Source organism: Antennarius striatus, chromosome 21, assembly GCF_040054535.1.
Source record: "Antennarius striatus isolate MH-2024 chromosome 21, ASM4005453v1, whole genome shotgun sequence".
Taxonomy (NCBI): domain Eukaryota; kingdom Metazoa; phylum Chordata; class Actinopteri; order Lophiiformes; family Antennariidae; genus Antennarius; species Antennarius striatus.
In genome coordinates this window covers 6995354-7139532 of record NC_090796.1, presented here as the reverse complement: position 1 = coordinate 7139532, position 144179 = coordinate 6995354, and the positions used below count along the sequence as shown (strand labels likewise).

Below are 144179 nucleotides of genomic sequence, written 5' to 3'. Positions count from 1 at the left end.
AAATAAGTGAATATCAATTACTATTGATTTTAGGCGTTACCCCTTACCTCATCGTCAGTCACCATGGCACTGATCTGATGTTGCAACATTTCTGTTTTACCAGTGACAATATTTGGATAGAAAACACTGAATTATTATATACAGCATGTCAATGATCATCTTTACTGATTATTTAAACAGAAGCAACAAAGTGCATTCTCAAATGCTGTCCTTTTCTGAAATCTTATTTTATATTTTCCCCAAAGTTCTAATTTTGATTAGCATCGTTCATCAGAGCAAACATTCACAAATCAGATGTTATTCGAACCTGGATAGACACCCTTCCATGTTGTGATCCCTGTGGCTTCTGGTGCAGCATGAACAGAGAAGGAATGATTCTATCAAATATCAGGAAATCCAAAATAAAGAGAGTAGAGAGTAGAGTAGGACTTTATTCATCCCTTCAGGAGGTTCCATCCGGGAAATAAGTTACTGCCTCTTAACTGCCTCTACAATCACAAGGAATGTGAATCTTTTTATCCGCTGGACATCCTTAAAAGCCAATAATCAAGAAAATATCAAGTGACATTTGAGAAGGTGATTAGAAATTCAGCAATTATTGCAGAACTGGAGAGAAGTGGACAAAGATCCCCCAGGAATGCTGCCAGAAGCTGGTGCTGTATGTACCAGTCACGTTTGCAGCAGGTCATAAGATTACTAGAGAAGTTTACCATTAAGTGCTGAATCATTTAGAGAATACAGTTTTCTGTAAAAGTAATATATCTGCTATATTTGGGGAAAATGTTTGTATTTCTGGTATTAATCTATTCTAACTCTTCTGAATTGCCAAGGTTGGTGCAAAAAAGCTGATAAAAAATTTTTTTTATACCAGTAATTCTGATACAGACATTTCGGATTCAATATTTTTTTATATATCTTATGCAGTATAATATTACAAATACACTTTCCCAGTTTTCTTTCAGCAGTGCTGCTGGTTTCAATTTAAAAGGAGCTCTTCTGCGCGCAGGCTGTGACGCCATGGCTAATTATTTGAAACCTCTTCCAGACTGCAGTAATAATTGAGCAGAAGTCGTTATGACCCCGTCCGAGGCGCTGCAGTTGGGACATGTGGGACAGAGCAAACAGCTGGAGGGAGCAGCTCCGGCTCTGTGATTGGCTGAGCAGCGCTACGTGTACATCAGTCAGCCACAGGTGGCTTCATGTGACAGCTCTGTGCGTCAGGGTGCTGCACGGCGCTCCGTGGCTCTCCGCTCTCTGCGTGACGTGATGGTGCTCTGATGGTGAAGACCAGGCGTTAACCAGGCAGGAGGATTGTAGTTACTTCCAACTTCCAAGGTAAGGTTATCTTTGTCTCTGTTTTGTTTTTGTTTTAATGAATGATGTGATCCGTTTTTATTCCATCATGTTATGGAGATAACCTGGTGTTGATGTAATAATACAAGCCTGTTTTATTCTATGCAGCTCGTATCAGTTGGGGTGAATAAACTAGGAAAATATAGAGTTTAGAATTATCTTGAATGTATGTCCCATCTCACCTTACATGCTCTAATCTATGTAAAACAACCTCGTCTTTTATACATGAGTGGTTTCAACATGATAACAGAATAGATAAATGTGTTTAAGTAAATTTCCTTTGCTTGAGGACCCACAGTGTGTTACTAAATGTCTAACAAAGTTCAACAAACTGACTTCACGAGGTTCTTTGATCAACATGCATAATTTAACAGTATCATGCAACACTGGTGAAAATGCTGTTTAAAACCTGTTTGAAAGCTGCCGGCTGGACTATGTTGAGTTTTTTTTTTTTTTTTTTTTTTTTAGTTACATTTGAGTGTAACCTTGAAATGGGTATTATCGCAGGGGCAAGGGGATAAGAGAGGCATAGACTAACAGAACAACATCATGGAGTTTTCACACTGCAATAGGCTGATTAGATACAACAGGATGTAAGGCAGTTTGAATTGGAAAAAGGCTTATTCGGTAATTAGGGATTAATGATGGACGGGGAGATGACTGAAGAGTAATACTCTTAATTCATGCTAAAATGTCACTTTGGCATTAATAAGAAAAAAGCCCTTCTTTTTTACATACTTGGATTCCCATCTTATCTTCCAGGTCTATTGAAGTGGTGAGATCTAGACTGTCAGAGAGAGAGTTGAAGGAGGCAACAAGATGAAATCGAAAGGAAAGGCTGTGAAAGCATCCAGAACAACCTGGTCTGACCCTGAGCCAGAACTAGAACCGGACACAGAACTAGAGCCGGGCTCCAGCGAGCAGGAGGGCTCAGAGGCCTCGGAGGCCTCAGTCCGGATCGGTGGCTCCTGGAGGGGCTCGCTTAGGGGCACCAACGGCAAACGTCAAGGAGCGAGCGGAGGCCGGCGGCGTAGACAACACGGTTCCAGCAACAAGGAACGAAGCGTCCGGCGACTCGAGAGCAACGAGCGGGAACGCCAGCGCATGCACAAGCTCAACAACGCCTTTCAGGCGCTTCGTGAGGCCATCCCGCACGTCAAGACTGACAAGAAGCTGTCCAAGATCGAAACGCTGACCCTGGCAAAGAATTACATCAAGTCGTTAACCACCATCGTCCTGGACATGTCGGGGGCCTGCCTGCCTGCCGATGGGATGTCATCGGAAGCCAGCGCTGCCAAGCTGCTCCAGTGCTACCAGCAGCACCTGGAGGAGGACGGAGAAGACGATCTCACTCAGTACCTCACCCACGTCCACAGCATCAGCCAGCAAAGCTAGCAGCGGTTTGTGAAGTGGTTCTGAGTAGGGTAAAGGTTTCTGTGACAAATATTAAAAACTAAAACCAGTTCATCCAGTCACATTACTCTAGGACGTGTTCAGAATGGGTGTTCTCTACAGGAATGGGCTGCTGTTTCTGATCGTTGACCTTTGACATTAAACCCAAGCACCAAACTGAGAGGTGGACTGGCTACAACTGGCTCGTCATGTAAATAACGGAATGATCGAAGATCCTTCCCCAAGCAGACACAAAGACTGAAGACTGGAAATTATGAACACCAATGGATCTTGGTCATTTGCTACTGTACTCACAAAGGGCTGATCCTTTGCCACTCTTTTTGTTATTTCTCATCTTCCGTGGTAGCAGGAACTTGTTCTCCTTCGTGTTATCTTGTGATGTTGTGTGCTTTCTTATGAGAAACCTGCTCTCCGTGGCCTCGAGTCACAACTGTCAAAAAAAAAAAGAAAAAAGAAAAAAAAAAGAAATGCAAGCAGCAGGACTAAATATTGAAATGTTGAAGCTAGAAGGTGTTTGCTTATTAACTCGCAGGACGATCTACTGCCAAGTTGAGAACATGATTTACTCGTCTTCTTTGGGGTTCTTTAGAGTGCCAATTGCTGGAAGGCCAAAATGATTTTCTAAGTGCATTTGTCTATTTGTGTGTGAAGGCAGGACACTGGAGTTCAAAAGAGGAGAAAAACTATTTGAGGATTTCTTATCAATAAACACATTTATTTATTGACAAAGACTGTTATTTTGATCATGCACAACACTTAAGAAATGTAGTCCACAATAAGCACTGATGTGTTATAGCAACAGTGTGTAATTCACAGATAATGCACAACAGATCTCTCTTCACATTCATTTAAACCATTCCAAATGCTGCACTATATTCAAATGAGCCATTTAGATACAGAGGCAGCCATCATCACGGACTAATGTCTTCGTTTGCGGTTTTATGACTATTTGCAAAGGAAAATTGTAGTTTGAATTAATTGCTCATTGTTAAATGTACAAATACAACTCCACCTTAATTTTACCACTAGAATTACTATATATACTTTCAATATTTTACAGATTCCTACCAAAAATATAGTGTATTATTATTTTTTATGTCACTACTTAGTCATAAAACTATTTGTGTGCAAATGCAAACATTTTTGTGAGAAACAGGACACATACATTGTAAGTAACATGTAATCCACACTTTACCCTTATTTACACGGACACCAATGCACATAGTCCCTGTAAATAACAAAACTTCTTCAAAACTTTACAAAACATTCCTCTGTACAGGGAGAGCAGCAACCACCACAGGGAAATTAGGATAAAGATAGCTGTGTTTAACTCAACGGGAGAACCTCCAAAGTCCCTGCGGGAAAAATTAAAAGTCAGTATTTTATTCATGAGCAGTTTGTGTCGGGTGCAACGATCAAACAGACGGAACCTGACAGAAAAGTTAGTTTTGGAGTGTTTATCTTGATGTGCAGGCTAACACACTCAGCTTGCTTCACACAGGTTTGAACGCATGCTTAAAAAAATTGGATTGTCAGGCTTCAAGAAGTCTTTTCAATATCCTGTGAATTTAAAAACACACAGATACAACATCTCTCTGAAGTTCGTGTTCTAGATTTTCACAGGAGCAGTTCAGATTATCAGATGGAGCCAGTGAAGACTGAACACTGTCCTGCCTGCTTCACTCAGGCCTCACTCTACAGAGCGTAAGTAACATAAGAACCCGTTTTCTACAGGCTAACATGAAACGGTTTTCCCAAAACCGATGACTCAGCAGCTTAGCAAATGCAATTTAAATACATAGATTTTCTTTTTTTAAAAAACCATAAAATATATTTTAAAAATGACTTTCACATTCACCTAATGTATGATACAGTACACAGAAATTACACCTATCAACAGAAACAGCATGTTCTGAATGGTCAATTTAAAAAAAAAATTGCATTGACAAAAAATCATGCGTCTCTTCAAAGAAGACAGATTTCAGCAGTTTGGATTTCTCTGATGTGAGGTCTAAAGGCTCTCCTCTAGAGGGGTGGAATTAGGTTTACTACCAATCTAATAATAGTTCAGGTTCTATGTAAACCATGTATGTGCCTGTGTTTGCCTAGAATCCCTCAGCGGTGCAGTCAGCCTCCGTGGTCCCATCGGGGACGGGTCTCTGAGGAGCTGGGCCCAACGTTTGTGTCAGAGAAGGAAGACGGATACGAAGCGGCTCCATGGAGTTCCCTCTGACTGTAATATGATCCCATCCACCCTAAATTATGGGGGAGATGAAGAAGAACTCAGCTCAAAAACACCTTTTTCTGTTATTTCACTAAATGGCCCTCAGCACAAAAAGGTTACTTCAAAATTGTGTCACATCTTCTATATCTAAACATTTCATTTAATGGTACTACTTATATCCACTAAAAGCACTAATACACTGTGGTAAAAACAGAATTCTGTGTTCTTAAAGAGTTTTTGGTTGGTTTGGTGTCTTACCCCGATGCCGTAGTCCCATGAATGTCCTTTGGGTTCTATTGGCTGAACTCCAAGCCGATGGCAGACTGTCCCACAGCTCAGACTGAGGCTCCCTTGCACCTTGTCTGCTATGATCCACACCTTTACTCCAGCAACAACAAAATAAAACCATCACACACTCAACAACAACAAAAAATGCTTGTTAATTCACTGGCTGCCAGTGATGTCTATAGATGTCAATTATATCTTTCAAAGGGGAGGGCTGGGGGACAATCTGGTGGGGCTTCTCAGTGAAAATCAGGCTTCTAATCATGGAATTTAGCGTCATGATGACCGATCCAGTAACGTAATAGAGAATGGCGAAACAGGAAGAGGGAGAAGTTGCAGGAGCTTACGATGCAACAAAGTTTGGGTATGTCAGAGCTGCGAGCGAACACGATGTCGCTCGGAGCGAAGCATCTTGTGATCGGTCAAGAACAGAAAGAAGACGCCAATAAATGTACGGAGCATCAGAGAAAGTCCGCCGAAAGAGATTGAGTGCTACGAAGCAGCCAATGAGTTAACGTCAAAGTGACATGTCCTGAAGATGATTTTGTCCAATTTGTACACGGACACAATTTCAATACAATTATGTAGTCATTCATTCAAGATGCATACTTAAAAAGAAGAGCCAACTTAAAAAAAAAAGCCTGTACTCTTCTCCTGCCCCTCCCCCCCCACCTGTTTGTCATCCACTGACTCATCAGGACCGATCCATTCACCTGCCCCTGCAGCTGAATGCTTTCCCATTAACCCTCCATTTATACAGCTCCTAAACCTACCCGATTATTCTTCGTACCTGTGCAAGACTTTCCTGGATAGATTGACTGCCTTCAAGGTTCTGACCCTGTCTGGTTACGATTTTCTGTTCTCTTCTCTTTCCGAAAAACTAGACTTCCGTCCACAACCACGAGCTCCGCCTGTCCCCTACTGGATAACGTTTGCCTGTCTTCTATCCTGTACCTTGCTAATCCGGTTGACTGGGTAAATAAATATTTTTTGACTTATCCTTAAGAGAATGCCGCTTTTCAGTCCAATTTCCATATCATGTCAATATCAAGTCTGAACATCAGTATTCAAAAATGATGTGAAAGGAATAAATGCTAAATCTTTCCCAATGTGATCCAATTGGTCTTCACATAAATGTCCCTTAGTGAAAAGGTTCTACTGCCGTACTGATATCTCGGTACTGACCTGGTCCAACGGACCTACTGAGACCTTGCGAACATTATTAGAAATGTGGTCCCAGGAGGAGCCCTGAGGGTAGCTGGGGGTCACACCCTGCCGGTACCACAGGTTGCCTAGACAGAGAATATCCACATCGGACATGTGATCAGAAATTGTCAATGAAGAACTACGAACAAGAGTAAAATCAGAAAAGGTAATAACGTCACCATTTTCATCCACAGCGTAGACTGACGTCCGACCAACGGACACCTGCTTCAGCTTCTGTTTGTGTGGGGAGGGAATGTGGTACCAACTGTCTCCTGCAGAGGGAGATACAAATGATACCAAACAGCATAAACTGCTCATTTCGAGCTAACCTCAATGCTTCTGATTCACTCATCAGTGTGTTCAGCTTTTAATGCAGAATAAGCAGCCCTGCCACTGACCAGCTGGGCTCTGTGGAGAGACAGACCCCCTGTAAAAGGCAGAACCGTCTCGGGCGATGGCCCAGACCTGGCTGGCGGCCCCGATGGAGATGGACTTGAAGGGCTGGTCAGTTCCTACATGGAGCCACGAGGATCCCTGTGACAAAAACATGAGGTTAGTGAATTAACCTACTGAGTACATAATCATTTGTTTTATTGCAGCCACAACAGAAAGCAATAATGATCAATTAGAAGTCCTCTGTTATGGTCAGAAGAAAAGTACAGAAAAATGTGTTTTTGGATCATTCACCTGATGGTGTTTGACTTTTTTTTTTTAAATGGCTGTGTGCGGTAACAGTGACTCACAGCAGGTGTGAGGGCGGTCACTCCCAGTCTGCAGAGCACATCTCCCTTGTTGCTGATGGCCCACAGAGGAACCGTGTCGACGCTGGTCTGAGCTGCACACGGCAGGATGGTGACATCACTCAGCGGTATAGGTGGAGTTTCTTGCCACGGTCCAGTGGTGGTCAGTTTACACTTCCTGTCCAGGAGGAAAACATGAGTGTTCAAAGGTGTCTGTAAATCATGCAGCGACATCTAAGGATGTTGCAGGAGAAGAGAGCTCTGTTCTTTAAATGTGTGGAAATTTATCCATGCTAATATCCTGTGATCAGGATTTATCCTCATGGGTATTTGAAGCCATGATCAGCATTTATATGATTGGCTGACAGCTGATCTCATAATTGAGGTGAAATCCCAGCGTGGAATGGAACAGTGGCACCGATTCCATCTATTGCAACACCAAGAACTTCCCACAGTGTGGAAGAGTTAAAAGCGTCGGTGACTGTAAAGGTGTCCCCTGTCTAAAACATCAACACGTCATCTTCCTGCATTGATTGTGTGACTTTATCCTGAGTGTCTGCTGTGTGTTGACATTTCAACAAACTCACACAAACACGCAAAACAAAAACTGTAAATGTCAAATACGCATTCAGGCCACCGTGTTCCCGCTGAACAAATATTATTTGAGAGACGTAATATGTCAGTGGTGCTTTTTATAATACCTGGCCCATCGCCTACGACGCACAAAGTCCTTCATTGTTTTATGACCATGATAAGACCTGTGTGGGGAGAAGAGGAAGAAAAAGGAAGCAGTGCAGAAAAATAAATAAATGAAATATGTAATTATGACAGCATATTAGGTTATATGCGTCAAGAAGTTTTACTATAAATTAAACCTACGCTGGAAAATCCGCTGCGTATTGCCAGCCCTCTCTGTCTGTCCCACCAGAGACGCTGTAGTCGATGATCCAGTCAGACACCTGAACGCAGCCATCATGAGGAGTGAAACACTTTTGGTTTTACAACACTGTGTCTGTGTGTGTGTGTGTGTTACGTGTGTGGATTTACCCAAGTCCACTGGGGGGGAGGTTTCGTATTTGTTTTTGTGCACTCATGCAGTCCTGATGCGTCACTCCACATGTAGCGGTCTGTAGGTAGGCCTCTAAAATAAACCAAACACACTTAAGAGTGAGTCATGAGTGACTTTACAGTTCAAATCACACAAAAACAACTTCAGATGTACAAATAATGTTTGCTTTTAGTTGTGACGTCATCGTTAATATTTAATGATTTAGAATTTTTAAAAAAATGAAATGTTAGGATATATTACCGTTTGAAACATAAACATGTGTTTTTGAGTCTCGTGCTGAGTGGTGGGAGGATTGTACCTGTTGGTGTAGCCGGTGACCGGGTTCCACCTCTGGTTCTCGTAAATGTAGACGCTCTTGACATCCGTCTGAGTGTGGATGTTATCGGTGCTGCTGGGCAGCCCCTGGAAGAAGCCTCCTCCATAGCCCCCGCTGTAGACCCAGGCAGTGTGGTCGTATCCGATCCCCCACACCACGCCAACGCTGTTACACTCGATCACACGAAGGTGGCCTCCAACCTGCCGCCAGAACCTGCACAAAGTAAAGACGGGATGCTTTCCATCCTATCCAACCCGTATTTTAGGTTGATATTAATTTGCCACACTCTGGTGTTGCCCGGGCTGTTCTTACATCTGGTCGCAGGGTGTGGGGTAAGGTGAGGCCTCCAGACTCGGAGAGGGCTCGCTGACAAAGATGTCACCTTTACAGGTGACAGACCACATGGCCTGCTTGGAAGGAGGACCCTGGATTCCCCTGGAGTCACAGCACGACACACTCAACAGTGCCAGCTTCAGAAGACAGGGTGAAGGTTGACAGAATAGGTTGTGAGATGGGGGGGGGGTAAGAAAGTTTAGAACAGATAGAATGAAGGCAATAAAAAGACTGTAAGTTGGGAATGTATAACACCTAAAGGCTGGTACTGTCACAACAGTGCGTTTGAGTTTATTCTAAAGTTTATTCCAAAGGAGGAAGCTGTTCTGATCAAGTGAATGAATAAAAATAACAAAAGCCTTGAAACACATTTATTACAAGCATTGATGTTTTATGGTTACTATCACTTGGTTAAGTTCCTTAACTAAATCATCATTTAGTAAATAAGAGTTTGTGGTACATGTTCAAGGTTTGAAACACCAGAAACAAAGTTTAGCTCATGACATCAAGAGGTGGGTGTGACAAGGTGCATTCTGGGAATGAAAAACTGTAACGAAAAAGTTGATGAAAATAATCCTCAGTGTCTGTACGCACCCAGTCATGCATCTCTAGCTCTGTGGCTGCTGCCAATCTGATTGGCCACCTCTGTTTGGTCCGCTCAGGATTGTAGATGGCAAAAGTGTGTTTGGATTCACTCAGCACAGGAACCAGGATGGTGACCTCATTGATGAAGGCGTGAAGGTACTGGCAGGAGTAACAGGAGGAGAAAAAGTAGTAGAAATGTAAGGTGAGGATGAGGAATGGGAATATTCTGTTGCTAAAGGTATCTATAACATTAGAAAATACAGACACACACACACACACACAAACACTTGACTAACCTTTTTTTCCTCATTAAACGTGTAATAGATAAAAATGATGCCATCCTTGTTGCCTTCTGGTCCTGAAAACTGCTCCAGCGCAAAATGAACGTCGATCCACTTGTGTGACTTCCAGTCCCTCCACCACTGCATGGTTCCCTTCTTCACCCACACAGACTGCATCGTCGTGGCAGATGAGAGAATTAGAAAGGGAAAGAAAATGCCAAAAAATAATAATCTAGCACAAAGTCACAAATAAACTGGAGAAATCATCCTCCCCTAAACTGCTTGTACCTGTTCTATGGCTTGTTCATAGTGTCTGAAATTATCCATTTCTCTTTTGGTCCTCTCGCTGAGCTGCTCAAAGATTTGTTTCCGCCAGGCAGCCGTCAGGGCCGGGGCGACGGACAGACTCATGGACTGGACCGACTGGACCAAAGCTGGTGAGGACACACGTGAATATGTAAAAGAAAGGAAAACAAACCGGACTGAGTTTTAACCTTAACACCAGAACTGGTATCCTGCAAACATGGAATTATCTTGTAATAATGAAAACCTCAAATTTAGAACCAGGATGTCGCGTAACTATCATATTCTTATTTGTTCTGGGATCTCAGATAAATAATGATCTCATGTTAGTCAATTACTGTTTGTTCCATTGAACTCACATGAAGAGTTGAACCAGCCGAGTTGGGAGTGACTGTCCACACAGCAGCCCCCCCCACTGACCCACGCCCACAGAGGATGGTCGTCCGTCACACATGGGTCCTCCATGGCGAGCGAATACGTGGTCACCGATGACAAGCTGCAGGTGTCCGCTGTGTCCAGCAAGGCTCCGCTTTGGACCTGCTGGCCCTGCGCCTCCTCTAGATCCACATTACTCCACTGGGGGTCAACGGGGCCCCCAGTCTGGGTGGGGGGGTGAACGACATCACCAGGGGCTCTAACTGCGTCTTCTCCGGATGTGGTCTCCAATTCTGGTACAGCTGGACTGGCCGGTCTGCTCCCCCTGGAGGTCCTCGCCGGTTCTCTGTCAGAGACGAGTTCAGTGATGAAGCTGTCGCTGGTCACTTTAGGGATGCGAGGTTTGGGGGTCTCCAAAGGCTGCTGAGTGTGATCTGTGGGAGCGTCCGCAAAGGATTCTGGGGATGCAGAGGTGATGAGGCTGGTGGCGCCATCTGTAGATCCTTTCTCTGTGTCTGATTCCAAATCGCTCACCCCCGACTGTGTGAGCACCTCCCCAGAGAAGAAGCATCCAGCGCTGTGAAGCAGACGCGGAGAAAGAGGAACTTTTTATTGGCTTTCTCAGAAAACACTGATACTTCCTGCACGTCTAACACGGTGAATTAAAGCTCTCTATGTCCATGTGTTTCCAGTGACCTCTTCACCTTTGCAGGCTGTGTGTGCTGGCTCTGGAGTGGGATCGATCCCCATCTCTGGCGACGTTGATGACCTTCCAGGTTTTGCCGCTCAGCTCACTGGAGCTCACACCTTGTCGGAAGTACACCGCCCGATCCTCACAACTGACTGCAAACACCTGCATGAAACAGCAGAAACAGCTCAAGCAAAACTAAAGGACCACGATGTATCAGATCCTGGCAGTTTTATCCAGGGGATGATGTCATGCAGGAGGAATCCACCTGGTCATTGAGTCCCACGTTGATCATGATCATCTCCCCCACCATGCTGATCCAACTGGAGCCACAGGGATTGTGGGAATTCACGCCCCGTCTGAACCACACCTGACAGAGCACGATTCAGTTGGAAAGAGCATATTTAGCATAATAAAAATGAGAATAACAGATTTGTCACGGCAGAAGCGTTTCCTGTCTGACCCACAGTAACTTAGATTATACAGTAATTATTGAACCAAATGAATTTGGTTGTGATCCTGATGAAAGAGTGGATACATTTTTTTTTCCCTTAGTATTTTTTTAAAAAATTTTGTATACTTTGTATACTTCAGCTTATTTTATGAATAAGTTTACTCTAATATATCAGAATTTTTTAAAATTGTATATTATATACTTTTCCCCGTAGGGAAATTGTTAGCGCACTCTACACATTGTTAGTTTAATTGTATGCATATATACGTATATACGTATGTAAATAGATATATAGTGTGTACAGGCCCTGTAACACACACACACGCAAAGAGCCTGCAGGCTGAACCCAAGCAAAAAGGATTCTAATTTATTTGTTGAAGGATTACGTTTTGTGACTTAACGGTGAAACTAAAAACAAAGAACTAAGTAAAGTTTTATAATGTTATACAATGTGGATTCAATGGGGAATTAAGATATTAGATAAAATTAATAAAAATAAACAAAACAATGTAAATGTAGTTAACTAACACAACTGTGTAATTGATAGCTGGCTGGTGGGTTTTTTTTGTTCTCACTTTGTTGTCCTTTGTCAAAGCCCAAACAACGTTGGTTCCCACAGCAACATGTGTGGCTCCCACATCAGCACTGGGGGAGTCCACCAGTGTCCATGAGGTCCCTGACACGAAACGTAAGATGGATTTTCAATACAGGAAAACACAACCACAAACCAACCACGACCCCCCTCCCACCAGTGGGCTGCTCTACCTTTGGGGCAGTCTCGGCCGATGCCCTCCCTGACGATAAACTGCCCCTCCCACAGCACGGCCCAGACCAAATCCCCCGGGCCACAGCTGATCTGAACCACCTCTCCAGGGAGGGGGACCTCCTCCCATGAAGAGCCTTCAGGGTTGTGGGGATGGATTCCCTCTCTGAACCACACCTGGACAGGGGTTAGACCACCAGACTAAACTGGATCATACCCTTCTACAGTGGTACACAACATAATACAGAATGCATGACAGTGCAGACAAACACTGTTTTCCCTCACTCTTAAGTTGTGAAAAATTCCAAGTCAAACAAATTTTTAATATCATTATCATGGAGACTGCTTCCAGCTAAGGTGGATGCTGCATGAATGTGGGTGTATACCTTTCCCTGCAAGGAAGCAGCCCACAGAGACAGCCGGCCTGTGGGCTCCTCACTGATCTCCCAACCTCCGCAGCTGATGTCGCTGAAGGGATCTGGTAGAGTCGTCTGCTGTGAGGGGATCTGTAAAAACACAAAGAAAGACAGACATGGGTGAATAACCAGGAATCTTTGCACAAACACACACGCGGTGTAACACCCACCTTAGCCCAGGTGTCCATGGCATTGTACCTCCTGTAACGAAGCCATCGTCTGCGACGGACACAGGAGTTCCACTTCTTGTCTTTGGTGTAGGTAGCAGGGAAGTCAATGGCGTAGCTCCATCCCTGCAGATATGAACACATCAATTACAATAAAAGATTCTAAAATCAAGACAAGACAGCAACCAATCTTCAAGCAGGGAGATGCAAACAAACTATGACTCACCCCTTTCTCTGTGGGCTCCCCCTCAAAGTTTTCATCCACGTACCAATCGCCCTCCCACTCCCAGCTACTGGAGGGGAGGCGGAAGCTGTCCAGAGGCTGGTGCTGCAGACCTGTGACATCGCTCCACTGCCAACGGTCACTTGGCAGCAAACGGTCAGAGAAACCATCGACGGGATTCCACCGCTAACAGAAAACAGAGACGACAAAAGAATTACGCAACCTGCTTCCAAATCCAAAGTAATCCAAACATCTCACCATCTGAATTCACTGTTTGGTACAGACAACTTTAGCTATCATACATCTTTAGAATAAGTTATAAGAAGTCACCACAGAGTATTTACCTAGTGTCCATAACACAGCACAGAGAACAGAAACTGAAGCCAACACTTTAGGTAGCATCCTGAATCAGATGCTATCCCAGTTCTATGTGGATTATTACCATCATCATATCTGGCTTTATGATTAAAAGTGGCTCAACATGCTTCGAATGTGTTTAAGGCACACAAGTGAGAAAACTGAAGTCGGCAACAGAGGAAGTAAGATGCTGCTGACTGAGGATGTTGCATTTAACAATCACTTAGTCAAACATAAATCTAAGGGGAACTCTATTATTTCAGTTTACTTAAGATAATTATGAAAGGATTAAAGGACAGACTATAAAATAGATGGGTGTTCTTTAAAATAGAAGTTTGAAGAACATTTCAGTTTTTTTGTTTTAACATTGACTTGAATAATGAGTTCATACAGTCTTTTTTTCTTAAAAGAACGAGACCCTGATTGACAGAAGAGACCCACTTGATTCTCATAGGTCTCTTCCTGGTAGCGGACCGGCAGGTCAGAGGCGTAGACGTTCAGGTAGATGCCGTTGTCACAGGCGATGCCCCAACAGCACTGCTGAGCTGCTGACACCCGTTTGAACTCCATCTGAGCATCGCGGCACAGCTCCCACTGCTGCCCAGCCGTGGACAGGCTGTAGACTCGGCCGTAAGCGTCCACCGCCCAGAGCTGGGAAACGGGCATGGCTGCACAAGGATGCTGGAGAACGGACGGAAGAGAGTGGAGGACGGGCGGTGAGGACATTTAAAGCTACATGATCTTTTTTTCTTTCTGCAGTGAATGACAATATCAACTTTATAATCTCCATCTATAGCTTAAATATGTAAATATATGCACACATGCAACACAAAACAAAGTTGAGGTTACATGACTCAATTTATGCACATTTATAAATGGTAAAAACAGCAACAACAAAAACTCACAATCTTGTCTTTAATCTTAAAGTTAAGTTAAGTTTTTCTGGAAATGTGGTCGTGGAAACCCAAATGAAGAGTCAGAAGCGTTGATGAGTTACAGATATGACTAGATCAGGGATAATAATTAAAAGCTGAATATTATGATAAGCTGAATGCAGTGGATCCACTATAAAAAATATTTGTGTCCAAACAACAACCAAATATAAGAAGAATAAATTCTTGAGGTGACACAACTGGAGTGTGTGTAACATTTTACACAATCAGTATGTAGTTTGTCACCCATCAGTAAATAATAGGGGTCCCTTAATGTTCAGTCCATTCAATAGTCATAACAAGTATGCAGTACCTGAAATGTATTCATGCTTGTTACTGTATAGCAAGGCGTGTAGCTACACAATTAGCACGACACGAGCTACAATATTAGCATTAATAGCTAATATAAATGACAGGGGTCTAGCAAAAGGGCAATTTATCCGCTTTAATGTTATGCACGATAGTTAAATATGATATAAATCCAGCGTCAGTGTGAAACGACACCACCCAGCTTGATGTTTTAGTGCAGGCTTACAGGCTTAGCCCTCTAGAAATAGAAAATTAACAGAGAAGAAACACACAAACCTTTAGCTTCCTTTCATAAACCGTGTAACGGCACACGAGGGGCGTCGACCCGGTTCATTCAGCGGGTAGAAATGAATGAACAGTAGAGATAAATCACAAACAGGGTGTCCACCAAGTTCACATCATAATTCGTCCACTGCACGAAACAGGAAGTGCTGTCGATTCTTCGTTGCTATTGGTTGATTCTATTGCAGCGGGTTTTAGACGCTCTGATGAATGTCCAGCCGGGGGCGCTGTTCAATCAAATTAGTTTATTGCAACTCTAAAAAATAAATAAATCAGGAACCAAGAAATGAATACTTCAGGTTCACAGCATGTCAGAACGTTTTACACCTTCAGGAATGAATAGTAATAATAATAATAATAACAACAACATATTTTATGCCACAAAAATTGTTAACTACAAACAGAAGACGTTTTCTCTTCACACATTCAGTGGTCTACCTGGCTTGCACTGTTGTCTGTCATCCAGCAGAGGGCGCTGTTGTTTCATATTCCAGAGAAGAAACTGGTCCCTACTCAAGAAGTCTCACTGAAAATGTTCCACTTCAGTACATTTTTCCTCAGCCTATCATGTAATACCGCTACACTTTTCTTACATATAGGCTTAAATAAATATTGCGTTTTAAATATATTCTCATAATTTCTTGTTTTTGTACCTGTGTTTTGTTTTTGTATTTATAGTTACTTTATACTTGAACCTTTTGCACAGAGTTGTCAAAGAATTTCGTTGTACACTTGTGTATAATGAAAGGCATTCTATTCTACTCAATTCTATTATTACAAAACCGTGTTGTTGTTTTTTAACTAGAGCCCCCTACAACACATTTGTATTCAGATATGTGGTTGATGAAGCTTCAACAAACTGGAGTTGACATGGACATTAAAATGCAGTACACAGTGCCTCAGTGGGCAGCACTGTTGGACACACCACGCAGAAAACGTGAGGTGCGATGTGTGGTGTGATTTAGACAAATACCTGTAAACAGAAAACAGCCATGGCAACAGGTGATGGTATAGAGGAGGAGAACTGGATTGAATGATGTGTGGTGAGAGGAATCCAGAGGGGACGGTACTCACAACAAGACAGGTAGTTAAAGCACAACAAGATAGATTTAATACTGAGCACAGAAGACTCGATGGACAAGGTTGGGAGGATCAGTCAGAAAGTCACTGCACTGAGCGATCACGTGGTGTCAGTTTGGTCTGTATGAATGGAGGGCTGCTCAAGGATGAAAGGTACAAGGAGAGAGTCCTTGAGGATGAGGATGAGTGAAAGCATGTATGAAGAGCACACAAAGAGGCAGAGGAAGAACAATAAATTGCAATAAAGACAAAAATAGGAAGATGAGGGAAAAACAGAAAACCACAGACCACTCCCGTTGGTGATTACTAAATACTGGCATGGGTGCTGCGCTGCCAAGTAAAACTTACTGTCAGCAGAGCTGCTAAATGTGACAGAATGATAAAATTAAAGGGAGGGAAAGGTCGTTCATTATATCAGTATGCAGACGACACCATACTTAGTCAGAGACAGGGACAGTGTAGGGGACGTAATAGGGATGCTAGGACACAGTGGAAGGGTGTCACTAGCCATATTAAACATAGAGGTCAGAGATCACGTACATAAGGATAGGAAGATCAGATAGCAGAGATAGGGTAGAGAAGAGCATTACAGCATTAGGACTGAATGAAGAGATAGAAAATCAGGAAGTGAGACACAAAAACTATGGAGGGATCATCAACAGCATTGGAATTTAGACGTTGGATGAATAGGGGACATAAGCTGAGAGGGGAAGGGATGGTAATTAACCAGTTAGTACAAGTTATGAATGTTTAAGACATGCCAGAGTCACAAGTCACTAGATATCTCAAAGGACAGCTGAGTTTATATGGGAAGGAAAGAGTTTTTTTCCCGCCGCTGTCACTTACGCTTGCTCTAAGGTTCTGTTGGGTTTTTCTGTCTGTAACAGCGCTTTGACTGATTGAAAATAAAAATGGTCAGATATTTAAGAAAGAAGAAATACCAAATATGGAAAATATTTTTGATCCAGGCCATCAGTGGGAGTGGACGGTGTGGAGAGAGTGGAGCGGACGTGTCACTAAGGGAAGGAGTGATGAGTAGTGTGTCTGGGTTGTACAAAGAGTTGCTGGAAGTCTGGGGACAGTTTGTGAAATGAGTGCATTACAGTTTAAAGAGAGGGATGCCGGGTGAGTGGGTCAGGATGACTGAAGGAGAGAATGACCAGGGGGAGGAAGGAGAGATCGAATTAAATGTGGGAGAAGGTGAAAGAAAAGTGAGTACAAGGAGTGTGAAAACAGGAATGTTTGACAGACGTTTGAAGATGAAAGAAGTGAGGAGACCGGCTGCTGAGAGAGTGGGATCAAGGAGGTCATACCTCATTTTGAGGGGCTTAGCCCATCTGAGCCACGACAAGCGACAGCATTGCCTTGGAAATATTGCTCACAATTTTCAAGGGATGAGGCTGATTTATCCTGCACGAGATTCTCCTGCTTGATGACATCTCTGTGTGACAGTCTTACAGTAACACCCTTTCCTCCCAGCCCATATAGCTCCATTCAACCTAGTCTTGAGGCATAGTTTTACCAGTAGAGTGCTGTGTTCCCAGAGAAGGAGTAAAGAGGACCTTTCCACATTACAAAAGCAAGGCCTGTAAGTGGAACATTGTTGGTCTGTTGGGGAGAGTCCAGGCAACTAGATATTGAGGAAGTAAGTAGCTTGTCTGACAGTGGCAATGCCTAAGGATTGAAGAGAAGGTGTGGTAGGGACAATTATCAATTTTTATTGCAGCAGCGTCCGTATTAAAATTTACTTGCATAGTTCCATGATCAAACATAAATAAATATAACCATAAGCAAATAAACTATTGGTGTAGGAAAATGATGGTTAATATGCACGTGCCTCTCATGCTGATTGTGATGATCTTTATCAAGGATTCTGCTTTGGGGTTTTTTTAGTGAGCTCTTACTGCTGTGATATTTCATTGTTGGGTTTAGCTCCTATGACAAACTGCATGAAATAAAGATGAAATGGTTATTCATGGTAGAGGAAGTTTAATGCACAGGGAATAAGTGTTGCTACCAGTAAAACCATGATGAAGGAAATAATCAAAGTCAAACCTCAGGCACCACCTCCTCCAGACACAATTCTTTCTTCAGTAGAAGAAATTTATTGCAATCATTAAAGCCACATAACTGAAGCCAGCACAGGATTGTTATCTTCCTTATAAAGACCGCTTATGAATGATTCATTAAAATGTTCTTTTTCACATCATATGGGTGTGGCTGAAAATGCCTTTGTGACTTCATCTTTCTTTGATTTTTAGTTGTAGAACCATGTTTCCACACATGCTGTTAAATCTTTTTGATCATTTTGTTACAAGACAAGAAAGCAAGACTTGGAATTAATGATTATGTGCCCTACTAGTTTACCACTGGTATTTTCCACACTTTCGTATTGCTCAAACACGGCATGTGGACCCCAAAGAGAAGTTGTTGACAGCAAACTGTGGTTTATCTTCTCAACAGGCTGGGCAGTAACTAGTTGGCAACCTTCTGTTAATACTTGTACTCCCACAGGTTCAATCTGTCCTTTCTGTGAACATCTAGAATCCAGATGCACATTCTTTTAAAAGTTGAAATTTTTCCACAGTAAATTACCTTGAGCATACTTATAATCACATTGTCAATGAACTCTTCTGTTAAATTCATCAGCACTAAAGTTAAAGTTATGCGTACAAGATGACTGACTTCTTAACCATGTTATAATGACTGGAAGTTAGTTTTCCCTTTTTTAAATTTTATTTCATCAGAATTCCAGATTTGTTCCCCAAATGTCTAGCCTTTGACTCCACCTCACCATCTCTGGCTACTTGCCTTTTCTTTTTAATTACTTTCGGCACATTAGTCATATGAGTTGGGTGTATATTCAGCAAAGTTATCAATCATCGTATAGGTAATAACAGTATTTATCATATTTATATGATACTGTTTTTTATCATAAATATGACAGATCAGCCACATTTATATGATAAATAACAGTATTTATCAGGCAAGTGATATAATAGGCAAGTGACAACAAAAAACCCCCACAAAATTAATTATACGGACTTTTACTTTGACATATTTTGTTGAGAAACAAACACTACAATGATCAGCACAGTGGTAAGGTACTCTGAAGCATGGGAAGGCAGCTGTCTGGTTGACCAGCTCACTTACACACTGAACAATGAGGATCAATAAACTCATGGATCACTTACTCATTTTGTATATTAAATGAAGTGAATACAAGGCAGAAAAAATAGTTTCATACAAAATGGTTAATACTTTCTAGATTTCAAACAATAACCTGCTTTATTTATCTGATGCAAACGTCTACCGGTAAAAGGTACATTTTCACTTTGCATAAACTTTTCTTTGTACACAGTATCAACATGACAACAGTGATACGATGAGTGAAAAAATATTTCTTCCATCAAAAAGGTCATTTTGCCCATTTATAACACAAGCCAGCAGTCAAAGTCAGTGTGATGTTATGAGCAGAATGGCAATCAAGACCAAATTGTCACTGTCACAGAATGGCTCCTGTATGTACACTGGACTTAAATATGTCAAACTAAATTTATATAAATAGTCTTTTCATTTTAAACAAACACACCGTTTAGCTTTTACCTTACTGACACTTTTTTCCCAGTATGTCATGCCCTTCATTCTCACAACTTTATATATCACAAAGCCTCCTGAAAAAACAATGGAAATAATTAATGAAAATGGAAATAACGCATACATTTTGGTGAGTCAGGAAGACATCCCTGTTCTAAGATCAGGTGACTATTGTTCACATGTGGATCTGTTCTTTGAAAAGACTGACTTAATGGGATAGCCCACTCCCAAAAAATAAAAAATCAATTTTGGTGAGAACTGGTTCTATGGGGACCGTACAATAAATCAAAGAAGCTTTACTTTAGTCCCTAAACAGAAAATATCCCTCAAATGTCTTTAAAATCATTGCACAGGGTCAAATGCGCAATTTGCGACTGCTGCAATAAATAGGCGACCTTTTTAGTTTTTGGGCCTTTTGCAAATGTCAGTCTACAAAACACTTGAACCGTTTTGGAAAGACAATCAGAAGAAATGTGGAAGTAGAAAAAGTGAAATAACTACTTTACTTGAAACATGAAAGATCCTTACAGTACTGTTGAATTTTTATGAAATAATTCCAGCTAATGGTGTTTGTAAACTGTATTGATTTAAAACAGCCGTTTGCGTGTTTGGATCCAGTTATTACATCTGTATGACTGGTGTTTATTTGCACAGTCTGCCAATCCTTTTCTGGATTCTGATTCACTATCAGTATATGAGGGATGTGACACGTTCAAGCAATCCTGTGCAGTTTGATCTTCACACTGTCAGACTTATTTTAGCTTATGCTTAATCTACATCATGAGTCACTCCTTTACATTTTAAGCAGCCACACTGATGAGATAAGCAATTTTCATTGTGAAGCAGCCACCAGAAACACAATGAGTTGTATTTTTCAAATAAATAAAGACTTTAAATGATTACACAAAATCTCGATTTTTGGGTGACTTATTAATTTAACATTTAGTGAAACACAAAAGATTTCAATTAATGCAACAAAACCTTTTCAAAATATCCCTTCTCCATGTGTTCATTCTGCAACGTGTCCCCATTTTAATCTAATGAAAAACGCACACTGGCACAGTAAAAAACACTTGTGCTAATAAACAGTGGATTCTTTTCACGTAGCAGACTGACGGAGAGAGACTAGAATGCAGGGGGAGAGATGTCAGGATTGCGGTGATGTTCAGTGTGGCACAGGGGTCCCACGGTTGCACGATTCCCCTGAAGGCATGACAGCGGTGAAACTGCTTCTCCTCCCTGTTAGATGGCTGGTGCTGATCTGTCATTTGTGACAGTCGGCCTTAGTTTTACTGTTGCAAACGGATTCCCTCCTCTGCGGGGAGAGAGTTGGAAACAATCAGAACGCTGGTGTTTAAATTGATCATCTTCTGATCAATAACAGAACTCACCAACTCCAAATGTGTGAGTTTGTGTTAGTTGTGTTAGGACACTCACCCTAGAAAAGGAGCCTTTGCAGTTCCATTGACTAAAGAAACCTGTTGTTAAAAGAGCAGAGAGAACCCTTAAAGATCTAGTGGATTTAGAAAGTAACACACTTCATTCACATCAGCCCACACCACCAGTCACCACATCTCCCCTCCCTCCTTCCAGCTGTGAGTAAAGTCAGAGCTGCCAAACTGGTTGGATGAGATTTCTCATCAACAGTTTTCCTTCAGTGCAGTGGAGTTTTACACTTTACTCTTACTGAGTCTGGAATCTTGACAATCTAGAAAAGCCGGCTGGGGACTGAGTTTTTCTTCACACGAGAGGACAATGATAATCTTATTACCCCCACAGACCCAAGTGAGCAGAACAAAAATCAAATGAGGGTAACAATAGCATATTAATAAAATTCGGTGAATAAAGTTTGTATCAATGTTACAGTAGTTAATACATGTCAAGACAACCACCAATTTATTAGATTGTTATACAGATTTGTTTTTGATCAGATAAATACATTTGTTGAAATTACGATTTTATGATTGATTCATGTAGTATGCATAGCAAGGCATCAATTATAATATATAATGATATAACATGACATTATCAACGCATCGGTATTTGGCTTTCTTTGCATTGTTAACCAATTGTAGAAAAAAACATGCCTTACTCTGCTCTTCCATCAGAGGGCAGAAAAAATTCAGGCGTCACCAAACAGACAGAAATGTCAAAAAATATCACGCCCTGAACTTTGCCTTTCAGGAGACACCTTCTTCTAGGTTGTCCATCAAAAACTTAATACTTCATTTAAGGAAAAATACAGCACAGAAATATATCAGACAAAGTCATTATTGAGAATTTTTCTTTTTAAATCTTGGAAGGTCCTGGCATAAAGTTGTGTAGTAATTGAGTCATTATTAGTCGTGTAAAATAATGACAAATCAAACGCGAGTCAGCTTCAATGGAGAAAAAAAAAGTTGTATGCTGCCTGTGAGGCTCAGCTAACAACAACACATCCCAAAATCAACAATTCTAAAGAACACACATCCTTTTGACATTTGAAAAAATTGTCAAGTAGGAAAAGGGCTTTATTTTATGTGAACTTTAAATAAATTTATATGAAATTAAGAGAGTCAAAGCTTCGGTCTTTTCATGCACATAGAGTGCCACACTCCTTGTGGTTTATTTCATGGTAAACCCCTGAGGCAGCAGATACAGAGGACAGCGAGTACAGAATGAGCAGTGAGGAAGGTGATGATGGAGAAAGAAGTGGGCTTGGGCTTGTCTGCTGGTTTGGAACAGCTACTAGTTCATTCTTGATCAGTAGACACTGTGCAGGCACCAAATTAAATTATGTCTGTACCCTCTTGTCCTTTCTGTCTTCTACCTCTCCATTCCAGCACAAAACCAGGCTGGGAGCATTTTCCAAATGCCTTTTAAAATAATTTTGAGCCAAAACTCCCTGATGTCTTTCAAACTCCATAAGACCAGCAGAGTTCCAGAGGCTGCTGTAAAACTCCCAGACGTCACTGTGTAAAAACATCCCTTTAGATAAATATTGACTCAGACTAGTCAGAAGAATTAAGGTGTGTTTCTGTTTCTCCTGGTATAGGGGAGTGGATGCAGTGACTAGGAATCCATGAAATGTTTGATAAGAGAAGATGAGTCAGTGTGACATGAAACCATTTAACCTGCGTGATAACATTTTTTCCCGCTTAACTGTTCATTCTGGGATGGTGGACTTTAAAGCAACCAAGTTAACTCACTGTGAAACAGAACTTTTTGGGAACACCTGATGCCGTGACTCATAAAAGCCACTCAAGCATGGCAGGTGTGTATATTGCATGATCACAATTCTTCGTTCTGCCAATATAGCTGAAGGCCTGGCTAGAAGGCACATCAGCAAAACCGCAGATGAACATGAACTCTAACCTGGTTGGATTAAATCTTTTCTGTGAAGAATTCCTTTAAATTCTTGACACAAATTATTTGCTACATTTGCTATGCTTCTTCATTGTCTTTATACTATCAGTGTAAGGCGGTCCCTCATATTTTGCAATGGCATGAGAAACTAAATATTTATGCAGAAAATTGCAAATATTATCATCTTACAAATTGATGTGGCAAACCTGCTGGTCTTGCCTTTGAAGGACTTGATATCCTTCTTCATTTGGTGCCGTTATTTGGCAACCTGGTGAATATAATTCCAACTGCTGAGGGAAATACCTGATCAAACAGTCATTAGGTGTTCCATCAATCCTCTAGTTAATTGTAATGAAAAACAAAGCAATTTAACACTTTACTGTGAACTTGATAATCCCTGCATTATTAATTTTACATCAACTTAAAGACAGATAAAATGTAAAATGTACTACTTCTTGCACTTCATCTCATCTTCAGTAGGTGGATAAGCAGATCAGTAAATTGAGTGTCTCATGGGGGTGACCTAAGACTGTTTAGGGATATTAACCCCTAGTCAAATCCATAAATGAACATATTGTCTAGTGTAAGTCTAGTCCGGTTGGGACTAACCATGGTCTGTGTTGTAGGCATCGTCATCTTGGTGTTAGAGACGGGGTCGTCGCTGTAGTCTGGTGGCGGCAGCAAAACCGGCTCCTCCTCCTCCAGCTCTGGCAGACTGGCCACACTGAGGCTACGCACCGGTGTGCTAACAATGCTGCTGCTGTGTGACAGAAAAGCTCAGCTGTTGAACATCAGACGTGACATTTTCTCTCTGGTCATCTTCCCAGAATGCTGGGAGGTGTTCGTACCTGTTTGATACAACTGGATCAGTGTAAGGTCTGCAGTACGACGAGGGAAACCAGCCCCGTCTAAAGGGAGACAAAACAAATTGTTTTTATTGATTGATTATGTGCATATCTTTTGGTTGTTATCTATTTAGCAGAGCCAATGAGCATTCTTTATGAGAGCATTTATTCAATAAGAATTTGTACCACAACCAAACAGTTCATGTAGAAAACATTAACCAGGAAAAACATTAAAAGAAAAATAAACTGCTTGAGTGAACAGACGTACGCCACCATTTTTTCATTCAGTATGGGTCACTTGTTAATAAATTCCCTTTTGTAAAACCAGCTCTGATAAATAATGAAATATTTTCAGTGGCTGCACTTGAATCATCAAAGTCGATGAAAACCGAGCAGGAAAACTAACACTGACTTCTGCAAACAAGAGGAGAAGATCTCTTTTTGAGGCTTTGTCATTCAAGTATTTCTGCTGAAAGCCTTGAATCAGATGCAAACATCAGAAGGCAAGTACATGACAGACAGACTGATTTTGCTCGCTGTGCCTCCAAAGACTCTGAGTCACATTGAAGGAAAAAAAAGAAAAGAAGTCTTACCAGACCAATGCACTGAAGTTGTTGCTAAGAAACAGAAAATAACGTGACTTATCCATAGATGTCCTCTTCTTGCTGCTGACGACATTAAAACCACCTCAAATCAATAGATTACTTAATGATCCACACCACATGGAGCAGAGAAGTGTTTCGTTTAATTGCTTTTCAAAGTGAAAATATTCAACAAGCGCTCAGCGGTCCTTCCTCCTGCATTATGAGTCTTAATTTGGCTGGCGTTGAGCTGAAGGCAACTCAGAGGGTACATTTAACAATTTGTGCCTCTCTGGCTGCAGCCAAATATTTCCCACCTGGATAAGATGTACGAAGCCAACAGAAGCTATGTGTGTTTGTACTGTGGGATGACTCATAGAACAAATAAAGGGTTGTTTCACTGTTGAACTAAATATCCATATATAACAAAAACAGATGCCTTTTTAATGGGTTTTTTTTGTTTGTGTAGATGCTTTTTGTTGTTGTTACTGAGCAGAAAAAGAGACACAGCAAGCTTTTCAACTGTCGTGATGAACATACTTGACTAATGACAAAATGCTTGTATGTCATTGATGCTGCTTGCTGGAATGAAAGCTCATTTGTGTCATTGTGCCAAGAGTTGTATTGGGATTGCATCCAAATAAGCTGCGCAACAATAGGACTCCTCAGGTCTGTTTCATAGCATGTGGACAAGTAAGAATTGAAATATTTTTAACAGCATTTGGATGAAGGAATGTCAACAACATTTGGTGGTAAAAGACAAAAAAAATCAACAGTAAGTTAATTTGTGTCACAAACCTTTTGGATTTCCACATCTTTGGCTTCAAATTCAGTCATGTGAATTTAAAAATCTTTGAAAGCAGGTAATAAAAGTGTTGTTTAATCTGTTTAAAATACCTTCCTGGGTACTGAGTATTCACATGTAGGTGTTTGTGGGATTAACATCAAATGTTTGTTGTGGACTGATGAAAGAAATGTGTCTCCCAGTGCAACAGAGTGGCTCAAGGATGTATATTTAATGTTTTTTGGCTGCATCAGACGCCGGCTGCACAGAATACTTGTCAGACAGGATCACTTTGCAGTGCTTTTCTCTTCATTTGTTGACAATAAGAACAAAATCACTAGACGTAACCAGAGACGGAGGAATTAATGAAAAGACGACGCAAAGAATTATCAAAGTAAATAGTTATTCATGCTTCCAGGAAAAGTTTACATATAGAAGACAAGATAAACTGATGAACTGACATTAATGAAATAAAAATGATTACAAACATACTGATGTGTCTTCTCCAGCTCTCCATACAGCCAGCCGTCCTTCTCCTCTTGGATGAGCAGGGTGATGATGTCGCCGTCATCAAAGCTGAGGAGTGTGGGGTTGTTGCCTCCCATGTGGGGAAAGATGGTCCTGACTTTGGGCCTGCTGGTCCCGTTGAGACTGGATGACACAGACGTTGACCGGAACAGATCCTCTCTAAGGCTGCCCAGGTCTGAAGACAGCAGAGGATCACACAAACATAAATGAGAGGTGTGAAATCAATTTCTTAATCACTGAATTTTAGATTTTGGGGTTGCTGGAGATAGCTTTTTTTGTTGGGGTATGCTAAGCTAACCATTTTCATCAACACCGAGCGTATCGGCTGTGAATAGAGTTATGCTTGTGTTTCAAAGAGGGAATTTCTACCTGAGTTGTGATCTGAAGAAGACGTGACTGGGGAAATGGGCTCTGGATTGAACATGTTTGCCAGCGGACTGGTCTGTGCCTTCAGCGGTGGTGCTGGAGGAGGCACCGATGACACCACGTTGTTCTGAGGAGAGGGAGGAGAATACGATTAGCTGACACAATATTTGACAAAATACAGCTTGCAGTTCTCATGTTTCATCCCCCTGATCAGATAATGAGATCTATGCACTTTAGATAACATACTCCATCGGATCTCAATATCTTTCACAAGATAAACCACAAAGCAACAGCATAAAATACTGCAGAGATACCCCTTAGATAAGACAAGGAAACAAAGCATTTAATGACAGTCTAACCTGTAGCTTCAGCTCTTTTTTTTTTTTTTTTTAAGCACACAATGTGTTAATATTCACCCTGTCGCAGCGTTCAACCAGCGGTGACTGCTGTGGAGTGTTGGACAGTCCTTCTATCATGTTCATCACCGTGTCTGGCACCTTGGTGATGTCGCTGCACTTTTCCTGCCAGCTGGGGAGCTTCACTGCCAGCGTCTCTCTGGCCTACAAACGCCAGAGACGGAAAGAGAGCAGGTGTTAAAGCATTCAGCAACAAACGTGTCAGATGATGCAGGATTTAGCTCTCTGTCCACGCTTACTTTCTCATGGAAGTTGCTAATTTGATAGGAGAACATGCAGTGTTTGTCTGCCAGGAAACAGAAACGCCTCTTTTCTTCCATTAGGGCCTCCTTGCAGCCATCTGCGATGAATTTCTGCATATCTGTTTGGCGCGAAGAGATGGTCTCCATATACTACAGACAGCATTAGGGATAGAGGGTTAATAATTAAGACTTAAAAGACTGAAAAAGACTATTTCATTACACCATATGACAGAACAAGGGACCACAATGCGCGGTAACAATAAAATCAAAAACAAGATTTGGGCTCAGCACTTCACTGGACTTAAGAAAAGGTAGATGAATTAAAAACACACTACAACTGCTAGTAATAACATGAGGTAATAATAATAAAAATAAAATAAAAACATTGCATTTATTTAATGATGTATTTAACCAGGAAAATGGGCGACACTTTATTTAACCATTATTTAACCAGGAAAAGTTCCATGAGGTACAATATCTCTTCTACTGGCCAAGACAGATGGCAAAGAGTTCCACAACACACAAAGGCTAAGACAAGGCCACAAAATACACAGTAAACATACATACATACATACATACACATACACAGACACATATATATATAGTAAGAGAAAATGAAAGATAGACTAAATAAAATCTCCAGTAAAATAATACAAAACTCCAGTCAAACAATACAAATACATAAGAGAAGGGATCAGTGAAATATCTTTCATGAATGAAATTCAAACTTTTCCAATATTCTATCTCTTTCTTGGCCACCTTTCTCGATAATCACATTCATTACGATAAATATCCATGGGCTGAAACCATTATTTTGTGCGCAGTCTTTTCCATATATTTATGTAAATCTTGGGTACCTTTTCCTATTCCTCTATTTTTTTTATATCCTGTATTTCAATTATTTCAACACATTCCTGAATTGAACATGGGAACAGACTCTTAACAGCTCTTTCAAACTGTGGCCACAACTTAGTGTTTACTTGCTCAGAGCCGATGCAGGAAGGAGAGCTGTCATCTAAATCTCTGCATGTAATGTTAAGTTCATGTGAGTTTCCTGCTGCTTGTAGATTGAACATAGCATTCTGGGACATGGCGTACATGTGCTGAAAGACACACTTTCCCCATAGAGAGTCTGAGAACAAGTCTACCTGTCACAGCAAATGGATGACAGAATGCGATGTATCAAACTCTTCAAAATGACTTCTCAGCCCACTTCTCCACTGTATTTTTCTACACCCACTCCTCAATCTCTGCTGTTTTTCTCAGGTTGTCATTGTGAAAGCAGCATGTCTCCAAGGGCTGTCTCCAAGGGCTATGTTGAAGACCCTGCTCTAAATTCTGGTTTCATTTTCTGTACCGTCTGTCTCTCTCTCTTCAGGATCGCCTGACAGACGATGAATGATCACAACCACCCAGACTCTCGCCTAGAGGTTGTGACAGCGTTACACCTGATTATGAGAAAGTTATGTAGTTAGCCTTGTGGTTGAATCCAACCAGTGGCACTCATCAAAAAATGAAAAATGTATTCCAAAAGAGGAAGGATAATATTGTTGCATAGAAACAAAAAAGGGCTTCTTACATTTTGCAAATGTCTTTAGGAAAAGTGGAGGAAAAAATGTAAGAAAGCAAGTCAGTGGTTCTGATGCTGGCACCAAAGACTAAAGATCTTCAAAGTTCAGCTTAACAGCCTACTTTTATACCGTAATATAGACCTTTTTATTCTAATTTATTCTATTAACTGAAGCCAAGCTTGCATCCATCAAAGTAAGTCCATGAGGAATTAAAACAAGACCCAGACAGACAAACCAAACAAAGAGTGGACAATACATGGGTCATGCAGGGGGCGGCAGTGGCTCAGTGGTAAAGCGGGCGGTAGAGCGGGTCGTCCTATGATTTAAGATCGGCGGTTCGATTCCCGCTCCCGCCCCCCCAAAAATACCCGGAGGTGAGCTGACAGTGGGAGGTGTCAGCTCATCTCCGGAGCACTGCAGAGGCACCCTTGAGCAAGGTGCCGTCCCCTTTACAAATTGCTCATTTGAGGCACACCAAGAAGGAGCTGCCTGCCACTCTACCTCCCCTGCATGCCTACAGGCCCCTTTGTGTGTGTGTGTGTGATACAGGGGCCTGTACTCACAAATATATATGTATGCATGCGTTTGTAATCAGTAGCTAGAGTGTGCGTTCTTAATTTCCCTTCGGGGATCAAACCAGTATATATAAAAAAATAAAATTAAATATTTTTTTTTTTAAATGGAACACTTCGTAAAATCTGCTTAAGCAAGGCCCTGTCAACACTGACTACTAACTTCAGAGCCAAGTGTACTTCTGCTCACTCAGCCGTAGTACTTGTTTTAGTGCAGACTGTTATTTCTGTGTTCTCTTTGGATGTGACAGATAAATTTTTATGAGAATTCACTGCAACTAGTCTTTGTGCTCATAAAAAATTCCAATCCAGTTCTTTCTGGAAGGAGATAGTCTTTGCTACTGCTTGGAGACTGGAAGTTTAAGTCCTCTGTAAAATGCCACACCTTGACTGATTTGACAAAGTCTGAATGTTATTTGATTTGAAGTTGTTTTTCAAAATCTATCAACAAACAAAATGGTGCAGTACCACTGGAGCTTGTTGGGGGCAGTGTAGCCACGTTTCAAGCAAATGTTTAGGGTTTATAAAATAAGATGTGCATAGTTGCATCTTTTGGTTTATTCCAATGTCCTTTCTAAAAGAGTTCTTCAGTGTCATCAATGTCTGTTAGTAAGGAGCACTGCTCTTACGTCACACCAAAGCCCACAATGAAAGCAAACGCTGGAATTTCAAATTACTAAAATGTCTTCTTCGTGCTTAAAAACCATGTAATCCCTCTTTGCACATGTGTGTGATTAGGATGACTGCCATGTCAGTCACATGGTTCCACCCCATGGCAACTGTCACGTTCTTACGAGCATGCCAGAGCAGCATTGGTTGAAAAACCACCCAAGGTATTCGGAGATCTGTGTTTTGCAGGAAAGGACGGGAAACTTGGGCGTCAGTTTTCTCACCTCGTTCTCTTTGATCTCGTACTTAGACGAGTTCTTTCCCTGGCTTTTCCTCCTGAGCTTCTTCAGGTCCGTCTTTGAGCGCTCCAGGGACTCGTGTCTCAGTTTGTGCTCTGACTGATAGCGCTTGAAAGTAGCCTACAAGTACATTTGACAGGAGAGGTATGAGGCAGGTGAAGGGAGGAACTGATGCAGCCTTCACTCTAAACATGTTTCCTAGATGCAAATGATCAGAAATAATCTATCCATGTATATAACCCAACAACATGACATTCATTTGTACTTCCACGGGCATAGACTTGTGGATGCTTTGCACCGATTGGTCAAAGATGGTCATATAAACATACTTACGTTCATGTATTTAACATCCATTTCTGTCTTCTTTTCCAACTCCACAATAACTTCTCTGTAGAACCTCTTTAACTGTACAAAAAAATGAAAATACACACTTCAAATCCAGTGCAGCACTCTGCAAACCATCTAACATATGCCCTGCTATAAACTTAAGGTACAGTTCAGTCACATGGCTACATGGCATTGTTATGATAGGAGTGGCTTGACCTGGTGCAATGTTCATAATGGGTTTCTGATAGGATGAGATTCCACCCAGCAGGCATGGTTTATCAGCCTGTTACGGTTAAAGATTTACAGCCTTCCTCTCTGGCAGAATAATAACGATTAGTCCAGGATATGATAAACCAAGTCAGTCAGTGTTATGTTTCAGCTGTTGTTTTACATAATCTGGTGACAATTGGCTTCAACTCCCTTCACCATCAGGTATCTGGAGCATTTCTCCCTGAGGTAGCTAGAATGGAATTTACTCTGAGGCACTTTCTGTTCTTGTAAAACTTACATTTACCTTTTGGAAGCAGGGCTAAAATGAAAAGAATGAGCTCAAAAGGTCATAGAAGTCACCTGTCACAAAGACAGTTTAACAAAAGGAAAAATCTCCTCATATTTTGGGGCTAATCAGTGTGCTAATGGCTACAGAGTGCCTCTATAAATTACGACTTTTCACTCCATTAAGGTTCAACAGGTGGCCTGTCAATGCACAAAATCATTTTAATAACATAATCACTGCACAGGAAAAAAATTAATCTCCTTCAGCTCATTGTGTTCTGGTCATTATTTCTCCCATTGAGGACAACACAAAGACGAGTGGAAGGGAGCATCCTTTAGGAGCTCTGACATCTGAGGAAGGACCAGGGGTGACCAAACCATCAGTGTGTTAGAATCTCTGTCCAAAGATGACTGATTCACACTGAAGACAGACACATTTAAACCAAGTTGAAGATTGAAGACAATGAGGAGTAAGACATTGGGTTTGGCGTCAGGATGTGCCCATTTGTACAATAAATTCAGATGAAGTTTTGACATTGGTTAACATGATGATACAAACGGGCATAATTACAGGCTACTCACATTCTCTTCCAGTTCATTATGGACTGTCTTGTGGGCCTCTGCAATCTGCATCAGTACTTCACCTGGAAAACAAGGGGAACAACTTTATTCTTTGGAAATTTTAAATAAATACTTTGTTTGGAATGTATAGTCCTTTAATTTTACATCCTGACCACAGTAAGGAAGATATTAAATTCCTTCCTTGTTAAGGGAAAAAGAATGATACCAAAAGTTTTAAAAAAGGCTGAACTTCAATTCAACAAAAAACTATATTACAAATGTATTGATGCTTTCACCCCCGTTTTCATTCATTGTGCTAAGCTAGGCTATCTGACTGCTAGTGGTAGCTTCATACACATACAGATATGTGGGTACTGTCATTCATTCATTCATTTTCCAACCCGCTTAATCCGCTAACGCAGGTCGCGGGGTAGCCAGTGCCTATCCTGGCAGTCTCAGGGCGTGAGGCGGGGGACACTCCGGGCACGACGCCAGTGTACCGCGGAGCCACATACAAACAAACATACATTCACACACACACTCACTCCTATGGTCAATTTGGGACCGGCCAATTAACCTGAAGCGCATGCTTTTGGAGGTGGGAGGAAGCCGGAGAACCCGGAGAGAACCCACGCAGACACGGGGAGAGCATGCGAACTCCGCACAGAGCGGGACTCGAACCCGGGTCCGCCGTGTTGTGAGGCAGCAGCGCTAACCACTGCGCCCCGTGGGTACTGTCATTCCGATCAAATATCCTAAAGGCAGCATAGAATTAGAACCAGGATGCAGACCTGGGAGCAGCAGCAATTCGTGATCATTTGGGAAAAAGAACCAACAACAGTAATAACTTCTCCACATTTCCAGCATAACCTGCTTCTCATCAAGCACTGCATATGTCTTCAGAGTTCATATTTTACAGATAACTTATCTCCTTTCAATATTTGAACAGCTGTCAATAAGTAATCTCTATGAAGCTGTCTGGTATGGTGCAGTCAGATACAGAACAGTCTCCATTCACAAAGAGACTACAGCGTAGATAGAGCAGCATACGACACAAAACAATGGGAGGGACTCAATACTGTAAACAGAGGTGGACAATCCATAGCTAAGCCGTTTATTGCCCTACTGTACCTCTGTCACAATGAGGTGAAATCTAGACCCAAGGTTTACTAGAGGACACTTGTTCTGGTGAAACCCGTTAAAAAACAGCGTACCATATCTGGACATGTGATGGCGTGACCAGGAGGGATACGAGCACAAGCGAACAACCTTCAGTAGACGATATAAACAGCACTGGTGTCCAGTTCGTTTATTAAGTTTCAAGTGAAAATCTCCCTCGAAAGTTTGACATGTTGGCTCCACCTAAACACTTAAAGGCATTTCACCCAACATCTGACATTCCTCCCCACACGCCCCTGCACAGAGCAAACATACATAATGACCCGCTGATAGAGAGCTGCACTTGTGTGATCCAGCAGGCAGCGTCCAGCTACAACAACATTGCCCTCTGAAGGTCACCAGAACGTACTGGTAAATGTCGCCTTTGTACTTGGACAGCCAGGGGAGGTGCTGGGCTCGGGGTGTGTTTGTATAGCCCCCAACAACAGACTGTGCTGGGCTGGAAGGAGAAGGCTGAGAAATGCCAAGAAGGGAATCAAAGAGGTGGTTGTACACCGACAGGATTCACCTCCGAGGTTAACAAGGTGTGAAAGTCTGTACGAATGAGCGTACACAGGTTCAGGCGTAATTAGGCTGTAATCAGGAATCTGTCGCAAGAAAGGGTGAACACCTGTACACTTTCTCTCCATGGAAATGAGGTTTGAGAGCGGGATACAAAAAATGTTGAGTATTCTCTTCAGCTTAAGTAAGGATCAACACTGGAGGCAAAAAAACAGGCAATACATTGAATAGAGTTGAATAAATGTAAAAGAACACTAACATTATCCTCACTCTCTTACCCCCATCCCTGCCAGTTCCTGTGAGTTTGCTAGATAGTAAGTCCCAATCAAACCTAATATAATCATTTGCAAATTTAGGAGACTATGTTCATATGAATTCTAAGTAGGTTTGTTCACGTTAATAAAAGAGTTGCTCACTCATGTGATCTGATGATTCACAGCTATGAACACTTGTTCTCTCGTCCACTCCTTTATCAAACACTGGAATTCACCGCCGTGCATCGTATTTCAGATAAAATAAATTAACCATTTATTCCACACGTCTATCTTGGAAGTCAAAGCTTTAGGCCTGACTCAAAAACCAGCAATTAAAACACTTGGCATCATCGTCATAAAGTCACATCTGTCTACGTGTAATGATTTTTTAGAGCAGGAAGTGCCCTGCCCTGGCAACACCAATACCAGATATAAACAGATAATGAGACTGAGCAACGATATGACGTTGTCAAGGTAAATTCCAGCTCACTAGTTGGCACCGTCTCTCCAGCTCACCTTTATTTCACCACTGTAACTGATAATCCTTTGGCTGTTGAGCAATTAGCATCTGAGCAATTTCTGCTGCGGTCATCGCCTTACAGGAACACTGAGATGCATCACCAGGCTTGTCCACGCATGCTTAGCAGGTATGTAATGAAAAAGGCCTCCCTCCAATGTTATTCAGGAATTTAATCTCAATTTTACGCATCAGAATGAAGGTGGGGACGGACAAAAGGTGAACAACTCCCTTCCTGTTATCATAATGATGTCATTGTGAGTACAGTTGAATCCACTGACTTAAAACTCCCTCTGACATTGATTTTCATGATGACATTGTTTTCTAAATAATTCACATTTTATTAATTATCATACCACCTATAGATTGGAATATCAACATAACTTATCTCCTCGAACGAAACCAACCACATCTTATAACTCTCGTTGGCGTTACCCATTTATATAGAAACCGTCGAAATGAGCATCACAACAACAATTTTTAATATACGTAGATATGAAAATATGATCAAAATGTCAATTTTTATGAATAATAACCGTACAAAAACCTAAGCCACTGAAACTCAATTTAAAAGCTACTGTGAATGATAAATCCGAGAAAAGCTTTAGTTCAGACAAAAAAATATGATTGAATATGAACCAGACAAACTACAATGCCCGGCCAAAAAAAAGTCACACACGCTAATATTTTGTGGGACTGCCTGTAGCTTTGATTGCAGTGCACATTTGCCGCAGCATTGTTTCGACAACCTCATACAATGTCACAGCATTTATTTCTGTCCAGAATTGCAATAATTTTGTGGCAAAATGATTCCTCACGCTCCCTGGACCACTCTTTCACAATTAGAGTCCGATAAATTTTGGCATTGTTGTCCTGGAATATGAGCGTGCCATCCGGGAGAAAAAAATCCACTTATGGGATTGCCTAGTCATTCAGTACATTCAGATACTCAGCTGACTTAATAATTTGTTGAATAATATTGCTGAGCCTAGACTTGACCAACCGAAGCAACCCCTGATCATAACACGGTATATTTGCTTATTGAAACCCAAACGGTGACTTTTTTTTGGCCGGGCAGTGTATCTGCTGATGAAAATGATCACAGGCTCAGAAAAAGACTAACTAATGAAAAAACGGTTCGCAGTGTTGACATTTTAGAGATTCAAAACCACAAACGATGAAAAATACCACAGAGAATATCTATCATCGGCTTATGATACAAATGACAATCAAAAGCAAGAACTCTTTGCCCTGATCTATTATTTAGGAATTTAAACATGTACTGTCATTTTGAATAATCCTGCCAGCTTCCTGACCTGACACCACGCACAGCATATTACATCATTTATTACCAGTAAACATAAATCAGCAACCCAAGTGTCAAAAATGAATCCTTATTAAACCAGAAGGCAATAAACCCTGAAGGATGTGTGCTTGGTGTGTTCTTCACGAGAAAGTTTGAAGGTTTCATAGATAAGAAATCCCACTAAATACTGGTTTAAATATTTCACATCCTATAAACGACTTAAGATGTTGAGCAACCAAGAGGCTGAGAATCATAGGACATTTTTGTGAAGTATGACCATGTTTTACAGGCTGAAATATCTTTAGTTATTGAGCAGTGAGTCTCTGTTCTCTTTAGAGGTCCTTTGGAGGAATGTTCCAGCGTGCTGGACAGCCTTTAGTTTAATAGACGACGTCAGATGAGGCTGTTTGGGGTCGGGGATCATTAGAAAGCTGTGGAGTGTGACGAGAAGAGTCATAACTGACTGAACAATGCATGAACACCCAGGAAACAAGCTCCATATCATTTGGATTGTTTTCAATATACTCTAAAGCGGTTCGGAAGATGAATGAATGAAAAATGAATGGTTGCATGTGGTGGGCCATCACTGTAGAAAAAGACTCAAGGTATTACAAGCCCTAGTTAACATTTAAACTGCTCTATTACACAGCTCAGGTGTTATAACTGTTGCTTCCCTCGCTCACCCATGGACGACAGCTAAATTTCAGCACACGGTGCAGCCTACATGTGACGGCATCCATTTCCTCCACTGGAAGGGCATCTTATCTCATGTTTTTCTTAATTTCGAGGGCGCTGACTAGTGCACTCAACCATGTTTTGTCCAGTGGAAGTCCTTCCCAGATCTCTATGTCATGCTTTTTATACCAGACACTTCCATTTTCTCTTCACTGGAAATTTATGATGTTTCATCAGACTTTGATGCATATAAGAAGGACAATCCCTCCAAATCCACCAGTGCATATCTTTGGAGACTGACTCATCCTATTTTAGCAGGAGGACTTGGCCAGTCTGTCCATGCCCAATGGGAAGAGTCCAAATAGATAAACAAAATGAAAAAAAGCAATAACATTGAATCTTAACTACAGGTGTTAAGAATGTAGTAGTTTTCCTCTTCTTCCTGTATTTAGACTAAGGTGAGCTATGCCAACATTTCCTAGTTGGAACTTCATATTGACTGGTTTGATATGGGAGTGGTGCCATCTCATCAAATGTCATCTCTACAAAAGGTAAAACATGCCTCGAATTGAAGTTGCATGCAATCATTCTGATAATTCTGTAGTGATAACATCACATAATGACACAAATCAATATTCTTCATTGGTGGTGAAGACGAAGTAGATGAAATAGAAGAAATAAAAACATTGTTTTTAGCAGCAAGTCTATTCAGCTCAATCAGGCCCTCTGAAATCAAGTGAACTTCTTTAAAGAAGAAGGTTTTAGTTTTTTGAGGTCGTGTGGATAAGTCTGTTCCAGAACATCACAGAGGGATTAAAATGATGGAAGATATACTGAACTTCACTGACATTCGGGGGCCATTCATGATTTCATGATGCTTCCAGTGATGATGTCTGCAACTGAAAACAAATTACCCATCACGGATTGACGCTGCACCCAGCGCTGTGTGTTGTGTCTGGGGAGTAGAAGAGTCTGTGAAACAGCCCCATGCCAGATGTTTAAAATGTCACAAACGTAATAACATCATAACATCAACCTCTCTAAAGGCAAAACCTGTTACAGCAGCTATCGGCAGGAAACACTCCATTCTCAATCCCTGTTCTCCAAGGAGAAAACAAAATTGCTGTGGCTGACATTACCATTATTCTCATGCTGACTGTACGTCAATATTTCAAAACACAATTTTGACTGCGGCGGCAAAAACAGCTCAAAGAAAAGGTGGAAGGGAGGCGACCGAGCTATTCTTTCTCCTGTAACATTTTCAGTCCCTCATTACCTGATGGCTTTCAGTGGACGGGCAACTCCCTGTGGAGTCAAGACATGTGCCAATGCTTGGCACAACGTTCTTATAGTACGCCCACTAAGAACTCTGAAGTATGGCATATCGACTCACAGCGGTGCATTACAGATTTAAATCACGTAAAAGGATTCCATTTAAAAGATGGGAAGTATTTTCACATGTGAAGGTCGCCTTATCTGTTTCAGGGGTCACGGTGCCCTCAAAAACCTGAAGTCAGTAAATATACTTCTCTCACTGGGCATAAGGGGGCCGGTGAATCAGTGAAGGAACGACTCAAAAAGCAGGAAATGATAAAATATGTCTCTTGGTTAAGTGACTTGTTTGTTTTATGTTTTCATTTTGTGAAAATAGAAAGACAACATCAGTTTACAGGACTACCTTTCCTAGAGAATGAGTTGGTTAGTTATTGGACACAGTTGTCTATAGATAAACTTCACTTCAAATCACTTTTTGATGATACCAGGCATAAAGCAATTATGTTTCAAGGTTGGGATCATCATATAAATCATTTAAACCCTTGAGAAAATCTCCTACCATTTTTCTGAATTTCAAAGTGCCAACTGTAATTCAAGACTTTTGTCACAGTAAAATATAGTCATAAAATATATGTCAAACGAATAGAAGTTTTTATTCATTTTACCTGTATATCATGTAACGTGAGCTGGTCCAGTGGATATGTTTACAGATTTCCACACAGATGACAGTGACAGTTTTCATAACTCTTGCTTTTCATTTGTTTGACTTTCTTGGGGGTTTTAATTCAATTTTTTTACAGTCTTACAGATGTGTATTTAAAAACATTGACATGTTATAATCGACCATCTTTAGATGAGGAAGAACAACTGTTAACTTCAGTGACGTGGTTCTGAATTGGTTACCTTTCTTTCTGCTACATCATCTTATGCTACTGTATTTTGTAGGTTCCCCCAAGGGTCGACTCGGGGTCGTTTGTGTTTCTTGTGTCTATAAGCTTCCTCTAGGGCAAATTCATTGATGGCCTTAGAGAAACCCGCAAAGTAGGAGTTATTAGTGATTCTGAAGCTAAAGTAATGAATGTAGTCCAGCCTTGTGATGGTGAGACAGCCAACCAAGATCATTTTCTTCTATTTAGAGAGGTTCATCAATGCTGTCATATTTTCAAGCTAGACTACATTAATGCACTTCATATAACCACTGAAAACACTGCTTACAGGATTTTAACATGCATTAAAAAGCGACTACATTACAACAACCCTGCTGTCCTTCATTGGCTGCCTGTGAGTTTTAGAAACGATTTTACTGCTTCTTGTTAAAGCCCTGAATGGCTGCTTCGTGCTTATATCTACGATCTGGTAAGTCCCCGTGAGCCTGCCGGCTGTTTGACATCCTCTGGCAGGGCCCTCTTAATGGTTCCTAATTCTGGACTTGTCAGTTAAGGACCTTTTCTGTCCCAAGTCCCTAAATGTAGCACTCCTGTTTGGAAATCCTAGAAACTCAGGATCTATTCATTTATCGATTTTTTTTTAAATCTGTCTATATATTTAAAGCTATAGCTCTTCTTTAATCAAGTTTTGTTATGTGAAGGAATTTGTAAATTTTTATTCCGTCAGGTTCAATATAAATACAGTGATTATAACTCATCATAATCATCACGTTAAAAGTTAAATATGACTGCTGTAAGGTGTATTTTGGAAATTCTGAGACATCTTTAGCAAGTGGTTGTGAAGAGGAGCTCATTAATGAACTTAGATGAAGTAGGATGGAATCTAAGTGTTAGAAAGAGGTTGGCTTTTATCAGAAATTCTGCAAGGATCCGACATATAGTTCTGATGCAGTCCGAAGCTGTTATTTTAGGTTAAAAAAATCCTCCAAAAACTTTCAAAACACGTTCTCCTCACCGACAAACTGCAGTCTCAGAAAACAAACTAGTGTGGCATGAAGAAAAAGCCTCAGGTAATTTACTGCAAATACCTGCGAAGCACTGTGACGCAAGCGCTTTTTATTTCACACCATTCACTGACAGGGAACAAACCCAACCTTTCCCCAGTCGGAGAGACTTATGAAAGCACCTGTGTGTTCAGCATGTCATTTGTGACAGCGTTTCAGCTTAAAGAAAATTCAGCTGGTTTTATGACTGTTGTACCTAAATCAAGCATCGGAGATGAGTGATTCAAGGTTCACTTGGAGCAGTGGCAGGCTGGTCGATGCGGAACAGGGAAATGGGAGAATCCTCTTTCGAGTGTTGTGACACGAACAAATGGAGTTTGAGTTGGCTTCCACAAACGGATAGGAAACACGGGCTTTTGGGGAGGTAGATGGAGGAAAGGGAAGGGACGAGCAACGAGGGGGAACGATGATGGGAAGACGGTGTCCTCTATGTGTTTGTTCAGTGTGTTTGCTGCTCTGCTCCAGGCAATGTGTGAGAGATTTCACACAGTCTCGTCGGGCATCTATTCCCAGAAAGTCAACGAAAACTTCTTGTGTCTTTTTACCAGAAGCCACTTTAACAGTGTGATGGATTCTTTATACAGACATATTTATTCAAGTTTGTCTCTTTTAAATCTACCAGAGATGACATTTCTCGTCTCTCTCTCTCTCTCTCTCTCTGCAGACATTTTTGCCCACAGGAAAAACTGTGAAATACTCACCTCTAATGTATTTTTTTGTCATGAACCAGAAGGGCTTCACTGTGAAAGCAGCGTTAAGGCTTTAAACGTTTCACATCGTTTCTGGTATGTGAAAATGTCACCAACCGACTCTGCAACATCAACACGTGATTCAACGTGCATTACCGGCATTGTTATCTGGCAGGTGCAGCCTGACAAACTTGATCAACGCTGCATCACATCGGAGCGTGGAAATCATTGCCAATCTCTATCAGTCTCACTGCGATCATTGAGACTGATATCTCAATTTCAAAATTAAGATTTCCGCTTGCAGAGAGGAGGGTCCCTAATTTCTGATGGAACTTCGTAGCTGGAGTAATTTTCAAAACTTCCTGATGCTCCATGATTCCAGAATGGCCAAGAAAAACTGTCTGACTTCAAGCGAGAGGTGACATGCGTGACTGGATTTTTTTCTTTAGTATGATGTAATGTCTTCTTCATTCATTTGCAGACAGTGACGTCTCTTAAGTTCAGCTAGGCTGCCTTGTTTTTTTCATGTCTTTCACACAGCAACAGTTCTGGGAGATCTCTTCACCCAGCCCGGTGCCATCAACTTTTTATTTGACTATTAAATGATGCAAATACGATCGCAGAAAAAGAGAAATTTCAAGGACACGAGTACCAATGGAAGGTTAGGACACAGTTTCAGACTGATACTATATGTTGCATGATGACACGGATAGCGACATTCACCACAGTCGTAACTTTCCAAGTGAGGGCTAAATGATAGAGCACTGTCATTCCAGTTTTACTGCTCTACTCTCATTCCCTGTGTCGAACATCATCCTAGAATTAGGACCCCTGGACAATGTGGGTCAGCGCAAAATTTCTGCAATGCTTGAATAATTGGAGATGAGTCACCGGACTGATGGAAAATAACCAGAATGGATGGAAATGAACCTGCGCAAGCTGAGAACAGCCTTAGAGAACAGGCAGAGAAGAGAAAGGACCAGGGGGAAGACAGTGGTAGATTTCTACTGACCAACAAGGATTCCAGAAAGGTCTTTTCCAGATGTTAAGATGCCAAATTAAGCTAAGCTAAGCTGCTAGCTTCGTATCAGCCAAACCAGCTTGAAAGAATATTCTCATGAAAGTGTCAGCAGGACTGTGAAACAATAAATTAACCTAAATTATGCGGACTGCCTTCAAATTTCACCGGCTGCAGGGAGGTGTGTGGATCTTCATAAAACTCACCGAGTTCTCTAGAGACTGGAGACACCATAGCATTCTCTCCAACCTTAGAAACAGCATCAAAATAGGCCTTTCCTGCAAGGGTCATGGCTGCAAGGGAGACAGACACACATCAACATATGACTGGTTAAGTAAGTGGAAAATCTTCTAGCCTAACTACTCAAAAAGTGAGGTTAAATTTGATAAAAATAAAGGCCAAATTAAAGGTTATACTATCTCATAGCTTCTTAGATGTCCTATATGTCTCATAAGTGGATGAAAGGTGTTTTTACCTGTGACTGATTTCTCATAGTTCTTCCCAAGGTTGACCAAGTTCCTCAGTCCTGGGTTGAACTGATCCATCACAATCTGGAAGAAACAAACAAAGGTAGTGGGGAAAATCAGCAAGAGAAGCCCACCTTCATGATTAATGACTCACATTTTTAAATTACTTGGCACTTACGTTCAATTTATCTCACTTAAAACACTTGCTGAGGAAAACAAAGCTATGAGGCTATTTTTATGGGATTGGGTGGAGTAGAGTAAGACATGAAAACAAGTCCATGTGCCTGTGCTCTATAAATACGACGTGAAAACAATGGGACTTGCAATCTTTAACTTGACCCCTCACGTGTGCTTTATGACTCCCCCAAAAGAGCAAAGTCCCACACAAATTTGCAGACATTTGTGGCATGAACCTCATTTCTCCACCCCCAACTTTGTGTCTCTGGAAATATTTCAACAATCAAGCGCTGTTCACCTCCCCTGTTTCTGCTCCCCTGGCACTCCCTACACTGAACAATGGAGGGGCAGGTATGACGATTCATGAAGAAAGGAACAGAGCAGGAGAGAAAAAAAAGAGGGCAACAGGCTCCTTGTTTTCATTTATCGTTTTATTTCTCTTCTCTTCTTCCCATCTGAAACTGCTGCAGACTGTAAACTACAGGTAGGACTTTGTCTCACGCATACAACTTCTATTCCTTAATGCATTGAATCTTTTTCTTTTATTAAAAAAAAAAAAAAGAGTACTAACTCCAAATCGTACTGAACATGGACACCAAAACTTTTTCATAGTTGAAAGATACTGGTCACCACTGAAGCAGAAATGCAGGCCCACGTTCACACCTCTTTATCACGACTGACAGGCAATAAAGTAAACTTGATTAGATCAACCCGGCACGACTGCAGAATCAACCCCTCTGAGTAGATTACGATCATGTCACTTGACAAGATATAGTCTGTTGATTGACGAGATAAACTCCATTCTCCTCACCGGTAAGGTAAACATCAGGCTTTTACAGCTGAGGTTTGGTTTAAATGCCCCCTTATGAATAGAATAAAACTAAACTGTAAAGTGTGTGACTAAGTCTAAGTGAGTGACAAGCTATTTTATCAGCTTTTCTTTTTTTTTCTTACATTTATTTAGCGTTTTTATTGTTCTATTTTTTTAAAGTTTGCCTAAAAAAAAAATTGTTTTGAAAGTTTAAATCCCTGTTCGTAAAAAAATAAATAAACAAATAAATAAAATCTTGAATCCAGTCTGTTAATTTTGGTCGTGGACTCACCTTGTACGTGTTTTCAGTAAGCTTGCTCACTTCCTCCGGAGCCTGAGACATGACGACAGGTTGTTGCTCCAGCCCCGAAGTCCAAAAAAAAAAAAAAATCAGCAACAAATACAAAAAAAAAAAAATCAGTGTTGTATATCCACGCGTTCGCTCGCTCCGAGTGATTAAATCCCACGCACGACCTGGGTCCCTGTTTGCACCCACACCACCAACACGCAGCTCCGACTACCTCTCCAGTCCACGGCGGACACACCGACTGACCCACACGCAGAGAATTCCCCGAGAGTTTAGAGGCTGACGGAGTGGGCGGGGGGAGCGCGAGGCAGGGCGCGTGACGTCACGCGATGTTTTAAAATTAATCAATTAATTTATTTATTATTTTATAAATTGTAAAAATGTAAATCTGTATGATATCTGTGTGTCTAGCTGTGTTACTTCCGAAATGCAGATTTCAACGCTCTTTTTGACGATGTGACATATTTTGACTTTTGATACGAATGCTCTGACTGATCAGTAGGCGGCGCTAAATTTCACTGTAGAAGTCTGTGGCGATGGAAGTTCATTCATTCATATACTGTAACGCACATACTGTATTCAATTTATTCAGTCTATTTTATTTTATATATGTTCCTTTATTATTTACGGTGTATTAAGATAGTAATTATTATATATGTATATTCATATCATCATTTGAAGCTGAAGCAGCACTACGACATTGTGGAAATATTCGACTAATTATTATTCAGATTATAGTGCATTTTTAATTGTGATGTCTTGTAAATATGTAGCTTTTTGACTTGGAACCAGTCTTTTTCTGTTTGCATATGACTAATTGTGTTAAGATGATTGTTCAAGAATATTGTAAAACACCATATTAACTCATAATGTGTCATATACGTCAGATGAAGGAGCATAACATTACATTTTTACTTACAGCACTCATTTAAATGCTTTCTGTTTTCATATTATGTCATACGTTATATTTATTTCATTTATTCATTGATATTATTATTAAGACGCGATATTACAATGTAAATTTATTGTCAAGTAATCAAGTCAATTACTAAATCAACGAGTAATCAATGTGTCCACATTGCTTGTCATGTAATTTTAAACATTATCTTTCGTGACCTGAGGGGGGCGACACATCCCTTCAGTTATATGGTCACATTTTCACCAGCTGTGTTTTCCCCCAGGCTTCACGGCAATCGGTATCAGGATATAAATAACCTTACACACTTGATGTGAAGTACGGTACCATCATTTATTAATACGTTGTGTTACTTGTTCAAAAATTATATCATCTTCCATCATTCTGCTGATATCATTAAATAAATGATCAAACATGGTTGGATTGGTGCATTTTTGTGCCTTTAGAGTACAGATAGCTGTCAGTGTAAATCAAGAAGAGCAGAAAAGAATCAACTGGACTTGCTTAAAGTCTGATAGCACCTCTCATCCAAGCAGATGATTTATCTCCACCTAGATGACTGAGCACCTACACCGACACACATATCATTGTGTACAAGCGGTTGTATTCTTTTTCTCTGTATATGCAGGGGACAGAAAGATGAAAAAATATACTGACAATAAATAAATAAATAAAATAAATATTTAAAAAATAAATAACAGTCACACTGGATAACCCACTCAGATCATACTTGAGTTGTTAGCACCATCGTGTGGAAATCTGCAGTAGAAAAACCTTATCTATCATTATCCACCACCTGTGACCATTTTTAACATCAATTTTGCTGTTGTTTTCAGGGGCATTTTCTAATTGTGGAAATATGTCCCACATCAGTGACGACTGTAACCAACACTGGTTGCCATTCCTGAACCACATGATGAAACGCATGATGATAATTTCAAGGCTTCATGGCTCTCATGTGTGCTCTGAGTTTCAAAGACAGGCAGAAGGAGAAGGAGCTCCATGAGAAGACCTGCAGACATGGATGGGTAGATTTAACAACTAATTATTTTGTAATTTTTGTTAATATTAAGTCCATCTTAAACAATGTGATGTTTTACTGACAGAGGAAGAAGTCTGTGGGTGTTGATGCTTCTGCTCTTGTTTATCCTGGGTGTGGCAGAGACACTAGGCCCTTTGGTAGAGTTGGGTAAGCAATCCACTACTTTTCATTTAAACTGGGTACTCAGGCTGTACTGCTAAATATGTATTCTCTTTGAATCAGAAAATGTTGCTGGGAAATTGGTTTTCTATCAGACGGAGGGAAATGCCACTTATGTGAGGGACACAGGGGAACTGGCTTCGGATATACCCACCGAGACAATGTTTGAACTCTTCGATCCTCAAAAGAACTTTAGCGGAGCAAAGTTCACCTACACGTGGGACCTAGGGAACGGGTACTTGCATTTTTCCATATTTGAGATGTAAATAAAGATTTGGCCTTTCTTTCTCTATAATATATACTTTAATTTTTGATTCAGAGAGGTGATCCAAGGGACTGAGCCGGTTGTCCGTTACAATTATCCAGAATCAGGGAATTACACTCTGCGTCTGAAACTTGGAGTGAATGTGACAGAACATGCACCTCTCCTCACCGATTCCTACTCCAAGGATGTCCAAGTACTTGGTTTGTAGTTTTCCATACTTTTATATCAGTTGCAGATAAATGAGTCAAGATATTTTATGCACAACTTAATACCAGATTGTGATTTGAGGAAAACAAAACTTAACTAAAACAAGTATGAGTTGACATTGATACCAGAAAATAATCCTGGTTCCTCAATAAACTACATCATTTAATATTTGCTGCTAAATGAACTGTAAAAGGAATTAATATAAAAGCACACATAACTTTCTATGTGCAGTTGTGCTTAAAATAATCCAAGATAATAAAGATATCACTAAAAATTTAAATGAATTTACAGATGCCATTAAACACATTGAGTTGAAAGGGCCTTCAGACTATCAGGTATCTCAGAATACCAGTTTGGCTGTTCATGTTGATGGAAGGTAAGTTGCGTTTGGTTTCAGATTTATGATGAGATGCAAATATTCAATTGAATGTGTGTGATCAGTTCAAATGGGTGCGTGGTGTGTTTGCAGTCCTCCCATGTGGGTATGCTGGCATATCCTCCCCAATTGTGTGCTAGACACGACGTCAGAATGCACCCTGACTAAGCTGTATGAGAACACGCTGCACCTGAACCTCACCTTCACCTCTGCTGGCATCCACTGCTTGGACATCAGCGTACGCAATGACATCAGCAAGCTGCAGACCTCCTTCAGCCTCTATGTCAAGAGAAGCAGTGGGTGGCCACACACACACACACACACACACACACACACACACACACACACACACACACACACACACACACACACACACACACACACACTGCTTACACGCAACATAGGATTTCAGGACTCAGCACTGAACTGTGGTTTAATTTATGAGTTGACTTAATACTTTTTTCAGACTTTATAAAAGACCCTTCAGAACCTGAAAAAAAGTGATGCTTTAGTCACTTTTTAAAAAAAATTAAGACACTTTTTGCATGAGTAGAGCTTTTTCTTTTGTAATTAGCTGTCCACACGCTGAGATGTTGTTGTGACTATGTGAGAAACTGTGCTTGTCATGAGGTGTTTCAGATAAAACCAAGCATGTGCCTTTCAGCTGTATTAGTTCCACAGAGAGACAGGGAGCAGAGAATATGGAAGAATCCAGGCATAGAGCAGCCTGAGTTCCCAGCATATGACTGCTGTGTGCAATTGATTTGCTCCTGTGAGCCAATTAAAATTCATAATTACCAGATGTTAGTTGTAGCTTCTTTGCTTTTTGTTGCTGTACTATTGTGCTGTGTGACTAATTGCTGGAGTGGTCTTGTCATAATGCTGTTACTTACAGAATTCAATTTAATTTATACAAACTTCTGTTAAATTCTTCTTTTTTTTTGAGGCGGAGCAAAAAAAGAAAAAAGACAGTTATCTTTTCACTAGTACGGAGCTGTCGCACATTTTATATCTGACCACAGAACAACAACAACAAGCGTTCTCACGTATTCTGTAGTTCGTACATTAAAATTATTATCATTCAAAACATTGAATTTGGCAGATAGCTGCTAAAATATTCAGTTTCTAAGAAAATACTTGAACTTAACATAAATACACTATATGTTCAAGAGAATTGAACACATTGTGAAGTTATGTTACTATATGTTCACTATTGAACATATAGTGAATATTATATGTTCAAATGAATTGAAAAATGTTTTTGTACGCTAAAGCATAAACATTTCCTTCACTGGAAGACAAGAGCCTATAAACCTCTTATTTTTATTTGCCTTCATATTATGTGATGAATTCAAATACATACATATACAGTACATATTCTGTACAAAAATGAAACCTCATTGAAATGTGTTGTTGTTGCCCTCCTAGTAAGATGTGTGACTCCTTTTCATCTGCAGATAATGCCAACCTGCTTTTCATGCTGTCATCTGCTGCAATTCTTGCAGCCACTTTCTCCTTCATCACCGTCATCGCTTGCCGTCCTCGCCATTACAACAGATCAGGGGTAAAAGAGCCACGCATATTTACAACTGTCTTAGAAAAATGAGACTAAACATGAAACATAAAATAGGAAACAGAAGTAATGTTATATTTAATATTAAAATGGCTTCATTGCATGCAGAGTGTACTTTCTAAACATGCTTTGATAAGATAGCTGTCGGTAAGTGGCATGCATCTTCATGTGTAGCAATAAATAATCACTGTGTCCCTTACTCCCTCATAGTAAAGAGCATCTGCGACTGTATTTTCACAGCCACAAGGAGGCTGTCTGCTTCCAGAAATATAAAACACCACTTCAATAACTTGTGCATGATATAGAAATGTCCAAAACCATTATTGGACTGATTGTCAATACTTATAATAACTGATATACTGTACTTTTCGACAGAAATTGCCAAACATTATGTATGTTTTGAGAGCTGACTTGTGTTTTTCCGGCAATGTGTGATTTCTGCAGATTGCCACCTCCAGCAACGCTGTTTTCATGAAGAAACAAGACTCTGATGGCCAAAACTCAATTCTTTTAAACTTCTCCAATGTGGAAAGGGGAGAAAAAGAACCTCTCCTGTTGCAGCATGGGAGTCAATACGCATCGTAGGCAGCTCCAGAATTCATGACAACATGTCAATTTGGGGTATTTGGAGAAGAAAATATAGCATTATTGCATTTAAGATGGAATAAAACTGATAATCTTGCACAGAATCATGCGAGTGAGCATGATGCCTGACATTGCATTTCTAATAAATCCAGTTGCATAGGTGAACTGTTCATTCATGGTGAAATGTGATCAAAAGTAGTTAAAGAGTTGAGGCTGATGTTCAAATGAAGTAAGGAATTAATAACACTACAGTGCATAACATGTTTGATCAGTGAGATGTGTGTGTCTGTATCTTGTGCTAAATGATGTTAATATTTTTGACCATATACAACATTTACATACAAACTAAATTGTGCTATTAGCAGCTGTTATCAATGAAAAACATCCATAAATTAGCCTTTTATATTTGGATATATGAATAATATAATACTTTTTAAACGTATACTTATGCTTAGTTCATTTATAATCATGTACTTACTGTAATAGTGTATCTACTTCATTTTTGTTTCTATAATTTCTTTGAACAAGTGTCATCTAAATTTAAAAATTTTCACTTATGAACCACATCATCTTCTCCTGTGTAAATCACATTCTATGGAAAGTGTATATTAATAGCATCCTTATAAAACCAAAAAGTGTTCATGTCTAGTGTTTTATGGTTTTGGAATAAGACTTAAGTCTACAAGCATGTAGATCTAGCAGCGGCTCTGCCAGGATGTGAATTTGACAGTTTGTAATCATTAAAATATATCTAATCTAATCTAATCCGTTGAATTATTAGGCATGGTGGTGATGAATGCAATAGAAGTATCCTAATTGATAACGCTGACAAAACTAATGCTGACTATTAGCGAGATGGTATAACATATCCAGCATGTTAGTTTAACACTTACCCTGGTTTAGAATATCAAAATGTTTCCAGGTATTTGGTTTTCTGACCAAATACCTGGCAAAGTTCACAGTCACAGTGTGGAGTATGTGTATAAATAGGGTATAAAGACAGCTTTTCCTCAGTCAGATGCATCACAGATTTATTAATTATGGGTTTCCTGAAGAATGCCAGCTATCAAAGGTACTGTGAGAACTACAGGTGACGAAACAAGGAACTCAATCACTCCTGTGACGAAGGCAGTTTTTAGATGATAAGTGCTCTCCAATATTGCTGTATTATAAAATATGACACAATACATTATTGATTGTTTAGGGAAAAAAGGGGTTGAGCAAAACAGGACAATGGTAACAAACACATGTACAAACAAATCCCATCAAAACATTCAACATTTAAAAATCTTGTATGCATGAAGACAACAGCTTTAAGCAGAAGTCACAACATTATGGATGGAATAAGACCTGGACAGTTTCTGATGTGTTTCTTCAGACACCAAACCACTGATTACAACAGCATTGGCTGATGTCTTCACCCACCTTTTCTTTTTTCTTTTTTTCTTTTTTGGGGGCATTTGAACAAGCTATAAATGGAACACATTTATCACCCTGTAATAAATTACAGTTCAGTTTTCAGTGTTCTTGCAGATCCTTGTGGTCTCAAACTACTTCTGTGGGAAACCACTGGCTTTTTAGCTGCTAAGTGCTTCATAATAATTCACCAAGATCTTTTAAAATATATGGACAAAAGATACCTGTTTGTCTGCTGAGATCATAACCACAGCAAAGAAAACCGAAACAGTCAGCTGAAGGATGCTCAAATGATATAAGGGGTTGAGATGAACTGCAGTCAGGTGATGATTCTCTGTTGGTTTGTGGCGACAGGAAACCCCTTTCTTAATAAAACATGGTCTTTGAATGTTATTTTATTATTTTACCCTACTCATAAAATCAATCATAAGATGCAGGCTAAATTGTATAATATCAGTAGGAACATATTTAGAATGGCCTTCATTGGCTTCCCTTTGCTCTTCAGCACCATTATTGATTAAATTGAGTTCTGAATGGTGAGATGGAGACTTTTATGTCTTTGCTTTTTTATTTCTTTTTATACAGAGCCTCCTCTGTCACTGAAAAAATAGTTTAATGCTCATCTCCATTAAAGGAACAAAGATGGATCTTACACTTGCATTCTCTTCACTGTGTAATTCATGTGCCAGAAATAAAGTACACAGACAGAACCACATTAAAAACAGCTATGTGAATTATAAAAATGAATTAAACTAGTTCAGTCAAGATCACAGTGTTAAACAACAAGCATTTTGTTTCCCTAGAGATTCACACATTGATTTTTTTTTCATATAACAGGACAGAATGATAATTTCTTTGCCTTACATTATTTCAAAGCATTCATTCAGAACGTTTTATCCGAATAAAAAAAGCCTTTGAAATCTCTGTTGCACATTCTGTGCAGTTGAATACTGCATTACTCAGGTTCAGCAGATCATGTTGCTGGTAAGTTTTAGGTTTTTATTACTCTGGGTTTTTATAGAAACTAGTATTTAATGTCCTTTGATAAAATTGTAGGACTCTCATGTTTTCAGAAGTGTGTGTGGTCAGAAGGAACTGAGCGAGTGTGTCTCTGACGCCACACATGACCTTTTGGCCTCTGTCATATGTTAAGTGTCACTAATGCCACAGAGAACATCTGTTGTTTTCTTGACCAGAGCCATTTGAGTCCAAAGCTCTCGTTCAGCCTGTGTAATTAACTGCTTATGGTATAACAATGACAGGAGACAAGGTGATTTTAAACTGCTTTAGATTCGGCTTATGCTTCAATGAAAAGAGCTGCAGATGCTTTCAAATTACCCTCATTTATTTTACAGGACTTTATACATTTTCACATATTGGCACTGAAACACTTTAAAGTATCTGATGGCACTTAAGTCTCCATAAAAAGGCCACAAATATGGAGGATTACAATATTCATCAAAGCAATACTTGATGTACATTTAAATGTAACTTCTATTAGTTTGATTAGTCTAATCTGTTACATTTTCTGATATGCAACAATATTACAAATAAAATGAACACAACAATGACATCATGAACACATTTTCAAATGAAAAAGGCAAGTGAAAAAGCACTGTGATACACCTACTGGTACCACTGGTATCAGCCACACACGCCAAAATAACATAAGGAAAAAAAGTAAAAAGTCTATTGCAAACATTTTCAAACAGTTCCAGGCAGAATCACATGATGGATATGGTGCCTAATTGTATTATGGAAGCAATATTTCCCCTTATAAATGATAAACATGTTTGTAACAGAGGACTGATTGACACGAAAGCAAACGTTTAAGGAACAGCCATACCATTAGCTGACCTTTAATCTTTCCTCTGACTCACTCTCACATTGCACGCAACAACAACTCACATGTCAACGCCAAAAATGTCAGCAAGTCTAGACTCAGTTGTCGTAGTAGGACATGCGTGCCACCGTACCAGACTAGAGTGGATTTTCATTACTGTAGAGCTTTTGAAGGTGGAGGGAGGGGTGTGTGGGTGACAGTGGTGAGATTACCATGTACGTTATGTCTGAGAGCCGGTACCTGAGGGGACCTTCTACCGTGGTAATAGATATGCTGAAGGTTTGAGGTTTTCTCAATCATGGAAAATGTTGAGGCATAGCTCGTCAATGATGTTCAGCCCACACAATTGAACTTTAGTGCATTTGCAAATTCTATACTACACACTTCTCTGTCAAAGTTTTACGTCATGTGAGTGCCCATATTTTATTTTTAGAGATTCTCCCTGTGCCATAAATCTCAAGAATATCTCTGAGTCAGGCAGCTGAAAAAGAATTGTTACACATCAATGCATGACATAAAAAATGTGGACTAACAAAGACCATGCAATTAAAAAGAAAATGAATCCAAAGAGATGCAGACAGATGACTTTAAGCATTGGGCAGCAGATCCTGACACATCTCCAAGGGCTTCTTAAATGCTCCTCTTCCAAACACTTCAACGTTGCTTGCTAGCCACGAAATCACATTCCCAGGGATATAAGCACTGCAGTTAGCCATGGACAGGACCTCGACTGGCTTTAGTACACGGTCCCAAATATTCACCTGACTCAGCTCTCCCACAAAAGCTTGTCCAGCATCAAAGCGCCCACCCACCACATCCTGAAGGAGCCATAAACAGCAAGTTGTTAACTTTGAACAGCTTCAACAACAACATCATGAACATGTGTCTCTGGGGTAGAACAGGTAGTCTGTAGGTCTATGGATTTATTGGTTATGAAAATATTAGTAATTAGCCCCTATTTTATTTAATGATGCAAACATTAAAAATGATGTTCATGCTTGGGAATACTGAGATCCACTGATTAGAATTTGATTAAACTTATGTAAGTTAAATATTATAAATAATATTTTCAAAAATTATGTAGAGAGTCACTCAATAAATATCCGAATGTCACAAAATATTGCATACCAGGCTCAGTTTTAATTATGATGAAATGCCACCCTATAGTCCAGGGTGGTAGAGTATCTACAGCACTAGTGCTGTGTGTTATTTACAGTTGGACTTTTAAGCTAAATGGATGCTAATGTTTAGGTCCAATGTTTACAGTGTTCCTATCACAATTTAATGTATTAGCACACTAGCATTCAGCATCAGCACTAAATACAGAGTTGTGCTGTTTTCACTTTAGATATGATGAAAAGATAAAGATAAAGATAAAGGAGTATCTCTATTCAGAGTCCAAATCTACTTCCGTACCTGCTCCTGCCCCAGGATGATGACTCCCCCCGGTTTGATTGGATGCCAGGCTGCCAGGTTGTCTCCGGTTCCTAACTTCACACCATCTTGGTAAGCCTCCCATTGGCCGTCACGCGTGGTCCAAGAGATGCAGATGTGATGCCACTTCCCATCACGCACTTCCAAAGGCAATTGGGCAACCTGTGGTCAGGTTCACGCACAGGCATAAGATGGTTGTTAAATGAAAATATACTTTAAAAAAAGGTCAGATTTTGCACACTGATTTAAGTTAAGCACACAGTGTTATGTCATATCAGAAATGACTTGCCTTGTCATTTATGAGCAACTCGATTGGGTTGTTGCCCCATTCAATCAGTACAATCTCATTCGCCTGCCCTGGTACACCGTAGGAGAAGGGCGTTCCTATGCCAGGACTGGCGCTGGACTTAATCCACATGCACAGTGTGAAGGCGTACATCTCTGGGAGGCTCTTGATGATCCTGCCAAACAGGTAATTGGTCCGTTGAGGGAGGGACAGCTTGAACTGCTCTGGAGATTTGAAGTCTCCTCCTCCTGCAATGAGTCAGACAGGAAGAAAGACAGAAAGAGGTGGGAGAAGGGCAAGACAGGTGACGGAGGTTGCGTAAAATTGTTGGGCGAACTCGTGTTCCTTGTTAGTCGGCACAGTCAAGATTTATATTCATTCTTTAAAAAAAAACAACAACACATATTCTTGCCACTTTAATTTCAGCATATCTGATTCCTCTCTCTGTCTGTGCCAACTGATTTCCTTGAGTGTCTTCTCCTGCCTCTTCCCTGCTCAATTATGTAGACACAGTACATAGCCTTTTTTGATATTCCTTCAAATGTGACCTTCTGACTCCAATGATGTTCTATCTGTCCTCTAACCTTCTCTTCTCTTCAGGATGAGTTACATTCTCCTCAAATTATATTTTATTACAACTTGATCTGTTTTGGATGATGTGAATTTGACAGTTTAATGTTACCTTTCTCCAGCTCACTAATTCTGTCCACCAGAGCGTTTAGTGTACTCTCGGTCTTCAGCCTGTAAGCGGCTGTGGCGTTGGACAGGATGCTCTTCTCCTCCTCCAAGTTGCTGACTTTCCTCAGGAGCTGTTTCTCCAGCTCTCCAAGTCGACGCTGCAACAGCTCCCGGAGCTCACTGGGGAAGGAGACGCCGGATATGTTCGCCCGCATTTGTTGTTGCTGAGAAGAGATGGATGAAATAAATTGAGCAGGGAGTTGAAGTAGATAAAGGTTTTTCATGGTTTGGAAAAAAAAATCGATTTTTGGTTAATATGTAATGTGTTTTTTAATATTGTAATTTGTTGATCTTACTTTGGCAAAAATTGTCAAATCATTTGAAGATATAAATACAGTAAAGCCAATATCTGCTTTTCAGTCAACCATTATTGCTCTTAACAAATTTGGACATTGACTTTTTGTGAATTATAATTGCATCATAGTGATAAAGGCATCACACACTATTTTGCAGACGATGTTCTGCTGTCAAACCCTAACCCCGCGTAATAGAAACGTTTAGGTCGATTAGATATTTGACCGTTTCATTACAGATCCATGTGCCATAGCTCCATGATCTAAACACGCTCGGGGCTCTCGGTGATGTGTTTTAATCCTTACTGAGAGTCAAACCCCTTTTACGCACGGCTCTGACACGCATGGGCCTCTCATAGCCATACTAAAGATTTACCTCCAAGTTTTCCAACCGGTCCTTGAGTCCTTGCATGGTTTTTCCAAGACCCTCTATTGTGTCATTAGGATCTGTGGGTACATCTCCCATCGTATTTGGTTTTTCTTTGGCCCAAGGACCCCCCTTGTTCTTTTTATCGCCCGTGGCTGCGGCGCACAGAGACAGCTTGGTGGTCAGCTCGCTGATGGTGCCTTGCTGTTTGGAAATATTCTCTTTCTGTTGTAGAATTGTTTCCCGTAACTGCATCACAGTATTCCTCAGCTCCTCTTCCTGGCTCCCGGTGTTTAGTTCGGGTAACAGTGTGACGGGGCAGCTGGTGTCGCCACTGAGGGGCACAGCCCGACAAATGTACCGCTTTCCATCGTCCGTTTGGCCGTTCGCGAGTGGACTGCAGCCCATTACGCAAAAGAAGAACAATCCGAAGAAGGTTAGAAACATACTGACGGCGTTTGCTTTGTTTTTTGCTGAGGAAAGTCTATGTCTAGTGAAAAGTGAAAACTAAATCCTTAACATTCTCCAGTCGCAGCTGAAGATGGTGCGTAAAACAGTAAAGAAATAGGCAAATAACAAAAATAACAAATCAGACATAACTACTTCTGAAGAGAAACGCCATGTCTGACATCTAGAATCAACACTACTCTCATGAAGTGATTCTGTCTCTGTAAGCCCGGCTAAAGTGGCTTGTGTTAACGGAACTATTCCTGGTACATGTGTGGTGCTGATCGGAGAGCTCCTCTCAGAAAAGAGGATTACCAAAGAAAGGTGTTGTACAAGATGCTGGGCTGGCTGTGGTGCGATGACGTCAGCTGGGTCGTATATACACTCTTTTATGGTCAGATCTGTTTGGACAGCTGGTTGCGCATGAACACAATGAAGTGTTCACACTCCTGTAACAATTATGATTATTAATACGTCATGGACCGGACACATATGATTGTTATATCCAAGTTTAAATTTATAAAATCATGTATATCCTCTTTTTTTTATATGTGCTGATGTTTCTTTTTTGGTTGTTTTATTATTAAACAAAAGAACAACTTTAAATTTTAGGTAGCTTTCCTACTAAAATGTTTCCTATGAGGAGAAAGGAAGAGTCATTTTTCTCAGACAAGTACTTGTTTGTTTTGATGTGGTGCAAATCATTTGGTTATAGATGACAGGAAAATGAAGGTATTGCAAATCTATCCAAGGTATAAAAGAGGCACTGGGGTGAGGAGAATATCTAAAATCTTATCCAAGGAACACAAAAATGTCTTCCATGCATTCTCTGTGGACCCTTTATTACATTCATGCCTGGAGGATCCTGCAGCTTCTTTACTCCTATATTTTCATCATCTAATCAACCTATTAATCTTTTAATATTTTATTGAAGAAAGTGCATAATCTACAGGTAGCTGCCTTGATAAACTTCAAATTGTCCTGCTAGCTGTATTTTATCTGAAACAGTGAAGGAGGTTTCATTTTCACTCATGGTTTTTGTTGTTGTTTTAATCAGCACTACTTAAAAATTGCTCAACAAAATTTGATGAAACAACGAGAGGATGGGTCTTGGTTCAGAATTGACTCGTTCATAAGTTGTTTCTTCCTATGCTCTATGTTATCTATTAAAAATGAACAGGACATGAAGGCTTTAACACATTGCAGTAACACTGAGGAGGCTAATAAAGACAGGCAGGCTTGGTGTCAGACAGAGCTCTGTTCAAATGTTCTGTCTTTAAGATACAAACTGACAGGAAGAAATCATCCACAATTTATTTTAAACTTTTTTTTAATCAGGTTTTTTTGTTCAGGAATAGCACAATTATACAAATAAACCACAGTGTAAAACATAACCTATATTGTATAATCCTGTAAAATAAAAAAGAAAAGAAAGAAAAAAATACAAAACAGAAAAAAGCCACAACTCAGCCACAAACAACCTCCATCCACTCGTGCTATAACATAAACAAGTAAATACAAAATAAATACGTTTACATATAGTTCTGTGTCATGAGAAGATTGATGCTGATAGAATTCATCTCATGCCTCTTCATCATCATCATCGTCATCATCATCATCATCATCATCATCATCATCATTTCCCATGATTTTCCCCATCAACCTGTGAAAAAACGGACGTCATGGACCTGATTATGTTGTCAATCATTTTGGTGTCATCCATTAGAAACCCAGAAGAAAGCAACATATTTAATGGGAAATAAATTATGTTTACATCAGCTCTCTGTGGTGAGTTTTGATACAACCGTTGGCTTCTAAGGGAACTGATGTTTTGCCTGCCACCAGCTCCTATCTGATTTCAGATTTATTGGTTGGAAGAGCATAATGGATCCACTTTGAAATTTGGCAACTATATGTTGTCACTCAACTAGTGACTGTATTCAGTACTGCGAATGGGTGACAACATTTCACTATCGATTAAGCCATATCTGGGTGAACATGCATGAAACGTGTAAAGTATATGGAATACAAATTAATAACTAATGCAGACACCTCATCAGCTATGCATGTAAGCAATTCTATGTGTTAATAAATAATAACATAAATAATTTCAAAGTTTCTAAAAACAACACCTCATTGTCAGCATACAACTATATTTTTTGAAGTCATGAAACAGATGCTAATCAATCGAAATGTAGGTGGATCTCTTCATTAAACCAATCAGTTGAAGAAACAGGATGTGGTGGTAAACAATTAGTAGCAGCTGCCCGCCTGGCTGTGAAAGGTCAGGAAAGCCTGGTGTGCAGAGTGGAAGACATACCACTGTGCTTTGAGCATGACATCAGCCATGCTCCAAAACACACAGTCAGTCAGGGAGTTTGTTATGGAAGCTCAAAGAGACAGATTTTATTCTCTGATTATATGCGCTTCTCTTTTGTCTGTCGATAAACAAATACAGTGAATTCTTAATTCCTTTTGTCTAGAACCTAAAATTAAAATTCTATACAAAAACTCAGTGATGTGATTAGGTACAAAGTGTTTTTCTTTTAAGGTTATTTAATCATTACAATGAAGAGAATCAGGATAGGAAAGAGAAAAGATAATGAAAAAGAAGAACAGCCTGTGGTTAGTAACCATCAACACCCTCAGACTGATGCACAGTGTTTGGTAGTTTTGTAAAACCCACACAAGCTAATTGCCATCACTGATGACAGACCCAGGCCCCTTCTGTTAACACAGGATATTTGGTTCTGACATCTCACCTAAATTTACAGAACGACAAAAACAAAAGGTTCTTGTTTATTCCAATGTACTGTATATGTAAAACATATATAAACCACATACAATTTAAAAAAATACCTCAAATTGAAAAAAACCAAATGAACAAATAAAAAAGATCAAGGCTTTACATACATTAACAGATTTTCAAGCTGTTGTTGATGATTCTCATCCAGTCTCTAGGAAAGTGCCCTTCTTTCTATGAGACGTAATGAGAGAGTGATCTGGCTTCATCAAGGGCACAAGCAGCTACAGCGGTACGCCGAAAAAACACAACCCTAATGGACACATGAGTGGTTTTGGAAAACCAGAGAATCAGTGTGTCATCCACTCTCCCCTGACAGGATAAAGCCCCAGTCATAAAGAAAAACCTCACTAATGAAATGGTCAGGACAGGGCAATAAAGCCTGAGACTAACAGCATAGCATTACAACTTACAGAAGAGGATGAGAATGAAACGTTTCGTGTCAAATTATCCCTGAGATTATATACAACATTCACTGAAAGGAATATTTCATTTTGCAGTATTCTGCCTGTGGGTTCAGTCTGTGGATGCAGGAGGCTGTGAAAGGAAAAAAAACCTATGAAATAGAATCCATTAGCAAAGCGAGGCGGCAGGAGACTGGCTTGATAGATCAGGCAAGACAAATAATGAGCTTCTTTCAACATGATTTCATTATATCTGAGTTTATTCAAATCGTGTTAACAAGGAAAATCCATATTTTTCCTCATATGATTCAATATGGTGTCAATAAAAAAAGGGATATAATCTTTAGTGACTGCAAAATGTGCCCTGATTTTAGACACTGGATTACCTAAATGACTGACCAAAACAGAGTAAAGGACAAATTCAATTTGAAATTGAAAATATTGAAAACCTTTGGCACCTATCTTCTGAATTGTGTTATACCATTAACAAAAGATCAACATAGAAAAATGGAAGGAAATCAGAATTTTGACATTTTGATTGCTGCACAGTCTTTGGTTTTTTCGATCATCTGATCAACCTGTAGTGTCCATAGTGGTACATGCTAAAACTTATAATTACTAAATATCAAGACACGTTTCCTATGTCTCACCGTACTAGAAAGCACGCAAGTTTACACCAGCCACCCTATTAGAAAAGTATACCTATCTCATTACAGTGTTGTATTAATATAAGCGATGGCCCCGAGGAAAGAGTGTCTGAACTGAAGTGTTTCCATAACCCCTTTCCTTGGGCTGCCATCTTGTGGTTAAAAACAACCCACCATAATACCAATCCCATCCATCTATCTACATCCACTCATAGTCGGGAGACACCAGCTACTGCAGAAGTTAATTAAACTAAAAATTATCACATTTCTTACGCAGACCCTCAAACCATTAATTATGCTTACTTGATAATTTATTATTGTCAATTTATATCACATTTCAAGTTGCTAGGTTGAGACACGTTGTAGTCTTGACTTAGAATTTGTGGGTTGTCATAATTTACTTATTGACATTTGCTAATCAATTATGCCTTTATTATCAATAAACAAACAAACAAAAAGTATATTTGTTTCTACACAAAATATATTTATTTATATAACTGATCAGTAAATGTTCTATTCACCCTACCAAAGTGGTGGATGAAGTACATCGTAAGACCATCGAAAACGATGGTCTTACAACGACTGGCTTTCGTTATGTATCGGTTCGCCGGTACTAGAGTTTCAGATTTTGATCAACGAACCTTATTTTCACCAACGCAAACATCGATAAAAGAATCCATTCACATAAATATATAGGAATATATCCTGATAATATATTTTAATGCGGTAATATTACATATTAAGGTCATACAGGATGAGCGGTGCGCGGATGGATATCGCACGTTGAAAGCCCTGAGCGGTAGCGTGAGCGGCGGTACAGACAGAGCTACAGTTTCCTGTCTGTGGCGTCTGGTGAGTCCTGGATGTTCGTTTTTTCTTACCTCTATGGTTTAGAAATATATGTTTTTTCACAAACTTGTCTTTACAGGCAGCGTTTGAACAGACTAGTATCTGAAAAACATAATATTTTCTCCATGTAGTCTGTGCTTATTTAGTCTTAAGCAGAGTTTTACGTCTGGGGATGCCCGAGCACTCTTTCTTTGGGAAAGCTAGCTATTTTAGCAAGCTATGATTATTTTTTGTTCAAAATTGATATTACCTTTAATCGCTTCATATAAATCAACGACTGTGTATCGTTTCTGTATTTTAAAACAGTTCTCATTCTGACGCCGAAAACCGTGTTTACTGTGAACAAATTCTACAAAACATTACATTTGTGCTAGCCGGTGCTTGATGGCGTCATCTCTACGCGCCCGTAAAGAAGCATATGTTTATGTATTTCTGTTAAACACCATAATTTCCCATTAGCGACGTTTTAGAATGTTCAAAATTTATTACTTACACTTCCAAATTCACATTAATAATCGTAAATCTCATATTTCCTTTCACTTTTGCAGTGTACATGAGATCACTGCAGGCTGTTTGAATTATTTCCCTATAGTAGCAGTGTGTCTGAGCTGCCACCATGGCCTTTGTGCCCGCGCCCAGTCCCACCATGGTCGATCAGACTACACTTATGAAGAAATACCTGCAGTTTGTGGCAGCACTCACAGACACTAACACTGGTAAGTTCATAGATATCAAGCTTTTCTTCTTGAAAGGAACTCTGCCACAATCTTACTTTAAAACATGATAAAACATTTTGAAATCATTACTTTCAGGAATGTGTTTGTATATAAATGGCCAGTGTTATAACAATTATGTTATTACACCACAAACAATGTAGTGATGTTCCATATATGATTATGTTATAAGTTGATAGAACATGTCTCATGTATTTACTATTTTGTATGCACACGATCATTATATTAAACTATTTTTTGGAGTCAGCAAAATAAATAACGGTTTATATGATCCTGTTGTGCTCAGTGGGTGTCTTGTGATGAGAGCGATATGCTTTAGTCCAGGCAAAGGTACGTGTGTTAGGGAGTGCGGTTGTCTGTTTCAGTAGGTGTGTGTATGAATGTGTGTATGAGTGCATGTTAATGTACCTTTTGATCAGTCTGGATGATGAAAGTAAAACTGATAAGATCTGAGAGTCCCTGCTGAGCACACACAGATGGCTATGAAAAGTGAAACTGTATCATTAGCAAGTTTGATTAATGGAGCCATTCTGTCCTTCAACTTGCAGCCGATGAAACTAAGCTTAAGATGATGCAGGAGGTCAGTGAGAACTTTGAGGTAAGTGTGATGAATGCTGACAGTATGTGATGGAGGTAGTTAATCTTATTCTTTACTGATGGATTAAAGTCTGATTGCATTTCTTTACAGCTCCATAAAATGACTTTTTTTTGTCAGTGTTCAGTTGCTACATGACATATCTTGGGTTTGTCTATTTCAGAATGTGACATCTTCACCTCAGTATTCCACGTTCCTGGAACACATCATCCCTCGCTTCCTCACATTTCTTCAGGATGGAGAGGTGCAGTTCCTTCAAGAAAAACCTACACAGGTGGGCTGCCAAAACCAAAGATCTGGCCTCACTCTTCCACTTTCCAATTTTTAATCTTAATATTTATCAACAACAGTTCCTTTTGCTTTGGTTAAAAGCTATTTTAAAATCTGTTCACTATATTCATCTCAAAGTGTTCTGTGAATGTTGTGGGCATCATCAGTTGCCTTTTACTCCCAATTTTTTTTTCATCTTCCAGAGCAATGGTGAAGAGTTGAGATATCATTTGAATACATTTTGATTGGTTTGTTTTGTTGGTGCTCAGTTATTCAGAGCACACATGCCCAAATTACTTTAAAAGTTTGTTGGCTGCTGAAAAAGCAATGGAATCTGTAAATGGAATCAATGTTCACATTGCATAGCGTGTACCAGAATATGTTTCAACACTTAGAAGCAAAAAAAAAGTCTTAGACCGCAAATAGCACAGCTTTCTTCTTTAACAGAGTATTTGCTTGTCAAAGTTAGCTTAAAATGACAATCACCAATTCCTTTGGCATTGTAGTGTGTGTTAACCTGCAGCGTATTTGTGGGAGCGCTGACAACTTTTTTTTTCAATCCTCCTAAAACGATGTGGTTTGTTTGATTAATACATAACATTCACTGTTTCAGCAACTGAGGAAGCTGGTTTTGGAAATAATCCACCGAATTCCAACAAACGAACACCTTCGTCCACACACCAAGAACATCCTGTCTGTGATGTTCCGCTTCCTTGAGGTGTGATTATCTGTCTTATTTGTTTGTATATTAATTGTTTTTGATGGACAAAAAATTGTAATGTTTGGAATTTATGAGTCAATGTGGATAGCGGGAAAAATTTACATTTGTTAGCAGTAATTTCAAATATTTATGACATTTTTTGTGGTCATTTCTCAGTTATGTGTTTTACCTTCTTCCCCCAGATTGAAAGTGAGGAAAATGTGCTGATATGCCTTCGAATCATTATTGAGCTGCACAAGCAGTTCCGGCCTCCGATCTCCCAAGAGGTGAAAAATTCACTTGAGATGTAGTTTTATGTTCATAAAGAGTTGTTGTACATAGTTAATAGTGCTTTAATCAACTTGAAAAATTCTTAGTTGACTAATTATGGATTTCATTGAAAAATTTGTCCTTGTACTGATGAATGCAAAATTACAAGTTTTTTCTTGTGTAGTTTTTATTGAATACTACATAATTTGTATTAATATTCCTGTGATGCCAGAGATGTGATTAGCATTAAACTGTCCTAGCTAATGACTAATGCATCATTCCTTGTAGCAAACAATGGTCATTTAATTTGATTAACATTGTTGAAAAAAGATTTAATTGATGAACAACAGGAGCAGCACTGCTTATGGAATGCTTATGAGGACAGTTTTTTTTAGACCTTAAACAGGATAAATTGAACTGATACATTAATATAGCAACTGCTTTTTTCTCAGTCTTGATAAAAAGGAAAAGTTGTGGACTAATTTGTCTTCCGTCCCCCTTAGATTCATCACTTTCTTGACTTTGTGAAGCAAATTTACAAAGACCTTCCCAAAGTTGTTGTAAGTATCATGTCTGCAGCATTTTGCTTTACTTTCAGTGAGGAACGTTTTGATTTGACAATTTTTAAAATTATTCTGTCCTCTCTGGCTTTCATTATTGCCTCTAATCACTATCCCTTCCTTCTACCACCAGGCAAGGTACTTCGAGAACCCACAAGTCATTGCAGAGAATACGGTTCCCTCCCCAGAAATGGTGGGGATGATCACATCTGTACTGGTTAAGACAGCTCCTGAGAGAGAAGACAGCGAAACACGAACTGTGAGTTAAACATCATCTGAAATTTTCAACATTTACAGTAATCTCCATACTTTCACAGTACTGTCAGTCACCACCAGGGGGTAGTAAGACATTATGTTGGTGCACACAGGACAAAACATTTACTCATTTAAAATGTCCACTACTGTACACTGTCATTGAACATGCATTAAATTAAACACCAGACTTTTTCCATTGATGAATTTGGACCTTTTGTAGAATGCCACTCTCTTGCTGATATGTCCAGGATGAAAATAAAAAATCTTGAAGAAGTGCCTTAAAATCTTTAAGTTATAGTTGAATGTGTACAATCACAAGACTTCAGCCCACTTCATTCACTATGAATCCACTGCTTTGCTTACATTTTCTTTACTGTGGCAGAGCTCTGTCTAAAAAACTTAACTGGTTGGATAGTCTTGGCCATCAGTAGGGATGGCAAATATCCATGACTATTATTTTCCCATGTCAATGAACCTTGTAATATTTCTTATTTTGTTTCCGCCTCTAGCACACCATCATCCCACGGGGGTCATTGTCTCTCAAGGTGCTTGCAGAGCTGCCGATCATAGTGGTGCTTATGTATCAGGTAAGTGATGCACTCCTGAACTTCTCCGCATACGTCCATCAAACAGTCAAGTTTAGCAAAATGGTCCAGCAAAAAAACAGCAAGTGGACATAATGATTGCAGAATGTTTTTTTCTCAAGTACATAAAGTACATTTTTCCCCTAAAGTACATAAAATATGGAGTTTTGGAGTTCATTAAAATGCTTTAGTTTTACGTGATCTGAGATTGTGTCTTTGTTTTGTGCCCTCAGCTTTATAAACTGAACATTCACAATGTGGTGTCAGAGTTTGTTCCTCTCATCATGAACACCATCATGCTGCAGGTGTCTCCACAGGCCAGGTATGACACATCTGTGTGGGTGTACATCTGTGATGGCAAGTGTATCTGAGATAGGAGGTTGAGTGTGCCTTCGACATATTTTGTTTTCACTCTACAACCTTCAAAATGACTCTGGGCAAGTCGAAGAAAATAATTTTTTCCTTTATTGTGCCAAGTTTGTCTGCCTCATCTGGAGTTAAAAACCATTTGGGAAATTGACTTAGTAAAACCTGAGAGCTCTTAGGGTAAGAAGATCGTTGAATTAAGCATTCAGAACACGACAGAAGTGGAACAGAGTTAATTTAGAGAAAATATATACACAGTCTCCGGTAGGTAAAAACAAATTTTCCTCCTGATGTGCAGTAACAGCTGTGATGCAAACTAGCAGGTCACCCATGCAGAATTAAATCCCATATGTAAATGAATAAATTCAAACTCTATAATTGCCACCGAGTGCAGCTATTCAACATTATTAATGTCCTTGATGTGACTAAGTAAATCATCCTGTTTCCTTTTGCAGGCAACACAAGCTTTATAACAAGGAGTTGTATGCAGACTTCATTGCTGCTCAGATCAAGACTCTGTCATTTCTCGCCTATATCATCCGCATCTATCAGGTACTTACGTTTGATGTCTATATGCTACAAAATTTTTATATATGATTCAACTGCCTGGAAGGAAATGTTTTTCTATTAGTGCTGATGCGTTTTGACATCATGGTAAAGTTTATTCCCTTGTAATTTGAAAGGTGTTGTGCATACTGATTTTTTTTCTTTTTAAGCATCGTCATGTCAAACCTGTCGTAGCATTAAAACTACTTAAAGTTCCCAAAACTATAACAATCTTGATGCAGTAAATCAAGCACACATGTTTTTGAATTATTGTCTCCTGGTTATTATTTCTACCAGTACGTAACTGAAGATTGGCATGGAGCATAGAATATCATCATGTGCTCCTTTTATGGAAACACCAACATGAGGGAGAATGAATCTAAAACAGACACTTTCAAAAATTTAATTGCGATTCAATGTCTACTTTTTCCAGCTGAACAAGAATGATTGACATAAATAGTTTCAAACACTCAGGCAATTGGTACAAACATAAAAGAGCAATGATAACATGGTTACAAATAATATCCCAAAATTACTCTCAAGCCATCCAGAAGAATTCTATTAGTCAGACATTTGGTTTTGTGTTTTATTTGTAATGATAGCTGTCCTCTGTCCAAACAAATGAATATAAAAGATATTAATATTTAAAACATTTTACTTGTATTTTAATGGACTGTTGTTTTAATGATTTTATGGAACATATCTGGGGTCTGTACAGTCATTTAAATAATCAGTAATTCCTTGAAAGTTATTCTTTCTTTCCGTCTGCGTCTGCTGTATCAGGACCTTGTAGGGAAGTACTCTCAGCAGATGGTGAAGGGAATGCTGCAGCTACTGACCAACTGCCCGTCTGAGACTGCGCACCTCCGCAAAGAACTGCTCATAGCAGCCAAGCATATTCTCACAACTGACCTACGTAGCCGTATGTACACACACTCATGCACATACACACACATGCTACTTGCTACTATGAATCAGGAAAGTGAGAGGGCTTCATGCGATTTGTGCTCAACAAAAGTTAAAGAAACTGGGTGACTAATACCAGTTTAGTCAGTCATCAAATTGAGAACTCCATTTTTATTTGATGACGGAGCATTTAAAAGTGAAGTTTTTTAAATTTAAGATAAGACACATCACTGACACATTAGACAGCTGTATACATTTTGGATTATTCTGCCTCTGTGGAAAAAATATGCAGGGATTTGTCTCATTTGATGTTATAGAGTTGTGATTACTGAAGGAACTATCTGTCCACAGTCTTGTGTTTCAGAAACTGTTGTCTTTCTTTAAACCTTGGGAACAGTGCAGTGATATAGTTATAGTATTACATTTAACATGACAAGTATTTCTATAATTATCAGCATGTTTATTATTCTTTTAAAATGCAGTATTTAATAGCAGCATGTGCACACATTGTAAACTTTTTAAGTTTTCCTTCTTTTTTTCTTTAAAGTTATTTTTCTTGTCTCTTTTAATCAAATTTTTGCATGAAAACTTTCTCGCGTTCCAGAGTTTATACCTTGTATGGACAAACTCTTTGATGAAGCCATCCTTATTGGTTGTGGATACACAGCACGGGAGACACTTAGGTGAGTTTACTGTGTTCTCAATTACTTGATATCTGTGGTGTTGGTACCCCTACTCTCTCTCACTCTGCCTCCTGGTTGATTTGAAAACATTGTTAACCCTCTTTGGATGCCTAACTAACTCACAACAACAAAAAACTGGCTGTCATTTCACGTTACTGGGACACAAGAAGCAAGATAGTAGGCTGGGACATTGAGACTGTCAGTGTTATTGATTATCTGACCATTACTCTTTCTCTCTCCTGTGTGTTTTCCTTCCAGACCGTTGGCCTATAGCACACTAGCAGACCTGGTACACCATGTCCGTCAAAACTTACCTCTGACAGATTTATCGTTAGCTGTGCAACTCTTTGCCAAGAACATCGACGACGAGTCACTTCCAAGTAACATCCAGACTATGTCCTGCAAGTTGTTGCTCAATCTGGTCGACTGCATCCGAACAAAGTCAGAGCAGGAAAACGGCAACGGACGAGACATCCTAATGAGGATGCTAGAGGTGGCCAGCTCAGAGTGTATATCAGCAGCTGAAATATATGTCATGCATGTCAATGAAGGAATGACGAGTGAATTTTCCTTCATTCTCTCATAAATCAGGTGTTTGTGCTGAAGTTTCACACCATTGCCCGCTACCAGCTTGTCTCCATCTTCAAAAAGTGCAAGCCTCAGTCAGAGATGGGTGTGGTTGACCCAGGGGCGTTACCCGGTGTACCGGCCACTCCCACTCCATCAACCACCCCTGCCATTCCTCCCCCTGCTCCTCCCACACCCGTCAGCGCGCCACCTCCGACTCCAGCAACACCCTTTGACCGACCCGGAGAGAAGGAAGACAAGCAGACGTTTCAGGTGTCGGACTGTCGAAGCCTGGTCAAGACGTTGGTGTGCGGAGTGAAGACGATTACTTGGGGCATCACCTCTTGCAAGGCTCCTGGAGGTGAGTTGGTTGACAATCATGATGACTGTAAGCACTTTGTTTAAAAGTATTTGAAGCAGTGCTCTGCTTGCTTCCACTGGGGTTACCTGCCTCTGTTATTTAACTTCCTGTCTGTGCTGAAGATGAATCAATTTTACACATGAATAGCTAACTAGGTTTAGCCCATTACCTCACTTCAAAGATCTAATGAAATCTGCATTAAGAGGTGTGTGTGTGGATTAGCATCGTCATTAGAATAGTACCTGAAACAGCCCATGTTATATAACTTTAGCAACACGAGGAAACTAAGCAATGCTGCTTGGTCTGATGTTGCCCTGACTACCCCAACCTCTAGGGATCAAAAACTTTGAATCATCACTAGGTTTAGAAATATACCCACTACACTGCCAGAAGAGGGCAGCAGATATAAAATATATATTGTCTATTGTTTTCTGTAGTTTGTTTAGTGGGAAGAACTGAATGTACTTCAAAAATACTGCACGTTTTCACACATGGTCCAAATGAATCTACACTTTGACTCATTCCTCTTTTACAATTTGCAGAAGCTCAGTTCATTCCTAACAAGCAGCTTCAGCCAAAGGAGACACAAATATACATAAAGTTGGTAAAATATGCCATGCAAGCATTGGACATCTATCAGGTATGTTCAAAGACCTTTTATTTATTATCAGCTAAGGTAAAAACCTTTTGCATATCCGAGCACACGAGAAAGTCCCTGACCCTCTGTTAGTAAGGCATTGCCTTGATGAATAGAATATCCATATCTATATACAGTATATATTGGCAACACCCTGATATAACATCATTGTCCTGACCAGGTACAGGTTGCCAATAACCAGCAGACATACATCAGGGTGGCCAACTGTCAGACTGTACGCATGAAGGAGGAGAAAGAAGTCTTGGAGCACTTTGCTGGGGTCTTCACAATGATGAACCCCCTCACGTTTAAGGAGATCTTTCAGACTACTGTTCCGTACATGGTGGAGAGGATCTCCAAGAACTACGCATTGCAGGTATGTGCTGTCTGACAAGTAGTCACGACACTTTGTTGTGTGGGTTTTGTGTTTTTCCTGACGTCAACTAATACGTAACGGTTCCATTAATGAGATTTCTTGTTTCTTATTTTCTGTCATCTACCAGATTGTGGCAAATTCTTTTCTGGCCAACCTGTCAACATCTGCTCTATTTGCCACCATCCTAGTGGAGTATCTTCTTGAGAGACTTCCAGAGATGGGCTCCAATGTCGAGCTCTCAAACCTTTACCTCAAGCTCTTCAAACTAGTCTTTGGCTCAGTGTCACTATTTGCTGCTGAGAATGAGCAAATGCTCAAGGTTAGTGGGTTAGTGGGTGCTTTGGTGTTTTTTTTTAATTTTGTTCAATGTGTTGTGGATTCTTTGTTATGTATTTTACATGTATTTTGTATTTTCTAATACCCCCAGCCCCATCTCCACAAGATAGTGAACAGCTCCATGGAGCTGGCCCAGTCAGCAAAGGAACCCTACAACTACTTCCTTCTTCTGCGAGCTCTCTTCCGCTCCATTGGTGGAGGTAGCCATGACCTGCTGTACCAGGAATTCCTACCGCTTTTACCTAACCTGCTGCAAGGTAAAAACTCATACACCATCATGAGCAAAAAAAAAAAAAAACTTTGCATACTGTTCTTGCCTAATTTCCCATCTCCTCTTTCCGCTATTAGGTCTGAACATGCTGCAGAGCGGCCTTCACAAGCAGCACATGAAGGATCTGTTTGTAGAGCTGTGTTTGACGGTACCCGTGCGTCTGAGCTCCTTGCTGCCCTACTTACCCATGCTCATGGATCCGTTGGTGTCGGCCCTCAACGGCTCTCAGACGCTGGTCAGCCAGGGGCTTCGTACCCTGGAGCTGTGTGTGGACAACCTACAGCCTGACTTTCTCTACGACCACATTCAGCCTGTCAGGGCCGAGCTCATGCAGGTGGGGAGACGTTCATTTTCAATGTTGGCAACATTTGATCTAAATTGTTCATTCAAAAGATAAATATAGCTGGCCTTTAGGGGTAAACAGCGACACAACAATAATTGTAAATCCCTGCTTCTCTTTTCCTGTCGACACCGAAACATTTTGTTTGTATTATTCTCTTGCTGTATTGCTGTATACTGTATTGTATATCTTCTCTTGCAGGCCTTGTGGCGGACACTCCGTAACCCTGCTGAGAGTATCTCTCACGTTGCTTACCGGGTGTTAGGAAAGTTTGGTGGTAGCAACAGGAAGATGCTGAAGGAGTCTCAAAGGCTCAATTATGTGGTGACTGAAGTCCAGGGACCCAGCATCAAGTCCGAATTTACCGACTGCAAGGCGTCCATACAGCTTCCCATGGAGAAGGTAGGATCACTCTATAACTGGTTGTTGTTGAGCTGATGGAGTTCTCTCCAGAGGAAAGTTTTTAGGTGATCTCTCTCAGCCTAAAGACCTTTCTCTCCCATTTTCCTTTTGTATTTCAGTTTTTAAAAGAGAGAATTAAACCTAAAAGAACTTTATATTTCTCATTATTGTTCCCCGCTGACAGCAATATATCCTTGTCAGGGGTATGTGTGAGTGAGAGAGAATGTGTGTCGATAAGTGTGTATCCTCCAGGTAATTAAATTCGTCTCCTGTTTCTCCTCCTCATCCCAAGTCAGTAATCATCAATCTAGCGTGAGCCACCAAGACAGCATTATTTACTCTCACTAATGGCTGCTCCTTCTTTCTGGCTATCCATCTGTGTGTTTGCTATCATCATAGGCACAGGCAGCACTGACAGACTGTCTCAGACACACACACTCATGCTGCACACCCACATTCAAAAGCTGAAGGCATGAATCCCGAGTAGATTCCTGACATATCCATATGGTTAGTTGGAATATTTAGAGAGGGCTGTAAAATAGATGGTTAGATCAAATAACATTGATCTGGATATCTTGAATCCCTCAGAAGTAGATAGATCAGTGTGCTGCATTTTTTATTTAGCCATTTTTCAGCCTATTTTTTTTAAATACTCTTGTAAACCCGCAGTCTTAAAAAGGCTGAAGTAGAAAACATTTTTCTCATAAGTTAGCATTCAGAATTATCTTCTTTTACCCTTCAGTTTCATAAAGAAGCAGTGGTGATGGCGTACTTGTCGCACTCATGACATCCTAATACAGGTCTACGATTCAATTCTGCTGCCCTCATTTCTCATCATCTCTCTATTCTTGCATCCCTTTTCATATTATTCCCTCCCCTCTGAGTGGCATTAATTAGACAGTTTTCTACATTTGAAGAGGCTGGGTGCTTCAGATTGTCAGCCCATAATGTAGAAAACATAATAACCTTTGCTTGGCCAGATGGCACCCTGTGTTATTTCTTTCAAATGAATCACAGATGTATTTATTTATATTGTATTTTTAATACTTATATAAATGTCATCTTTATATGCATTATTATTTAGGAATATTGGTCTTTCACAACATTGTAATTTCAGTTTTTTACGTTTTATTTAAAGGTGACTACACTATTTTGAATTTTTTTCTGATACCTCCCATCCTAGGCGATAGAGACGGCTCTTGACTGCTTAAAGAGTGCCAACACGGAGCCCTATTACAGAAGACAGGCTTGGGAAGTCATTAAATGTTTCCTGGTGGCCATGACCAGTTTAGATGACAACAAGCATGCCCTCTACCAGCTTCTGTCCCATCCCAAGTAAGTTAACCATTTGCTTTTGCATGATTCTTTTTCTTGTCTGCCTACACATTGTAGTCATGTAGCACAAAATTGCTTTATTTGATTACTGTAACTAGTCGTAGTCGTTTAGTGGCACTGCATCAATGCTTCTGTCTCTGATCACTGGTTAAAATCATGGGTTGATAACATGAATACTGGTGAGACCATATGCAGCCATGTTGGATCATTCATACGCCTCTTTAACCCTTTCACCGCTGCTCAGATCAACTTACTGTACTTGTCTCACCCTGACCTTGAGCTGGAATCCCGCCCACTGCTTACCAAACCATCTCTGAGGATATCACCCCACCTCCACGTTCCCATCCCAGTTGCAGCATCTGCTGACATGCCCCGTCTTCACACTTCCATGTCTTGCCTCCCAACCAGACAGTCCCTCATCAATTCCATCTCAAGAGCGGGGGTTGCTAATTACCTTCTTCCCCATCCCTCCTCCCTCTGGCAGAAAGAAACATACACAAACAGGAAAGGGGGGGGTTGGTTGCCGGGTGAGTTAGTCACATTACCATCATTGATCCCCGGGCAGGGGCTAATTGACTTTCCCCTGTCTGTGTACACTACACGATGCTTATGCTCTCCTGTCATTACGCACCAGCACACAAGAAGACGTCTATGTGCACTTTTCTGAGGGGATAATGAAGTGTGTCAGTTGTGATCATGAGGCCAACTCCGCTCATCAGATTTCTCGATTTGTGGTGCCCCTTTTCTCTTGAAAGATTTTGACTCCTTTATTCCCACTCTCTCTCTCTCTCTCTCTCTCTCTCTCTCTCTCTCTCTCTCTCTCTCTCTCTCTCTCTCTCTCTCTCTCTCTCTCTCTCTCTCTCTCTCTCTCTCTCTCTCTCTCTGCCTTCATTTATCTTCTGAAGATGAAAGAAGCAGAGCGTCTCTAAATCCATTTTAGCTTCTTTTGTTTCATTAAGCGCTTGTAAAGCAGTTTGAACGGTGTGCAAATCCTTTAAAAGGTACCGTATAAAGATTGACTGACTCAAATCATCACTCTTCTCTTTTGTATTTGATCCCCTCAAATGTTGTCATTAAGATTTGTAATAAACAAAGGCATGTAGAGCAACACATGGGAGGCCAAGTTGGGAGAAAGGGCGGAGTGGCAAACTTAGAGATGAGTGACAGGCAGTTGATCTGTCACTCGTGAACTAATCCCCTCCCCCGCGTTCTTCATTCACCATGATCGTTGCACACACATCCCCTCCATGTCTCCATTCACCTCTACTCTCTCCTCCCCCAAAGAGTAGATTTTTAAATGGCAATAACGAAATGAAGCAATCCATCAGGCCTGCCCCTGGCGTGTGGCATTATAAAACACAAGCTCAAGCATGGAGAAAACAGCTGCTCAATCACACCACGGCCCAGTTCCCTTCAGCTGCAGTAAATAACAAAAATACTAACAGGGGACAAAGAGAGAGGCAGAGGAAGAGAAAGGCAGGAGTTAAGAGTAGAGGAAAATTTAAGGACCATTAGAGTCACAAGTTTTGGGACTTTCGAGAGGCAATGACCTTAAATCTTTGTTTTGAAATGCTGGGCGAATGAGCTAAACACAAACCTTCAAATAATATTTTGAACTTGTAAATGTTTTTGTGCCATTGTAATGTTATTTTATTACATCGTGCTTCAAAGCGGTGATGTATGCTGTGCACTAGGTTAGATCTATGGTCTATGGTCTATGCACTTGTCAGGTACCACTTTCAGGGTACCCTGACCTACCCTTCGCGGGATGTTGCAGTCTCTGACTGCCTTGGTTCTAGTTGTCCTTATTAATGTGTTCCTTGAATTCATCGCCTGGCTCTCTATCCCATCAGTTTCACTGAGAAGTGGATTCCCAATGTCATCATTTCTCATCGCTACAAAGCACAAGACACGCCTGCCCGCAGAACATTTGAACAAGCCTTGACTGGGGCATTCATGTCTGCTGTGATCAAGGACCTGAGGCCCAGCGCGCTGCCGTTCGTAGCCAGCCTGATTCGACATTATACTATGGTTGCTGTGGCGCAGCAGTGTGGTGAGAGACTGGTGCTCTTCTTTCTCTTCTTTCAACACTAACGTTCTGTTTTGCAATGGCATTTATTCCCAACCACACCAGCCAATCATTTATTCACTTATTCTTTCCCTTGTCTTTGTTAAAACTCAAAGCTTTTGACCCAAATAAAAAAGAAAATTTCATTATTTACCACAACACATGTGTTCCTTTCTTAAATTGAACGTATTTTTCACAAAACCTAATACTTGTCTTGATACTTGACGTCAGGTCCGTTCCTGCTGCCGTCCTACCAGCTGGGCAGCCAGCCGAGCACAGCCATGTTTCACAGCGAGGAGAATGGCTCAAAGGGCATGGATCCTCTCGTTCTGATCGATGCCATAGCCATCTGCATGGCTTACGAGGAGAAAGAGCTGTGTAAGATTGGCGAAGTGGCCCTGGCCGTCATCTTCGACGTGGCCAGCATCATCCTTGGCTCCAAGGAGAGGGTAAATCACGGGGAGAGGGATGTCGGAGGGTTCAGGTGACTGTAGTAAACATCAGCACACTTCTTCTGCCACTTATCACTGGTAAATTGATGGTCAAGAATGTAATTCAAGATATGATTTTATGCAGTCACCTCAAATCAGATACTGAAATTGAAATTTTATCATTTTCTTCCTCGTTTCTGTGTGTTTTAAAATGCGCATATTAATAAAATGGGAAATCATTTATCATTTTGGCTCCATCTCCATCTTCAGGCATGCCAGCTGCCCTTGTTCTCCTACATTGTGGAACGTCTGTGTGCCTGCTGCTATGAACAGGCCTGGTATGCTAAACTTGGCGGAGTGGTATCCATCAAGTTCCTGATGGAGAGACTGCCTCTCATATGGGTGCTGCAGAACCAGCTCACATTCCTTAAGGCCTTGCTGTTTGTTATGATGGACCTCACAGGAGAGGTTAGAGACATTTCAACAGGAGAAAATTTTTTTCTTTTCTCATTTCGAACCCTTTTTATATGATTTACTAAGTCTTATAGCAGGTGAAATGGAACGTGTTGTAACTGTCCATATGTCTCACGGCTGTACTCACTGTAGTGGCATTGTACTTACTACTGTATTGATTTCCTAAGGTGTCAAACGGAGCAGTAGCCATGGCGAAGACCACCCTGGAGCAGTTGCTCATGCGCTGTGCCACTCCACTGAAGGATGAAGAAAAGACCGAGGAGCTGCTGGCTGCACAAGACAAGTCATTCCACATGGTCACACATGACCTGGTACGAGAGGTCACCTCCCCCAACTCGACTGTCAGAAAGCAGGCCATGCATTCCTTACAGGTGTTGGCCCACGTCACCGGCAAGAGTGTTACAGTCATCATGGAACCACATAAAGAGGTAGAGATGAAGCTAGAGATGGATCAGTGTTTTGAGCTTAAACACAAAATAAGTTCCCGTAGATGACTGTTTGATCTGCCTGGACTGTGTCCTGGGGAATCTGTAAACCTGTTCCTATAACAGTTCTCGATCGGGTTCTTTTCCTACAGGTGTTACAGGATATGGTTCCCCCCAAGAAGCACCTGCTCCGCCACCAACCTGCCAATGCCCAGATTGGCCTGATGGAAGGCAACACCTTCTGCACCACCCTGCAGCCCCGCCTCTTCACAATGGACCTCAATGTCATGGAGCACAAGGTCTTCTACACAGAGGTACCAAAGATAGTTGATCTAATTCATCTAATTATTATCCCACACTTGTCATGTTGTTCTTTGTCTTCTCTGGACTTTGTGTGACGTTTTCCCTTTCTGTCTTTCCAGTTGTTGAACCTATGTGAGGCAGAGGATGCTGCTCTGATGAAGTTGCCTTGTTACAAGAGCCTCCCCTCCCTGGTTCCCCTCCGCATCGCTGCTCTCAGTGAGTAGGACCTGTTGAACTTGATGATGAATCTTTGTATAGCTGCAATATTTGATGCATGCTCGTGTTCGTTGTGAATCATCCTGGATTGAAGTCTGAACTCTTAACTAGGCTGTTTTGTGTTTATAATTCAGCAACCTAGCTTTGCAGTCATTCATGTTTTATCCATGATTCATCCCTGCGTGTGTGTGTGTGTGTGTGTGTGTACACACACACACACACACACACACACACACACACACACACACACACACAGTATGTGTGTTTACCTTCTTGCCAGAACGGAGGTGCTGATGGTTACCGCTGCTCTTTGTTTCATGTGTAGATGCCCTGGCAGCTTGTAATTACTTGCCACAGTCCAGAGAAAAGATCATTGCAGCCTTGTTTAAAGCCCTGAACTCCACCAACAATGAACTGCAGGAAGCGGGTGAAGCATGCATGAGGAAGGTCAGTCCGTTGTCTCTCGTCCTTTTCACTGCTGCTTTGGAACAGGTTCAGATCGAGGCTGATAACATGCTATGTCCTGACCTCTAGGAAATGATACACTTACAATTGATGCTTCCCCTCAGAACCATGATCTTTGCCCAATTATGATCCCTCCATTTTTAGAGATATTTAGGAATTTAATATTTTCCTTACATCAACTTTTGTGTTGACAACTGACAGTGTTTTGTGTTTACATACAAAATACCACAGATAAATTTTGAAACTGACCATATGCTTCAACCATATTTTGTATTTTTGGCAAGTTAGTAAATACAGGTATTATAGTTATTTAACTCCTGTTTCATTTTCACATTGGCTCCTAGCTATTTTTTCCAATTAATTCATCAGTCAAATGTCAGTTTTGATCCCTTCCGCCTTCTTCCATCTTAAGTTACTCTTTTGCTTTGTGTTTTAAGTATAGTTTGTTCTCCCTTTCCTCCATCCGAAGTGGTATATAGTGTTGCCCCTGACCATGTAAACATGTTTATGTATCCTTAAGATGTACATCATATAAGATATTTCTTCATTTTGCCATTATTTTTCAATTTTTAGGCATAATCTAACTTGTAATGTAATTTTTTTCACACTCAGAGAATGTACTTAAGCTACATCTTAAAAAGCAAAAATTTACACACACTTTGCTTACGAATGTTGACATGTTTCAAATCAGATACAGTAGGGCCAATTTTTTGTCAGTTTGTTCACATTCAGAGTTTTTGTCGTGTAGTGTGTCCTTGGACTCCGATTTTGTAGTTATCTTGATTTCCATTGTCCTCTTCCGTTCTGCTTCATTAATCTTTTATCGACATCACTCATGTCGTTTCCTATCCTAGAAGTCCTTTGTTAAACCTCCCCTTATACCATTTCCTCTCCCAGTTATCTTCATACAGACCTCCTCTGCTTTATCACACTCTCTCTGAATCATCCCTGCCTCCATTTATTGAAGTATCCATACAATCATAGCCTGTCTCCACCTAAACCAGGCAGTTTATCTCCTTTACCTTCCATTTCTGTGCCCTTCATTTTCTTTTTTTTTCTTTTTTGCTGTTGTTGCTCTTTTTACCTATCTTGTGACTTTTTTGCCTGACCATTCTGCGCTCCCTCCATTCTTTCATCTCTGCCCTGCTAGCACTAATGAGCTTTGCCATGGCCGGATCAATACAGGATGGAGTGTTTGTTCCCAGCACTGAGAGGAAAATGAATGTTACTGCCATGCATCATTCCCTCCCGTCTGTGTAAGGGTGTTGGTGTGTGTCATCAGTGCTTGGTGTTTGTCATGTATGCCTGTTCATGGCTGGTCGTGTCCCCATTTAAGTGGCCTTAGCTCCTTGAAGTTAGTGAGTAGTTCATGGTTCTTCCCACAGGGTCGGGTTTTACGTCTTGAAGAAGGGGAAGCAAGAATGATTTGTTTCAACACATCTGCTTACAAATCAGATTTTTTGAAGCTTTCATATGAACCGTTAAAAGCTGTATTTAGAATACTGAAATAATAAAAATAATATTCATGAGATGTACCTCATTGTTTTCAAATGTGCTTTTTGGTTTTGACATTTAGAGTTGTTCAAACTTTCTGAAAATGATCATCTTTGCTCACTTGTAGTTCCTGGAAGGCGCAACTATTGAGGTGGACCAGATTCACACTCACATGCGCCCCCTGTTGATGATGCTGGGTGACTACCGCAGCCTGACGCTCAATGTGGTTAACCGCCTCACCTCTGTTACACGCCTGTTCCCCAACTCCTTCAATGACAAGTTCTGTGATCAGATGATGGTAAGGAACCTTATCTATGCTTGACACCTGGTAACATGGACCTCAAGTTGTCATGGCATCAGCTTGGCAATCAAATGGTTTCAACTGTGTTCATGCTGGGCTTTAAGCTCTACATTATTTTAGAGCATATAAATGTTTTATCACTTTTACACTGTAGATGGTGCATAAAATACAGTGTGCCCTCGTTCTTTGGAGTTAATGCGTTCCAGGAACCACACGCGATTAAGGAATTCCGCGATTGAGTGACAAACTGTTTATCTTATTATTTACGGTAATTTAAATGTTTGTGAACCCTCTCCGTACTGATATTAGACCACCTTCTATCTGTATTAATTTTTCCCACACTCTTATCGACTGTTTAAAGCACTTTTGTGTCTCACGTAAGTCCGAGACTCACGGAACCGAGCGCACTTCCGGCTGCCGTCGGCCAATAGAATGCGCGTATGGTATCACGTGACTGCCGACCAAAAATCCGCAATGAGGTGAAGTCGCAAGTGTGGAGGATGGACTGTATTCCTCTATTTAATGTTTTTTTTACTGTGTTAAATAAGATTCAATGTATGTACATTTTATTTATCATTGCAAATTGTTATTTAGAAGTTGAATTGCTTCAAACATTCAGACCTTGTTGATCTGTCTTTCTTAGCAACACCTGAGGAAGTGGATGGAGGTAGTTGTAATAACACATAAAGGTGGCCAGCGCAGTGATGGCAGTGTAAGTATGCACGTTTCCTAAAGTTTCATAGACTTACAACACGTTTTAATTTTATACAAATGTGAAACTTCTCACCAGTTCTAACATGTGAGTTTGTCTTGTCCCTATAAGGACAGCTCAATAAAGCTGTCCACCAGTACCTTGTTAGTTCTGTTGATGTGTCTTAAACCACACGGCAAACGTTGTTTATGCACACAAGGCCATCGTCGCTTGTAGTCAACGTGTCTTCGGTGTGGAGTCAGACAAGTTGAGAGTGGCCATGTTACAATCAATGATTAATTAGGCGCCAGGCAGGCGGTGTTGGGCCCAGCACTGTCTCCTCATCATCTCCCTGACAGATAACCTTGTAAAGGCAGAGGTGAGAAAGAAGAAGGGGAGAAAAACAGCTGCCTCTGCCACATAGAAATAATGTCCATTTTTTTTCCTCCCTTCTCTTTATGTGAGTTTTCTTGTCGCCGCTCAAAATGGTCCATTTAATTAAATGCAAATTGGCCCTTTGTCTTTCCCTCCCTCCAGCTCATGGTCTTTGTGCTTGTCGACAGCAGGGTTGGCAGTGGCAATAAAGGCAGGGTCACAGGGTCAATTAGCGAAGCCCGATAAAGACAAAAAAGTTGAGAGAGAGGTATGGAGCAGGGCTGAAGAGGATTGTCTGAAGATGTGCAGTCTTGAACGAAGGTTTTGATATTAAAAATGTTGAGTTGAGCAAAGTGGTTTAATTAAGGAATGAGGAGATAATTTGGCTGAAAGTTGTCAAACGACAACAACGTGTGATTTTCTATATTCATGCCTTGCGTCAGGAAAGCGTTTTGAGTCTGAATGCCACAGATTCTAATGTTGCTCAGATAACGTAAAAGTATGGCCTCCGTCTCGTCATTAGTGCTCGGCTGAGGAAAGTTCTTCTCGAAGGTCACTCGTAAAGGTCGTTGCCTTCATCCTGTTTGCCGTTTATCACTCACCTATAACAACAACAGACATTGCCACAGAAAACAAAGCACACATTCTGCTCTCCTGACTGATCATTGTCTCCCGTTCTGGTACAGCCTGCGTTGGAGGGTGTTGAGGTGAGAAGTGATTGGTGTTGCGCCCCCTGTTGGTGATTCTCTGTCAGTGATTTAGACTCAAACTAATGTTGTGTTGGTGAACTGAACCGATGTTGTGGTAGTGGTCCTAGTGGAGTTGCCTTGTATTCTGTGTCTGTGTACTGTGTACTGTGGTCATCTCCAGAAATATTACCTTCATCTTAGCCTCAGTCTAAGTCTCACATTTGTAATGTTTTAGAAAATGTCTAGTTATTCCTGTATCTCCCTGGCTTTATTAATCACAAATTTTTCATTAAAATTGTATCTTTTATCATTTATTCCCTGTCCAAATATAATCCAAAGACTCATATATGTTATTGCGCACAACTACTTAAAGAACACACATTGCATCTGCAGTTGATTGACTAAGATTCATTGTTGTCTTTCCACAGTGTCAGTACGATCAAGACTGTCTGCCAGAAGTTATGTCAATGTCTAATTTCAACATCTTTCCAACAATATCATTCTCTTCTTCCCTGCACTTTTTATCTCTCCCACTAGGAAATGAAGATCTGTTCCGCCATCATTAACCTATTCCACTTGATCCCAGCCGCTCCTCAGACTCTGGTCAAACCTTTGCTGGAGGTGGTCATGAAGACAGAGCGGGCCATGCTCATAGAGGTAGGACAGGAATTCCACCCAAAGTGTACATACCAGCATGCACCTGTCCTGACCTACTTTAGAAGTAGAGTAAAAAAATTACACAGTGAGGGCCATTGGAGGATAAGCAAGTAAAACCTAAGTCACGGGCTAAACAGCTGCTTAAGAAAAAGAAAGATGATGATTTTATCAACATTTTCATCCAAATACACATTGATAGAAGACAATTGCTATGACACTTTTAATCTTTCTTACAGATAAAGTACAAATTGCTCTTTAAATGCTCTCATACAATAAAACTTTCTAATTTGATCATATGATGCCTACATTTTCCTTTGTTTGCCTGTTATGTTTTTCATTCCCCCTCACCCGTTCTTTTTGTGGCAGGCCGGCAGTCCTTTCAGGGAGCCCTTGATCAAGTTCTTGACACGTCACCCGTCTCAGACAGTGGAGCTGTTCATGATGGAGGCTACGCTCAATGACCCTCAATGGAGCCGCATGTTCATGGTCAGACACTGGCTTGTCTTTAATTCTCTTCATCGACTCATTTGCTATTAAAGCAAATGTCATGGGCTATTATCTGACACGTTTGGTGTTTTGAGGCCCAGTGATCCTGAAATAAATCATTTTGACCATTTTCTAAATGAAAATTCTTGACTTTTTGTATAATTTCTTCATATTAAGTGGCTGTAGCTGTTCACCCATTGCAGTAAATGTGTTTTTCTGTATTCTGTTGGGATATTGTGTTATGCTTACAGCATCTGTGTGTGTTTATGCAGAGTTTTCTGAAACACAAGGATGCCAAACCACTGCGGGACGTTCTAGCCTCCAATCCCAACCGTTTTGTCCCCCTGCTGGTCCCTGCTGGCACTGCCACAACTGTTCGTCCTGGATCTCCCTCCACCAGCACAGCCAGATTGGATCTGCAGTTTCAGGCTATCAAGGTATGCAAGCTGTCAGATATAAAAACGGTATATGAACAGAAAAACTGAACTAATCCTAATTTGAATACCACGTAACTCTCAGTAATTTATATTTTCCCCACCTGCCTAGATTATTAGCATCATAGTGAAGAATGATGAGGGCTGGCTGGCAGGGCAGCACTCTCTGGTCAGCCAGCTGAGACGAGTCTGGGTCAGTGAAGCTTTCCAGGAGAGACATCGCAAAGATAATATGGCTGCCACCAACTGGAAGGAACCCAAGCTGTTGGCTTACTGCCTGCTTAGCTACTGCAAGTATGTACATTTATTTGAATTTTAATGAGGATTGCCTTAAAGTTTTTGAAAAATATCCTAAAAACTGAAAATGAAATTTACAATCTAGGATTATTTGAAAGTTGCTTTGCCCGCCGGCACTGTCGTTATGTCTGCCAGGGGGTGAATGATTTCCCTGGAGTTTTGGAGTGGAATGATTATAAGGGGTTGGAGCCAGGATTTTTTTTTTTTTAACATTGTAAAATCTTATTGTTTTAAGTCTTTTAGCAAAGTGCATAGAAACTATGTGACAGAACGCTGCGAAACTGAAAGAAAGTCCAAGAAGGAAACTTGAATGTTGGATTCGTCTGGATCTGCGCTTTGGTCCTCGCTTTTGTTTTCTCATTTTTTAACGTTGTTAGAACCCTGAGGGCAGTCAGTTTGGTGACACTCATTCCTTGTTATCGGACTTTGGATTAGGGTATAATTCAATTATAGGGGACTCTTGGCCCTTGGCGGAGCTATGCGCTCTATTGAGTGCCCTTCTAGTTGACATTAGATTTATCTCTATCTTCGCTGAATCATTGACCCCTCTTTCCATCAATAGGTGTAACTACTCGGAGATCGAGCTGCTTTTCCAGTTACTGAGGGCCTTCACAGGTCGCTTCCTGTGCAACATGACCTTCCTGAAGGAGTATATGGAGGAGGAGATTCCCAGGAAGTACTCGATCGCCCAGAAGCGTTCCCTATTCTTCCGCTTTGTTGAGTTCAATGACCCACACTTCAACGACGAGCTCAAGGCTAAGGTATGTTCTCAGACAATCATAGCAGGGACGACAAATTCGTCATGTCACAGGAAGTCTTTCAGAATTTCTGAAGTTTTTCCCTTTACACATGGAGGTGTGGTGGATCTGATCACATTCCTCATGACCGCATAGGACAAATAGCAGTATATGATCAATGGGAAGTGTTCTCTGCCATAATGGATTTAAATAAGGAGAAAATGAGATGTTTGATGTATCAAAATCTGGAAATTGAGTGGTTATAAAATGTGAGAGTTATTAACTCATTGGCTGCTAGCGCTTTAAAGCAATAAATCTCCTTCAACGGACTTCCTACGACCCTCCGGTCATTTATCTGTATTTTTTTTCTGCTGTTGACCAATACCCAAGATGCTTTTCGGGTGCGCGCTGATATACTCAAACTTTGTTGCATTCTATGTTGCACCAACTTCACCGTCTTCCTCTGATTTACCCTCCTCTGTTCTGTAACTGGATCACTCGCCATGGTGCTAAATTCCATGATTAGAAGCCTGATTTCCACTGACAAGATCTGCCAGACTGTCCCCCAGCCCGCCCCTTTGATAAACATCATTGACGTCCATGGGCGTCATTGGCAGCCAGTGATTTAAAACTGTAATATATAGAAAATACACATCTAAAAATGTCATTTTGTTTTGATTTTGCTGTAAAACAATTTTAAGAAACTCAATGCATTTCCTCTGCTTGTTAGAATTGCTTCCTCTATGTGGGGACAGATCTGTGTGACTTTTATGCTTGGTGAGTTTTGTACCAGAAGTTCTTTGATAGTGTTAGGAAGGTCATTTGTCTGGGTTTAGACCCTCAGAGGCTCACAGATGAATGCTTCTGTCCTCTCTACCTGACCTGCTGCTGCAAGCATTACAATAATTCTGACTGCTTTTTAATCAAGCCAACTCTCCTGCACACACACAAACACACACACACACACACACACACACACACACACACACACACACACACACACACACACACACACACACACACACACACACACACACAGTCTTTCCACAGCTGTAACAGGCATGTGACTGGGCACAGAGGAGCAACAACATTGCTGTTAAGTACAAACCGGTCAGTGGGGAGGCCGGCACCGTGCCAAATTACTGTGTCATGGCAAATGCAGCCAACACCCCACACCCCAAATTTAAGGAAACATACACCTCTGTCTACTCCACCATCAATTCCTTCTTATGTTCAGTTTACATAGAAACAAAAATACAAAGTGAAGCCCTGAGACACCCGTCTCGCCGCCCTGTCTTTCTAAGACAGAGTGCTGTGCTTAAATGTGCCGCTGAGCAGAGCCACTCAGCTAGATTTCGCAATACTGTTGTTTTTCCCTTAATTGTCATTCTCTGGTTCGCAGCAGATGCTAGCTCTGTGTGTGTGGGTGTGTGTGTGTGTGTGTGTGTCTGTGTGTGTGTGTCTGTGTGTGTGTGTGTTAGAGAGGTGGAGAGACAGGCAGACAGATGGATGAGAGCTGATGGCTTTCTGCATTAAGACGTTCCTGTTGTTCAGCACAAGCGTTGGTTTTTACCTCCACTGACGTTTTTCAAAAATCTTTAACATTTCCCTGGACATAGTTGCATAGTTGTGTCTGTGGAGTGGGTGGTTACGTGTTACATGAAGGCTGAAGTTCTTGTGTAGCATCACAGGGGTCCAACAGAATTATTCACTTTAAGCAAGACACAGTGAGGCGTGTGGAAGAGAGAGAGGGAGAGAGAAACAATGTGGGACGGCAGCCATACATCATCTCTCATGGTACAGACTGACCTCATGCTGTTCCTTTATCACCTCTTTTGTTAAAACCAAACACTTCTAACAGAAAACTGCTTTTTGTGCAGCTTTTTTTTTGTTTGGAGGCATTCGATTGTGCTGGGTGTAGTTTTCAAGCAAACAAACATGGGTTGGAAATTTATGAAGCACGGCACATTTGTTCCACATTCAGTTGCTTCCTTTCTTGTTCTTGACACCACGTACGACGGAACAGAATATGTCTAGATGTTGTGCTTGTATCATCTCGGCAGAGACTGGCATCAAACTGCAGCGTTAAGTTCAATCACAAAAGCGCATTCAAACACAAAAGCATGTTTCTGTGCTTGTTCTACGCCTCTGTATGCTTTCTGCTGTGGATATGTGCATCCAGCAACTAAGCAGTTGTTATTGTTCATTTATTTATTTCATTCCAAAAGGAAAATGAACAAATAACAAAGAAGTTCTTCCAAAGTATTAAATATGTACTGCAGCTCAGAGAGATTAGTTCAACTTTTACCAACACAGATTAATTGCCTTTTTATTAGTTTACCAAAGTACTGTATTCAGTTTCAGACAAAGTGAGGAAAAAAAAAAAGGCCCTAAAGATATCTGCAAAATGAAGACTAACTCATAAATAACCTCCGCGTCTCATTTAATCTCACCCATGGATACTCCTCAGTAAAAGTCTTGCATCATTTCTAGTTTCCCACTGCGTAAGGAGCAATAATACATGTTAATTCACATTTTGTGGCTACGTTACAACACCGCTATCATTTTCTGCATGTCCGTGCTCACCTTTTTTTTAAGGATAAGGAAATGCGATCTGAGATAATTAAGACACCCGTTGAACAAGATCTAGGCAACTTGCCCAGAGGTTTTATGTGTGCGCATTTCCAGCAACACGCAGCCTGAAGAGTACAGCGTCTACCGTTGTTACCGAAATACAATGTGATCCAACAGTGATTGATGTCAGAGAGTCTTAGAATAAATACGGATGAGAGAGACTGAACAGGCTCGCGTTTCATATATTTTAGTTGCGTCTTCATTTCGTGGTGTACGTCTCTGCATGTGTGTGTGTATGTGTGTGAATCAAGCGTGCTTGTACGCTGTGCATAACTTTAAATGTGCTAATGAAGGAATTTGAACATGTGTTGCCATAGCTCGTTCTTCGCTGAGCAATGCCCCGTCATCCTCGGTGACTGATTGAATAGAGGAGGGTGTCATTAACATGTAGCAGCTCCTTTAATAAATGCAGTCTGTAGCTATATTGTGACTGAGTTACTCTGCATTTTATTAGCTAATCAAGCCTTTTTCTAAACCAGATATGTGCTTACAATGCCTGTAGGCTTTAAGATGTTTGTAGACCGCATTTAAACCTTAGATTTGTTATTATTGTTTGTGTTTTGTGCCAATTGCATAATTAAGAGATTACTGTATTTGTTTTTATCGTAACAAAAGAAATTCTTTCCTTATACATTTCTTTAAATGTCATTACATTTTTACTTTTACTTCCTGTTACTATTAATCTGAAACGTGACTTCCTCTCTCTGATTTTAGAATATATTTACTATTTTACCTCCTCATTATGTGCCACAGAGAGTGCTCTCCTTTCTTGACGTTGTGTTACTGGTGAATTCACCCACGTGTATTCTTTGAAAACTTGAGACACGTGTCACATGCATATTCCCCTAATTAATTGGAGCAGCCATGGGGGTTCATTTCCAGTAAAATTATTTCTTTCCCCCTGGTGTGTAGGTGCTGCAGCACATCCTGAATCCTGCTTTCCTGTACAGCTTTGAGAAGGAGGAAGGAGAACAGCTGCTTGGACCGCCCAACCCTGAAGGAGACAATCCTGAAAGCATCACCAGTGTTTTTATCACTAAGGTAGACACACACATGCACGCATACTTGCAGCTGTTCATTTTCAGTCCACTCATCATTCTTTCAACTCGGCATACTCCCTTCTCCCCCTTCTTTTGTTCACTACTCTACAGCTCTGTCTCTCCATCCATCTCTCTGATTCCATTACCTGCTGCATTTCCTCTCATAATGTCTCATCAGTCCTGCCATCTCCATACTCTGTCATGTTCAGCCGCATCTCACTTAGTCTGAGTCTCCTCACATGTCCTCCACACATTACTCCATTGCTTAATTACTAGCATTCCCGTCTCTGTCTTCTACATTTTTGTCACTTCCATCTGTCTTTATTGTTTTCTCCATCTCACCACCCTACTCTTCTGTCTTACCATCATGCTTCATTGATCAGACCAGACTGTAAGTCCTGGTGTAAATGTCAGGATGAGACCAAGCTAAAGGTCAGCGTGTTTGTTTGTGCTGTGGCAGATCTCATCACTGACTAACACCAGTCCTAATGGCTGCTAATGGCTCCTCCACGGTCTGGTTAAAAGTCATTTCCTCTCTCACCTCCATCTCTCTCTTTACTCTCCTCCCATCTGTACCTCTCCGGAGGGAATTCAAATGGTGATGGGTAGTTTGAATGGACAGCTGATGACTTGTCACAGCTTTTCAATATTTGAAAACTAATGTACAGTGGATGCTGTAGCTATTTTTGTTTTTTACATTATATTTACATTTAGAATTTGGAAGTAAACTTAATTTACGAACCCTTTATCTTTATTTTTAGGCAATTCAGGCATTATTATTGAAAAAATAGAATGTGTCTTACTTTAGCTGCATTTGGTAATTTAAGTCACCAGTTGACCTCTGGGGTGAATAACATCTTGAAATACTGTTTTATATACAAACATTTCAACACCTGTAAAAACAACAGTTAATTTGATTGTTACAGATCAAAAATTATAGATATACTTCACTCAGCCATCTACAGTGCCTTGCAAAACATTTTATATTGTGTTTACAAATAAAAAATTTAAAAGTAGGATGTGCAAAAATATTGATCCCCTGTTCTCTCAGCTCAGCTAAATGACTCCAGAAGTTCCCTGATGACGTCTGAATGATCCAATGTTGACCTAAGTGATAGCAATGATAAAGAGTTCACCTGTGTGTCATTTGGTCTCACATTTGCACATCCTTCTTTTCAGTTTTTTATTGGTAAACACAATATAAAATGTTGAGTAAATTTTGTTCCATTTCACGATTGTGTCTCACATGTTGTTGATTCTTCAAAAATATTCTCAGTTTGTTATCTTTAAATTTGAAGCCTGAAATGTGGCAAAATGTCAACGAGGTTTTGGGGGGCCAATACTTTCGCAAGGCACTGTATAATCTCACATCTTTTCCAACCCTCTCCCAGGTTCTGGACCCAGAGAAACAGGCTGACCTGCTGGACTCGCTGAGAATCTGCCTGCTACAGTTCTCCACCTTGCTGGTGGAGCATGCACCACATCACATTCACGACAATAACAAATCACGCAACAGCAAGCTTCGCCGTCTCATGACATTTGCCTGGCCATGCCTGCTGCCCAAAGCCTGCGTGGATCCTGCCTGCAAATACAGCGGACACTTACTTCTGGCCCACATTATAGCTAAGTTTGCCATTCACAAGAAGATCGTCCTGCAGGTGAGGAATGCATAGACATGAAATGCAACAAATCTATATCGCAGTGAAATGAAATAATGTAAAACAAAACTTCAACTAAGGTAAAACGAGAAAAAGGTCGATGTATACCAGATCAATACTACAAAAGTAAAAATTTACAAGCCCATAAAAGTACTCAGAAACAGTAACCAGTAGCTTAGAGAGAGTTACATGTCTGTGTCTGAGTTTATATGCTTGCCTAAAAGTTTAACAGTCAGTCCCATCCATTTATATACAGTGAATACATGAGGAAAAGAAAGAAAAAGAAAAATGAATCAGAATTTGTGGCCTAAGTGTTTTGTCCATGTTTTCCCCAGGTTTTCCACAGCCTGCTGAAGGCTCACACCATGGAGGCCCGAGCCATTGTACGCCAGGCCATGGCAATCCTGACCCCAGCTGTACCGGCGCGCATGGAGGATGGCCATCAGATGTTGACCCACTGGACCCGCAAAATTATTGTGGAGGAGGGACACACTGTACCGCAGCTGGTTCACATACTGCATCTCATTGTGCAACATTTCAGGGTGAGTAAAACAACACGCACAAATATTTAAAAATAATCATTATCGCATCAGTTGTGCCATTAAAAATGGTGTTATCTATTTGAGTTAGGGGGTTGTTAGCTTTTCCTCCTTGTCGAAAGCTGTGTCGTTTGCCACTGGACAGCAGATGTAATGTTACTCCCTGCTATCAGTAAGCACCTTAATATATATGAAGCCCAAGACACACACTGCTTAGTGATGTTCAGACTTAAAGAGCACTTAGTGTGTTCACAAGTCAGTAACCAGCAAAGGATCAGTGGTCTTTATGTTTGCCTTGCACCTCAAACTTCACAAGCCCCTCCTTGGTCAGAAGGAGACGGTCTCATGGCAGAAGACTGACTTTTTCCTCAGCTGTCTTCTCTCGTTCACTGACAGGCTGCTCTCACTGGGCCAGATGACTAATCTAATGTAATCACATCAGCATAATTACACTGGGGAGAAGATAATGACAGGCAGATGAGTGACTTGTGCGTGTGTGTGTGTGTGTGTGTGTGTGTGTTTGATAATGAAATTGAGATTGTGTGCATGTTTGTCTGTGTGCACACGTGATGGACAGGGCTTAGCCACTCTGTCATTAAGGGCCTGTGAAGCCATGCTCCATCGACTATAATTACCCTCAAAGTGAGAAGCTTTAATATTTTTTGACACTGGCAGCCTCCCTTAGATAGACATCTCATGTCTGTTCTTTTGTCAGCATGCCTCTGTGAACCTCAGTTCGGTTTTTGACGATGCTAAGTAACTCTTGAGTATGACACTTGAAAGTGCAAATTCTTGGAGCTAAGTGTGCATCATCATGTCCTTGAGGCTAAGTGGCAAAATGACTTCAGAGTTTGCCTCCTCTGACTTAGTGCCTTAAAGTGATTGGGACCCTAATAACTGCATGTGATCAACCAAAAATCTAGAGCTTTGTGAGTTCCTCCCAGGAAGCCTTTTGTGTCCCCAGGGGGACGATCTCAACCTGACATGGATGCAGTAGATATTGAGATAACCTGATGGTTACAAAAGCAATGGAAGCCAGTCTAGATTATATATGAAAATAGCAGTGACATGAAAATGGAGGCAGCTGTTTGCATGGGAACAATGAATGTGGTAAACCTGTACTTTTAATTTCATTATTCACATCACTTTTCAGTTGTACTTACTGGAATGCAACAGAAAGCAGAATTAATATATCATAATGTTTTGGATCCTCTGGAGGGTCTTCATGGACTTATTACTGCAAACTGATAATGAGCAGTTACAATACTCAAGCCTGGAGTTACTAATGCACAGACAGAAAGTGTCCAATTTTTGTAATACTGTGTAAATGACAAATGGCTGATCTTTGAGTCTGTGTTTGCATTAAATTCATCACCATCTGCGAGACTTGGGAAACAGGATTGTTTATCAGTTATAATCCAACAAAATGTTCCTCTGTTTTCCACTCTTTAATACTGTACTTGGATTCTGACTGTAGGTATGTTGACATTTAGTAGTAACTTGAGATATGAGATTAATCCGTTCTGTGACTGACCTCGCAAGTTAAACAACTCATAACTCATAACCAAATTTTTGACATTTAAATAACTAAAATCATTTTAATGCATTCCAGCTTGTAAAAAAGCCCCAAAATTATACAAAAAATATGCATACATACTTAACCCGTGTATAATTAATTTTATCACACATGAGATCCAGTCTCAGCTGACGATGTATTCATCCGACAACTGGCAGTGGTTTCCTGAAGAATGGCTAATATCTTTTTTTTTTTTTTTTTGCTAATACGTTGAACAAAAATTCAGACAATGCGGCGGCTCGTGTCTCAAAAACTCATTTGTCTAGCAGCTTGTTTCTCAAGGTACTACTGAACCTCTAAAAAGTAGAATATGCAAACAAACCACAACAACATTTTAATTTGAACTTGATCTGTTCAGCTTTCTTTTGTTTTATGTAACACTGCCTCAATTTACTTCAAAATATTATGTTTATAACTAATACTAAATTAGCTGAAGAGTAAATGGATATCTCAGCTTTAAATTCACATTAATGTGTCCATTGCTGCTACTAGCGGAATGATATTTATTTGTAGCATAAATACACATGTATAAATATACACTTAAACACTTCAATATTTACTTCGATCTCCTTCCAGGTGTACTACCCTGTGCGCCACCACCTGGTGCAGCACATGATCAGCGCGATGCAGCGCCTGGGCTTCACTCCCAGTGTGACCATAGAGCAAAGGAAGCTGGCGGTGGACCTCGCTGAAGTGGTCATAAAATGGGAGTTACAGAGGATCAAAGATCAGCAGGTGGGGTCACGGATTGCTATCAATAGACACACACACACACACACACACACACACACACACACACACACACACACACACACACACACACACACACACACAGACACACAGACACACACACACACACACACACACACACACACACACACTAAAAACAATGTCATGCCCACCTGACCATGTCACCAAAAAGAAAAAACTTACATTTTCCTCCATGGGGATTAAATTACATTCCTTGTTATAGTCTGTTCAAGTTTATTTATTTTTATATAGCCCAGATTCACAAACAATGTCTCAAAGGGCTTTACAATCTGCACATGGACGATATCCCTCTGACCTTTGTGCACTGCAAGCAGTGCGACCCTCGCATCGGATAAGGAACAACTCCCCCCAAAACCCTTTTAACAGGGGGAAAAATGGATGGGAGAAACCTCAGGAAGACTGCAGAGGAGGGACCCCTCTTCCAGGAGTGGACAGACGAAGCAATAGATACCGCATGTACAGATTAACAACACAATAATAATAACAGTAACAATAACAGTAACAATAAATGTATAACAAAGGCATGCCGATCCATCCAGTAGAGCGAGTCACCACCAGCCGATGAAGCACACAGAGGTCACCGATTGCCGAGGATCCACCACTCTGAGGACAGACCAGACAGTGCCTAAGTCATTGAGCTCAAAAAAGTTAAAGTCAAGGTTACTCTGGCAAAACCCCAAAACCACAGCAGAACCAAATGCTGTAACTACTAATGACTCATAAACCCAGAGGATCTGGTCAGAAAACATGCACTTATGTTTCAGACTGTAAGATGTAATTACCTTAATGGAGGGACTCACCTCCATCTTTGTCCTTCTCTCACTCCTCCTGTTTGTCTCCCTCTTCGGCGTTGCAGCCCGAGTCGGAGGCTGATGTAGGCGGTGAAGGGACGAGCGGCGGTGCGGTGAAAAGAGGTCTCTCTCTGGAAGCTGCTCCTGCTGGACAAGACGTCAAGAGGTTCCGCACTGCAACTGGAGCTGCCTCTGCGGTGAGCGCAGTCATCTTCCAGTCAGCAAGATGCACCAAACATTCATCTTTAGAGACAGAAATTGCCAACTTGCACTTATGGCCATGATGTTTGTTGTAACATCACATTGGTTTCAGCAGGCAAAGGCCTGACTGCTGGTTTTCAATATGGCCTCATAGGTGGGGGTGTTATATGTCTTCTTTCTGTGTTCACAGTAAAATGTGACATACAAATAGCTGTCCATGTGTGTGTTTGTAGGTGTTCGGTCGCAGCCAGTCCATGCCAGGAACTGAAACCATGCTCACCAAGCCTGTGGAGAAACAGCACACAGACACAGTGGTCAACTTCCTCATCAGGATCGCGTGCCAGGTAATACCGCCACAATAACTTCCCCACTCTCCATCTATCACGCTGTCTCACTCTCTCACGGATACCCCAAGCACATCTACACACACACACAAACACACAGAGTCCTTTTTGTGTCATCTCACAGCTGTCCATTGGTGAAATGGCAGTGATGACTTTGGTCAGAAGCCTGAAATAGACTGTTGAGAATTCACTTACCTTGACTTTTTCTCCTTTCTTTTGTTTTGAGGCTAACTCCATTCTCATTGTTCACCCAACCATTTCTGTTGAACATAACCTTCTGTCTGACTGCTGGAAATCCTTCAGTGAACATTCGTGGGGTTTTTTCAATCCACCTGGTAACAGTGTCCTGTGATTTGTAATGCTTTATTTTCAGCAGTCTGAATGGTTAATTCCAGGTTGTGCAGCTACCACATTGGTTAGGCCTAATTGTGCCTTGTGAAATCTAGTTCCGTAAATATATTCAGGTAAACTTTGGCTTACGTCATTTATTGGTTCAAAGAGACGCAACAAAATTGCAGTGGAGAGATGTGAAGTCGAGTAAAATGACCTGCAGGTTCACCTACGGAAACCTTGTTATGACTTTTACTTCCTCTAGTTAGTCAAGTTTGATCGTCTTCTCGGTAAACCTGATATTTTTTTTGTAATTTTTTTAAAAACTGACATATAATCAAGAAAGACGTATTTCGAAACGACGTAAGCCGAGATATACCTGTGGTGACAGTCTTTGTGAATTGTCTTGTATGATTATAACACTACATCCAGACATCATTTTAATATTGAGGAGGTCATCGATGATGATAATGACCTTACACTTTCCGTCCAGGTGAACGACAGCAACAACGTAGCAGGGTCTCCTGGGGAGCTGCTGTCCCGTCGCTGCGTCAGCCTGATGAAGTCTGCCCTCAGGCCTGACATGTGGCCTCGTGCTGAGCTCAAGCTACAGTGGTTTGATAAGCTGCTTATGACTGTGGTAAGATTGCATATGCTGTTCCAAATGATTCACCTTTGTGTTTCATGTATCCACATTGATGATCATGATGTGTTACGCTTTAGTTTCTGCTATGTTTCTTTACTCCAGAGATCGCTTTTGTCTCTACTTTTCCTTGGATTTTCCACAGATGAGTTATTTCCTTTCCGAACATTTATGACTTATCTTTTCTATTTTATTAACAGAGACTACTATTATTCTTTGGAGTTGGTGCAAGTGTATGTCATCAACATTGTTCTAGAGAAACCATTTTGAATACAACTCAAAATAATCTGCCTTGTTGTGACTCAGAGCAATAAGCAGAAAAATGTTCAGCATAATGAATGTCCCTGACAGTCGACTTCCCAGAGAAGTTTCCCTGTCCCTGCTTAAGCCTTGTCGTCATGTTTGCTCTTATGTCTCCAAGTCCTTTGTCTGTTATCAGTAATGCATGAAGTGAAGCGCCAACCGCCATAATGACAAAATAATGACAGTGGTGCGATAACAGGAGTCTATCCTAGTTGGCCTGTGCCTCCGTTTTCATCCCCACCCCTTCATCCTAAACTCCTAATTCTCTTTTTCTGTATCAGCCCACTGGTCCTCTCTGCATCTGTCCTCGCCTTTATCCTTCTGTCTCTTGCCACTTCTTCCTCTTTCTCTTCTCGTCTCATCTCTTCCTTTCTTTTCATTCTGTTATCTTAGCTTCTTCTTTATTTCTTTTTATCTGTTGCTCCTTCTCTGCGCATCTCTCTGGTCCGATTCAGTGCAACTGTTGAGACAAGGTTATCTCCATATGGTAACAATTGTCACATACTTCCCCTTTTCTCCTCTTGGGGATCACTGTGACCACACATGCGCACACGCACGTGTGCGCGCGCGCACAGCCCTTCTCCATCCCATGCAGATGATCTGACAAACGGGGACTCTGTCACCCGAGGAACGTTGTCTACCTGCCCACCCATCTTATTCAAAACTAATGAACAATGCCCTAAATCGGATTACCATTTATCATCTCAGTATACTTGCAGTGCAGCGATTAGGAGGCAAGAGGAGAGGGGTAAATGAGGAGGGGGCAGGGGCTGCACAACCGTTTACACACACACACACACACACACACACACACACACACACACACACACACACACACACACACACACACACACACACACACACACACACACACACACACACACACACACACACACACACACACACACACACACACACACACACACACACACACACACATCAAATATACTATCTGAGTGGTTGTAAATTCAAGGTCCCTGCATGTAAAAACAGCACCTAATCAATATAACCTTAATATTTACTAGGGGCCTTATCACAAGAGTCACCTTGTTCATTAGCCAAAATTAGTGCAATGGATCTGTCCCAGATTATCCTCTTGGCCCCGTAAACCTTGATTACAATTTAGACAAAATTAGGTCTTGATGTTAGACATTGATCTTTGGTTAAGCAGCAATCATAGTACATTCATTCTTTGTGTGAGGAATACCTCTATGTGTACAATATTGATCTGAGTTGTCTGAAACTACGGCATAAAACCTGATTAGTGGATCTGCTGATACATTTGAAATATACATTTTCATGCTTTGTTTCTTTGTTCTTAACTGTTGTTTCAAAAAATCAGCTAGAAGATTTACCCTCATCTGGATTACAGTTGACCGTAATGGGTGCTAAGTATTTGTTTTATGTTCCTAAAAATTAAAAAAAAAACCTTTTCTGTGTGTCTTTCTAGGAGCAACCACAACAGGCCAACATCTCCAACATCTGTACTGGACTGGAGATTCTGTGTTTCCTTCTGACTGTGTTGCAGTCTCCAGCCATACTGGCTCACTTTAAACCCCTCCAGCGAGGCATTGCTGCATGCATGACCTGTGGCAACACGAAAGTCCTACGGGCGGTCCACTCCCTCCTTTCTCGCCTCATGAGCATCTTCCCCACAGAGCCCAGTAAGTTTCCAGGGCTCAGTGTTTCATTTCTAAGTGACACGTAGCCAGACCAGCTTTGCCCATAAACTCTGAGTAATGCCACAAATCTGAAATGTGTAAGGAATTGTTAATTCCCTTCTGTGCACACTGAAGACGTGCCAAAATATTTGGATCATTGCTCTGTTGATTGATGCTTATCTTGTGTGCTGAAAGCAAAGTATTAAGTTAGCTTCACAGCTTTTCTTTGTTTGAAGACCACGCTGCTCTTTCCCTGTAGGCACATCAACGGTGGCGTCTAAATATGAGGAATTGGAGTGTCTTTATGCTGCTGTCGGCAAAGTTATCTACGAGGGACTCACCAACTATGAAAAAGCCACAAGCAACACTAACCCCACACAGCTTTTCGGTAAGACCTTCAACTCTTCAAATCAACGTTTTTTCATACTCTGGTGCTCTCACTTTGTTTTTAAAGAAAATATTTTTTCTCATCCCCGTTTTCTCCATTGAAACAAAGGTACCCCAGTCTCTTTTAGCAATATCGCCACTGAGTGGGTCTATAAAATGAAAGCTGAGGGTCCCTCCAGCTCTGGCTAACATCTGGTCTGTTTAAACAGAAGCCACAGTCCAGTGGTTTAGGAAAGGTTGTCCTGGGAAGGATTGCTGCTTTTGGCCACCCTCTCTTTATGAACACTGCTGCTGTCCTCCCAGATGTCACAGAGAACTTATGGATAAAGCTCACCTCAACGGTTTTCCAAGGAGACAATTGTCTGGGTTTTTTTTTTTTACTAATTTGAAATGTACTGTAGCTTTTCAATGATTTCCCAAAATGGCAGCCAGCTTTGCATGACCTCTGATATGATGTCACCCACCATCATATCAGAGGTCATGCTGACATTTTGGGGATAACATTTTACACTTGCTTCTCCTCTGGGGAGCATCAACAGACATGGTCATTACTCATACCTATCCCAGCCTCTGACTCTCTGGAGCCTCCATAAAAAGTCTTTGTTTTGCTGTGTGAATGAACAAAAGCTGATCCAGGTGTGTGTTACCTTACCCCGCAGGCGTTTAGGGTATAGTACTTGTTCAAATTCTTGTATTTCCTATGTTTTTCCTCACTTCATTCTCCGGCCCCATCGTGTGTCTTTCAGGGACACTGATGATCCTAAAGTCGGCCTGCAGTTACAACGCCAGCTACATCGACCGCCTCATCTCAGTGTTCATGCGTTCGCTGCAGAAGATGGTGCGAGAACACCTGAGTCCCCAGCAGGCCAACCCAGGAGTCACTGAAACTAACACAGGTACATTCATGGACAATATTAAGAAGCTTGACACTGCCTTTACTGGTATGCACATTTACAGTGTAAGAGGTTGAATATCCATTATTTTTCTGCTTTATCCAGTTTCACATCCGTATCAGAGGTTGTGTACTAGTGGCCATGTTGATTCTGTCGTGGGAAGTCCCCTCTAACACACACATGTTCCCACCCTGTCTCATGGCCTGAGCCACGTTTGTGCTGCGTGAACTACTGGAGTCCTTTTGCGAGAAATGCAGCTCCATTCTCTAGTTTTGTCATTTTGGGGAACAAAATAACTAAACTGTGGAAACATTTTGTTTTTCTGTGTTTCTAAGGATGGATGTTCTGATGGTGCATCTCTTGACAACTTCCTTTGTGTGTTAGTCATCAATGCTAAAGAGATTGTCGTGCTGCCTTTGTGTTTGCTTTGTGTTATTGAGCTTGACTATTCATTGAGGTTCTTTGTCACTTTCTTTTCTGAGCCTGGCTTCACCAGGTTTGTAGAAGTAAGACAGTAAATAATTCCTACAGGTACTTCTCAGATTGGATGTAATGGTTCTCAGATGTTATCGGTGGTTTAAATGGCCCCTAATGACTAAATCGGGAAAGAGACATTTATCCCCCACTAGCCAGTTCTAGTCAGTTAGACCAAAGGCTATCTGTCCAGCATCGCCTTAGTCACTAAAGAGTGTCCATATCTATTATCTGACAAAATTTAAGTATCCCATCTGGATGTTATTGAGAATGTTCATTTGTGTGAAATAACAAACATATGAAATTGTGATATGATTTGAAGCTTATATGTGTAAAAACTCTTACATAATATTGACACCTAATATCATGTGGTTTATACTATGCATTATTGTGACAGTACAGTGTCTGAATGTTCATACCTGTTGTCACAGTAACCAGTGAACTGGTGATGCTGAGTCTCGACCTTGTCAAGACCCGACTGTCTGTGATGAGCATGGAGATGAGGAAAAATTTCATCCAGGTCATCCTCACATCACTGATTGAGAAGTCACCTGACCCCAAAATCCTCCGTGCCGTTGTTAAAATCGTTGAAGAGTGGGTGAAAAACAATTCTCCCATGGCTGCCAATCAGGTAAGAGGGAGAGTTTTATTCAGGGAGCAAAGAGGATTAAAAGCTGAACCGTTATGTACACATACAAATACAGTAGCAGTGTGTGATTCAGTTGATAATTGCCTTTATGATGGCAGGAGTTAAACAGAAAATGTAATCAGCAAAGTGCATTTTAAAGTTGTGAAACCTTTGGAAAAACAACAAAACAAAACACATTTTAAAAACCTAGTGAGTTTGGTTTTTAATTTCTCTTCAGCTGCAGACAGTGAGCAGTAAGGATTAACCCTGAAGTGGACATATTGGTGGAATTGGTTGAAAAGAATGAATCATTATTCCATTTCTGTATTTTTCCCTCTCCTCTTGCCCTCTGTTAAAATTCCACAGCATATTTTTCCTGTATCTCTCTGACAATCTGTCTTTCCCTTCTTCACTGCAGATGCCCAATTTGCGTGAGAAGTCCATCCTGCTGGTGAAGATGATGACCTACATAGAGAAGCGTTTTCCCGACGAACTTGAGTTAAACGCCCAGTTCTTGGATCTCGTTAATTACGTCTACAGGTAATTACCGCCATTTATCACATGGCCAAATGGCTGTAACAACGAGACCTTACTGTCCTTGCATTCCTCTTAACCCTGAAGGATGGAGGTCAGGAGTCTGTGGTGCCGGAGAGACGGGAGGTTTATCAAAGAATAAAGGAAAAATGAAAAGGGGGAATAAACAGACAGTAGAATGTGTGATGACCAGTGAGCCGTACTATAAGGCGCACATTCAATGAGTGGCATATCTTAAAACTTTTTCCATATATAAGGTGCACTGGATTATAAGGCACACTGTCAGTTGCTGAGAAAATTAAAGGCTTTTAGGTGCACCTTATAGTTTGAAAAGTAGATAGATAGATAGATAGATAGATAGATAGATAGATAGATAGATAGATAGATAGATAGATAGATAGATAGATACTTTATTAATCCCGGAGGAAATTGCATATATCCAGTACTGTACACATACATATATCATACATATATCATATATATATACATATACATATCTACATACATATATACATATATATACATACATATATATACATATACATATCATATATATATATATACATATATCATACATATATATATCATACACATACATACATATACACATACATATATCCAGTACTGTAATTTTAAAGGATTGACCTAAGAATAGTGAAAGATTGACCATTTCCATCGGTGCAATGGGCTCTGAGTCTCCTAAAACTATGGAAGCTGTAGTTTGACAGTCGATTGAACAGAAGGGGTCAGAAGGGCAGTAGGTAGTGGGGGAGAAAGGTAATGTACCCGGGTGTTTCAGAGGGATACAGTAGAGTCAGTACTTAGTGATAGGACACGCAGCAGGTGGAGGCCAGCGGGATAAACTGTCTAACTGCTCACTATTCATCAAAACATGGCTCGCTTTGTCGTTCTGTCACACGCACACACACACACACACACACACACACACACACACACACACACACACACACACACACACACACACACACATTTAATCAGTAAATGTACCCTCTATCCCTCCGTCCCATCTGTTCTACATGCCAAAACATTTTGAAACGAGCCATAAAGCTGTGATGGACAGCAACTAATTATAATGGAATGATAAAGCAGCTGTGCCAGAACAATGTGTGATGAAGAGAATTGTGAAAATAGGGGCAATATGCAGCTGGGGTAGCCTCGCCTTTGTTGTCTCTTTCATCCCCTCTTCCCCCTCTCCTTCTGTTAAGCGAATCGAGCCCCGGGGGCCCATTCCTTGCAGCAGGAAGATGTAGAAATGATGACATTTGTTATTTAAGTGTGTAATGCGTGACCGTTAGTGCTTTACTATCACAGGAGCCTCCGCGTCAGAGATACTCGATTCCACCCAATATTTTAGTGTTAACTGCCATCTCCTCACACTTCAGTGCTCCTTAGTGCTCAATGACATCGCTGTTTAAACATACTGGCACCTTGTGTTTGAACGGTGCTACCAGATTTACTTTCTCTTCATCGAATATGGTGGGAATCCTTCCGTCCTGCCTGCCGTATGTTTAAAAAGTACCTTAATACCAAACCAGGATTGGTTGCGCATTTTACTCATTCTTGGTACTTAAAATTAATTTTACATTTGAACAGAAATACAAGGTTACAGTTAACTGTAAGGCACGTATTATCATTTTGATGTAGGAATTCTTTAAAAAAAGTATAAATGCAACCAGCAGGAGTAAACAAAAAAATTGTTCAAATCATCTTAATTTGTTGCCACGGTGTGAGTGTCGTGCCGCTACTTAGAGAATATTGGCACTATAAGTGAACATCTTCTGCTTCTATAAGGTGCACCTAAAAGGATTTAATTTTCTCAAAAACTGACAGTGCGCCTTATAATCCAAGTGCGTCTTATGTATGAAAACAAGTTTTAAAATAGGTCATTTGTTGAAGGTGCGCCTTATAGTCCAGTGCGTCTTATAGTGTGGGAAATACTGTAATTGCAACAGCAGAGTTGAATGGAACAAACTTAACCATGGTTTTTTTCAGTCTTCCTGATTCTCGCACACACATGATGATACATAAACTATACATAGTATAAAGATGTTAGAAGATATCCAGCTTTCTTTTTGCTGAAGCCCCTCAAAAGCATGGTTGCTATGGTTTCATCTTCCAAGTTGGAAGATTATATAATCACAGCTATACTTACAGTTACATTTGGCTGCCATTCTTTGTGTTACTGGCACTTTCAGCAGGTTTTATGTATTTTACTGCAGGTATCTTGCCAGCTCTGAAGATTGTTGGCGAGGTTTTGGTTTAGAAATAAACGACTCATTAGGGACCATACGCTTTTCGTGTTTCTTTAAAGTTGCATTTTCTGCTCATCAAAGTGTTTTTGCTTACAGTGATCAAGAAGCTTGTATCAGGTTACAGTAGTTACATCCTAGACTGGTTCCTTTTCCTGTTATTAGCTGAACAATTTATTATTCTCTGATGAGGGATTACAATCGTTGAAGGCACATATCCTACATTTGATAAGTGCGACAGCCCCTTAATAAATCCCCTCACTTGTAAACTACAGATCTTATTGTTCCTAGTTATTCACACCCATTTGTTGTGAACAAGCAGTGCTACTCTACTATTTTCCTGATAGTAAGGGGGAGTTTTAGATTTTCAAATGCTTCCCCATATGTGTCATAAGTGCCTTCACTTGTGAGTAGCTGTAGCTAAATGAAAGAAAACAATGATGCAAATAAGAAATGCCACAACACATTTGTCACTCTTACGTGGCTCCACTTCTACTTATGAATGGAAGAAATGCCCCACATGTTTTAGTGTTATCTGCATGTCTGACTGTCAGTACATCTTTGTAGTTGGATGCCACTATAAGTGCAACACGCCTAACTAACTGAGACAAAAGGTCACAACAGATGTTCTTACTTCAATATTTCATTGTCAAAAAAATGTGTGTATTCGCCTTTCACAAGTGATTGAATTCAAATGGATTAGAGCCATATAGGCTCAGTGATGTGAATGTTGTGTTCATTCCATTACACAGGGATGAGAGTCTGTCAGGAAGTGACATAACATCCAAGCTGGAGCCAGCTTTCCTCTCAGGGCTTCGATGCTCTCAGCCACTAATCAGGGCCAAGTTCTTTGAGGTGTTCGACAGCTCCATGAAGCGACGCGTCTATGAAAGGCTTCTCTACATCTGCTGCTCTCAGAACTGGGAGGCCATGGGCAGCCACTTCTGGATAAAACAGTGCATAGAGGTAAACCAAGTGCTGCTTTGATCACTCAGCAGGCTTTTCCTCCAGCATTTAAAATAACATATTGCTGATGCATTAAACATATCTGTCCTCTAAGTTTCAAGAGTCGTCTTCTTGATTCATCTATCGCTTGCCATCACATTCACCGTCAATAACCGTATTGTGCATTTGTTTTCCTTGTGTGTGTGTGTATGCGATTGGTAGCTGCTGCTTGCAGTGTGTGAACGGAACACCATCATTGGCACCAGCTGCCAGGGGTCCATGCTGCCGTCTATTACAAATGTCATTAACCTGGCAGACAGTCATGACCGCGCTGCCTTCGCCATGGCAACACATGTCAAGCAGGAGCCGCGAGAAAGAGAGAACAGTGAGACCAAAGAGGAGGTAGGTCACAATTCAGGAGAGTCCCTTGCATAATTTACATTAACATTGTCTTCTTAGTGAAATTGGTATTAGCTATGAAACATGTAACCTCCTCTTGGTTTAAATGTAGTTTTCTAAAATGAGTGTCACGGATGTCAAACCCCCTATAGCTTTTCCTCCTGTTGTCTCGTACATTCCGACAGGAGGTGGAGATAGACATAGAGCTAGCACCAGGTGACCAGACCGCCATCCCAAAGAGTAAGGAACAGGCCGAGAGAGATGCAGGCAACCAGCTACACATGCTCACTAACCGTCATGACAAGTTCCTCGACTCACTTCGAGAAGTCAAGGTAACATTTGTCCTTCTGAAACCACTGTGCAAGTGGATTTGAACCAAGTTGAGTGGAAAGATATATCTAACCATTATGCTGAATAATTTTCATTAATGGCCCTGATTACCCGGGGGGTACCGCTGACAATATTAAGTGCAAGGACTGTGAGGTGTTGAACTTCATTATATTTTTGAATCACTTTATCTCAGGCAGAAGCTTTTTCAAGATCCACAAGGATTATTATTCTGCTGTTGCTATAAAATCAGGGACAGATTATGATCTGGGACATTAGTCGAACAATTAACTGGACTATAGGATAGTGAACCAGCTCCGTTCTTGATCCCATAGAACATGACTTCTTTGCTGAGTTGGTTGCTGTCATTTTTTCCTGCTTTGTTAGACGGGGGCACTTCTGAATGCTTTGGTCCAGCTTTGTCATATCTCTACACCGCTGGCTGAAAGGACCTGGGTTCAGCTCTTCCCTCGCCTCTGGAAGATCCTCTCTGACAGGCAGCAGCATGTGAGTACAACGCATTAGCGTCTGTCTGGTTACACCCAGAACAGAGACGCACCATGTAAGGAATGTCCAGTTTTATATGCGTATTCGACAGCCATGTATATATAAAAACAAATAATCTACGCATTCAAAGGCGTGAATGAACTAATTTTAGATAGCATGCCCATATTCTGCAAGTTTGCAAATACAATTATTTATATTTCCTTCCTTCCTGTTTCCTTGTTGGTCGTTGATCTCATCCTTTGCTTGGAGAGTAAGGAGCATCCACACCCCAGTTAGAAGACATTTTTGCACTGAATAAGTGCAAAAATGCTTACTTAGCCCTCTCACTACCACTACTGATGGCTCACAGGTGGAACAACAATAACCCCACCCCGTATCTATCTCCCTAATATATGTAGGACAGCATGGCGCAATAATGATTTAACATTTTTACCTGGAAAAGGCCGTGTGGGAATGGGCTGCATGCACTTTCCCACCCCCACAGTCTTTTCTGTATCTTATCAATGACGTTAGTAAGCAGACTGTTACTCTGACCTTGGCTATCCCATTTCTCTCTCAAAATGTGCAATTATACTTAATGAGGACAGATTCTTTTATGCTAAATATGGAAACGAGAAAGCTGAAGGAGGAAAACTATAATGAGTTTAACGAACCAGATGCATTTAGAGTAGTTTGAGACTCATTGAAAGACCTTGATTTGAAGTGATTGAACTCTTAACCATCTGAAAGATGCAATCAATAGAAAAATGGTTTCAAATGATGATTTTTTTTTTCCTGCGACAGACATGAAGTCACAAATATGTCACGTGTGTTTATCCCGATGCCGGCACCAGCCCTGTATTTATTGTCACTAGTACACTATATCAATTAATGGGATAAATAGAGTCATCACTGGTGCTTAGGATTTATAACTGTAGGCTGATTATTACATGGGAATGATGGAAAGGCATATTGCTTTTCAGAAAAAATTTAGTACTATTCATTTAATGATCTTCTCTGCCACAAGCCTAATTACAGTGACCATCAAGGCGTAGATTATTCCGGTCTGTCAATAGGCAGCGAAAATATATTCATTACTGATGCATCATTTTTTTGTGTGTGTGTGTGGTTTTCAGAGCATTAACCCATACTCGCATTCAAAACCCATTCCACTGGTGTATAAACAGGCGATGACTGAAGAGAGCATCTCGGTTCACTTTGAAACACTTTCCTCAAAGATTTGCATTTCCCTAAAAGTGACAAACACCTTAATTTAAACATTAAATGTTAGTCATCACTTTCCAATATTATTTTTAAATGTATTTTATTTCATAAAATCACAACTTTCCAAGAAAATTCAGTTGTAATTCACTTGTATCAGTCACAGATGTATTGAGTTTCAGTAACCGGGTCGGTCATATAGCTTTTTTGCCGTTTTTCCCTTACCAATCATGTCACCTTTTTCCACTGCTCCTCTTTTCCTGCTCTTTTATTGAAAAAACACCACATATTACATGACATACATGCAACAGAATGCCTACATCAATATTCTATATCAGTGCACTGCTGCGTAAGTGTAAATGGGTAGTTTTATGAGCTCTTTCCCCTCTCCAGGCATTGTCAGGAGAAATGAGTCCTTTCCTGTGCAGCGGCAGCCACCAGGCCCAGAGGGACTGTCAGCCCAGCGCTCTGAACTGCTTTGTGGAGGCCATGTCCCAGTGTGTGCCTCCTATCCCCATCCGTCCTTGTGTGTTGAAATACTTGGGCAAGACACACAACCTCTGGCTACGCTCTACTCTAATGCTGGAACAGCAGGCTTTTGAAAAGGGCCTCAGTCTTCACAGCAAACCCAAACAAAGTACTGAGTTTTACGAACAGGAGAGCATCACACCACCTCAACAGGTAATGAGTTTCATTTTTGATAGATCAGTATTAACGATATCAATAACTTTAACCTGAGAATTGTCAATCTTAAGGCTAATTCGGTATCATACAATACAATTTCTTTCCCTTCTTGATAGGAGATTTTAGACTCCCTAGCAGAACTCTACTCTCTCCTTCAAGAAGAGGACATGTGGGCCGGCCTTTGGCAGAAAAGGTGCAAGTTTCCTGAGACTGCCACAGCCATCGCCTACGAGCAGCACGGCTTCTTCGAACAGGTGAAAGAAAGTTGGCCTTTTTTTTTTTTTACTGGGTTCACCGTGCTGTAAAGAAACCTAGCCAAAACAAAACGAAGATGTACAGTAATTTGTGTTTCTGAAAGGTGTTTTATAATATTTTGTTCATTTCATTTGTGTTAGTGAGGTCAGACAATATGTTTCACTGACAATCACTTAAAAAAAGCGTCAACCGGCTTGTACTCTAACTGCCACATGTCATTTGTTCAGGCTCAGGACAGCTATGAGAAAGCGATGGAGAAGGCTAGAAAAGAACATGAGAGAAGCAATGTGTCTGCAGCCATCTTCCCTGAGTACCAGCTCTGGGAGGACCACTGGATACGGTAAGCTTTCTGGAACACAATTTTTTATTTTTTTATCAAAAAATGTAGTTTGTCTTACACATAGAGAGAGTCAGCAGTACACAAACCCACAGCAAATTATTGCTTTTACTTTAATACCTTCATATATATGCTGTGCACTGCTTGATTTTATAAACCAGATAATCTTTATTCCATTTATCTCACAAACTATACAGCAGAGTATTAAGGAACAGTATTACAATATCAAAAACTCAATTTCTGTATCCTATAAAATTCATATGTCGTATGGCTTCTGGCTGAAAATACGTATCGGTTGACAGAGGAATTTCTGTTAGGAACTTTTATCGTGATATATCTGATTTAAATCTAGATAAAAACTCACCACGGTTGTGGTTGACTAAGTCACCTCACTGAAGGATTGACTGTCTCTGCTTGTTCTGTTTTAAAAATAGTAGTGTTTAATAATAGCAATGTTTGGTGTATTTTAACCCAGTATTAGGTATATTCCACCATGCAAATAATTATTTAAAATAAAAACATTAAAGAGAGAAAAATATTTATATAGGTTATCTTAAGAAACGAGCAGATACATTTGAATCACTGTAATGTTAATTAGCATTGCAACAACTTTAAAACAATGATTTGATTCAATTTTCCCATCCTTTCCATTTCTTTTGTCTTCATGTTCAGCTGTTCTAAAGAACTGAACCAATGGGAGCCGCTGACGGAGTATGGTCAATGTAAAGGCCACTCCAACCCATATCTCATGCTCGAGTGTGCCTGGAGGGTTTCCAATTGGGCTGCTATGAAGGAAGCTTTGGTGCAGGTAAGGGTGTCTCCATGTAAAAATAAGTTAATGAGTGGGTTTTTTAATGCATTAACTCACACCTCCACACTATTTTAAATCCACACTAGTTTGATTTCCTTTCATTCCTGGTGTGAGGCTCAAACCTCATGTTTGTTTGAAGTATAGTAACATGGTATTGAAACGGTCCGGTCCCCCTTTACACCCACGGGAGAATGGGAGCGCTCGCTGTAAAGCTGTGGAAACGCAGTTCAGCTGTTTGCCCTGTTAATTTATTGGCCTAATGTTGCCTAAGTGTAGACGGGTGGCGAGCATGCGATAGCACCTGACACATAACAAATACTCCTGCTTTGCTCTTTCAAGGAGACTTGGAACTAATCCATTGAGCCACTCTGTCCTAAGGTGACACCTAATTAAATTGTCTGGACGGCAGCCCCGGCTCCGCCACATCCCTTCCTCTGTTTCATTCCTTCCCTCCTGTGTGTACCCATTTCTCTCTTTTGTCTGTAACATCCCCAGCTTCTTCTTCCCTGCATGTTTTTTTTCCTTTACTATTCTCTCTTTTTCTGCTTCAACCGACATGATGGAGACTGATAAGTACGACAGTCAGATGCGTGAATTATCTTCCAGGATCTGTTAGGGGTTATTTTATGGTGGGGGAAAACAGCAAGGCTTTCGGTCACTTACCTGCTCACTGCTTCCAACCTCAGAGACCAAATATCCCTTCTTTCAATTAAAGCTGGCTTTTGATAAGTGTGGACCTTTCTCCAGGATATTCATCAACTATCACACGTTATAAATGCACCAATCACTTTAATTTTCTCTAACAGCAGGAGACACAAATATACACCTGCACTCCCGCCCTAATGTTTTTTTATATCTTCCAGTTTTTGAATTTATCTTATTTCCTCTTTCTCACATGCACGTTTAAAGACAACTTCAATCTGCTGGTTTGAAACAGCAGGCTTCTCTTGATGGCTGTTTCAGTGTTGGTTCATCGGTTTTAATCAATGGCTGGACCTTCATCTCCTCCTCTTTCATATCTCGTCTGGGTGATTAGTCATTTGCATCAACTTCCTGCTGTAATTCAGAGGATTTCAAACAGTGTTGTATAGCATTTAAGCGCTGCATTTTACAAGGACAACAGTCTTCCATAAACTACATATCGGTTTCTAAACAATATAACACCAATCTCAAATTCATCTTAGATGCAACTAAATGCTGCTGTGAGTTAAATGTTCCCAAAAGAAAAATACATGATTACAGTTTTATGTTTCAGGCCGAAATCTTTATCTTCTCTATGTCGATTCTGACAGGATTCATCTGCATGGGTGTGCCCTTCTGGGAAAGCAAAAAAAGCTCCGTTTTATTACCTTACACCAGATATCCATTTGGAGATTGCCAGCTTTCTCTGTACTTTAATATTCTCAATATATTTTTTATAACACATAAATATTTTATCCTGTGTGCTGTCGGTATGAATTTTATAAGACAAATTGTGGATTGCTTCACAGCATAAAATGACATAAATAGCACAAAGATGGATTGATTTAATAGAGAAATGAGAAATCAGACTACATACTGTATATGCTGAATGTAAAAGAAAACTAGCCCAAACCTGCACGGATCTCTTATTATTTGTACACGGTACACCAGACAATCTGATAGTGAGCAGTAGTTATCCTTTAGTGAGAGGATCCCACATTTGTACCTCTCTCAGTTGTGTGTTAAAAGCATTTTCTATGACAAATTGATGTTAAAAGTGGAGCTGATTATTCCGCATGAATTTCCAGGTGGAACTGAGCTGTCCTAAGGAAATGGCCTGGAAGGTGAACATGCATCGTGGCTATCTGGCCATCTGTCACCCGGAGGAGCAGCAGCTCAACTTCATAGAGCGGCTGGTGGAAATGGCCTCCAGCCTGGCCATTCGTGAATGGAGGAGGCTGCCTCACATTGTTTCCCATGTGCACACACCACTGCTGCAGGTCAGTATGCAAGAGTCGTTGGGGTAATAATAGTCTCTTCTCCCTCTCATTGTACTTCGTAAAATTTAGACGCATAGTTCACAATACCATTAAAAAATAAACATTTAAAAGTCTTTGTTTCTACCAAATTTTACAACAGAGTGATGCAGAGATGTAGGAAAAACAAAAATTAAGTCCAAGGTAATGGAAACTGAAAAGATAGAGGGTGAAGAGAATGGGTCGGACACTGGGAGAGGAGGAAGAGAAGAAAGAGAGTTCATTTAGAATGGCTTTAATTACTTCCCTGCCATCAGATACCATTTGATTAAATACCTGCAGCAGAAATACATTTACATGATGAATGGGATGGCCTGAATGAAGGTTAGAAATGGGCCATCAACTGATATTAACGGGTAATTGTGAGAAATATTGTACCGCCTAATTTATTTTGTTTTGAGAGATTTGATTTCGGAGCAGGGAGGTTAAGTCTTCAGCACCGCTCTGATTCACTACATTTATCTTTTCAAAATGGATATTTGAACTGGGCAACTAGTGTTCGTGTGTGTATGTGTGCACGCACATACACATTGTGGGGAGTGGGGATAGCTTGCATATTTGCAGTCCAATTATTTACCCTAGCCAAGGGAAAACAAGCTATTTATTCAACTACCCAGCCAAGCGGCCTGTTGTAAATCTCTATTCCAAACCCTATATCCCATATTCACGACTCCATGAGCCTTGGAAAATGAGAAGCACAGTCTCTGCAAAAACTGTAGGGCTCAAATACCATTTGAATCAACTTATCATCAAATCCCTACGCTTAGCAGTGACTGACGATCAATGGATTATCACCAACGCAATCGATTATGGGGTTTGACATTAATATTGATTGATGAGTACTTATAATGGAATGATTGATTATATGTTCACAAAGCAGCTGCGGGTCAATCAATGAGGATTTTTTTCATGGAATGAGATAGAAGTCCTTGATTATCACTCATATTTTCCCATCTCCTCATCCTTTTTCTTTCCCGTATGGGACCAGATTAGCTGAGTAATGCAGGGAGACATAATGATTATCCACATCAAATGAGTTTTAGCAGCATTAAAAAAAAAATCCTGCCAGCCTGTATTCCTAATACCTTTCATATATTCAGATAAGCGTGACCGGTCATTTTGACAAAACGAACAAGGGAGTGTTGAATTTTTAAAAAAAAAGTTTTTTGACAAATCTGTCTATGCCTCAAGAATATCCAATTTTTTAAAATTCATTTAAGCCTTTGCTTCTTACTCCTGTTTTTTAAAGATCTGATCTGTTACAAATTACATCAAATTTTTAAAAAAAAGGAGAGTTAAGCAGGATAAACTAAGCAGGAAATTTGGCAACAAAGTTAAACTGTATGTGTTGAATGGAGCCAATCCAACGTTGATGACACGCAGACCTGGGAACCAAATTGACACACACAAAAAAACCCCTACTTGACGATTTGTTATCTGCTGTCAAGTTTTACGAACGAGGAGTCAACTCAGATTGGTCGAGAGACTTTTTGATACTGAGTGACTATGAAGTATTAATAGTTTTGTTTTACTTAATGCTCTCCTAGGCAGCACAGCAGATCATTGAGCTTCAAGAGGCGGCCCAGATTAATGCAGGGCTTCAGCCGGCTAATCTGGGCCGGAACACCAGCCTCCACGACATGAAGACTGTGGTGAAAACCTGGAGGAACCGACTGCCTATCGTTTCTGATGACCTGTCTCACTGGAGCAGCATCTTCATGTGGCGCCAGCATCACTACCAAGGTATGACACTCACTCCCCACAGACCTGTCAGGTTTGACACCATTGGCAGTGAAAGACACCTTATTTATGTGCACAAGCAGGATGTTTTACACATTATATTCCAGGATTATGCTCTTAGGCAGACTTACTCTGAGATGGCTGCTTAGATTTCTTAGTTCCAGGAAAGGGTCTCCTGTTACAGGCCATGATGTCCAGAAACCCCTCAGGATCTCTGCACATGTCCAAATGTGGTGCTGAAGCCCTCCGCCTGCAGGACACGCACACTCATTGAGCTTGCTTAGTGCTCAGCTCTCTCCTGCGGTGACTTTGAACCCATACAAAGAGGCAGCCACTGCAAAATGTGATGTCTCAAGCAACTTGAGGTCCAGCTTTCACCGTGAGGCACTATATAATGATAGTGCTGGTTGTGCAGCACACACACCAATAAATTGTACCTCGTTTGTACGTGACAGGCTTCAAACTTTGGATAACCTAAACTGAAATGGAATTTTCTTAATGAAATCCACCACCACGGCTCATTTACTGTTAAGTGTGTTAATGTCCCCAGTGCCGCCCCCTCCATTATGACAGCTGAGTTCTCAGAATGTTAGAAGATCAGTAATGTATATATTTAAAATTATACTGAACGAAAAAATCAGTTTTTTCTGAAATTGTTAAGCTATTATTTGTCTGTCCACAGCCATTGTGACGGCATATGAGACAAACACACAGCATGATCCAAACAACAACAATGCCATGTTGGGAGTTCACGCCTCGGCTTCTGCTATTATTCAGTACGGCAAGATAGGACGGAAGCAGGTACGTGGTTGGGTTTCAACATTGTTTTTCAAGGATTTGCTCTTTTTTCATTGTCTTTGTGATTAATGTGTCATTGGTTTGTCTCCTGTTATTTCCACAGGGTTTGGTAAATGTGGCTCTGGACATCCTTAGTCGCATCCACACCATCCCTACAGTACCTATTGTCGACTGCTTCCAGAAGATCAGACAGCAGGTCAAATGTTATTTGCAGCTGGCAGGCGTAATGGGCAAGAATGAGTGCATGCAGGTAGGAATGGGAATCTGTAGAGCATACTTAACATTATAGAAAAACAATTGCATATTTATTATTTAACCTTTGCTGTCAGTAATGATGCATTTAAGAATCAAAAACATGTTTTTTAGTCTTCCGAAAACCTTTTTGAAATCTGAAATCTTGGTGAAACTTGAAACAAAAGTTGTTTTGGTATTACTGTAAGATTTACAAGCACATAACTAGTGTAATGTCAGTGAATATGAGCTGTACAATTATTGGTCAGAGCTCTGCCCATAATTAAAAATACAGTTATCCCTCGTTACTCGCGGTTAATGTGTTCTAGGACCACCCGCAAATAGCAAAATTCCACGATATTTATGAACCCTCCCATACTGATAATAAACCACCTTATATGTATTACCTTTTCCCTCACTTATCAACTGTTTAAAGCGCTTCTAAGTGTGTATTTTAATAGACGGAAGTGCGCTGCGTTCCATGAGCCTTGGAACGCAGCGCACTTCCGGATGCTGCTAGCCAATAGAATGTGCATACGGTATCACGTGACTACCTACTAAAAATCCGCGATGAGGTGAAGCCGGGCATCTTAAGGCGCGAATATGCGAGGGATTACTGTATAGCAAGTTTCAGTGTTAACTAATGTCTTGGTCTTGGTCACAGTGACTCTTATTTGTATTAGAAAACATAAACTTTATTGTTTTAGCTTGTAACTCAAAAAAGAACTTATTGGCAAAGTCATTCTTCATAAAGAGAAAAACCCTAATTATGTGCCATGAGAAAATGATGTATCGTACCCATGTAACACCTGCGCCACAATGCAGCTGCAGGAGCTTTGTGTCGTGGCAAAGCTCCAGAATGTAATAGGCTGGCCTCTGCTGAAATACAACACCGTTGGTACATTTTGTGCAAATTAAATACTCAGTTTGATTTCTGTTAGCAGTGGCTGAAGGCATAGTTTGTGGTATTTTGTGTGTAGAAAATAGTAAGAGCACGACATGTTTGGGGTGGCTCTAGGCGACAAGTTATAGTAGCAGGACTTCTAACAGGTCATAACTCAGGAGTTTGCTCTTAAGCCCATGGAGCACTCTGATTAATAGAAGCACTTCACCGCACCACAAGTCATTAAAAGTGCCAGTAGACACTCTTCTCTCTTTCTTTCTCTTTTCTATCTATTCTTCTCTGGTTCTCTCTGTCTCTCTTTCCTGCTACACATCGTTTGTCACAGCAGTACATAGGGGACACCTAATCACAGGCTCACCATAATGGAAGTTTAGTTCTTTTAACACCTTTTCTTAGTTGTTAATGAACACTGAGAGGTTTGTTTGTTTTTCACCTGTGATTATGGCCTTGTCTCTATGAAAAGTTTCCTTACGGAAGTTTGTTTTGAAGTCAAGCTTGCCTTATTCTCTTCCCATCTGTTAGGGTTTGGAGGTGATAGAGTCGACCAACTTGAAGTATTTCACCAAGGAGATGACGGCTGAGTTCTACGCTTTAAAGGGCATGTTCCTGGCTCAGATCAACAAGTAAGTCCAAAAGCGATCCACCTCCAGTTTTTGTCACTTTGTTGCCAACTTTAGATTTAGCTCACTCACCCATCTATTATTTTGTTTGTTTGAAACCTAAAACATCCTTCTGTATCCTAGGGGTGTCTGTCAGTCATACTTAATCTGTACTTTCCACCCCAAGCTGACACAACTGAAGTAATTTTATCATGAGACGTGGCTAAGATATTAATGTACATATTTGTCATCAGTATGTGACATGTGACAGTAATGTGTTTTTAGCTGCAGGGATTGCGTGTGGAACATGGAGTGTGCTCTAAATGCATTGCTGGATACCCACTGCCACATTCTGTAACACCCCGTCAGCACCCACTTTCAGCTGTCATCTTTGATGTGGCACGGTGTCCTGAGGGGTGAAAGACAAATTTAGGAAGGTTTATTAAATGTATATGCAGCTCAATAATTAACTCTAAGCAATTTGCAAGAATCTCTGGGATCAGCAGAACTTGCCTCCACCTCAGCAGGGTTTATTGCAATCATTAAGTCCCCCCCTACGTCAGGGGAGAATTAACAGCGGAGTGGGGGCTAGGGATTTGTAGAGGGGATTTTTTGGGGGGTGTTTGTATGTGTGCGTGTGTGTGTGTGTGTGTGTGTGTGTCTGTGTGTGCGTGCAGCCATATGTGGTGAGGATTTTGGGATCATTCAATTAAATGGGTGTCATAGATCTGACATTCCATCGGGTGCCTGTGCTCCTGTTGAGCTGTATAGTAGAAACTGTTAATATACTTTAACACTAGCAAAGTGACTGAGGCGAACCCCATTAAGTATTACAGGGGGTTCTTCAGCTCCTACTCCCATAGCAATCAAGCTCCTATTTCTTAATCACATGCCAACTGCATTTTATAATAACACATTTTAATTGATTGGTTTGGGAGACATTTTCGCTGCAAGTAAGTGGGAGAGTAGTTTTGGAAGCACTCCGAAAATGGAGATCCGTTTCCCGACTGTTACTCAGTGAGGCTTTTTCATTGACAGACCTGTCTCCTTGTTTTGACTGCAGGGTGATGCTTCTTGGGTGCTTCTTGCATCTTATTTATTAATCAAAGGCTGAAAGGTGCGTGAAATGTATTCAGAGAGCGTGCCAACGAGTGGTTAGCAGCCACTTGGTTGTGGTGAAAACAGCTGATGATTCAGAATATATTTCCCTGTCAGCATAAATGGTGCATTCAAAATGTGTAGGGGGGTCCTGTCAGATTTCACCTGTCTATTTTCCACGGCTGCTCTTTAACAGCAACTAAATAGAATGCTCAAAGTGTGACTGTTCGATTGCAGTAACTGGATAAAAAAATCTCAAGGATTTTCAAGTTTATCAGCCTGCAGATTTTCCTAAGCTGTAGTGATGCTCTTCACGGTCACTGTATTTGTGTACAGATAAATATAGCCATTACGCTGAGTTTTTTTTTCTTACCTTGCTGCAGCTCTGGTATTTCTGATAAAATAGGAAGATGTTGAGCTTATTTGTCACCCAGTATTAAATGGATTGATCCACACAGTATGATAGAGTTCGGCTCATAACACCTATTACATTATAGCAAAAAGCCTGAACCCTGGGTGACATTAATTCATTCCCGTTTAAATTCTTACTTTTTAATGTTGAATTCGAAGACTACAGAAAATGAAATATGGTGCTTATTGATGTGTAGTAAATATTTCAGAGTATGACATCATATTGTTTCAAACTCCCTCTTTCACCCCTGTTGTGCTCCCTCCATTTGTATCGCATTAATCTCACTCAGCCCTCACTCCTCCACTTTCAGTTCCCCTCACTGTCTGCTATCTATTTCCCCCATTTACTCGTCTACATCCTTTCCTCCTCCTCCAGCTACCTCAGTTAATTCACTTGCCCTTGACAATTCTATGCCACCCCAAATCTGCCCCTCAGTCTCTAACTTTCTTCACCTCCTCTTCTTCATTGCTCCAGGTCAGAGGAGGCCAACAAGGCGTTTTCAGCAGCTGTACAGATGCATGATGTCTTGGTGAAGGCCTGGGCCATGTGGGGCGACTACTTGGAGAATATCTTCGTCAAGGATCGCCAGCTCCACTTGGGGGTCTCCGCCATCACATGCTATCTCCATGCCTGCCGCCACCAAAACGAGAGCAAGTCCCGCAAATACCTAGCAAAGGTGATAACGATGGTGGAATCGTCTTGTAAAATACTAATAATGACATCGTCACTGTTTGTTTGTTTGTTTGTTTGTGTCTTGTCTTCAGGTGTTCTTTACTTTTTTCTCTGAAACAAGCATCAACTACTCCTGCAACTAATCCCTGTTTCTATAAAATCATTAACCTCATTCAGGCATTTTTTTTTTTCAGATAAGGTCACTTTTTCCAGGCTCCATCCAACTTATGTATTATTGGTGCTGATGAGAAGAAAGGCAATATTTTTTTCCCCATTCAGTCTGCCCCAGTTACTAACAGAGAGCAGTAATTTGATCGATTACAGTCCGGCAGTAGACTGTGTGAATGGGTTCCTGAAGCAGATCGATGGCAGAGTGAAGGCCATCCTCTGGCACGGGGAGTTAACAGACTAATGGCCCCCCCTGACACTCCAATCCCATAACCCTCTACATGGGCTGGCTTTTCTCTAACAGCCAGATCATACATACCAGTTGAGTTGGCCTTGTGTGGGAGGCAAAGAAATGGACTCTTCGCTAACAAGCATTTCACCTTTTGACACCGGCACACAAATACTTCATTCCATATGAAAGACTTCTATATATATTCTTAATATGACAGAGCAATGAGTCCTGTTGTGCAGAAACATCAGGTCAGACTGCAGCTCAATACAACAGCATTTGTCGACGGAAAAAGGTTTTTCTTCGCTTCGCAAACCTGGAATCTTTTTCTGTTTTGGCAGCAATAATTAGCTTTAGTCTTGCTAATTTATGCTGGATTTATATTACAGGATTGTAACCTGATATTGATGCATTGCAGATACAGTCACTAAATTCCCCGTGCCAGGCAAGAATAGGAAAGTGAGAAATAATATTGTGGCCTTGAAGTAATGTGTGTTTTTTAATCTCCTAGAATTTGTTATCAAATGCACCAACAAAATAACAGAGTCAACAATTAACGTGACACCGAGCAGACCAAACAGGTTCTTGGTTTGTTATAATATCATTAACATGGTAGAGGAGACCTCACAATGGTCACAAACCCCAGTGATCTGACATCAAATGAAGTGATTTGATGTTTTGGCAAGCATTAATGTCATTATGATTGGCTAATCTGGCAGTGTTTCTTGATAGAACATTTTGGAGGACAAAACTATTATGTAGTCTGAATCTGACATGAGAGAGACAACCTCAGTTTCCATGATGAAAATTAATTAATACAGCCGAGTGTTGGAAAAAGCCATCACTATCATTATCTGTTCTAATCACGCCTGCTACCAGCGTCATATTCCAATTTAGTGTTTTTTTCTGGTGACCCTTCTCTATTTGCTGCCAAGCTAGGTTGGCAGTGCTTCGTCTAATGGTTGAAGTGAGACGACCAGCCATTACAAGCAATTATACACCATCTGTGTACCGGAGTTGGCCCACTGAAGAGAGCCCGGAGAGTGTGGGTGGTGGTTGTTGGGGGTTAATGTCTTCATCATAATGTAGAAGCAGACACAAGCACACCAGGGAAGGAGACATCACCTCCACACGGTCTCAACTTTGATCATATTAAGCATTGTCAGGGATGCTCTTTCTCATTGCTCCAGCTGTGAAGAGAACCATAGAAGCAGCAATAGTCTGATGAATAATAGAGACCCTACCCCTTCCTTTGTAGTGTTTCACAGTAGTTGCTTTAGTTTGAACGGAATATTTCCTGCCTTGCGGTGTTATTTTTTTCTTCTCACATATCTCTTTCACTTGTTTTGTTTTTTTGTATACCTGTAGGTGCTCTGGCTCCTCAGCTTTGATGACAAGAACACTCTGGCAGATGCTGTGGACAAGTACTGCATTGGAGTCCCACCCATACAGTGGTTGGCATGGATACCACAGCTCCTGACCTGCCTGGTTGGTTCGGAAGGCAAACCTTTGCTCAATCTCATCAGCCAGGTGAGAGCTTTTCAAATTTTCGTGTCCCACCACCAGATCAAGATGCCCCTTCCACTGAGATTTTTTTGTTCTTTTTTTTTTGTGATAAAAAGAATTTGTTGAAAAGATATGACAGAAGGCTGTACTGATTATCTTTCGTTTTCATATACTCTCTTCTGTTCCGGTGATGCTAATATATTTTGTTTTTACCAATTTCATGTCGGCTCCCACCCACCAGTCAATCATATTTTTTACACTTGGCTTCTTGCATTCATGGTGGTGCAGCACATCTGTCTGGGGTGTTAGCATTGCTGTTCATGCATGTCTTTCTAATCAAGACAAATTAACTGCATTCATGCCAAAGTGGCCTCTTTCCTACTTTCTATTTACAAAATTAAGCATATTCTGTCACTGTCGGTTTATAGCAGTTTACTGGCTTTCTTCAATCCCTGGTGAATTAGTTTTAAAATTATTTGCTCGAGAAATTATTATAAAGTTAATATCTTACACATCCAGACTGCAGGAACAGACCTAGCAATTAAAGCGAGGACTAATTTGCTTTGCTTAATGAAGTATTACTTCTGCACAATTTGAAGTGGGTGATCTTCAAAGAGTAGTGGGTTATGAAAGCCAGCCATCCTCTCAGTAGAGCGGGCGCGATGTGAGAGAAGGTGAATGTAGGAAATAGAGAAGGAATGTGCTTTTTAAAATACGAGTTGGTAATTTTCAACATGAAGCATGGTACAAAGGTGGACACCGTTTGAGATGATCAGGCGACTTTTATCATGCATACAAAGATAAAGCATCACATTGATGGCTTGTCATTTAAACATATACTGTATAGGAAAGCCTGTCGATGGGGAGATATTCTGATATATGAATATAGAGACATCCAGCCCTCCTTTGGTTCAGCCTGTCGTTCTGTAATGACTGAAGGGCAAAAGTTTGACACTCTTTTCTTTGTTCCTTTTTTAATGTAAAGAGAAAACTGCATTTTTATGCATGGTGGGCTTTGTCTGTGCTGCCTCACCTGAATTATTTAGAGTTTCTCTGTGGCGGTGGGATGTTTAAAAAAAACGTATGTTGAAAAATTGATGAAGCTGAGGAGAGGAGCGCCTGAGGGAAGGCGGGAAGATGAATCAGAAGTTAACAGAGAATCGAAACACCTCTCCCTACATTCGCTCTCCCACCCTCCCTCAACCCTCCTTTTTGTCTACAGTTCACCCTCTTTGCCTTAGACCATATTACCTCGACCAAAATATGAGATTTGTTATCTTCCCATTAGCCAGCTGATCTTTAGTTCCTTTAGTTGCCACTTAAAGCTTCCTCTTCCTGTTTCCTTTTAGCTCTGTTTGGAGCATTGTCAAAAGGTGAATCTCAAAAAATACTCATTTACTTTATGTGCAGTATAGAAATTTGAAAGGTATAAGATGAAGAAAAGGTATGCCTAAGTATTTGGAGAATATCATATACCAATAGGCTGTGTAAATGTGCCCCAATTTAATGTTTGATCTTTGCAAATTTGTATTCATTTAAATTTTGCCGGGGAAGGAGGAAGTTACAATAATTTTTCTGAGTGTTCCTGTATTCTACTGGAATCATTCCACAGACAGCTATAATAGCCATTAAGGAACCGTTCTAAGCTTTTGGTTTGACTGAAGGTGCTTCAGAGCTAAATTACCTACCCCTGAGGAAGTGGAGAGTATTTTCTTAGCTGTAGTTCAATCTAATAATAATTTTCACTCTTCCCGTTTGTATGGTCTCCAGGCTGTCCATGCTTAGCCTGACAGCAGCAGCAGCAGCCTCTTTCACCAGCTCTTTAATCCCAACTGTCTCCCCTGCCTTAGTGCTACCTTCATGGCACGCCACCGCTGGCTGACCAACCATATCGAGTTACATGGATTGAGAGAGGGGAGTCTGACAATGATGTCCTATCCTGATGTCTTGAGTTATGTCTTGAGAAATCTGAGACGCAGCTGGGATCTGGAGCAGCTCTGCTAGTAGTGCTGCCTAAGCAGAACTGCAGTATATCTTAGTTCGCCGTGGGCCAACACATCGACACCAGCAGCTTTTAGGTTGATCTTGTTTTTGTGTAATTTGGGATCTGTACAGTTTGAGTTTCTCTGAAGACACTGGCTGGATGTCAGAGGAATGTGGATAGAATCAGTGAAATGTTAAAGTCTAAAATCCATCTAGCCTTCAGCTAAAATTTGAAACAGCTTCTTCTCTTTCTTTTGCCATTGCTCTTCTATAACCCTTCATCACGAGTCATCGCTGACCCACTTTTCCTCGTGCTGAACTGAGTTCTGTTGTTGAGCCGTAGAAATAACTCTTTATTCCTTTATATCGAGGGTCTGAAGTTTTTTATTTTCATCTTCTACAAAAGTCCAGTGTAGGTACCATTGCATTCACAAATCTCCACAGATAGACGCTCAGGGAAAAACCTGTTTCTCTACAACATGGTTATTGTATAGTCAGCATTTTTATCAGTTTACTGTGTGAAGGAAGAACTCTCTGGGGCATCATATTGGAAATGAGGTTGGCAAAAAACTTGAATGTTCTTAATCACGCTGTTATCTATATGTTTCTGATTTTATGTTTAGACAACGGCTTCATCTTTATGACCAGCACCGGTGGAAGTGTTTTAAAAGCAAAAGCTCTTATCTGGTTTCATCGCTGGTTCTAGTTTTAAAATGTCAGATCTCTATTCTCAAATGTGTCGAATCTTTGTGAGCTTTGTCAGAGCTCATGTTCTACCTTTAGGCACTCGCTTTGTTGGAGTCCTAGCGATAACAGAGATGTGATGCACGGATTGCCTTTCTTGTATTCGATTGCAATATGTTGTCAAGTGTGGAATATTTATTGCCGTCATTTAAAAGATGCGTTTGAAAATTTGTTCTGAGCTTTTTCAACGCTTGTTTTAAAGATTTATACGTGTCTGCATTTTGCCAGTTTGCTCTTTTCGACCCATATGAATGGATGATGACAGAAGGATACCTACGTGTTCCTTTACATTATTAAATGTACATATATTAAAAGAAATTTATGAAAGAAATTTATGCTTAGATTAACTTGTTTCTAGCATAACTTTTATGTGGATACGGGATTTCGACTTCAGAAAATGGTCTTTTTTCTGAACTGCTGCAGAAAGCACGCACCAGAGTAATCCTACCTGAATGAACTGTGAACCCCCTTCCAGCCACCTGTCCACATTTCATATTTTTGTCTGGGACTTGAACCCAAGTCCCAACCCACTGAGCCACTGCCACCCACCAAAGGTAGACACCATATTTTTGCTGTTCCATTACTCATCAAAAAAAAAGTGCTTCAAGTTTGAGGGAAATTTTCTACGTGTTTCAAAGTTGAAATCTCTCATGCCCCAACTTCAACCATTAAGCCTTCCAATGTTGTCAGTGACTTTTCTTGGAAGTCTTGAGGGAAATTTCATCATCAGTCACATTCAGTTTTGTAATTCAGCCATAACTTGTTTTTAACTTGCCTAACTCCCCCGACTCAAAGCTTCAAACACCCCCTCTGTTAAAGCAGGGGGCTCTGGCTATATCAGCGTGATCTCTCTCTCTCCTTCTCTGACACATACAGTATCTCTTTCTCTCTCTCCTTTATGGTCCTGAGGGGAGTCTTTGAAATGTAATCTGTGACCCTCTTTTATCTGCTAGGTGGGACGAGTGTACCCCCAGGCTGTCTATTTCCCGATCCGCACTCTTTACCTGACGCTCAAGATCGAGCAGCGGGAGCGCTACAAAAGTGGTACGTATACATGGCTTTCTATATTTTTCCTCATTAACACAGTGTGAGCGGTGGTAGCTTTTCCCTAGCTCTGTTATTCGTCACTGAACACACAATGCTGAATTTCTGCTGTTTAGCGGTTGATCTGTCGACAACAAAAACAGAGAACAAGAATACATTAATCAAAATAAACAAATAACAGAATAAACAAAGAATACATTTGATAATGATGCGAATTAGTATGGGTTGATGGGAGTTGTTACCATCACCAATTAAAATCTTCAGGGATAAATTATTGGGTGTGAGTTTTATGACATTTATGCGTTGTCATCTTGAACTCTGAACATTCAGAGGGCAGCTAAACCCACTTAACTTCAATAAAATGACTAAACTGTCCGGGTTTGAACATTACGGATAATGCAGTTACATATTACACAGGTCTAGGCATTTTAGACATTTCAGTGTGAATATGTTGATATCATGTCTTTATACGTAAAGAGATCTACAGATGAGTTATCTAGAAACGACAATGTAACCTAACATCCCAGAGAGCAGTTAAAGGAACTGCAGACTTAACTTTTTATCGTCCGGTTTGCTTTTGAGTCCTGTCAACCTCCCCATCTCCTGGTTTTCCCCAGTCACATTCATTCTCAACCACTCATCCGTTCCTGTATCTAACTCTTCTTCTCCAGACGCATCTGGACCACAGCAGCCCAGTTCGGTGGGTGCCCAACCTCACTCAGGAGCCTCCGACCCGGGGCCTATCCGGGCCACTGCCCCAATGTGGCGCTGTAGCCGGATCATGCACATGCAGCGGGAGTTGCATCCCACCCTGCTGTCCTCCCTGGAGGGCATCGTGGACCAGATGGTGTGGTTCAGGGAGAACTGGCACGAAGAGGTGAGAACCAACGTGTTGCTTTTGTCCGTGTCATACGCTGTTGCTACTTGTGTGTTTTCAGTGGATCAGATGGTGAGAAAATAATACAACTAGTTATGAGAATTTTCACGCATCTCCGCTTATGTGTGAAAATGAGTTGGAGTGGCCACGTTGTGTGTGTGTGTGTGTGTGTGTGTGTGTGTGTGTGTGTGTGTGTGTGTGTGTGTGTGTGTGTGTGTGTGTGTGTGTTTGTCTGTGTGTGTGTGTGTGTGTGTGTGTGTGTGTGTGTGTGTGTGTGTGTGTTTGTCTGTGTGTGTGTGTGTGTGTGTGTGTGGTTGTTGCTCCACGCAGTCTGGTGGGTTGATGCAATGGCTCCACTTCAGGTGTGGTCCTGACTTGTCTGAATATTTGACACTGCTTCTTATTGCACGAGTAAACTAATGAGCTGTCATATACTGTACTTTGTGATGGAGATTTTATTCAAGACCAAATTGGCAGTATCCTATTGAACAGCGTTTTTGTGTGAATATCAGTGAACAGTATTTTCCACACTATAAGGTGCACTGGACTATAAGGCACACCTTTCAATGAACGGCCCATTTTAAAGCTTTGCCATGTATAAGCCGCACTGGATTATAAGGCACACTGTCGTTTTTTTAAAAAAAATTAAAGGCTTTTAGGCGCGTCTTTAGTGCGGGAAATGCTGTAGTTTGTAGACACAAATTCACTTCAAATACTTGCAAGGCAGCTTCCACATACGGTCTATCGGTAGCTAGTCTGTGGATGGAGGGGTAGACGAGGAGAAAGAGGTAGCAGGAGGCAGACAGGAGACAGGTGATGGATGGGAGCAGTGAGTGTGTAGGATGGGTTAAGGGATTTAGGGCCAGAAGTTTGTTGGTGTGTGTGTGTCTGTGTGTGTCTGTGTCTGTGTGATTATCTGTGATGGTTTGGGGCACTCGACAGCAGCTGCAGGTGCTATGCTTCGTTCCACAGGACAAGCAGAGACTTGCTTCACTATCATCACCTTCCTTCACTTTTGTTACTACGTAATACACATCCCTGATCACTGTTTTTTTGGTTTGTTTTTTTTACAAGGGAAACCTGCAGATGTCTTTGTGCCTTTTTTGTATCCTATTTTCAGAAATCACACACAATGGATAGCGATTAATTAAATGAAATAGAGTTTCTGCAATGCTATGATGAATCAGATATTCTCACTGTTCCTCTGCCCTCCATCTCTCTGCAGGTCTTGAGGCAGCTCCAGCAGGGCCTGGCTAAATGCTACTCAGTGGCCTTTGAGAAGAGCGGTGCAGTGTCCGATGCCAAGATCACGCCACACACACTGAACTTCGTCAAGAAGCTGGTTAGCACTTTCGGCGTTGGCTTGGAGAATGTCTCCAACGTTTCCACCATGTTCTCCAGTGCCGCCTCGGAGTCACTGGCTCGGCGGGCCCTGGCGACGGCTCAGGATCCTGTTTTTCAGAAGCTGAAAGGACAGTTCACAACAGGTTGGTGTCAAATATACTCAGGATTGTATTAACTTACAACCGCACAAAACAGACTTTAAAGAAAGTTGTTGAGGATCTCTCTCGTGTGAAGTCAGTTTTAGCTTCACTTTCTGAAGCATTTTCCACTCAAATGTGAAAATTTGAAGAGGCGTAACGTGAAATTTGTGACCAAAGTTTTCTTCTTACCTTTTGACAAAGTGAGATGCTTTACTTCAGCCATGTGTTGAAAACAACACCTCGAGGTGTTTTTTTCTACCTCCAATCAGACACCTTACGATGACAAGTGCAGCTTGTTTGTTACAGTTTCCCTGCAATGGTTTAACAGATGAGACGGCCTCCATGACGATTTATCGAACAAGTCGGTTTAAAAACACATGGACTGTTGTGCTGCTCACACCAGCACTGTCAGGAAAAACGGCATCACTTCAAGCAGCAGGAACATCAGTGTTCTGTGCCGTAATTGAGGTAACCAACAAAACAATTTGAGGGGTTATTAAAGTTCAGCCTTAGCCTTATTTGGTTTTAAAAGTCTTTTAATACGTGATTAGTTTCACTACATTTCTTACTGAAACGGCAATTAAATTATTTTATTTCTTTTACATCGCAATCAAATTGGTTCTCATGGCAGGTTTATAGTCCCATAGAGCAAAAATAATTTCCACCATACTTTGACCGTTTTGTATTGAACTGTAAACGCTGTGTAACCAGAGTCAGGCTAAGTGCCAAAAGCAACCACTCAAGCGGTCTTTAATTACAGTTAGAGCTGCTAGCTTTGCCTGCAGTATAATCCTGTTAGCCAGGTAGCAGAGCATTCTGAAGCTGTAATCCATGAGGCTACTGTGACGCAGAGATGAAGCAATAGAGGGGAACCCAATATGTTCTCATTACAAAGAATCAATAATTGAAGGGCAGAATTGTCGATGAATTATTAACATAAACAGTCCTTGTCTGTGTGGGTCCACATAAATCATCGACGCATGATGATAAAAGAGGATCTAAAATGTACTGATATCGTTGTACAATTATGACAAACATTCACTTGGTTTATTTGATGGGAGCTTCTTCATCCAATTTTACAGTTATACACAAGCGTCAAGGATGATGCAAGTGTCTGCGACCTGCTGATATTATTTAATATCCTGTTATTTGCATTTTTTAGATTGACCACATTTTCATTCTGAAATCTCAGAAAATACCTTATTGCAGAGTTTCTGCTTCACCGACCTTGTCTCTGGGGAGTTTTACACTGATGTGGCATCAAAGATGAGTTGAAAGACGCTCTGTATTGAGAGCGAGTTTTCTGATCCATCCCCCAATTTTGGATTAACATATTTCAAAGAAAAATTCGTTCAAAATTCACTTTGTTCCAACAGGGCAGGAGGAGGTTTGGTTGAGACGAGGCTTCCTCGGAGACGTTTTTCTCTAAACAATCATTCTCCAGTATTTGGAGGCCTGCTGTTTTCTTCCATTGCATCAGAGAGTTGAAGCACAGTTCACTGGACCAGGTGTAAACAAGGACCGTCTGCAGCTTACCCAAAATTCAGCGTTCAAATAAGCAGCTCCGCTTTCAGCTGCTACCGACTGGCAGCACATGCATGTTGACTGAATTACACTTGCAGTAAACAGCCCAGTCACTTCTTTTATTGCGTATCTGCACAACAACTGCTCCCTCTCCTTCCTTCTCTTCTCTCTGCTCTCCAGTGCTTTTCTCCAGTGCTTTTCCCCTCCACTGATTCTGAGAGTGGCCAATAGAGCTAATGTGTTTGGCCCTGGGATAGAGGAGGACAAGGACAGCAAGAGGATGAAAAGCAGCGAGTGAAAAAGTGATCACCTTATTCAAACAGAGAGAAAAATGTAATGTGGATGAGCCAGAGCTGACGAGCTTAGAAAATCACAGAGGAGGTTATAGAACAGAGCACAATAGGCACAAGAAAGAACAAGGAGTGTGATGGCATCAGCATGTGGACGGCGTGGACCGACTGAATGAACAATCCAAACAAGAGTTAGTGAGATCCATGAGTGGCATACTGAGGAATCTCACCAGATGTTGCAGAGCCAGCTGTGCACATGCAGCCAGGCGTCACCAGAGCTTCTGCCTCACAGGGTGCCTGCCGACCATCGCATGCCAGCTGTTCCCCACGGTGACGTGGGAGTGGGGCCGAGAGGGACTGAAACCACACCAGCCTTCCAAAGCGGAACAAACAGGGTTTACAGAGCAGCCAGGCTCCCTTTCCCCTCACTACGTTAGTGGCCCACTCGCTTTCACAGGGTTTGTGGGCTGGAAAATATGGGTTTATGTGTGCACATATAACATTTGGCAAGCGGGGAGGCATTCAAATCCAATTACAGCAAATGCTATTTGCATGAGTTACTGTTTTAGCAGTGGATCTGTTTCAGAGACTTTTGTCAGAGCTTTTTCTTATTCTTTTTCTGAGAAATTCACAAGTTGCCTCGCTTGTTAATTCGCTGCCTATTGCGTAGTCATTTGTCATGCTAAAATGACATTTAGTATATTTAAATGTAAGTCTGTATAGCAGTTTGGCTCAGCACCTAAATTCAGCGAGTTTCCGGTGATACGGTTGAAATGAGAGCCACTATTGCCAGAAAACCCTTTGAGTCACACACACACACACACACACACACACACACACACACACACACACACACACACACACACACACACACACACACACACACACACACACACCTCTGAGCGAATGATGGTTCTATATAGAGTTTGGATCTGTAAGTTGATGCATCGGTGCAGATCCTTCGCTGTGTTCTGTCAGGTAGGGCAGAACACCAGTCCTGGTTTCTACTCACAGGGCAGAGAGCAGCTTGGCTTCCTGTACAATACCGTTTTCTTTCCAGTGATGATTTCAGTGAGACTGAGAGGGACTCTTTCTCTGGTCTCACTGGCCGCCTTCCATTGGCTGGAGAATGCACAATTTACAGGCTTAGTATTGTCACATAATTAAGATTTGGAGAACAAATATTCTTTGTCCAATTGGGGTAATTCTAAACTGAGAATTTCATTGTTTTTTCGTGTTAAATCTGTCCTAATGTTAATGTGTGAACATTAACACAATCTGACATGTGCTATGTATTCAAATGAAAAGGACATGTCAGATTGTGTCAGCGTATTGGAACTGAAGTTGTGCAGTCTTCAGAGGACTTTTCAATGCGCTCCATGACTTGGTCACATATTGCGTTATTCACAATGCACCACTGAGTGCTAGATGTGTGTAGATGTGAAGCAAGCGAATACTGCGTCGAAGCATTCAAACGCATCGAATGTGCCAGGTTATAAATACAGCTGGGAGAAATATAGGTAAGGAGTTGTTTCAGAAGGCTCTTTATTCAAGTTTGACACCTTTAGTTTTGAAGTATTTTAAATATTTTAGTATTTTCAGGACTTGTAGTAACATACCGTATACCTGCAGCTGCCTCCAGATTTAAACAGATAGAATGTTTTTGAGCCAGTAAAGACAGAGTTATATCACTGTTTGGCTTCATGAATTCGAACGAGTCAGGAATGTCTTGCCTCCTTCTGCTCGTAAGAATCGTACGCTTTTATGGTCCTGAGTTGTTGAATTCCTCAGGACTGTTTCAATTTTCCCTCTACTATTGTGGCAGGAGAATGCAGGTAGACAGATAGCAAAATAGGGCCCCTCCGAAAAGAACATTGGCTGTTTTACAGGGCTTATTTAAAGTATTAGGAGGTCTCACTCTGGGAGAGATTGAACAGGCTGAAAATGGCAAGGCCTTGCAGTTTCATGGATTCATTATAACAGGCAGCACAACAGGGTGCACTGAAAAAGTAGGTGTGTGTGTGCGTGTGGGTGTTTGTGTGTGTGTGTGTGTGTGTGTGTGTGTGTGTGTGTGTGTGTGTGCGTTAAATGTCCTGGGGGCTTTACTTTTAAAATGGAAAACCTGCTTCGCTTCCCCTCCTTCCATTGTTATTGCTGCAGCTCATCACAATATGTTATGTGGAATATTGAGTTGTGACTTGAAACAAGAAATTTAATACTTAAAGACTCTCATTTTTATAGCTCTAATTTAATCAGCTCTCAGACTCCAACTGAGAGTTTTAAGTTGATGGAGCAAAACGTTCTCCTTGTGCTGCAACTCTGCCGTGAATAACTTATCCGTGAAGTTCCCTCAAGCAATGCGCCACACTGCTGGAGCGGAGTGGCCAACAGTGCAACACAATATTTAGAATGGACATTTCCCAGATGTAGCTTGTTTAATCACTGCCCTGCTCTAAGCCATCAATGTGAAAAATAAAGTGCTTGTGGTCCATGTTTCTAGGTAAGTAACAGTGAGCTGACTTAAATGAGTCTTAACTGTAGTTTCAAACAAGTAGGGAGGCATTTCCACTAAAATCAAACATTCAAACATTACTCTCTTTGATTCTATTAATGCCTCTTCTGTTTTCTTTGGTCTTGTTTGACTCCACTTGGAGCCAGATTTGTTTGCCTATGTTTTAAACCTCCATAGCGCTCTATTTGGTGAGTTTACTTTGAACGATATGTGTATTTATAGCACAGGTGTGGGAACACATATCTGCTGCAGGGGTTAAGGGTCTCACACACAAACACACACACACACACACATACACACACACACACACACACACACACACACACGAGTTCTGCCCACTATGTTACAGTCTTGTACTGTTGGCGCCTAGAGCAGCTCCAGTGGAAAATATCGGTGTCTTTGCTGAAGGGCATTTTGTTCCCTATACTTTCTATTATAGAAGGTGAAAGTGAAACACATGAACTCCACCATCCTTAGCCAGCCTGTGGGTTTCACCTGGCAGCCAGCATCTACTTTGGTCCATAGAATTATTGTTTTCTTCATTTTTAATATCACTTTCTGCTTTCAGACATTTATCGTAAACCCTCAAACTCCACCGGGAGAGTTGAGGAATTAAGGAGATAAAAGTAAAAATACAGCAATTTAGAGATTCTGCTTCAACAGCAATATCTGTTTTTTCTCCTTTTTCTCTAAAAGACTTTGACTTCAGCGTACCTGGCTCCATGAAGCTTCACAATCTCATATCCAAACTGAAGAAATGGATCAAGATTCTGGAGGCCAAGACCAAGCAGCTGCCTAAGTTCTTCCTCATTGAGGAGAAGTGTCGCTTCCTCAGCAACTTTTCTGCACAAACAGCTGAAGTGGAGATCCCCGGGGAATTCCTCATGCCCAAACCAACTCACTATTACATCAAAATTGCCAGGTAAAGGTCTCTTTTTCACTAGTCCTGAGCCAAATGCTGTGAAATTCTGAATGAGCATCGCTTCTCTCGTCTGACTGTTCTCTACTCTTCTGCTCTCTTATAGGTTCATGCCCAGAGTGGAAATTGTCCAGAAGCACAATACAGCAGCACGCCGTCTCTATATCCGCGGCCACAATGGAAAGATTTACCCGTACCTGGTGATGAATGACGCCTGTCTGACTGAGTCACGCCGAGAGGAGAGGGTCCTGCAGCTCCTCCGCCTCCTCAACCCCTGTCTGGAGAAGAGGAAGGAGACCACCAAGAGGCACCTCTTCTTCACTGGTAGGTCCATGATAAAATGATCTTTTATTTAAATACCATGTCAGTTTTTCTTGGGGAATTAGGAAGCTATTTTACACTCGTGTTCACCTCAGATCTGATCTAAACCACACAATAAGCTTCGGTGCTGCTCAAGCACTGAGAACAATGGACGAGTGACCCTCCCTTATTTGTCTCCTGTCTGACTCACACCACATCATTTCAATTTGCATTCAGGCACTATTTCCTCTCCTGTCATCTCCCTGTGGTTTACTTCCACCCAGATGTTTGCCTCCTCTCCATTTATGCACTTGATTGGTTTGTTTAAAACAGAAATATGGACGGGGAATTCAGCAGTCCCTTCCATCCCATTTCCTCCCAACTGGAATAGCTGCTATTGATTTAAGTCAGGATGCTGGTGTATGAAAATGTTTAGACTACCATAACTGGACGACTCATGCTCATCCTTTTACCTTCTGTGAAGCTGCTTGGTGTTGAGAGATGAAATATTTTAGTTGTAGGTTTAGATCTGCGGTTCACACTGTGATGAAACTGACTGTTTGCATCAAGAGACACCGAACGTTAACAGTTTGTGTTTTCTCTCCTTCCCCACTGCCTCCCTTTTTTTTTTTCTTTCGTGACCCTTTCCATCTTTTTTCTTCCCTCTGCTCTCCCCTCCATCTTTTCCTCACCTGCCTCCTTCCTCTCTCCTCCATATTTCCAGTGCCCCGAGTGGTGGCAGTGTCGCCTCAGATGCGACTAGTGGAGGACAACCCGTCATCTCTGTCACTGGTGGAAATCTACAAACAACGCTGTGCCAAAAAGGGCATCGAACACGACAACCCCATTACAAAATATTATGATCGTCTGGCCACGGTGCAGGCCAGAGGCACGCAGGCCAGCCACCAGGTAAGAAGGCAACTCGCAAACACATACCAGACATACTAGTTATTGGTTTTAACGCACTGCATCGACAGTAATTATGGGTAATTAAATCGTATTTTTATAGTAGCTTTGCCAGCCAGGTTGTGTTTAAGTATGTTAGCATTTTAGGCTGATTCGTGAGAAATAATCTCCTCTCAAACTTTTTCACAATCAATTTCTCAATCATCGTGTTTATTCTCACATTCTTTATTTCACATAAGCAAGATCATTCTTCTGAGGCTGGAGAGAAACACTTCATTCTTCGGGGAATTATAAATATTACAAATTACAATATTAAAAGTGCTTGTTTTTCCACTGGGCAGGGAGGATTTTGATCTCTTTTATTCTGGCGATCAGTCATGTTTATTTGGTAAGCTAGTAGTAAATTGGACTTGTAATATTTATTACCAGCTGTGCAGGTTTTCTTCAAGATGGCAAACTTTTAGATGGAGACCACCTAAAAGATGAAAGATACACCTCTAAGTGGCTGTGCTGCATTTTGTTCTATGAATCTTTGTTTTTGGTGGAGAAATCTATCTCTGGATCTAAATGCCTGTTTTTATGGCTCAGATCTATTCCACTCCTGACATGTATTATTGACAAGTCTGATAGCTGCAACATTATCTGCTCTCAGCATTGATCTGGTGAACCTCAGAAATAGAATCATATTTATTTGACAGCAGCGTATTCAAGGGGTCGACTATGCTGTTAGATGAAGCCGAGTATGAATGGAAGGCCTGGGGTTAGCTGGATCAGGGAAGTGTCTTGACATCTGCTCTCTCCTGGTGCCTATTCACAGGTCCTACGGGACATCCTGAAGGAGGTGCAAGGGAACATGGTGCCTCGCAGCATGCTGAAGGAGTGGGCGCTCCACACGTTCCCCAACGCCACTGATTACTGGACGTTCCGGAAGATGTTCACTATCCAGCTGGCTCTCATCGGTCTGGCCGAATTCATGCTCCATCTCAACAGACTGAACCCTGAGATGCTGCAGATCGCACAGGTAGGAGACGCGTGTGAAACACGCTCAGGCAAGAAGCCCTTAGGACTGTACTGTACTTGTGAAGGGCAAGTAGGATCTGTGCGATGGGGCTAATTCAATAGATATACACTCAAAGAGATGCATTATGGGATCACCATTACCTTCTCCGTATCTGGACGTGTGTATTACCCATTTTCTCCTGTGACATTCATGCCAGACCTATCAGTCAGCTGCTGCTGTCAGGAGAGACGATGTTTTGACAGAATGTTATATTCAGACTCTCTGCTCTACAGCTACCAAAGACGATTCAATTTAAGAGGCCATGTGTTGTGTGTGTGTGTGTGTGTGTGTTTGTGTGTGTGTGTGCCACAACCTCTCAGTCCATACACACATCTGTCTGGCACTCAGGATCCACAGACAGCTTTCTCAAAGTCATTATTAAAGATGATTTTGTCAGTCGGCCAGACCTCCCTTCTGATCCTAATCGGCCTTTGCTGACAGGCGTTCCTCCGGGCAGCTAAGCAGCGGTATTAAGCCCCCTCTCTGCCTGTTCCACTCCACGAATCCCATTAGACACAGGAGGATTACGGTACGGAGAGAGTACACGCACACGCAAACAGAGAGAGCGAACGAGCGAGAGAGCAAGCAGGGGCAGGACAGGACATCACAGGCGTACCGCCGTGCCCCACCCTGCCTAAACAGACACCTTAGGATACTTTGAAGTTGGCCTTTATTGATTTCATCAGCTGTTAGCGCAGCCATTCATCAGGTCTCATATGTCATCACATCGTGCCGTTCCTTTTGTCCAAATCTTTTCCTCTCCTTCCATAGTGTTGGCAGTTGTTCTCCCAGTCAAGTTCACGGCTCCAGGTCTCGACATGCCCTACACTAAATTTTTCGTCATCCCATTTACTCCGGTTCCGAAATAAAGCCATTTACTGGCTGCTACTGTGGCGATTTAGAATTCAGAGCACTGGTTTCACAGCCAACTGTCTGCGGGCTTATCTGAGCCTCCTGGGGGTTGCTGGCGTCTCAGCCCACTGCCTCGAAGCCCTCTGCTGGGGTCTGGCAGAGCAAATGACAGAGAGGGAGAGAAACACGAGTGAAGGGAATTAAGGAGAATTGGGGTGGGGGTGGAGAGGTAAAATGGGAGAAGAGGGAGCTCGAGCTGGAATGAAATGCTCTGCTATAAAGCTGTCAGAGCTACACACCTTTTCATATAAAGGAGCTTATCTTTCCTGGAATGGCTGCTTGTGTTGCGCTCCTCACGCACATAAATGCAGGCTTACGAATGAAAACTTGACTGTATATGTTTAAGTCAGCAGGGAGCATTGGGGGAGAGAACAGTGAGAGTGGATGGTGTGTTATAGATGTTCTTCTGTAGTTCGACGTGTTACTGTGTCCGGGGTATTCAGATCAATAACTGCAGCCATTTCATTGGTGTGAGTTTGTTTTGTAACTCCACTAGCCTTTCTGAAGAGGAGTTATTTTCTTGCACTTCCCAAGTGGTCAAAGGGGACGCTGTAAAATAAATATTGAATTTTTTTTAAATTTGTTTTTGATTATGAGTTGGAATATTTCTTTATTCCAAAAATATTCAGCTTCAGACTCTTCTATACATAGAGCTGTCTTCACATTATGAGACTACTGACCTTTGATTTAAATTTTAAATTCATGTTCTGTCTGCTTTTAGGACACAGGAAAGCTGAACGTCTCTTACTTCCGCTTCGACATAAATGACGCCACAGGCGATCTGGATGCTAATCGCCCCGTTCCGTTCCGGTTGACACCAAACATCTCTGAGTTCCTGACGACCATCGGTGTCTCCGGTCCGCTCACTGCATCCATGATCGCTGTGGCGCGATGCTTCGCTCAGCCAAACTTTAAGGTAAGGTTATTTTGGTTAGCCTTTGCATATGGAGGGTATGTGTTGGGGATGATTCTTTAAGTATTGAAGGAAAAATCTTGCATCCTTCTTTAAAATTCTGTAAAATGCGCTTTTAACAACGATTCAAAACGAAGATAAATACAATTAAAAAAATTATTGCTCAACCTTTTTAGGAGGGAATGTGGGGCTCGTGTCAGCTGGCAGCATCAGGATGTATTTCACTTTCGTGTAAAGGATGCAGCGGTTTGTAGTCAAATTAGAGCTCCAGCTGAATTTTGCAGCATTTAAACTGACTCAGATGTTTGGAGCACAGAGGGACAGCCACACATACAAACAATGCAGCGAAAGCAGGGGCAGTCAGACGGCTGGATGGTAATGACAGGTGCTTTGGGTCTGACTCATACTTAAAGTCAGACTGATGTGGATGAAGCAGAGTTTAATTGGCACCAGAGAAGCAGATCAATCCAGGCCAAGGCCAGGGCTGTTGTGGTCGGACAAAAGGGGCTTCCTCGGGGAAAACAGCAAAACACAGCAAACGTATTTTGATTCATTTACCGTGTTACTTATTATTGCCTGTTAAAATATCAAAGTTCAGGCAGAGGAACAGTATGTTCTGACTGACGAGATGATTACTAGTGCTGTGGTCTCATCATGGTTTCGAGGGTGATGCATTTCAGTTCTCTGTAATGTGGAACTTTGTGAATTTCTTTCTCAGGATGATTTATTCAACCTTAATTGGACTTGGCAGCTTTGTTTTATGTTAGTTTCAGGCTAGCAGTGACTTTTTATAAAGCGAGGGTTGAGCAGGTTCACAGCTCTAGTTCTCATGACATGCAGGAACGTCTGCCCACTAGATTTGCATGTACTGTATAAATAAACAGATGTCCTTTAGTAGTTGAGAAGTAAGAACTCCAGATTGGAGTGGAATCTCATGAAACGTCTTACACGCTGCTTGGAAGTTTTACATTATTTGCACCAAATAAATTGCGATGTAAAGTTTCTGCAGCATCCATTCCAACATATAGGTCTGAAATCTCCTTCCGTCTCTCACAGGTGGATGGAATCCTGAAGGCAGTCTTGCGCGATGAGATCATCGCATGGCACAAGAAAACCCAAGAAGACACATCCATGCCTCTATCCCCGGCTGGCCAACCAGAGAATATGGACTCCCAGCAGTTAGTCTCACTGGTCCAGAAAGCAGTCACGGCCATCATGACCCGCCTGCATAACCTGGCTCAGTTCGAGGGAGGAGAGAGTAAGGTCAACACCCTGGTGGCCGCAGCAAACAGTCTGGATAATCTGTGCCGCATGGACCCTGCCTGGCACCCCTGGTTGTAGCACCCAGAGAAATGTCTGATGGGACGCCGTGGAGGAGAGAGAGGGATGACATGCTGGGCAGAGAAAGATGTTTTTATCTTCTTTTGTTATGTATCTGACAAACACCGACAAGCGTTGTTAAATATGTGCTGCTGTTCGGTGTAACAGAGCCCGATGAACTCCTTCTCTTTAAAGCGCAGTGAAACCGTCTGCTAAGCAGAATCAGCTTGAAACAGAAGCCTGCCTCATTGGTTTTCTGATCAGGGCTTGTCAGTACTCTTAATAGTTATGTCTGAACAAATAGAAAACATAATCATGCCTTCAAGTTCTATTTATTTTTATAACTAAGTGAAAGGGACACTGATGTTAGTCGCCCTGTCTTCAATGTGATGCTCAGATGGTTGTAGGTATAGTTTGTTGGTTTTTTTTAAGAGATGAGAAAACCCTTTTTCTGCATTAACCATGTCTTTGTTGTACTTTATCTGCATCAAGACATCATGAAATTTTTATTTTATTTTTTAAACCACCTCCAGATTTTTTTTTCTTTCCTAAGATGCCCATTTACCTTCTGGAATGTGTATTTGTATTTAAACACAAAAAATGTGGTGCCTGTTTTCCATCCCCACCAAATGCAGACTTTTATGTACATGCCAGTTTATTTCCCATTTCTTTCGCTCTTCGGTCACAAAGTAGAACTACTGTTCTAATTTACAGTGTAATAAGCTATAACAGCTGTACTGCAAATATGTCACTCCCAGACTGGATGTATGTGCACACTCCTCTTTTTGTAAAGGTACAACACCTTTTCCCAACAGAACTATTATCTGGCTTTGTAAATACGCATTTTGTTATAATAAAATGCTCATTTTTTGATACAGAAGCTGTTGTGCCTCATTTTTAGCGAAGCTTGTGCTGAGTCTTTAGACCAAATATCTCAACCAATGAATCTTGTGAATTTCAGATATGCCCACAATTACAATAACGTAGAACTGCTATTAGCTTTCTTCCCGAGTTCCTGTTTTTATTTTTACCAGTTGTAAGGCAGCAGTAATAACCACCAATCCCCATCTGCCGCTCACACCTACGGCATCACTGTCACAGCCATAATCACCCTGAAAGACGCACTCTTGGATATTATTGCGGTAATAACTCATGCTGTGTAATGACTCCAGATGAACCATTCTCTGACGTTAAAAAGTCTATTGCCATCATCCTTGTGGTTCACAGTTAGTAGACATTTATGGAGAGGCATTTCAGCACAGCAGTGTTGAATCAAAGTGCTGCTCTGTCTCGTGGAGGTTTAATAACCTTGTGGTCATTCCCTCCCTCTGGTTAGAGAGCCCTGCAGAGGTGTGCTGAGGCGTTTCTCCCCCGGTGCTTGATTAATACGTGCCGCTAGAGCTCCGAGTGGGCTGGCCTCGCTTGACTTATAAACGCTGTCAGCTAGTGTGCCTGCACTCATAAACCAACACTATATCTCTGTTTACTTCTATACAATCCACATACACAGCCTCTGCCTCGCAACATGTTTACACATTGTCTTTGACATTTTTCTTCTCGGCTCCACTCAAGAAAGGCCTCAGCAGCTGGTTTGTCTCCAAAATCAACTTAATGTGATGAATTTTCTGCTGCTTTTTTTTTTTTTTTGGATTCGCCCTCTTGGTAAGCATCTACATCTGCTCAGGGTTTTCAGGAGGCTGCAGTTTGTAACTGCTCAGTGCAGGATATAATGTAGTTCTTTTTGTGTCATATTTCTCTGATTGGAATTGTTTGCAAAAGATAACGCATCATTTGTCCTGGCATCACCGTGTACATATGTAACATAACAGCACAGTATGTAAGATTAAAAAAAAAAGGAAAATTCACTCACTGGAATTGAAAAAAAAATCACATAAAATGATAAAGTTTTTCATCGAGTAAACAGTTTCATAAAACTGAAGTTACATTGAAGTGGCTTCTGGTTCTACTAACAGTAACCGAAAAAAGTTACAGAAATAACATCCATCGATTTTCTTGTAGACAAGATGACCGTAATCTTAAGATACAGCCAGCATGATGCCACTTACAGGTATGGATGCAGTTCGCTTGATAACACTCGTGCACTTAGCAACACAAATACAGAACAGCTGAGGATGATGATGAAGACACGATTGGTTGTTAAAATAATGATCACCTCCTTTGACTGATAGAGCCAATCGAGATACACAATCCATTAATTCACTGGGATTAATCATCTAGGAAATGAGTGTGTGAGCAAAGTGCCGTTTCAGAAACATTCCAGTCAGACCCCAAAAGGCCATCCTCATGGGGGTGCTGTAAAAAAAGTATGGATCATTGAACTCATTACGATTTGTAGTCTTAGAAGCATGAATGTAAAAGACCAAGAATTCATTCAATAGCTGCTGAGATATTTCATTTCGGACCACAGAGATGTGTTATCTGACAGACACAAATCGACATGCACAGAGGGCTTATCTGGTATGTACTGGGGTTTTACATTTCAGGATCAAAACATTAGTATTTTGCTTTTGCAGTCTGATAAAGTTTTGGGAATTTTTTATCCAGCGTGCTTGTACTCTCAATTTTCCCTTCACTGAGCCTCTAATCCCACAACTGACCTAAATATACTGCACAAACACAGCTCTACTCCAAATCTTCACACCAAAAGTTAAAATTAATCAGAGATGTGACCTTTGTGACCTTTTTGTATAATTCATTTATATTTTTTCACATACTTTAACATAAATAAGAGTAACTTGTCATTTTATTTCCTCTACTTACCAGGTTATTGTTATTCACAGCACCTTTCCTATATAGTAAGGCTGGTATAAACCAGGGTGATATATGACCTGTCACCATTACCTCACCAGTAAGAATAAATGGTGGTCATCTTTAGGCTGCTGTTTTATGCAGGGACTTTCTCAGGTGAATATCCAGCGTTTCATTCAGATTCCTTGCGCGTGATTGTGTTTGAAACTGTGGCTCCATCCATTTCATGCCCCAAGTGTCTGTTCTGATTCCGGCTAGATTAGCTGAAATATGGAATCCACAACAGCAGAACACATGCAATCACACAGAGGGATGTGTCACAGCTTGTCCTCTGGAGTGTTTCCAAGGCATACCGTGACCACACACTGGTACTGCAGGAGCAGCAGTGTCGATTTGAAAGGGCCCCACCCTTTCTTTCCCTTTCTCTCTGCCAGATGTGAAGCAGAGGAGAAGGTTTAACAACCCACCCCATCCCCATGTCTCCCTCCTTCTGTGGTGGTGTGAAAAGAGTGGAGGTGATTGATGTGTTCCAGTGGGAGTGGAGGTGTACAGCCTGGATCATCATCAGCCCTGGCACAAAGCAGAGATCTCAGAGGACACACCAAAGCAGGAATACGTAGATCACTGCAGGGACTGGTGATGAAATCACCCCCTCCCCTCATCTCCAGTGATCCTTATCCCTGCTGAGGATGGCCCATGGGGAAGGAGGAGAAGGAAGGACTTATGGGAGGAATAGGAGGAGGGAGACTTCTGCAGGAGCTGTCATATTTCTCAAGTGATGCATTAGGATACAGCATAATAAGAGCTTACAGACGACACACGAGTACAGTGTGAGGAGAACAGAGGTGGAAAAGTAAATTACCAGCACCCTAATCCAATTCTTTTCTCTCTTCACAATTCATCATTTAAGACCAGGATGCCACCAGCTCTTCCTCTGTTTTCAGAGCCAACATCCAATTATACCCTGCATTGTATGAGGCGTCTCAGCGCAGTAGGGGGAGACGCTTCTTTGTGTTTTCATGTAAACAAACCGTTTTAATCAAATAACGATTGTGTGTTGATCTGGAGTCTGTGACGACTCCCATCTCATATCTAGCAGCTGAGTATTTGTTTTGTTACTCAGTGAAGGAGCTCCATTAGGACATCTGATGGCATTTCCACTCAGAGGAATAGAGCTTATTAGTTTGGTGTCTGAAATCTGCCATTATGATTTAATTGCTTAAGCTTGGCACAGAAGAATGGGAACCAATCAAAGTTACTTTTTGGAAGCTGCAGGAATGATTTGCATGCTGATATACTATGTTTGAAAGGACGCGGCAGGGGTATTTAAAACTTAAATTAGTTGATAGTTAAAATCAAAATCTTGTCTGAGCGGAATGGATCTCTGCCACATTAACTTGATTTAAGTAGCAAGCTGTTTAAATAGCCTGCATATCTGCTGTCGGATATTAAACATGGCATCATGGGGCTGTTGCTGACATTTTAACAAACATATTGACTTTAAAATTGTTTGCTAAAGGAGGAAACCAATACCGCTATCATGCACTGCAAGGTCACAACCAGGTTTAGTTTAGTTTGGCTTCTTTTAGTTTACAGCTCCTCCAACTACTAAAGTAATGATAATGCTAAAGTAATGGGTTTCTGACTCCAAATTCTTGAGACAGATAGGATTCTCACTGTTTTTGTTTTTTGTTTTGTCTCTGCTTTTAGGTGCAGAGACAAAATGAATGCCCTGTAGCCGTGTTACACACAAACTTGACACACATACTTGATGGGATGGATGGGATGAAAGGGGGAAGAACCCATTAAACTGTGGAGGGAATCAGTTAAAGACATAGATCCATGACTGTTTTTAATAGAATCCTGAGGGCACTGATTTTAATGAATCTTTTTTCCTGTTTTGGAACGACTATTTGTGTTTAATTTGATTCAAAGTGACTGTTGAACCTTTGTAGAGGGTTTTATTCTATCTGACTGCTGTTGATTGAAAATTTGTTAGTTAGAGACACTCAGAAGATAGAATATACAGTATATAGATATACTTTGGAGGTCATTTACGCTCACAGAAACTGTCTTCTTTCTCTCCTGAAGATGACATTGAGACCTACATATGATTATATTCTTTTTAACTGCATACATATGTGATGATTTTGAACATTTAATACCATGAATGGACAAACTTGCTAAAGCTACCTGATTGAACCATGCAAATTTTGACACAGAATGCATGTACAGGTGACCCTAAATACAGTATATAAAAAAACATTTAGTGTTTATTATTTTAACTGCATATTATACAATCCTTCTAAACTTTCAAAAAATATTCAATTACAATTAAAATAGCAGTAAACAACTGTCACTGTGCTTCTGGGGAGGTGTTATTGTGTTAACAGCAGGAGCCAGCAGTGGACATGGACGCAGGGGAAGCATTAGAATGAAGGGTTTATGGTGACTTGGCAGAGGACGCGGCGCTGACAGAGGCAGGTGTGAGTTATGGAGTCGGCAGCAGCTTAAAGCATTTGGGCTGGACGACTGTCACTGGCAATGATGGCGTCAGGAGCCCGGCCCGAGGGGGGAGTCAGTACCGCCACAGCAGCAGGACAAACTGCTGGAAGAGAAAACGTGATGACATCATTTCACCCGACATGTCAAACTTACTTCTTACACGTAATTCATTGACCCTGGAAACCTACTCCCACCAGCTGGAGTCATGTTTCTCATCAGTGGTTTATGTCATCAACAGAAATAGGATTATGGTAGATCTGGATCTATTTCTATCCAAGTATATGTTATCCAGATATTTCCATTGACTTCAGGCAAAATCTGTGACCAAAAAACACTAAACTTATGATCTATGTCTTTTTCTTTCTTTTAAATAGCGGATATGTCTTGATTTGTACTGTTTTTTTTAGTGTAACTGGTTGTAAATGATCAGATTTTTAGTCATACTAGCTTCATATTAGACACATTTTTAATGAAATCACACTACACTCATCACATCATGTTCACTTTCACTTCACATCTGTAAATGTCGTGATCCTGTTGAAGTAACGTTCCCACTGGAGTGACCTGTGGTCACCACTGAGTGTCCCGGCGCTCCAGAACGGTGAATTGTAGGTCAGGAGATCAATTAGAACTCCAGGTGAGGTGGAATTATGCTTTTGGTTTCTGTTTTCTGCAATTGGTTTTGGTGAACTGTTGAAGCGTGAGAAGTCCACCAATGCTTCTGCCAAGACGTTTATTGATTTAAAAATGTCATGTTGAAAAAAATCTCATTACTTTTCACATTATTTTTCTCAATAATGCTAAATGTCAAAAAAAGTCCCTTTATTGAAATATTTACAAAAGCACTGGCAAACAAACAGACAAACAAGTAAATAAATAAGGCTGTCATTGACCCTTGTGGGTGTAGATGAAAAGTGGCTCCTCCCACATCATATCGTCACAGGGACTCCTGGTTGCTGATCATCACTACACTGAGGATGACAACAACAACACACTTCATTGTTGTTCTCTTACGTTGGCAGAATTAGCACTTCTGGAGTGAAGCAGCGATGCGTTTTTAATTATGGAGTAATCTTGGCACTGACTTCTTGGCTGAAGTGGAATTAGTGTGCATGAAGAACCGGTTAAATGTTTTTCACAGTGTCATATTTGAACTTACACACATTCTGATTATACATTCAGGAGTCACGCTCATAGTTGCAGGAGAGCAGTGAGACTCATTCTGTTTTAGAGCTGTAACAATATTAAAATGAGCATTTCTGTCTCTTCATCCACTGCATCTTTTTCATTTCTGAGTTCCTTAAATTAAGATCTGAGTATTTCAAACTCTGTTCTAATCACACGAGTGACTGGCTAAGTGGTGTTTAGGATTCCAGATGTCAAACGTAATACGTACATCACACAGCTTCAGAAATCTTCTGCTCCTGTTGCACACATTGGTTCTGTGTGATTCGTCTGGAAACATGCTGGCTGCTCAGTTTTATAGTTAAAGGAAGGAAGCAAGGAATCTCTTCAATCTAAAAGTCAGGTCACAGCGATGGATTCTGGATTTAAATGAACAAAGAGGTTTGTCAGAATCATTTCTAACTGGGTTTCATTCCGGAATGACACCAGAGTCCCTTTAGCAAGGGATTTTTTTTTCATGTAATCACAATTATGACATCAATATCAGGTCTTAAAAAATGTAATTTAAAATCACCCACATTTGTTTGCCTGTAAGATATCTTGAAAAAATTTTTTGATGAACTTTTGGATTTTGACTCTTATGCAGTATGTTTGGTTGTAGAGTGTAGAGCTGTGTGCCGTCTGCTTTCCAGCTCTAAGAGTGATATATTGATTGGGTTTCTATGTTTTCATGCCTTACTGCTGCAGAGGATCTTTGATCACTTCATCGCAACTGTATTTCATCTTGCAATGCCTTTAAATATTGTGAGGCATATTTCATTACCACTGCTATATTCTCTTATTCCAAAACTTCCCTGAGTGGGTACATTCCACAGTCTTAAGCATCAGTGTTGAAAAAGACGCAAGGACTTCTTTATATTTCTGTGCCGTAAATGTTATACTTTTGGTGCTCAAGTTTTCCGAGCTTGATCTTCTTCCTCTAAGTTAGAGATGTTCAACAAAGACTCCAGTCTACCTGACCTTGTTACATTTAACTAGGTTTCTAAGCATATATATAGTTAGAGAGGACACCGGTAATGAGAATATAACAAAACATTTTTCACAATGCATAATGTCTTTAAGCTAAAACTGCATCAATTCAAATCCTTCCGTTGCTTGGATTTAGCTGCTGTGCTTCTTGGGTAATGGATGTCCTCCTATATGATTGTTGAATGTTGTCAAGAAGCTAACAACATTATATGGTGATGATGATGAGGTGATCCAAAGGGCTGCCCTTTACCAATGACACATTTAATATAATCCCTCATGTTTAGTCATACAAGCAGCTCTGACCATCAAGGACAAATGAGTGGACTACTGATGAAGAGACATTCACTGTTGACCCTCTGACTTTCTATCTATCTTCCAGTTTTTCATTTAGATGACATTTCCCAACAACTCAGGGATGACTTATGTCAATCTGGGCGAAACATTGCTTTAACTTTTACAGCGGCTATGCTTTTTTTAAAATCTGGCGTCATCACTTTCTTTTGTTGCTAAATTTAAAATATGTTATATATGTTAATAGTAACATCGTGACTAGCATCAGGGTTTGCAAGCTCCAGCCAACAAATTATGCATGTAGAAGTTGAATCAGCTAAATCAGATGGATGTTTTCTTTCAGTGGGACTCCGCCTGCAGCCCCTCTGGCTGTTACGTCTCTATTAAAGCCTTTAATTGTCCGTCATCATGGCTTTTTCATCAACATGGCCAGCAGCAACGGAGCCGTTTCCCACCAGCGCTCCCCTCCATCCTGAGCCAATTATCATTCTCTTCCTAGGATGTCCTGATCAGAGAGCTGCTGAGCCAGGTTGACAACTGTCCCCCACCTCCCATCCATCCCAGCATCCTCGGCAGTCTCCCTCTCCTCTGCACCCAACCGCATGATTTAATTTGTTTGGTAATATCAGGATTGGCATGTTCAGCCCAGCTTCCCTCCAAAGTGAAATTGGACAAGGGCATTGGAGCCTCACCATGTAAAACCACCTCACTTTGACAGCTGCTTGAGTGGGCAGCGGATTGTAGCAGGGAGCGGAGGAGGAAGGAGGAGAGGAGGAGGTGGCAGAATGAAGGATTTACTTGAGAGGAAGGCAGACACCAATTCACTTCTATCTTTTCCACAGGGGTTTTTGTGTCAGATAGTGAGCCAGCTATGAAGAAGGAAGCTGTTTAAAGTGGAGACAAAGCGCCAGATGCTACTGGGGACCAATCTCCCTCACAACAACATGCTGGAGTTCGTCCGATCTGTCCAATGAGCTTCCACAGGGACTCCGGAACGACGTTTAATCCTGTGATGTGAGATAGAGCTCGTTTGAGGACTTGTCACATTCATTTTGTTGCGTCAGATCCTCGTACTTAGCGATTCATTATTTTCTTGCACAAGAGACTTGATTTCTCCAACCTGTACTGCCACTTATCAACATCACTCAGCATTGTTCACCTGCAAAACACATTCAAACACAGAGAACACATACATCCTGTGACAGTGCTCTGACTTTGTAAATCCTGGTTACATGTTGTCTCTTTTGGATTCATACACGACCAAGTCCTGGTTCCCCCCACAAATTTCCTCACATATGATCCAAGCAACTGGTGAAGCAAAGAGTTGTTAGTTTGTTATGGAAACCGAAATCCTCGCATCACTGTGTGAGATAAATCACACAGCCACCAAAACAGATGAGTAAAAAGATAGAAAAGACAGATGTGTGCTCCGTTTTTCTCTGGAGTGGTGGGTGATCGGGTCGTGAGGAATGAGCGATTTAAAAGACTTTGACTAGACATTTTTGTCATGATAGAAATAGATGTTAACATTGTTGTTTTGCTGCAACTGATTATCTTAAAAATGGTCCATGACGACACCGTGATACAGTATGAACTGTGAACTTTGTGATTTGTTGTAGCTTTATTATCTGTGGTGCCATTTATTGTTTATGTAGCAACAAAACAGGTCAGACATAAATTTAACTTCCTATCGCTTCAGATGCAGCACACTGTGAGAGATTAGGTTATTTTAGCACAATGACAGAAGCTCAGTGGCCTGTTTGTAACTTATCTCACCAAAGTAATGGATTGTATCCACATTTCCCTGTAGTGTTATACATCATAGAACTACATTAGCATGACTCGGAACTCGGAGGTAAACAGTCTCGTACATTTGGACTAAATTACCAAGAACAATTTGTCAGTTCAATCCAAGATGGAGGAACTGCATTACTGAATGCAAACATCTGCCAGATTGGAAAGGGCAAAAGTGAGTCTGAACACAACGCTGTCTGTTCATGCATGAAACTAATAGTTTGTTCATGTTCAAGATGTTTATCATCTACATAAAACACCTAGAAAGTTTTTTTCCTTGTTTATTTCTTTATTTACAAAGTAATTACCTAGATCATAATTTAATATCAAAGTGAAATATGTTACTTTTGGCTGACGGTCTTATGTGGCGGGAAATAATTCAATATCATGTAATAACAGCAACAACTTCTTTGTATATATATTCCTACTCTGTTTCCCTTGAGAGTATACTAGGTTACGTTTACTACAAATAAAACCTGAACTCTAAAAACCCTCTAAAATAAACTGAAAAGACTAAATGCTGTGGTGCAAACATCCAGAGCAAACACAGTACAGTCTGCAGACGTCCCAGCTGCCACTATGATGTGTCAGTCACTTCTGCAGAAGTCATTTCCTATTTGAGTCTTCGGATCCAGTTTTCAGTGAAGTATCTATCTTCCTCTATCTATCATTTTCTTCAGGTCTAATAAGCTAAATAACATATCTGACTCATCAGAAAAAAAATATCAATAGTACAGAGTTAAATCAAGTTTGTGCTTCAGTCTCTGCAGACCTATTGGTATCCATTTATTCTATACAATTCAAATGCAATCATACAGGGAGGAATCCAGCTATGCAGGCAATGCAGACAACTTTGTATGAATGCAAAAAAAATGTTTTTCCTTAAAAACATTTTTTTTTCTCCATGTTTGTTATGTTTGAATGTCAAACCACAGCTTCTGATCCAGCGTTTGTTCAGTTTTGCCACACACCTGCAGTATTTTGAGCAATACCAACAAGGGTGGCTTCAATTTATTACCCTCACACGGCAATTCTCTGAAAAAGTTTTACAACTTTTCGGAAGTTGAGAAGCCTTGCTAATGTCTGGAATGGCGATTTAACAACTGGCAGCCGGACAAGACATCCTGTGAACTTTATCATGTGTATAAATGGTAAATTCAGGACCGTCCTTCTGCTTCACAACTTAAACTGTGGAAGCTACTAGACCAGAAACCTGCTGAGGAAGCAAGGAGCGATGATAATAAGATTAGTGCTCTCAAAACTTTCATACAACACTGATAATTTGTGACCGTGTCAGTCTGTCAAGGCCTCCGTTGATATTGATAAGCTGTGACAGCCTGTTGGACAGTGATGGAGAGCAGGAGTCTGCAAGTGTTTTAGCTGACTCTGCTGCATCTCAGCGTCGGGCCAGAAAAGAATTGAAGGTAATTGGATTCAATAAAATCACGCTGCATTTGATCAGTCTGTAGCTTTGTGACACACAGACACACAGACACACACATACACACACACATACAGACGCATATCTGTTGCTCATACCTGTCATGTCAAAGAAAGTGAGATGGCCTAGATAGGGAGACAGGGAGACAAGCAGGGTGTCAGAGGGAGCAGAAAGGAGCAGGGATCTGAGGCCAGATTCATTTCCACCTCCAGTGGAGGGAGACCACCTATTTAGCCCGTCTGGGAGAGGCCAGGCCACACAGACGATAACAGATCACAGCCCACCGCCAGCTGGAGCTCAGATCTAACTGATGGCCTTCAAGAAGAGAGCTCATGTCTGTGTTTTGTAAACTTATAAATTCACTTTCCATCTCATTAGGCTGTGTTGGTGCATTGCAGCGCTAGTTTTCATAAATCCTGTGCAATACATCACAAGTAACAATTGTCATGAAACCAGTAGTCAGCATTCCGTTGCTTGTAGAGTAATGATCACACACACACATACACACACACACACACACACACACACACACACACACACACACACACACACACACACACACACACACACACACACACACACACACACACACACACACACACTCACACACACACACGTCTTTCTCTTACATGACTATTTTAACTTGACATGGTATTGGAATTAAGCACCAGACATAAAATAAAATAACAAATCGAAGGACAGAGGATTCTCTGAGTTTACAAGAATAGACAAAAAAAAACAGTCCACAGCTTTTTTTTTTTTTGTAAAATGGGAGATTGTCCTATTCACCAGGAAAGTCATGGATATGAATTAAAAGAAACAAACAAACAAATAAAAAAACAGCCATATGGATAGAATATCGCTTCCACATCCTCTGAGATTAGTTTGATTTTACAAACAATGGAAATCTTGCTGCTGAGCCACCTTTTGGAACACGGGAACAATGACAACATCTAGTTTAATTATTTTTTGGCGCGACTATGCCTGTTGTAACAGCCTGCTTTTGACATGAAGGAAGACCGTCGTCCTGTCAGAAATGCCAAATGCTGCTGAATTACAGTCAGGGCTACTGCTTTTTTTTATATTGTTTAGAAAACCAATTAAAAATGTGTCACCAGAAATTGCCTTGTCCTGGTCAGACCCAGAAAAATGTACCAAAGTGTGTGTGTGTCTCTTTTCAAATGACTCATGTCTTGACACCATCGTATCACGTTGTTTATAACATGTAACAGAAAAAGGTTGCAGAGTGTTCTCCACACACTGAAAGGTTTCCTTCTTTTTGTGGAGTGACTGACAGGATGGAGGAGGAGCCCCAATCTCCTGTCTTCCCACCTCATTACCCACACCTGGATAGGACTGCAGGGGATTCTAATTTAAGTCGCTGGTTAGCAATGTCCTAATGCGTTCTGACAGCAACAAGGGAAAGGGATGCAGGAAAGGTGAAAGAAAGATCGAAGGAGAACGACAGAGAGAGGGAGGAGGTGGGGAGAAGGAGGGCTCAGGATTGTCTCCTGACAAATAACTGCAGGACAGAAAACCGCGAGGAAAGGAGAAGCATCTGTGAACAACAACGACTGCGCTTATTTCTTGCTTTTATTTCCATAAAGCGAGCATCATCCTAAATCATGCGAGCCCTCAACTGTTTGCCTCGTATGCATAAACCATTAGATTCCTCTGCTAATGCACATAAACTAATGAACACAATATTGTTTTCCACTACTGTACACTGCAGCACAACAGGAAATCAAATAAAACTCTGTTTACCAAATAAATTCTTCTTTGTCTGTTAGGTCTGCCTGTGGTTGAGTACATGTTTTGCAGCAGACACAGCTGCACAGTAGCCAACAAACAACACAACACATCGGCATGCTGGGTAATGGATCGGAAGAAATTATCAGGGGACTTGAGGTAAATTTGAGTTCTGAGAGTGTAGCGTGGTGAATTTACACCTTCAGATGGCTTTGGAACAAGGTCGGAAAGATTACGGCCAAAGCAAATTCCTCTGTCTGTCTGTGATGCAGCAGGATATATCGTCCATTACTTCACAAATTTTGTACCTCCAGTGAAAAGCTTTATAAAATATCCCTACAAGGCCAGTTATATTTAAAAGCTGGAAGTCAATGTCTGGTAAAACACAGTCACCATTCCTTTGAGGAGAAAAGAGGCTTTGTGGGTCATTTAGGAACAGCAAAATGACAAATCTAGTATTATTATAACTCTAACCTCATTGTTGTA

The 144179-nt window shown here is 40.9% G+C and overlaps 6 protein-coding genes across 7 annotated transcripts; 3 read left to right on the top strand and 3 right to left on the bottom strand.

Annotated features, from left to right (window-relative positions):
• Positions 1 to 1095: 1095 nt before the first annotated feature.
• On the top strand, positions 1096 to 4801 carry bhlha15 (basic helix-loop-helix family, member a15). The gene is made up of 2 exons (XM_068306037.1): positions 1096 to 1335; positions 2116 to 4801. The coding sequence occupies exon 2, from the start codon at positions 2173 to 2175 to the stop codon at positions 2746 to 2748; it is 576 nt and encodes a 191-aa protein (XP_068162138.1). The 5' UTR covers positions 1096 to 1335; positions 2116 to 2172; the 3' UTR covers positions 2749 to 4801.
• Positions 4802 to 4855: 54 nt separating this feature from the next.
• Positions 4856 to 15207, bottom strand: tecpr1a (tectonin beta-propeller repeat containing 1a). The gene is made up of 24 exons (XM_068306038.1): positions 15069 to 15207; positions 13993 to 14232; positions 13198 to 13380; positions 12975 to 13097; positions 12775 to 12894; positions 12391 to 12565; positions 12201 to 12301; positions 11440 to 11541; positions 11188 to 11336; positions 10468 to 11060; positions 10094 to 10239; positions 9821 to 9976; positions 9534 to 9683; positions 8919 to 9076; positions 8589 to 8819; positions 8269 to 8362; positions 8101 to 8180; positions 7923 to 7979; positions 7225 to 7399; positions 6880 to 7015; positions 6661 to 6753; positions 6461 to 6567; positions 5249 to 5368; positions 4856 to 5021 (listed from the first exon to the last, which is right to left on the bottom strand). The coding sequence occupies exons 2-24, from the start codon at positions 14215 to 14217 to the stop codon at positions 4872 to 4874; spliced, it is 3624 nt and encodes a 1207-aa protein (XP_068162139.1). The 5' UTR covers positions 14218 to 14232; positions 15069 to 15207; the 3' UTR covers positions 4856 to 4871.
• Positions 15208 to 19185: 3978 nt separating this feature from the next.
• Positions 19186 to 42679, bottom strand: baiap2l1a (BAR/IMD domain containing adaptor protein 2 like 1a). Of its 2 annotated transcripts, none has more exons than XM_068306050.1 (14): positions 42405 to 42679; positions 41133 to 41208; positions 40864 to 40950; positions 31314 to 31375; positions 30243 to 30314; positions 29895 to 30029; positions 26856 to 27008; positions 26617 to 26760; positions 26204 to 26327; positions 25799 to 26009; positions 23945 to 24004; positions 23706 to 23856; positions 21189 to 21229; positions 19186 to 21066 (listed from the first exon to the last, which is right to left on the bottom strand). In XM_068306050.1, the coding sequence occupies exons 1-14, from the start codon at positions 42453 to 42455 to the stop codon at positions 20994 to 20996; spliced, it is 1440 nt and encodes a 479-aa protein (XP_068162151.1). In that variant the 5' UTR covers positions 42456 to 42679; the 3' UTR covers positions 19186 to 20993. The 2 variants fall into 2 exon arrangements, with proteins under 2 accessions (XP_068162151.1, XP_068162152.1); XM_068306051.1 differs by having other exon boundaries at positions 23706 to 23853.
• A 1575-nt stretch (positions 42680 to 44254) lies between these two features.
• tmem130 (transmembrane protein 130) lies at positions 44255 to 48240 on the top strand. Its single transcript, XM_068306028.1, has 8 exons — positions 44255 to 44363; positions 44442 to 44524; positions 44600 to 44771; positions 44856 to 45001; positions 45300 to 45384; positions 45478 to 45680; positions 46842 to 46948; positions 47402 to 48240. Exons 1-8 carry the CDS (start codon positions 44338 to 44340, stop codon positions 47540 to 47542), a joined length of 963 nt encoding a protein of 320 aa, XP_068162129.1. The 5' UTR covers positions 44255 to 44337; the 3' UTR covers positions 47543 to 48240.
• Positions 48241 to 50380: 2140 nt separating this feature from the next.
• LOC137588847 (neuronal pentraxin-2-like) lies at positions 50381 to 54366 on the bottom strand. Its single transcript, XM_068306152.1, has 5 exons — positions 53929 to 54366; positions 53204 to 53423; positions 52525 to 52769; positions 52218 to 52397; positions 50381 to 51619 (listed from the first exon to the last, which is right to left on the bottom strand). The coding sequence occupies exons 1-5, from the start codon at positions 54364 to 54366 to the stop codon at positions 51389 to 51391; spliced, it is 1314 nt and encodes a 437-aa protein (XP_068162253.1). The 3' UTR covers positions 50381 to 51388.
• Positions 54367 to 59051: 4685 nt separating this feature from the next.
• On the top strand, positions 59052 to 131829 carry trrap (transformation/transcription domain-associated protein). Its single transcript, XM_068305315.1, has 73 exons — positions 59052 to 59072; positions 59618 to 59785; positions 60352 to 60401; positions 60562 to 60672; positions 61282 to 61386; positions 61572 to 61655; positions 62142 to 62198; positions 62332 to 62457; positions 62963 to 63040; positions 63271 to 63359; positions 63859 to 63955; positions 64733 to 64871; positions 65460 to 65538; positions 65797 to 66031; positions 66130 to 66466; positions 67009 to 67106; positions 67285 to 67479; positions 67607 to 67798; positions 67907 to 68072; positions 68164 to 68420; positions 68628 to 68828; positions 70012 to 70163; positions 72017 to 72216; positions 72463 to 72680; positions 72933 to 73130; positions 73304 to 73564; positions 73714 to 73875; positions 73984 to 74080; positions 74406 to 74527; positions 76167 to 76337; positions 76984 to 77052; positions 78093 to 78113; positions 78633 to 78752; positions 79119 to 79238; positions 79511 to 79675; positions 79785 to 79966; positions 80532 to 80730; positions 84253 to 84381; positions 85772 to 86038; positions 86374 to 86580; positions 88730 to 88888; positions 89781 to 89912; positions 90150 to 90260; positions 91084 to 91230; positions 92987 to 93200; positions 93457 to 93585; positions 94331 to 94480; positions 95383 to 95582; positions 95998 to 96119; positions 99136 to 99349; positions 99551 to 99730; positions 99913 to 100059; positions 100442 to 100561; positions 102155 to 102442; positions 102562 to 102699; positions 102928 to 103040; positions 103710 to 103845; positions 105618 to 105809; positions 107393 to 107588; positions 108268 to 108386; positions 108487 to 108633; positions 110041 to 110141; positions 112102 to 112303; positions 114065 to 114226; positions 117883 to 117973; positions 118645 to 118850; positions 120076 to 120337; positions 125357 to 125582; positions 125686 to 125903; positions 126604 to 126788; positions 127603 to 127806; positions 129479 to 129673; positions 130727 to 131829. The coding sequence occupies exons 2-73, from the start codon at positions 59686 to 59688 to the stop codon at positions 131009 to 131011; spliced, it is 11547 nt and encodes a 3848-aa protein (XP_068161416.1). The 5' UTR covers positions 59052 to 59072; positions 59618 to 59685; the 3' UTR covers positions 131012 to 131829.
• Positions 131830 to 144179: the final 12350 nt, after the last annotated feature.

Coding starts and splice junctions, on each gene's coding strand:
- bhlha15 (XM_068306037.1), top strand. CDS start 2,173: ATGAAATCGAAAGGAAAGGCTGTGAAAGCATCCAGAACAACCTGGTCT.
- tecpr1a (XM_068306038.1), bottom strand. CDS start 14,217: ATGCCCGTTTCCCAGCTCTGGGCGGTGGACGCTTACGGCCGAGTCTAC. Junction 11,542..12,200: donor CTTTGACAAAGGACAACAAA/GTGAGAACAAAA, acceptor GTGCTCTGTCAG/GTGTGGTTCAGACGGGGCGT. Junction 6,754..6,879: donor CTCTCCACAGAGCCCAGCTG/GTCAGTGGCAGG, acceptor CTCCCTCTGCAG/GAGACAGTTGGTACCACATT.
- baiap2l1a (XM_068306050.1), bottom strand. CDS start 42,455: ATGTCTCAGGCTCCGGAGGAAGTGAGCAAGCTTACTGAAAACACGTAC. Junction 31,376..40,863: donor TCCAGTCTCTAGAGAACTCG/GTGAGTTTTATG, acceptor CTTGTTTTCCAG/GTGAAGTACTGATGCAGATT. Junction 27,009..29,894: donor ACGAGATCAAAGAGAACGAG/GTGAGAAAACTG, acceptor TGCTGTCTGTAG/TATATGGAGACCATCTCTTC.
- tmem130 (XM_068306028.1), top strand. CDS start 44,338: ATGAGAAGACCTGCAGACATGGATGG. Junction 45,681..46,841: donor CCTCTATGTCAAGAGAAGCA/GTGGGTGGCCAC, acceptor TTTCATCTGCAG/ATAATGCCAACCTGCTTTTC. Junction 46,949..47,401: donor GCCATTACAACAGATCAGGG/GTAAAAGAGCCA, acceptor TGATTTCTGCAG/ATTGCCACCTCCAGCAACGC.
- LOC137588847 (XM_068306152.1), bottom strand. CDS start 54,366: ATGTTTCTAACCTTCTTCGGATTGTTCTTCTTTTGCGTAATGGGCTGC. Junction 53,424..53,928: donor ACCGGTTGGAAAACTTGGAG/GTAAATCTTTAG, acceptor ATCTCTTCTCAG/CAACAACAAATGCGGGCGAA. Junction 52,770..53,203: donor AATTAGTGAGCTGGAGAAAG/GTAACATTAAAC, acceptor GACTCATTGCAG/GAGGAGGAGACTTCAAATCT.
- trrap (XM_068305315.1), top strand. CDS start 59,686: ATGGCCTTTGTGCCCGCGCCCAGTCCCACCATGGTCGATCAGACTACA. Junction 68,829..70,011: donor TACAGCTTCCCATGGAGAAG/GTAGGATCACTC, acceptor CTCCCATCCTAG/GCGATAGAGACGGCTCTTGA. Junction 74,081..74,405: donor CCTCCGCATCGCTGCTCTCA/GTGAGTAGGACC, acceptor TTTCATGTGTAG/ATGCCCTGGCAGCTTGTAAT.